The 121,117-nt window shown below is 38.6% G+C and overlaps 1 protein-coding gene, 1 long non-coding RNA gene and 2 pseudogenes across 2 annotated transcripts; 3 read left to right on the top strand and 1 right to left on the bottom strand.

Moving 5' to 3' along the window:
* Positions 1–7,718: 7,718 nt before the first annotated feature.
* On the top strand, positions 7,719–69,955 carry LOC134731222 (uncharacterized). The gene is made up of 8 exons (XR_010113414.1): positions 7,719–8,071; positions 30,674–30,747; positions 31,553–31,670; positions 32,479–32,539; positions 39,938–40,102; positions 40,622–40,698; positions 65,100–65,180; positions 67,741–69,955. It is a non-coding gene; the product is annotated as an uncharacterized LOC134731222 (long non-coding RNA).
* Positions 24,391–24,488, top strand: LOC112441242 (U6 spliceosomal RNA; annotated as a pseudogene).
* Positions 69,956–70,423: 468 nt separating the features above from the next.
* On the bottom strand, positions 70,424–71,006 carry LOC100980980 (olfactory receptor 8U9-like; annotated as a pseudogene).
* A 28,579-nt stretch (positions 71,007–99,585) lies between these two features.
* LOC100980652 (olfactory receptor 5P3) lies at positions 99,586–105,588 on the top strand. The gene is made up of 2 exons (XM_003819118.2): positions 99,586–99,602; positions 104,413–105,588. Exon 2 carries the CDS (start codon positions 104,434–104,436, stop codon positions 105,367–105,369), a length of 936 nt encoding a protein of 311 aa, XP_003819166.1. The 5' UTR covers positions 99,586–99,602; positions 104,413–104,433; the 3' UTR covers positions 105,370–105,588.
* Positions 105,589–121,117: the final 15,529 nt, after the last annotated feature.

Below are 121,117 nucleotides of genomic sequence, written 5' to 3'. Positions count from 1 at the left end.
CCCAACATGCCCGAGTCTGGAAACTAAAATACCTCTTAGTCTAAATAGACACTTTCACTGAATAAGTAAAGGCCTTTCCTACAGGGTCTGAGAAGGCCACCGCAGTCATTTCTTCTCTTCTGTCAGACATAATTCCTCAGTTTAGCCTTCCCACCTCAATACAGTCTGATAACAGATGAGCCTTTATTAGTCAAATCAGCCAAGCAGTCTTTCAGGCTCTTAGTATTCAGTGAAACCGTTATATCCCTTACGGTCCTCCGTCCTCAAGAAAAGTAGAATGGACTAAAGGTCTTTTAAAAACACACCTCACCAAGCTCAGCCACCAACTTAAAAAGCACTGAACAATACTTTTACCACTTTCCCTTCTCAGAATTCAGGCCTGTCCTCGGAATGCTACAGGGTACAGCCCATTTAAGCTCCTGTATAGATGCTCCTTTTTATTAGGCCCCAGTCTCATTCCAGACACCAGACCAACTTAGACTGTGCCCCCCAAAAAACTTGTCATCCCTACTATCTTTTGTCTAGTCATACTCCTATTCACCGTTCTCAACTACTCATACATGCCCTGCTCTTGTTCACACTGCTGGTTTACACTGTTTTTCCAAGCCATCACAGCTGATATCTCCTGGTGCTATCCCCAAACTGCCACTCTTAACTCTTGAAGTAAATAAATAATCTTTGCTGGCAGGACTATGCTGAATCTCCTTAGGCACTCTCTAATCAGATATCCTGAGTCGTCCCAATCCTTAGACCTGTTTTCCTTCTTCTATTATTCCATTTAGTTTTTCAATTCATCGAAAACCGTATCCAGGCCATCACCAATCATTCTATACGACAAATGTTTCTTCTAACATCCCCACAATATCACCCCTTACCACAAGAGCTCCCTTCAGCTTAATCTCTCCCACTCTAGGTTCCCATGCCACCCCTAATCCCGCTTGAAGCAGCCCTGAGAAACATCGCCCTTCTCTCTCCATACCACCCCCCAAAAATTTTTGCCACCCCAAGACTTCAACACTATTTTATTTTTCTTATTAATATAAGAAGGCAGGAATGTCAAGCCTCTGAGCCCAAGCCAAGCCATCGCATCCCCTGTGACTTGCACGTATACGCCCAGATGGCCTGAAGTAACTGAAGAATCACAAAAGAAGTGAATATGCCCTGCCCCACTTTAACTGATGACATTCCACCACAAAAGAAGTGTAAATGGCCAGTCCTTGCCTTAACTGATGACATTACCTTGTGAAAGTCCTTTTCCTGGCTCATCCTGGCTCAAAAAGCACCCCCACTGAGCACCTTGCGACCGCCACTCCTGCCCGCCAGAGAATAAACCCCCTTTGACTGTAATTTTCTTTTACTTACCCAAATCCTATAAAACGGCCCCACGCTTATCTCCCTTCACTGACTCTCTTTTCGGACTCAGCCCGCCTGCACCCAGGTGAAATAAATAGCCATGTTGCTCACACAAAGCCTGTCTGGTGGTCTCTTCACATGGACGCGCATGAAAGTTTCCCCTCTTGCCTTTCTTGATGGAGTGATAGCCCCTTGTGGTCTGGTGCTGCCCCAATTCTTGAATCTCTGAATGCTCCGATAAACTCTTTAAAATTGAAATGTACTTAAGTTTTTCTTTCATCATAAGGAAGTGCTATCCTGCAGCATGCACATACAAAGCAAGAGCAGTTGCTACCAGGTAGTTAAGACGGAAATGAGCATAAGACTATGTAAAGGCAGAGATTTGGGGCCACCTTGTAGAGCTGTGCCCACAAGAGGCCCCTAACTGATAACTGCCCACTCTGATTCTCTGAATGAGCTACACTATTGCGTGTATGCTGCACTCCTCTGGGCACCTGGAACCTCTTAGCCACCAAGGCAGTAGCACATTGTTTAAAACATCTCCTAGCCTTCACTCAGTGGCTTCCGGCAGAGTGGTGATGCCAGACATCACTTACAGTGCTCACTGTCTGTGGGGAACAGAGGGTCCCATCAGACACACATCTGTTTCAGCCAGTTTCTGAGAAGCCCACAGAGAGGACAGTGACAATGTTCTGGGACTCTGGTTGCTTCAGGTGTTGCCTGGGCTCTCAGAAGTCTAAGAAGATCAATATTTCCTGGTAAACTTTTAATGCATTTGAAATATACCAGTTCATCCTAGCACGTTAACTGAGGAGATGTGTGCTTCTCAAATTTTAGGGTGCAAAAGCATCACCTGGAGAGCTGATTAAAACAGATTCACGGACACCTCCCCAGAGATTTGGATTCAGTTGGTCTGGGGTGGGGCCCAAAAACTTGCATTTCTAACAAGCTCTTAGTCCTTGCTGATCCAGAATTACACTTGCAGTAGCCCTGTCCTACAGGATAGTTTAAATATTTGAGACTTATTAAAGGAGTTATTTAATAATAAATGTAAAGTACTTAGAGCTATGCCTGGCATATGATAATCACTTAACAGATGTTGAGTTTCAACATTTGCTATTTTGTGGTTTGTCTGGGTTGGAGAGCAGAACCTTTATGTAATTCCTTTAATTGGTAAGGCTTTAAGCAAGCATTTTCTTGTTTTCCCCAGCTATCATTCCCAGGTTTGTGAAAATAATCAGATATTTTAGTATAATACTGTTGTTATTTTTTCTATTATACCTCTTTTCATAGCCTTTCATTTATTATTACATTATATGTTGTTATACATGACAAATTATTTTAAAATTGAACTATAAGATTTTCTGATTTAATAATGGCTTATCACTTTTGTATCCTACATGTTCCCTTTTCTTCAGCTGTTTTTTTCAGAAGAAATTTTATTTGGTTTCAGTTTCTCCAACAGTTATTTTTTTCAAATGTTGTATAATTGTTATACATTCTGCATCCTTGCATGTCTAAAACAGTTTTCCATTTGCCTTTGTTAAATAAAATTTACAGGAGGCTATTGATTTAGACTGAGCTCCTGCATTGTGCCCTAATAGATCAAACCAAAATGGAGTTGTCAAAGGCATTTAAACCAGAGTGACTCCATCTTGTATAGAGGTTGGGTAAAATAAGGATGGAACTTACTGAGCTGCATTCCCAGGAGGTTAAGGCATTCTTAGTCACAGCATGAGATAAGAGATTGGCAGGAGATACAGGTCATAAAGACCTGGCAGATAAAATAGGTTACAGTAAAGAAGCTGGTCAAAACTCACCAAAACCAAGATGGCAAGGAGTGTGACTTCTGGGCATCCTCACAGCTCATTATATGCTAATTATAATTCATTAGCATGCTGAAAGACACTCCCACTAGTGCCATGAAAGTTTACAAATGTCATGGCAATGTCAGGAAATTACTCTATTTGGTCTAAAAAGGGGATGAACCCGTAGTTCCAGGAATTGTCCACTCCTTTCCCAGAAAACTCATGAATAATCCATCCCTTGCTTAGCATATAATCAAGAAATAACCACAAAAATGGGCAACCAGTAGCCCTCTCTGAAGGTTTGCTGAAAATCAACTCCCAAGGCAGATCAATAGGAGAAAAGGGATGCAAATGTTATTTTAATGTGTATAGCCTGGGGGAACTGCAGGAGAATGATTACCCAATAACCCAATGGGACACAGAAACTTATATACCCTTTTCATAGGAGGGGAGGGAGATGGGGAATGTAGACAATTCTTTTGAGGGGTAGCAAATGATTATTAGGGGAAGCAAATGGACAGAACTTAACTTGTAAATGATTCTTTTTGGAATTTGAATGAACCTGAGAGATTGTTATCTTCTTATGAAAAAGTCCTTCCAGGTGAAGTTGCATTCCTGTCTCCTTTTTTTGTGATCTGTAATGAGATTTCAGGAAGGAGAAGAAAGGCAATTGCATTGTTTTTGGAAAGAAGCTTTCCGGGACAGATAAGAAAATCCCAGAGACAGCCCCTTCCTGCAATGCAGGTGTGTGTCTGGGGGTAAGACAAGGTTGGAGGGACCTTGATTCTGAGGCAGCTTCTAGGCCACTCAGCATATCAAAGTGCCAGTCTTTGGGGCAACACTTCCTGAGCCCCAATACTTGATTCATGAATTGTTCTTTGCTCAAATAAATTCTATTAAATTTATTTTGCCTAAAGCTTTTATTTTAAAATAATTTTTCTATATGCCACAGGTTTGGTTGGCTATACAATTCCTGGGTTTCAATAGTTATGCTTTAAGAAACTCTAAACAGGCTGGGATCGGTGGCTCATGCCTGTAATCCCAGCACTTTGGGAGGCCGAGGTGGGTGGATCACCCGAGCTCAGGAGTTCTAGACCAGCCTGGCCAACATGGTGAAACACCGTCTCTACTAAAAATAAAAAAATTAGCTGGGTGTGGTGGCAGGCACCTGTAATCCCAGCTACTCAGGGGGCCAAGGCAGGAGAATCACTTGAACCCAGGACACAGAGGTTGCAGTGAGCTGAGATCGCACCATTGCACTACAGCCTAGGGGACAAGAGGGAGACTTTGTCAAAAAAAAAAAAAAAAAAGAAGAAGAAAAAAGAAACTCTAAACATTATTGCACTGTTTTCTAGTTCCAGTGTAGCAAAAATGAGATTTGCTTTTATTTCTGCTCTTTTTTATTTTTGGGTATAGCTTCCACCCCACTTCTGCTTTTTAATCTAAACTCCTATGAGTATTGGAGCTATCAGATCAATTCTCCATGTTTCCTATCTTTTTCTTGATAATTTTTACTTCTCATTAATTTTATGTGAATTTCAATCAAATTCATTCTGTGAATTTCTAACTCATCATTTGGTATTCAGTGTTATCTATTTTGTTACTCCATTTCTCCACAGAGTTATTTTTTAAACCATTTTAAGATTTCCCCTATATTGTTTGAAAATTGATCTCTTTTTTTGAGAATATGCTCTTTTAAAAATCATTGAGTCTCTCTACAATGATAATGCATATTTTCAAGTTTTCTTCTCTTTCTTGCATTTAATCTGTTTCAGTCTAGGAATATTTGCTCCGGTCCCTTGCATTGATATGTCAACTGAAAGAAGAAAAAAAATCGAGGCAAACAATATAAGTAGAGAGTTCATTTGGACTAAGCTTGAACACTGCAACGCAAGAGCGTAGATGCAAGTTGCCCTGAATATACACCCCTGTGAGCAGCAGTTACAAGTGGGTTTTAAAGGAAACAAAGAGGCAGTTCCCAAGTTGTTTACCAAGAATTTACATTAAAATAACATAAGCTATTGATTGGTTATACATTGTTCTTTGTATCACAAACTCCAGGAACATGAAGATAATGGGCAAAGCAGCTAGTCAGGAACAAAATGTCTTTAAACAGTTGGCCCTGGGTATGGGTGTGAGAGGTGTGATTGAGGTCCCATAACCATACTCATGTCTCTCTGGGCCTGACAAATTTTGTATGCTTCACATAACTTAGATGGCTCTGAGCAATTTTTTTTCTCATTTCCCACCTGTTGATCAAAAATCTTTCCATGGAAACATTAATGATCAATTTCTGCTTAGGTTAGAGTGATCAATATCCTTCCTCCTTCAGTTTGAGAAGGCTCATGATGGTGCTGTCTCACATGGGAAGGAGAGGTGAGGAAATGTTACAATGAGGAATTTTAAGACTGTCAAAAGCCAAATTGAGATGGCATCACAGGTGGCAAAAATGGCACCTCAGTCAAGTATGTAGTTGCTGTTGCTTGTTGAATCATTGTTAGTCTTCAGAATATCATGAGTTTAGTCTTTGTGGAAGAAGTAAAACAACAGATATATGTAATGCACATAGGAATTATAATTAAAAAAAGAATTTGTATATCAGAACAACAACAACAAAACCTATTCTACTGGGGAGTCAACTAAAAATATCATGAAGGAAATTAAATCCAATTTCTTCTTTGGAGGATTGTTAGAGCTGGGAAATTATTCAGAATTCAGTCTAAATTGTAGACAAATAGTAAAAACTAAAAAACAATGGTCAGGCCTAGAATCTTATAAGAAGGATGGTATAGTTTCCTTCTAAAACAATTTTTTTCTCTCCCCAGTTCCCCATTCCTACCAAATATAAATGTTAGTAGGACAAATTTATTGGCTAAATAAGTTTTAGTATTACACTTGGCCTGATTATTTGCAAAATGTGCAACAAGAAGAATGATTGGCCATATAGGCTCTTTTCCATTGACTTTGCAGAATTTTTAATAAGAAATCTCAGATTACACTTTTAAAACCTCTCAAGACTGGTAAGCCAAGCCAGGGATTCACCGTGGGACCGCTTGTAACATATGTAAAAATTGAGTGAATTCCTATCTTCTCAATGACCCAAAATATCTTGTGGTTCCTGGGTGCATGAGAAAATGACAGTCTTTACTTACCGCAAGCTGAGGAACCTTGTAAGGGAACCGTGTGGGCAAGGCATGAGGCCAGTCTTTCCCATGTCTATTGGCTTTATAAAGTCAGCCTCAATTCCTCAAAGCAGTTTGGTCGCATTCAAAAATGTAACATTCCAGCCAAAGCCTTGGTAAAATAACCAGTGTATCCAATGTGTTCTGTTACAAAAGAAAACAGATTCTTATTGATCTTATGCAAATAACTATATTGCCACAAAATACAAATACTCATGAATGGTTTCCAAATTTTAGAGAAATCAGGTAGGGAGAAATGTAGATGTTTTAATTTTGCTCACAAAAATTTACCCAGTTGCTGTAAGCTATAATTAGATAAAAAGAGACATTTTCTTGACTCTGGAAAACAAAACATAAAATAATCAGCAATGTTTCAAAGAGAAAAGTTAAAGAAAGCATTTCCACCCTCTGTCAGGCTAGCTCCATGTATTTAATTATTATTCAGCTGGATGTTAGGTTAGTAATATTCATGAATGCATTCATTTTTTAAATTAGAGTTTTTGAAAGTTTTCACTCAGTCCAATGATATGATGGGTGGAATCTAGCCACTGGGAGCATTTCCTTTCTGTGTGTGCTGCCTGTAGATGGAAGTGCAACAAAAGCCTGGCTGCCTCCCCACACCCCCGGCAAAGCTGCCTCCCTGCACCCCCAGGAGAGCTGCCTCCCCGCACCCCCAGGAGAGCTGCCTCCCTGCACTCCCGGCAGAGCTGCCTGGGCTTCTGAGTGTAAAAATAAAATAGAGGTTCCTCTTCAAAGAGACTTTCCTCCCCATCTAATTAGGAATAAATAGTAACTTCTCTCAGAAACAAAATTTATTCAAAGACCTGTGCTAACATTCTTAGATATCTGCTAGCTATAATAAAGAAATCAATGTACTTTGTGTTCTTAGCTCCCACAATTTAGCCTAAATATTTGCCCTGGCATGCTTACACTGGTCCAAGCAAGTATTAAGTCATAGTCTGTTCCTGTTCCTTATCTGGAGGTGTTTTTACCTTTCCAGCATTCCACAAGTTACTTCCTCCTTTGTTCTCCTCTGCCTTTGCCTCTTTTAAAAAGTTCTAAGTTGCTGGCTAATCAGGACAAATACAGAATGTGAGGTGCAGGGACCTGAAGGCCCCTGGGACGTGACCAACTCAGCATTTCGCTGGAGGCTATATGATCAAACAGCAAACTGTTTATCATGAATGCAGGATGTGGGCAAACTCACACTGCCCTGCCACCAAAAGGTTTGTTGAGGGCCTCACTCCCTGGCGCTGGGCTCCTTGAAGTTATCTATTGAGAAGTCTAGCACCTAAGAATGCAGTCTTGCAAGCCTGCTGTGAATCAAGCTGCTGGCCAACAACTACCCCCCACCTTCTCACTATCTCTATTGCCTAATAAATATGGAGGGCAGTGTAAAGCTCAGGGCCCTTGTCCACTAGAGACAAGGTGCCGTCTGACCCCTTCTTCCGAATATACTCTTTTGCCTCTTGTCTTTTATTCCCGTGTTTGCCCCCTTTGTTCAGTCCCCCTAGGTCCATGCAGGTTACATAGTGGTGCCCCAAACAGTGACAGAATTGGGTTCTCAACAAGTGGCGACTCAGAACAGGGACACCAAGGATGCCAACGATTGGTGTCCGAACACGGGACTTCGACGATGTGAACAAAAAAGATCTGCTGGAGCAGAGAAACTGAAATTGACAAGGCAAACGGGGACCCCAGGACAAGTCTGCCGGCAGCATATATAAGGTCAGTGCCCTAAAGAGGTACAGGGAGCAGTGCTTTATAGAAGTACTGGGAATGGGAAGCTTTCTGAATCAGGGTAACAAGGGGAATAACTTGTCTGTTGAAGAAAAACATTATGTATAGTTGCTTAAAATTCTGTTGAGACAGTCTGGAGCTCAGGTTAATTCTCAGACACTAACTAACCTCCTGCAGAAGCCACAAAAAGTTATTATGCATAACTCATGGTTTCCACAGGCAGGCACTCTTGATGTGGAAAATTGGGATAGAGCAGGAGAAGGATTAAAACAGGCTCATCAAAAAGGTCTTAAAGTTGATTCTTCTGTTTTCTCCACTTGGAGTTTAGTTTGTACTGTACTGCTGCTATTATCTCATTATTCTGTGGGACAGCAGGCTGAATCTAAAAATCTAAAAGAATCTGTTGTCCCACCCACAGCTCCAATTGAAAATAAAAAACAGGAGAGGGAGGATAAAAGTTGGCCTATACTGCCTCCTCCAGTTGCAGAAACATTTGTACCGCCTTCTTTGGTGGCAGAAATAGAGACTCCAATACAAAGAATTTTATGCTCTGCTGCAATAGCTGGAGAGCCCTCAGGACCTCACGCTTTTCCTATTTCCATAAGGCCTAATCCTAACAATGCACAGCAGGTTATTCATGAACACACTCCACTAGATTTTAACTTGTTAAAGGAATTAAAAGCGAGTGTGGTAAATAATGGCGTACAGAGCCCATTCACCTTAGGATTGCTAGAATCTGTGTTTGGTGCTATGCGTCTTTTACCATTTGATGTGAAACACTTGGTGTGAATTTGCTTGTCGGCTACTGCATATCTGATATGGAATTTAAATTGGCAAGAAATGTGTGCAGACCAGGCTAGACAGAACTGTGCTGCTGGAAATGGAGACATTACAGAGGATATGCTATTAGGTAATGGCCCTTATTCAGACCCGGAACCTCAAATGGGACTCCCAGATGTTGCTTATCAGCAGTGTGCACAGGCCACTAAATGCACCTGGGCCACAATTCCTGAAGGAGTCCCAGTACAATCCTTTTTATGTATCATGCAAGGGTTGCAGGAACCCTATGTGCAGTTTCTTGCATGATTACAAGAGGCAGTGAAGCGTCAGATTTCTCATACTGCGGCTGCAGAAATGCTAACCTTAACACTAGCTTTTGAGGATGCAAACACGGATTGTAAATGTGCACTGGCACTGGTGAGGTGTACCAAAAACTTGGGAAATTTTCTCAGAGCTTGTCAAGATGTAGGAACTGAGCTTCATCACTCTGCAATGTTAGCACAAGCAATAGCTAATTTATCAGTTGACAAATCTAAAAGGAGCCAAGGGTCAAACCCCAAAAGGGGAAAATATTATAATTGTGGAAAAACTGGACATTTAAAAAAGGAATGCTGCCAGATCTCAGGACAGAAAGGACCTTACAATGCAGTGCCCCACCCAGCAGAATAAACACCAGGATTCTGTCCTCGCTGTATGAAAGGAAATCACTGGGCTAATCAGTGCCACTCAAAATTTCATCAGAATGGCACCCCCCTGCTGGGAAACGAGATGGGGGCCTGGACCCAGGCCCCACAAACAATAAGGGCATTCCCAGTCCAGACCTCAACCCCATTTCAGAGGTCAGTTCCCAGAGGCACATTGATCCCCTCACCCAAGGAACACCAGGAAGTGCAGGATTAGATCTACCCGCCAGAGAAAGAATCACTTTAGTTGGTGGAGACAAACCTATCAAAGTTCCCACTGGCATTTGGGGACCTTTACCAGCAGGATATATGAGACTAATTTTAGGCAAAAGCTGCCTTAACTTGCAAGGCATTACTGTAGTGATTGGCTCCGATTATGAAGGAGAAATTCAAGTAGTTTTAATGTCACAAGATCTTTGGGTTTTTGAACTGGGAGAATATATTGCTCAATTCTTGCTTATTCCCTGCAAATTACACCCGTCTCCATGAAAGAACAAATGAGGAAATAAAGGGTTTGGGAGCACAACTACAGGGGAAATCTATCTATCCCAACCCATAGCCTCTAATAGACCCACCTGTGTAGTACAAATTAAAGGACAGACATTTTATGGGCTTATGGATATGGGAGCTGATGTTTCAGTAATATGTAAAGAAAATTGGCCCCCCATCCTGGCCCTTGCAATTAACTTCTATGTCCCTAATGGGAGTAGGAACAGCTCAAAGTGTTCAACAGTATGCTGAAATTTTATCTTGTCTTGGTGTGGATGGACAGTCATGTACTTTTCAGCCTCATGTTGCAAGTATAGCCATCAAATTATGGGGTTGAGACTTACAGCATGGGATATGAGACTTACAAATGAAACTTTTGATAACCCAGAACTTAAAATGTTAAAGAACATGGGATATCAGAAGGGAAAAGCTTTAGGAAAATTTCTTCAGGGAAATCCTAACCCAATAGCAGTAACTGGAAAAACAGACAGCTAAGGGCTAGGACGTCAGGATTTTTGACGGAGGTCATTGATACTTCTCCTCTGCCCACTGCCTTACCATTAGAATGGCTCAGTGACAAACCCATGTGGGTGGATCAGTGGCCCCTATCTCAGGAGAAGCTGACACAACTTCAACAGCTAGTAAAAGATCAGTGGGATGCTGGACACATAGAGGAGTCATTTAGCTCCTGGAATTCTGCAGTGTTTGTTATTCTAGAAAACTCCAGAAGATGGTGACTGCTACATGATTTAAGAGCTATTAATACACATATAAAATGGATGGATGCCTTACAAAAAGGTATACCATCTTCAGTGGCTATTCCAAGAGTCTGGCCTCTTGTATTAATAGATCTTAAGGATTGTTTCTTTACTATATTCTTACATGAGAAGGATAAGCCTTGATTCGCCTTCTCTGTGCCTTCTATTAATCAAAGAGAACCTGTTTCTTGTTATCAATGGAGAGTTTTACCCCCAAGTCATGCTATGTCAACATTTTGTAGGACAGGCATTAAAGGAGTCTCAGAATATGTTTCCTACTGCTTACATCATTCATTTTATGGATGATATTCTTTTGGCCCCTCCTATAGATCAAATCCTACATCAGTTATTCAGAGAAACGAAGCAGGCTTTGACTAAATGGAATCTCAAAATAGCTCTGAAAAAGGTACAAACAACTTCCCCATACCAATACTTAAGAATTATTGTTATGGAGAGAAGTGTACGGCCTCAGAAAGTAGTTCTCTGTAAGGACAGGTTACAGACTTTAAATGATTTTCTACAATTATTAGGAGATATTAATTGGCTACAGCCAATGTTAGGTATTGCTACCTATCAACTTACACATCTTTACCAAACCCTGCAAGGAGATTCTACTTTAAATTCCCCATGGCAACTAACTAAAGAGGCAGAAGCCAAATTACGGCTTGTAGAGAAAATGTTACAGCAGAGACATGCCTCACAGCTACAACTGCAAAAACCTTTGCTTTTGTTTATTCTTCCTACCCCCCACTCTCCAACAGGACTATTGGGCCAGTTCATAGACAAGTCTGCAACAGTAATAGAATGGCTCTTTCTACCTAATCAAACAGTCAAGACCTTGCAAGTTTATCTTTCTTTAATTACACAAATTGTGACTATGGGCAGGCATAGGTCAAAAATGCTTATGGGATATGACCCTGACAAAATTATTGTTCCTTTAGACTCCCAGCAACAAGCCACAGCTTGGGAAATGTCAACTGCCTGGCAAACTGCTTTTGCAGATTTCATGGGTGCTATAGATAATCACTACCCCTCAGACAAAATTTTACAGTTTTACAAAATCCATTCTTTCATTCTTTCTGTGATTACTCATCACAAGCCTATTGCAGGTGGACAGACTTACTTTACTGATGGCTCTTCCAGAGGTCATGCTGCTATCTATGGATGTAAACATACTCAAATAATAATGACCTCTGGGGCTTCAACTCAAGGCTCAGAGCTAATTGCAGTTATTCAGGTTTTACAGCTCGCAGCTTCAGATCCTATCAACATTGTCTGTGATTCAGCTTATGTTGTAAATGTAACCAGTCACATAGAAACTGCTACAATTAAAAGTACACTAGACACAGAACTGTTTAATTTATTTTTAAGACTTCATGTTCACACATATAAGTGGGAGCCAAACATTGAGTACACATGGACACAAAGGAACAACAGACACTGGGGCGTGCTTGAGGATAGAGGGAGGGAAGAGGATGAGGATCCAAAAATTACCTATCAGTTTCTATGCTTATTATGTGGGTGGCAAAATAATCTGTACACCAAACTTCTGTGACATGCAATTTATTTATATAACAAACCTACATATGTGCCCCAAACCTAAAATAAAAGTTAAAAAAATAAAAATTTCTACCAACATCTAATGTGAAAAACAAAACAAAACAAAACAAAAAAAGACTTCAGTGAGTTACTCGTTCTCATGCAGATCCTTTTCATATTTCTGATATTTGTTCTCGCACACAACTTCCAGGACCATTATCCCTAGAGAATGATAAAGTAGATAAATTGATTTGTTCTGTGTTTCAGCAAGCTCAAGCATCTCATGTGCTTCTGCACCAAAATACTTCCACCCTTACTTGCATGTTCCATTTATCTTGCAGCCAAGCTAGGGCTGTAATACAAGCCTGTCCTACTTGTCAGCATGTCCCTGGAGCCACACCTGTAGAAGGCTGTAACTCATAAGGTTTGGCTCCAAATGAAATTTGGCAAATGGATGTTACACAATAGTTGCCTTTGGTAAGCTTAGCTATGTTCATGTGACTATAGATGCTGCATGCTACATGCCAAGCAGGTGAGACAGCTGGTCATGTACGGCGACATTGTCTGTCATCGTTTGCTCATATGGGGATACTTAAACAATTAAAAACTGATAATGGAACCGCTTATACTAGTCATGCTTTTCAAAATTTCTTACAGCTTTGGGCTATAACCCATAAAACAGGAATTCCTTATAATGCTAGAGGACAAGTCATTATAGAGTGGGCCCATCAAACATTACAATGCATGTTGAAAAAACAAAAAGGGGGTATAGGAGGCCAACTACCACCTCAATCAAAACTACCTTTAGCCTTAGTTACTTTAAGTTTTTTTTTTTTTAGACAGAGTCTCGCTCTGTCATCCAGGCTGGAGTGCAGTGGCACAATCTCTGCTCACTGCAAGCTCCGCCCCTGGGTCCATGCCATTCTCCTGTCTCAGCCACCTGAGTAGCTGGGACTACAGGTGCCTGCCACCATGCCTGGCTAATATTTTTGTATTTTTAGTAGAGATGGGGTTTCACCGTGTTTGCCAGGATGGTCTTGATCTCCTGACCTTGTGATCTGCCCGCCTTGGCCTCCCAAAGTGCTGAGATTACAGGCGTGAGCCACCACGCCTGGCCTCTACTTTAAATTTTTTGACTGCTAGTATGGATGGTAAGACTCCAGTAGAAAGACATTGGCAAATGTTAAAGGAAAAGAGGAAAGTTTATCCAAAAGTGTTATGGAAATCCCCGGAAGAAGGACAATGTAAAGGTTCGGTGGATTTAGTGACATAGGGAAGAGGATATACTTGTGCTTTTACAGATGGACAAACCCTGTGGGTGCCCTCAAGACATGTGTGACCATGGAATGGGAGACTGGAGGAACCCAGGGTGGCCAACCATGAGCCCGGTCCTTCTGGTACGAATCATGAGACAGCTGAGCCTGAGTGTAAAGACAGACAGAATGCCAGCCAGAGTCACAACACTGTTCTAATGCTACATTTTCTGTAAAATTGGATGGACCGCCAATCAGAGAATGAGAGCTACCCAGTCTGGCCTTACATTCTTTCAATTAATACATAAACAAAAAGTGGGATATGCAGGGAGCTGAAAGCCTGTGGGACATGACCAACTTAGTATTCTGCTGGAGGCTATATGATCAAACAGCCAACTGTTTATCGTGAATGCAGGATGTGGCCAAACTCACACTGCCCTGCCACCAAAAGGTTTGCTGAGGGCCTCACTCCCTGGTGCCAGGCTCCTTGAAGTTATCTATTGAGAGATCTAGCTCCTATTGTTCTAAGAATGCAGTCTTGCCAGCCTGCTGTGAATAAAATGCCAGCCAACAACCACTCCCCTCCTTCTTGCTATCTCTATTGCCTAATAAATATGGAGGGCTGTGTAAAGCTCAGGGCCCTTGTCCACTAGAGGAAAGGTGCCCTCTGACCCCTTCTTCCAAATATACTCTTTCATCTCTTGTGTTTTATTCCCACATTTGCCCCCTTTGTTCAGTCCCCCTAGGTCCGTGTGGGTTACAGTGAGGTCCCATTCCAGCCAATGGAAACCAGACACAGCAGTAGGGTGGATGCGTCAGGTTATAAATAACCCTGTCTCCTTTGTTCAGTGTACTCTCGTGGCAAAACTGCTGGTGAGTGTACCCTTTCTGTAGAGAATAAAAATGGCCTTGCTGAGAAAATTAAATGTATGTTCAAGTGCTATTTCTTTGTGGCACCAGGGAACAAGCATTTCAAACATGAGTGACAGTCAAGTCTCACTTTTAGTCATGTTCTGCATTATGGGCTGAACTGTGTCCCCTGACATTCATATGTTGAAGTCCTGACTTTCAGAATGTGACTATATTTAGAGCTAGCACCTTTAAAGTGGTGATTAAGATAAAATAAGGTCACTAGGGCTGGCCTTAATCCAAAAAATCTGGTATCCTCATAAGAAGAGGAGATTAGAATGCAGACATTACACAGACTGAAGGACGGCCACGTAAGGACACAGTGAGAAGATGGCCATCTGCTAGCCGAGAAAAGTAGCTCATAGCAGTTTGAAGAATGGGATGTATGCAAAGTTTATCAGGCCCAGACAGACATGAGTGAGTCTTCAGTCATGCCCCTCACACCCATGTCAGGAATTAATCATTTAAAGGCAAGGTTATCATCAATAGCAATAAATGTCTTTGCCACACTGCTATTAATTGCAGATGAGGAAATGGGGTCACTCAAATTAAGTAAATTCTTCAGGGCCACATTTTTTTTTTTTTTTTTTTTTTGAGATGGAGTCTCGCTCTGTTGCCCAGGCTGGAGTGCAGTGGTGCAATCTTGGCTCACTGCAAGCTCTGCCTCCTGGGTTCATGCCATTCTCCTGCCTCAGCCTCCCCAGTACCTGGGACTACAGGTGCCCACCACCATGCCCAGCTAATTTTTTTGTATTTTTAGTAGAGACAGGGTTTCACCGTGTTAGCCAGGATGGTCTCGATCTCCTGACCTCATGATCTACCTGCCTCAGCCTCCCAAAGTGCTGGGATTACAGGCGTGAGCCACCACACCTGGCCCAGGACCACATAATTTATTAATGGTATGTGAAACTTATTGTCTGTCATAATTATTTCCAAAGAATATAATAAAAAACCTATACTTTGTTTGAAGGTCTCATGTGGTAAAAAGCCAGCAAAGATGTCTCAAATGCTTATCCTAATGAAATGTAACCAGAATGGAGGATTAACAAGGTGGCTCCCAAGAACTTGTTAAGAAGGGAAAGACTGTCATTTGGGAGTTTAACTAATTAAATCCATACTTTGTGGATTAATAACTTGACCATAGATTATACATTGGTGTCATTTTCATTGCCACTGACCTAACATCTCTATCAAAGCCCCCCACCCTTCCCTGTGCCTACGATTACACTCTGTAGGTCACGTCTTTATTTTTATTTTGAAAATATAGCATACATACAAAAAAGTATATGAGAACATGTGTGTATAACTTAAGGAGCAATAATTAATATTCATGTACCTACTAATGGACCAAGTGTTTGAACTTTACATACCCCAGAATCTCTGGATACATTCTTGCTGGATTGCATGCCAATCATTCATTTCCAGAAGAAATTACTATCCAGAACTTTGTTAATAACTCCCTTAGTTTTCTTTATTGTTTTTACCACCTAGTAACATGTCCCTAAATAATAGAGTGCTTAGTTTTGCCTGTTTTTAATCTTTATATAAAGGCATTTATTCTGCATATGCTCTTCCTTGGCTTGTTTTTTAGTTTAGCATTGTTTTTGAAATTCATCCATATGGATGTAGGTAGCTGTAGTTTAATTTTCATTGCTTTGTAGTATTCCATTTTATGAATGTACCATAACTTATTAATAAATTCTACCTTGAGGGAAAAAAAATTAAGGCAGGGTTATATGCTCATCAATGAAATAACCCCAGAGGAGTTATTGAGAATGCCACCACAAGTTGAACAATGTGACCCTCACCCATTATCTTCATGTTTCTGGAATTTGTGATGCAAAGAACAATGTATAGTCAATTAGTAGCTTATAGTATTTTAACACAAATTTTTAGTAAACAACTTAGGAACTGCCCCTTCTTCTTTCCTTTAAAAACCCATGTATAGTCAAGCATGGTGGCTCATGCCTGTAATCCCAGCACTTTGGGAGGCCAAAGTGGGAGGATCCCTTCAGGCCAAGAGTTTGAGATGAGACTGGGTAACATAGGGAGACCTCGTTTCTACAAAAACAAACAAGAAGCAAACCAACAAAAAACTCCACATTTGAGTGCTGTTAGCCAGAACACATATACAAAGCAACTTGAATCTGTGTTTTCTGGGTTACAGTCCTCAAACTTGGCCCCAAATAAACTCTCTGCTTATATTTACTTTGCCTCAGTTTCTTCCTTTAGGTCAACAAAGCCAATGAAAAAGGCCTCAGGAGAAACAAAATCTACTGATACTTTAATCTTGGGCTTCTAGCATCCAGAACTATGAGAAATAAATTTCTGTTTAAGCCACCAGTCTGTGATATTTTGCTATGACAGCCATAGCAAACTAATTTAGCCTGTGACATGTGAAGGCTGGGGTTAAATTCTGCAGCCAACTTCTTCACACAAGGAGCCTTTTGGGTTTCTGAAGTCCCTTGATTTGCTCACTGCTAACAGCTAACAGGCGTGTCCTTTCCCTTGCATAGTTACAACTGGCCATGCTCCCAGTATCTATTTTCTTTTTCTTTTTTTTTTTTGAGACAGAGTCTCACCCTGTTGCCCAGGCTGGAGTGCAGTGGCACCATCCCAGCTCACTGCAGCCTTGACCTCCCAGGCTCAAGCAATCCTCCTCCTGCATAGCTGGAACTACAGGCATGCATCACCACACCCAGTTGATTTTTTAATTTTTTGTAGAGACAGAGTCTCTCTATGTTGCCCAAGTTGGTCTTGAACTCCTGGGCTCAAGCAGTCCTCCCACCTTGGCTTCCTAAAGTGCTAGGATTATAGATATGAGCCACCATGCCCAGCCCTAATGCCTATTACTATACTTTTATATCTTCTTGGGAAAAGGGGCATCTGAAAGAGGTCAGAATTAATTAAGTGAAGGCATTACTTGACATTTCTTCACTGGGCTGTTTCCACCTATTTCCCAACTCAAATTACATATAGACACATTATTCAAACTAACTCACCAAAAGCTTGTGCAATAAGGACAACAGCACAATGTAGCCCAAATAATACAGTGCAGAAATAGAGAAATTCTTTCAATTTAAATAACAGGAATGCTTTGATTGAGATGGCCTTCAACATTCCCCTCAGCTTAAGTAAAATTAAGACAGGTGTTTTTGTTTTTTTTTCCTGACTCTAGGTCCCTGACCTCCCTTTTCTTAAATCACTGGAGAAAACTTGTAATTGCAAATTTTTTCTCTGCCTCCTTTGAAATGTATGTAAATCTGCTTAGAAGCCTCTTACTAGTTTTAAATGTAAACATCAAAAGAAATAGCTCCTTATCTTCCAGTCTCCATGGGAGGGTAGGAGCCTAACTTCAGTAGACATTTTGCTCCAAGTTATACAAGTACCTCCTGTTATAAGCAGAGAAAGTTTGCTTTGGGTTCAGCCAATTAGTGAACACCATTGTCTTATGATTCCCTCTACTCCAGCTGTTAAACTCTCTCCAGGCTTTTGTTTTAGCTGAGTTGAGTTTAATCTCTGTCCCTTGTTGCAATAGTCTTGAATAAAGTATCTCTTCCTGTTCAACTTTGCCCAGTGCAACTTTTATTTTGACAGCTCTTTCAATATTAATTCATATAGAATGAAAACTCTAGGGACCCAAACTACCAAACCCATATAACTTACCATCTACATTAAGATGACTTTATCATTTCACTGTTTTCATTAACATAACTTTGCTATTTCAGGAGACTCCTGACCAGGCTCAAGGCAAATAACTTGGTTGTTCATTACAGTAATGAACTGTTGAGAAGACCTAGCAAGTCTTTAGTGGGGATCATCAACAGAAAATTTACACACAAACTCTCCCAACTCTTCCTTTTAAAAATGACACATACCATGGTGAGTGTTTGAATATTCTGGAATCTGCCAGTCACTCAAGGTCTGATCCAAGAAACTGGAGCAATGTCACTTCCACAGTATTCTGTTGATCAGGCAGGATAGAGTTCTTTTTTGTTAAAGGTTTTTCTAAGGTTTTAACAAAGGGTCTTACAACCACTCCCTGAATTTGATCTTTGCCCCCAAACCATTTCTTTCTTTTAAAATCATTCACTGGAAGAGACTGGGAATGACGGACATATTTATTTTGAATATAGCAAGTTCCGGATCCTTTATATTTTCTCCATATTCTGTTAAAAAACTGAATAGTTTGTTCTTTAGCTTATTTTTCTCTACTAGTATTTTATTATATGCAGCTAAAAGAAATCAGCTCTTATGATATTCTGCCTGGGAATATCCTTAGTCAGATCTGCCATTTTATTGATATATTTTTTATTTTCTACATTGCTGCAGTGATGATTTTGTTAACTGTTTGGCCAAGGCATCTTTTGGGTGTTCTTTAATCCAGCATCTGATAACATTTTCCTCACTGTCTGCAAGTTCTATATCAACAATCTCCTTGAAGCTCTTCAAACTTTCATCAGCAATATCCTCAAGATGCTTGCTGATTCTGCCCTTTCTCCCATCCCAAAGCCAATGTCTACTTTTAGTTTTTTCTTATGGTTGCATTGTTGACGTGACATTTGAATTAAGTAGTGAAGGATGAGTGTTATTTGTATAGAGACTATATTTGGTGCATGTTTCTCTTTCTCTCTCTCTCTCTCTGTGTGTGTATGTGTGTGTGTGTGTTGGGCTGTTACTTTCTAGCAGTTTCTGCCAAGACACTGTGAGAGTGAGAATGGCCAGTTTGAGGAAAAAAAGCCATTTAATCTTTAACCAATAATGTTTGTTGAATGATTTTTATGTACTAGGCACTGTGCCAGGTGTTGGGAACACAAAGATAAGCAAGATAGTCTAATGAGAGAGAGGATTATTAGATAAATACATAACAAAACATAATTATAATTGTGATAACTGTTATAAAGAAAAAACACAAAATACCTTGAGATTATAATAGGAAGAACTTATCTAACCTGGAGGGGTGGCAGGGAGAGGAGTGGTGCTGAGGACAGAGAAGGCCTCCCTGAGAAAGTAACACTTAAATGGAGTCTTAAAGGATGATGGGAGTTAGCCACGCCCAGCTGTGGAGGAGGGAGCAGTTCATCTGGAAGGAATAAAGTGTTTGAAGGTATGAATATGAAGGAGCTTGATGCCACTTCAGGAACGGGAGAGGGCTGGAGAGGGAGAGGGAGGAGTAGGGTGGAGCGATAAGCTGAAGGCAGACTGTGCAAAGCCTTGTAGGTACAATAAGAACTTTGAACTTCACCTACTAGCAATAGGTGGCCAGGGAAAGGTTTAACACTGAGTAGTCACATGGCCAAATTTGTATTTTAAAACATCATTCTGGCTGCTGAGAAGATAATAGACAAGGCAGTGGCAATTGCTGTGGCCCAGCTGAGGGTAGGACTTTCACCTTAGCTTAGCTTGGACTAAGCCTTCCCTTCCAGTGTTCCTTACCTCGACAAATGGAACCCCCATCATCCACTCTCTGCTCCAACAAGAAAGGTGGGCTTATCCCTGACACCTCTGCAGTGGAAAGGCAGCAATGTGAAAGTTTATACCCATATTTAAGAAATCAAATTGACAGGACTTGGTAAGGATTATATGTGGGGAGAGGGTAGGAGAAAGGTGTCAGGGATAAGCCTACCTTTCTGGTTGGAGGAGAGAGTGGATGGGGGTTCCATTTGTTGAGATATGGATTGCTGGAAGAGAGGGCTTTTGGGGGTGAAATCCAGTTTTGAATGACTAAGGTGTCAGATGCCTGCATGAAATCAGTCAAATAGATAGCTGGGGTGTATAGGTCAGGCTCAAAACGGAGGTCTGAATTGTGGGGACAGAGTTAGAAAGCAATACCTAGAGAGGGCTGCCTGATCCAGGGAGGATCTTCTTAAGCTGGAGAGATTGCAGAATGTTTGAAGTCCCATGAAAAAAATCCAATAGAGGAGAGAGATTGAATCCGTGTGGCACAGGCCCTGTGCTGATGTGGTTTGTATCTGAGGAAGAGACAGACACAAATGGATGTAGTATGTGCAAAACAGAGGGAAGAGTAGAGACCCATGATGTTACAGGGCTTCCAGAGACCAAGCAGTTCAAATTAAGAGACCAGGGGACAGGGTAGCAAGGACAAAGGAAGTGGATCTAAGAAGAAGCTTGAGGGTGAAGCCTCCAAGCCCTAGATGAATAAAAGCTCCAGGAAATAGTTGGCGCTTTATGCCAAAAGATAGACTAAATTCTTACTGCCATCTAATGGCTACAGTGTGTAATTGCTATACTCTCACGGCTGAAAGTCCAGGGAATTAAACTTGCTTATGGTTTACCAACATTTATCTCTATAGGCATGGTGGCTCTTGCCTATGATCCCAGCACTTTTGGAGGTTGAGGCAGGAGGATCTCTTGAGCCCAGGAGTTCCAGACCAGCTTGGGCAACATAGGGAGACCCCGTCCCTTAAAAAAATAGCCAGTATTTATTGAATACTCTATACCTTACTAAGTCCCTTACGTGTATGAACTCATTTAATCTTCACAACAATACCATTTGACAAAGGAGCTGAAAGATACTAAATAATTTGTCCAAATATTCAAAATTATTTTGTGACAGGGTAGGACTAGAACACAGATTTCTTGGACTTCAGAGTTTGTGCTTTTGACTAGTAGGTGTATTCTACTGCCTCTCATGTGATAAAAGAACAGGAACTGAAAGTACCCCCATGTTGGGCTTAAGTGCCCCAGGCATTGCGTTAGTGACTGTGCACTAAGATCTTGTCTCCAATACGTAGCCCAGGCTCAAACAGCCTTACAGAGGTGGCCAGATTGGGTAGACTGTATGCCTGGAATAATAGGTCTTAAGCAGAGATTGTGGGCAGAGTTGTTCAAATCAATACTGGATGTTCTTGGAGGTCTGACACACCGCCTGAGATCATCACGTGTCCTTGTGCAACTCTTTTGGCATCCAAAGAATCCCATCAGCGTATGCAATTTGGGCATAAGATACAACCACTTCTGGGAAGTACAAAAGGGCAATTCTTTTTAGAAAGTTCGTGTTTCCCCTATCTTTTGGCTTCTCAGACAGGCCTTTATAAAGGTGGGGAAAATCAGGCGTTTATTACGAATGAAAATCTGTTCAGTCTCTGTGATTATTGTTGCCAAATATTACCTGCTTTTTGCTAACATTGTAGCCTTTGCTAAAAAACTCTATGGACTGCTGATACTTGGTAGTTTATAGAATTTCAAGTCACTGTTTCAAAAGAAAATTGTAGCAAACCTATTTTTGGTGTTAGGGCCAGATGTCATCATAAGGATGTCTGGACAAGAGGCTGGAAGTCCTTGTAGGTCAGGATGGCCGAAAGTAGCAGAAATATGAAGAGCAGAGCACAGATGCTCCCACCTTCATAATTGCAAACTTGTCTCTCGGTCTATTGCTTTGCTTTGTGTTTCATTCAGATAAAGCTATTCAATGACCATCTTTTAGTGCAGTTTTGTTTAGAATAGTGGTCCTCAGAGTTGGTTTTGGGGCCTCTGGGAGACCCTGAGACACTTTTATGAGTACTGTGAGATCAAAATTATTTTCATAGTAATTTAAAAATATTATTTGCCTTTTATCTCTCATTTGCCCAAGAATGTACAGTAGTTTTCCAGAAGCTACATGATGCTTTATATCACAACAGATTGAATGCAGAAACAGAATTCAGCTGTGTTCTAAGCCAGATATTAAAGAGATTTGCAAAAATGTAAAACAATAACATCCTTTTAAATATCTTTGATCAAAATTGTTATTTCTGTCAACATGTAACAGTTATTATTATTTTTGAATGAGTTAAATGTTTTTAAATGTCTTAGTTTTAATATTGAATATAGTAAATATGAATTGCTATAATCTTCATAAACAAAAACTCTTTGGGGTTTTCTAGAAATTTTAGAAGTATAAAGGAGTCTTGAGACCAAAAAGTTTCAGAATGTTGGCTGGGAGAATTCACTATAGTCAATTTCTCAATGACTTTGAGAGGAAGGAGGTATGTCCTGATTCCCCCCACCTCAGGAAACAAGAGGCAGCAGGAAATACATGTATTTACAGGTCCCTGGTCTCCTTGTGTCAAACATCGCTCTCTGCATGGTTGATCTGTTTCCTTGGTAACCTAACTGTAGCTGTCACCTGTGGCCTATTAACAGCCTCCCCTGGCCAGTTGGATTCTACAGGGCAATGACTGGGAATAATTAGGAAACTTGGTAAGGAAGTTTCCTCCAGCAGGAAATTGGTTCCTCTGGAACTTGTTAGGCATTAACTCTACAGCCAAGACCATGAAAACATTTACTGAAATTAGCGATAGTGTGCAGATCCTGTGGGAGCACTTACTCAGGGCAAATATAGTCAGGAATCAGGGACTATGAGTTTATTCTTAAAGGCTTAGGTGTTAGCTTTAAGCTATAAGGGAGCAATTAGGTTAAAATGACTCCTGAGTTTCAAACGGAGTCACACTTTTAAGCTTCTCCCTGGGGTTTTAAACATTGGTCTAGAGCAGGGGTGTGAGATGTAATTAAAGTCTACTTTAAATCCAGATGTTTCCCTTCACGGAGCCCCTTTGCCACCACAGACTTCAGTAATAGTTACAAAATCTTGCTGAACCTAGAGAAGTTGACCAAACTTAAGACAGCCTCAGCAAAGTGTGAATTTTTGATAGCTTGATCAGTCTCAACTCAATAAAAAGCAATACATTTTTCCCTGGATAACATGTGGAAGCTTTAAGATTTGTCCAATATAAGCACATGAATCTGAAGTAAAAATAAAACAAAACAAATCTACAAGAAAAACACCGTCATGTTTTCCCTGAAGAAAAATAAAAGCCAAGGATTCGACAGAGTGAAAGGAAAGAACAAGGGGCCCAGCCCAGAGGTCTCTACCTCGGGTGGGTTCCCTGAAGCCCGTGGAACCCCAGGTCTGTGCCAGGCTAACCCAGCCGCTCACAGAGAGTGACACATCTGACAGATAAATGGCAGCGCCATCATCTCCTCCTCCTATCATTCAAACGCTCTGCAGATGACCTGAATGGAAAGCAGTTTCAGTCTGACACAAAAGATCAACACATTACAGTAGGAAGAGCATGAGCAGAGAGGGAGAACATTTCAGTGTGAAAATTTTGTAACAAAAGAAGAAAAATATAGAAGCATGAAAATATAATGAATAATGATTTGAGTGTCTACTATGAGCTGGGCACTCTGCTGAGCTCTTTGTGCTTTCTCATTTAATGCTCTTAACAGTCCTGTAGCAGAGGCACTACTATTACCTTCATTTTACTCATGAAGAAACCTAGCTGGGAAGGCTCAAATGCATTGTCCAAAGCTAAGTGGCAGAAGAGGCAATAGACTACCTTTCCCTTTAACTCCAGGTTCTAAGTTTTGACCATATCCCAGGCACAGCATGTCCCTTTTCTTCTTCATTCAACTCACACTTACCAAGGGGTCACTCCATGCTAGACTTGAAAATAAGGAACCAAAACAGACATTGTTCCTGCCCATATGGGGCTTATAGTAGACGGCAAAATACATACATAAAATAATTACATAAATCAGCACATCATCACAAGCCAATAAGTGTTTGGAGGAATATGTAAAGCAAACCAATAAGACTATCTATCTATCTATCTATCTATCTATCTATCTATCTATCATCTATCTATTGATCTATCTACCTTGACCTAGGCTGGACAGGTTAAGAAATACATCTCCAAGAAAGTGATATTTACATTTAAATCTGAATTTTAAATAGGAATTAACCAGGGAATTTGTAGAGAGTAGGTGGCAGAGAGAGCCATGGGCAGAAACAACAAAGCCTCTGTAGCAAAAAGAAATCTCAGACAAAGAACTCAAAGAAGTATGAGAAGTATTAATATCATAACTGAGGAGGTCTTAGGTTTAGACGTATAGTGCTCACTTCGGGAGCACATGTACTAAAATTGGATACAGAGAAGATCAGCATGGCCCATGTGCAAGGATTGGATATAGAAAACTTTAATACTTCATTAAGGATGCAATTGAAAAATCTCTTGCTATATTTTGATTTTGATTTTTTGTTTGTTTTGAACTTTTTGGCTGTTTTTCTCATGTGAGAAATGTTTCATATATAGATGACAGAGGATAATGTAATAAATTTCCATGTAACTACTACTAACTTAAATATAATACTATAACTGGATAATGCTTTTAAGTAACATGAACTTGATTATAATTGAAGTCTCTCATATACATCTAATGACATCAAAAAGTTTTAAGCCAAGAGCAGACATGAACAGATTTGCATTCTGAAAAGATCTTTGAGAAGTTGCAGTGTAGGCAATGGGAAACGGACATTGATACGGGGATTCCAGTTAGCTGACTATTGAGGCTGTCCAGGTAAGAGGTATGATGGGCTGAACTGTGGTGGTTACAAAAGAGACAGATAGACTGGGGAGGTATTGGGATGAAACTGGCATGACCATTAGTGATGGATTGGTTAAGGGGAGTGAGAGGGTGCCATGGGGGCTGAAGATAACTTCTGAAATAATCTCTTATGAAGTGAAACAGTATTTCTAGGGGTAAAAGTATCTATCCTTAGTGATTATCTCAAGAATTAAGAAAAAAGTACAACCAAATTAAAATAGAAACACAATTTCAAAGAATTTTAAAATTACAATTAAGGAATTTTAATTTTAAGAATGTTAAATGTTAAATATTTTAGGTTGATTTATATAATTAATCAATATATCTATTCACTATATCCTTTTCCCTCAACAAGATTAAAACTTCAGGTCAGGCGTGGTGGCTCACGCCTGTAATCCCAACACTTTGGAAGGCCAAGGCGGGCGGGTCATCTGAGATGTGGAGTTCGAAACCAGCCTGGTCAACATGGTGAAACCCCGTCTCTACTAAAAATACGAAAATTAGCTGGGTGTGGTGGCTCGCGTCTGTAGTCCCAGCTACTCCGGAGGCTGAGGCATGAGAATTTCTTGAACTCGGGAGGCGGGGGTTGCAGTGAACTGAGATTACGCTACTGCAGTCCAGCCTGGACAACAGAGTGAGACTCAGTCTCAAAAAAAAAAAAAAAAAAAAAAAAGGTAAAACTTCAGTACACTTTTATTTCCTTCTCCCCCAAACCCACTCTCTTGCCTTGTATTATTATCTCTCTTGTTGACACTGAGATTTCTTTCCAAAGTCATTTTTTTGCAGCCTGCGTCAATAATTGTTTGAGTTTAATTATATGATTTCCTTGAGTTTTACTTCACTTGTGTCTGCGTGTGTGATTTCCCTTTGACTTGAAATCCCTTTTTTTTTTTTTTTTTTTTTTGCTGGATTATATCCTTGAATAGTTCTTTCTTTTCTTTTCTTTTTTCTTTTTCTTTCTTTCTTTCTTTTTTTTTTTTGAGACGGAGTCTCACTCTGTTGCCCAGGCTGGAGTGCAATGGCGCGATCTTGGCTCACTACCTGGAGCTCTGCCTCCCAGTTTAAAGCGATTCTCCTGCCTCAGCCTCCCGAGTAGCTGGAACTACAGGCACCTGCCACCATGCCCGGCTAATTTTTTGAATTTTTAGTAGAGATGGGGTTTCCTTCAGACAGAGCCTGAGAGCAATAAACTTCCTGAAATCTTGCATGTTTGAAATGCTTTGTTTTGTACTTCATCTCAATGCTAGTTTGACTAGATGTAGTTTAGGCTCAAAATAAACTTTTCTTAGAACTTTGAGGAAAGCCTATTGCATTCTATCACAAACTGTTGCTAAAGAAAAGCATGGGATTAATCTTTTTATTTCTTTAGAGTCAAATTATGTTCGCCCCCCGCGCCCAAAGTTTGTAATATTACACTCCATTCTTGGTGCTCTGAAACTTACCATGGGAGGAATCTGGATTTGTGCCTCTGTAACATTCGCCATGCTTGTCACTCCATGGGACTTTTAAATCTGAAGACTTTTGTGTTTCTGAAGCTGTGTGAAATGTTCTTAAAGTTATCTTTGACTGTTTTCTCTCCTCATTCTATTTTCTCCTTTTGGAACTCTATTTAAATAAATAGGGCTTGAGTTTCTGAATATATCTTCTGCATGTCCACTTTTTTATTTTCCAAATCTTTTCTTTCTGTTCTGCTTTTAGGTGGTAAAAACAAAGTTTAGTTTTCTAGTCCATCAGTCCCTTCTTCAATCATGTCTATTCCCTTTTTCAGCCCATTCTTTTATCTAATAAGTTTCAAATATTTTTCAGTCATCACAATTTCAAGTATTTAAAGTACATAATTAAATAATCTTCTTAATAATGTGTGTTTCTATTAATTGAAGTAATTTTAACTTTTTTTGTTTTATGATCTGTTTTATTAGGTATTATCTCTTGTTAATGAAATTAAGTTTCTCTCTTTCTTTCTTTCTTTCTTTTTTTTTGAGACAGGGTCTCACTCTGTCATCCCGGCTAGAGTGCAGTGGTGCAATCATGGTTCACTGCAGCCTCAACCTGCTGGGCCAAGAGATCCTCCTGCCTCAGCCTCCTGAGTAGCCGAGGCTCGTACCACCATGCTTGGCTAATTAAAAATTTTTTTTGCTGTAGAGATAGAGTCTCGTCATGTTTCCCAGGCTGGTCTGGAACTCGTGGGCTCAAGTGATGCTCCTGCCTTGGCCTCCCAGAGTGTTGTGATTACAGGCATGAGCCATTGCACCTGTCTGGTTTCTCTCTTTTAAGGCGTAAAATTTCCTCAAATGCTTGGTGGTTTTTGATTGCCATCTCACCTTTGGATTGATAATTTCTCTGTATTTATCTATGTATGTGGTTTCTGATGAGCTTCCCTTTATCATTTGGAGGAGTAGAACATGCCATGTGGGTATGTCAATAATTAAACAATTTTTTTTTTATTGTTGGTGCAATCCATTCATCTTGGTTTGCCCATCCTACCTGGAAAATTGCCCTGAGTCTCTGTTCCTAGGGGCCACACTCACTACTTTAATTTCACAGGGAATGAGCTTGTGCTCAGCATAAGCAGAGGAAAAGGGATTGGTCAACTATTGGCAATACCTTATTTAATCATTCTGATGACTATCTCCGTTGCTTCTTCCTGTTGCTTGTATCCACTGATTCTGAACTCAGAGTTCCACTCCTAACTCTTCTGTTTATGATTTTATGTTGAGGTTTTCCCTATTTTTTCCTCTATCAATTTAATTACATAATAGTATCTGCAAAAAATCATAATTTTGATGATTTTGTTTCTTCATTTTAGCATTTTCTTCCTCATTGTCTCCCCCTAATCTTGGCATATTGCCTTGACTAGGACTTTTAGAATACAACTTCCAACCAGCCTGCCATAAGTGGGTAACAGATGTGCTGAGATGGCCAGAATTTTAATGGCTATTGCTTCTAGGCACAAGTAAAATTTTTCTTTCACACTACTGTGCCATGCAACATTATCATTTTCCAAGAATTCTATGGTGTGAAAAATATTGGGAAGTATTACTCTATAACAGTTGGGAAAACAATTCCTTCATTTAGCTTTTTCAAATTATTTGTTATAAAATGGTTATAGTATCAAGCTGAACCTAGCAAATTATTTTAATTTGTGGTTATACATCTTTTCCTTATTTTAATTTTATGTTTTTTTCCTTTCTCTTCTTACATCTCTTTTCTTTCTTTTTCTTTTCTCCCTTTGGTAGACTTATCCAGGATGTGCCAATTATTGGTTATTGCAAAGTAGATATTTCCTCATTAAATCAAGTATACTGGTTTTCTGTAATTTATTTAATTCATGCTTTTATATGTATTAATTCCTTTCCACCACTTTTTGCATTATGATTAGTGGTATTTTTCTAGCCCCCTTGATTGAATATTTCATTTTATAAATCACCCTAATTTTAAATTAAATAGTGTTAAGGCTACAAGTTTTCTTCAGTTTACCACTTTGGACAAATAGTGATATACAATGCATTCCTTTGATGATAGTGATCCATTTCTAGTTATGCCATAAAAGGAATATATTTAAAAACTCAAGATATTTATGAGAGGTATTCATTTTTAAGTGCTTACAATTTTTTTTCTATTTTCTGTTATCATTTTCAGTTTTAATTTATTTCGATAAACACTGTACTCTATATGACTTCTATCTTTGGAAATCTATTAAAAACTTTTTTGCAGCTGAATCTATGGCCAATTTGTGTGTGTCATAAGCATTTGAAAAGCACGTGTCCCTATTGGGATCTAAAGTTAAGCACACACTCATCCACATGCATTCACACACACACACATCTAGTGTTTTCTGCTTCATTTTAATGTTCATGAATCAGTTCACTTGATCATTTACCTGCTGCCACCTTGATCATTTACCTGCTCCACTTCTGAGTGGAGCTCAGAAGCCCCTGTCTCAGTGGGCTCTTCAGGCAGCCTGTCTGCTCATCTTGGCTGACTCATGGGTTGCTGCCATGGCAAAGAGGCCTTGACTGCTGTTGACCCTGGATAGTCTGGGCAGTCAAAATAAAAATGGAGTCAGATGGAGAATTTCAAGAAATATCACATAGAATTGCTCACTCAGTGACTGATAGGTCATGGTGATGGCAGCAGCAGGGAGGCATTGCCAGGGCTGCATGCTCCATGGAGCTGGCAGGATCCTTGGACAAGCGGGAACCCTGCCTGTTCCGAGTTGGGGTTGGAGCTCCCAGGGTGCCCTGCAGCTACCCACACTGCAGCTGTAGACCTGGGCCTCCTGCTTCATGGAACAGGCAGGAGCCCCACCCTCCCAGGTGCAGCTGCAACAACCGGATCAGTGGCTACAGATCCGGGCCTCCCACTTAGTGCAGCAGGAGCAGGAGCAGGAGCCAGACCCTCCCCCTTTCCCTGCATCCCTGAACTCTTGGGGGCTGGGAAGGACCCCTGCCCTTGTAGACTCAGAAGTGCCTGCTCCCACTGCCTGCCTGGCTTCTTCCCTGCTGTTGGTACCTGCTCAGATCTTAGAGAAGTCTGGGTGAGCTTTGGCACCATGAGTGGCAGCAGGAGGCAAACAGATTCCTGGGCAGAAGAGGGCAGTCCCAGTAAGGCCCCACCTTCAGGCCAGGGAGGGCCTGAATTCTGGGGGCTGGGCCGCCAGTCCCGCAAACTGGAGTGGGGGCTTCTGGTGCCTTTTCCAGGACCTGCCACCCATGGCCGCCATGGACCAATCAACACACACTTCCTCCCCTCTGAGGTCCATAAAAGCCACGGGCTCAGCAAGAGCCAGCAGAGGATGGAGAGAGGACTGGATGATCAGCCGCAGAGAGGAGATACTGTCTCTGCTGAGAGTTGGAGATAATGAGATGACCAGCTGCAGAGAGGAGCTACCCTCTCTGCTGAGAGCTGTAGAGATCACAGGATGACCTGCCAGCAGAGAGGAGACACCCTCTCCAGGGCCTCCTCTCTGCTGAGAGCTGCAGATATCAGGATGACCAGTTGCAGAGAGGAGCTACCTTCTCTAGGCCCTCCTCTCTGCTGAGAGCTGAACACTTGACAGGACTACCTGCCTACAGAGAGGAGCTACCCTCTCTGGGTCTCCTCTGAGCTGTCATAACACTCAATAAAGCTCCTCTTCATCTTGTTCAACTTCCACTTGTTTGCATACCTCATTCTTTCTGGACATAGGACAAGAACTTGGGCAAAGGTGTCACCAGCCAGCCACAGAGGTTTCTGGCCAGAAGAGTGACACCCCAAAGATCCCATTACAATGGGACATTAGGAAGAGGGAAAAATCAAGAATAAAAAATAATTTATGACAAATATGGAACCAGTCAGCTATGGAAAAATTATTTATACATAGTATTCTTCTTAGCTGATTTTCTTGGGCTTCATGAGCATCATCAGGAAGTAATGATAATTTACCTGTTTTGTTCCAATATTTATAGTCTCATAAGTCTCATGGTGGCTAAAATTTCAGAGACTTTTCTAGGTCTCAAGGAGTTAGAAAAGCCTGTTGAAATCTGGGTTATAACAACAAGCCCCCTATGACTCCCAGGGCTTCCAGTGCATTGGCATCATAGAGAGTTACAAGAGTTTAGGGTCATCCAGATACAGCTGGAACTCAGTGACCCACTTCCTCTGAGTTCACCTAAAGGAGATATAAATAGGGAGATGTGTCATCTTAACGGGGATCATTCTGATTAGGTATACAATCTTACTAAGCCAACTCAGAGGAGGTTGCAGTTCCTTGCCAATTTTTGATAGCATTGCGTTCATCCACTTTCTCAGGCAGGGACTACAGGAAATGAAGGTGAACTTGTGGAGATTTTGGAGAGAATTTAATGAAGAGGCTGTTTACCAAGGTGTGGGCAGAATTAAGGGGAATCATAAGGGATGTTGAGGCACTCAGAGACTAGTAACAACATTAACTAAAAATAAAGCCATTAAGACCCTAGGCTTGAAATGGTGATAAGGAATTAGTGTCACCTGAGTGGCGGACGTGTGGCAGGGGGTTGCCTGGTTAGAGCACTAATGGTAGAGGGACTAGACACTGCCGGAACCACAGTGCAAGGGGGAGCAGGGAGGAAACCAGAGACTACATCCCCTAACCTCTCTTCCCACACTTCCAACCTTTCGCTGGTGCCTTCAATCGGCTAGACCCAACCAGAATGCAGAGATCTAAGAGCCTGGGTGGTGCAGTGTGTGTGTGTGTGTGTGTGTGTGTGTGTGTGTGTGTGTGTGTGCGCATGCGTGTGTGCAGCCCACTGGGGCACATAGCAGAGTTGATCAGCGAAGGGCAAGAAAAGATTGTTACCAGGTCAGAAAAAGGATAACCAGAGCACACACTGGTGCTTGTTCCAGTCAGTTGGGGCCAGGATACAGGGTGTGTTTTATATGCAATATATTGAAAATTATAGTACCTGAGGCAGAAGAATCAACCCAGGATTGCTGTTTTCTGATGTGGACTGTGGATGTGAAAAACACTAGCCAACAGAGATATAATCATAGCTACATTTCTATTCTGTGAAAACTATATATTACTAGCATTTGTCTTTTTCATTTCTTAACAAATACTTTTCAAAACTTTCATTTTATTTTTGAGTTGGGTATACTTTAAGTACATAGAACATGTTATTTATTTATTTGTTTGTTTATTTACTGAGACAGGATCTCTGTCTGTCTCCGAGGCTGGAGTGCAATGTTGCAATCAGGACTCACTGCAGCCTCGACCTCCTGGGCTCAACTGATCTTCCTACTACAGCCTCATGAGTAACTGGGACTACAGGTGTGTGCCACTATGACTTTTGACTGGCCAATTATTTAGTTTTTGTAGAGATAGGTCTTGCTATATTGCCAAGCTGGTCTCAAACTCTTGGGCTCAAGCAATCCTCCCGCCTTGGCCTCCCAAAGTACTGGAATTGCACAGTGAGCCACTGTGTCTGGCCACAGAACTTTTAAATTGTGCATTAAATCTGTTTTACCTTCATGATTCTGCCTTTGATACCATGCTTAGAAAGAATTTTCCTACCCTTAAGGATTTATAAATTTCACCTACATTTCTGGTACTTTGTGACTTTTCCAAAAAAACCCCTATATTTATTGCACAATTTGTTGAAATTTCCACATATTTTAAAAATATATTCATCTATATGCGTTTATAAATATTTATATCATATTTCTTTTCCTTTATGTGCTTATTATTTTCCTGGGCCAGTGCACTACACTGTTTTAGTTATTACTTTGTTATTGTTAGGATACATTTTAAATCTAGCAAAGAAAAGTTTCTTTCTTTGTTCTTTTTCCTATTTAAAATTTTTATTTTGGAAAATTAACAGAGAAATAAATGCTTTAAAAGGCTAGAAAATACAGACAAGCAATAAAAACAAGGAGAATATCCATACTCCCATCAGCTTAGAGATATAATATCTAGTTGTACACTTTCCCAGTTTCCTTTTTTTTGTTTATAGTCCCTGCAAATTTTATGCATACATATTTTTACTTATAGAAATTAAATTATCTTATATATACTGTTTTGAATCCTTTTATTTGTAATTTAATAGAAGACCATGGGCATTTTTTCTATGCAACTACAGATAGTATCCCATGATATGAATGGTCCTGGATTTACTTACACATCCTCCTTTTGATGAGCAAGTAAGTGGTTTCCAATTTTTTCCACTATTATACAGAATACGCAAATGAATATCCTTGCACTTACATGATTTTTTTCTTAAAATAAATTCTTACAAGTGCAATTCTTTGTATAAAATTATATCTTTAACTTCTCTAAATGTTGCCAGGTTTCCCTCCAGAAACATTTTACTCCTACTATGTATGAAATTTCCCTTTCCTCCTTAGCCTTGCTAGCATGGGGGGGTTTTATGCTTACATTTTAAATCTTGGCTAACCTGATAGGTAAAAATTAAAATATCACTATTATTTTGTTTGCATTATTTTGATCATGAATAAAGTTGAGCCCTTTATCCTATATATATTTTATTTTAAATGAATTTATGTATATATACAGCCCATTAAAATATATATCCTATATTTATATATTTATATTATATAATATGTAATATATATATTTTAAATTGGATTTTTTTTGTTTGTGAGTACTTATTTTATTTTATTTTATTTTATTTTTATTTTTTATTTTTTTTTATCATACTTTAAGTTCTAGGGTACATGTGCACATTGTGCAGGTTAGTTACATGTGTATACATGTGCCATGCTGGTGCACTGCACCCACTAACTCGTCATCTAGCATTAGGTATATCTCTCAATGCTATCCCTCCCCCCTCCCCCCACCCCACAACAGTCCCCAAAGTGTGATGTTCCCCTTCCTGTGTCCATGTGATCTCATTGTTCAATTCCCACCTATGAGTGAGAATATGTGGTGTTTGGTTTTTTGTTCTTGCGATAGTTTACTGACAATGATGATTTCCAATTTCATCCATGTCCCTACAAAGGACATGAACTCATCATTTTTTATGGCTGCATAGTATTCCATGGTGTATATGTGCCACATTTTCTTAATCCAGTCTATCACTGTTAGACATTTGGGTTGGTTCCAAGTCTTTGCTATTGTGAATAATGCCGCAATAAACATACGTGTGCATGTGTCTTTATAGCAGCATGATTTATAGTCCTTTGGGTATATACCCAGTAATGTGATGGCTGGGTCAAATGGTATTTCCAGTTCTAGATCCCTGAGGAATCGCCACACTGACTTCCACAATGGTTGAACTAGTTTACAGTCCCACCAGCAGTGTAAAAGTGTTCCTATTTCTCCACATCCTCTCCAGCACCTGTTGTTTCCTGACTTTTTAATGATTGCCATTCTAACTGGTGTGAGATGATATCTCATTGCGGTTTTGATTTGCATTTCTCTGATGGCCAGTGATGATGAGCATTTCTTCATGTGTTTTTTGGCTGCATAAATGTCTTCTTTTGAGAAATGTCTGTTCATGTACTTTGCCCACTTTTGGATGGGGTTGTTTGTTTTTTTCTTGTAAATTTGTTTGAGTTCATTGTAGATTCTGGATATTAGCCCTTTGTCAGATGAGTAGGTTGCGAAAATTTTCTCCCATTTTGTAGGTTGCCTGTTCACTCTGATGGTAGTTTCTTTTGCTGTGCAGAAGCTCTTTAGTTTAATGAGATCCCATTTGTCAATTTTGTCTTTCGTTGCCATTGCTTTTGGTGTTTTAGACATGAAGTCCTTGCCCATGCCTATGTCCTGAATGGTATTGCCTAGGTTTTCTTCTAGGGTTTTTATGGTTTTAGGTCTAACCTTTAAGTCTTTAATCCATCTTGAATTGATTTTTGTATAAGGTGTAAGGAAGGGATCCAGTTTCAGCTTTCTACATATGGCTAGCCAGTTTTCCCAGCACCATTGATTAAATAGGGAATCCTTTCCCCATTGCTTGTTTTTCTCAGGTTTGTCAAAGATCAGATAGTTGTAGATATGCAGCGTTATTTCTGAGGGCTCTGTTCTGTTCCATTGATCTATATCTCTGTTTTGGTACCAGTACCATGCTGTTTTGGTTACTGTAGCCTTGTAGTATAGTTTGAAGTCAGGTAGTGTGATGCCTCCAGCTTTGTTCTTTTGGCTTAGGATTGACTTGGCGATGCTGGCTCTTTTTTGGTTCCATATGAACTTTAAAGTAGTTTTTTCCAATTCTGTGAAGAAAGGCATTGGTAGCTTGATGGGGATGGCATTGAATCTGTAAATTACCTTGGGCAGTATGGCCATTTTCACAATATTGATTCTTCCTACCCATGAGCATGGAATGTTCTTCCATTTGTTTGTATCCTCTTTTATTTCCTTGAGCAGTGGTTTGTAGTTCTCCTTGAAGAGGTCCTTCACATCCCTTGTAAGTTGGATTCCTAGGTATTTTATTCTCTTTGAAGCAATTGTGAATGGGAGTTCACTCATGATTTGGCTCTCTGTTTGTCTGTTGTTGGTGTATAAGAATGCTTGTGATTTTTGTACATTAATTTTGTATCCTGAGACTTTGCTGAAGTTGCTTATCAGCTTAAGGAGCTTTTGGGCTGAGACAATGGGGTTTTCTAGATATACAATCATGTCGTCTGCAAAGAGGGACAATTTGACTTCCTCTTTTCCTAATTGAATACCCTTTATTTCCTTCTCCTGCCTAATTGCCATGGCCAGAACTTCCAACACTATGTTGAATAGGAGTGGTGGGAGAGGGCATCCCTGTCTTGTGCCAGTTTTCAAAGGGAATGCTTCCAGCTTTTGCCCATTCAGTATGATATTGGCTGTGGGTTTGTCATAGATAGCTCTTATTATTTTGAAATACGTCCCATCAATACCTAATTTATTGAGAGTTTTTAGCATGAAGGGTTGTTGAATTTTGTCAAAGGCTTTTTCTGCATCTATTGAGATAATCATGTGGTTTTTGTCTTTGGCTCTGTTTATATGCTGGATTACATTTATTGATTTGCGTATATTGAACCAGCCTTGCATCCCAGGGATGAAGCCCACTTGATCATGGTGAATAAGCTTTTTGATGTGCTGCTGGATTCTTTTTGCCAGTATTTTATTGTGGATTTTTGCATCAATGTTCATCAAGGATATTGGTCTACAATTCTCTTTTTTTGTTGTATCTCTGCCTGGCTTTGGTATCAGAATGATGCTGGCCTCATAAAAAGAGTTAGGGATGATTCCCTCTTTTTTCTATTGATTGGAATAGTTTCAGAAGGAATGGTACCAGTTCCTCCTTGTACCTCTGGTAGAATTCGGCTGTGAATCCATCTGGTCCTGGACACTTTTTGGTTGGTAAGCTATTGATTATTGCCACAATTTCAGATCCTGTTATTGGTCTATTCAGAGATTCAACTTCTTCCTGGTTTAGTCTTGGGAGAGTGTATGTGTCGAGGAATTTTTCCATTTCTTCTAGATTTTCTAGTTTATTTGCGTAGAGGTGTTTGTAGTATTCTCTGATGGTAGTTTGTATTTCTGTGGGATCGGTGGTGATATCCCCTTTATCATTTTTTATTGTGTCTATTTGATTCTTCTCTCTTTTTTTCTTTATTAGTCTTCCTAGCAGTCTATCAATTTTGTTGATCCTTTCAAAAAACCAGATCCTGGATTCATTAATTTTTTGAAGGGTTTTTTGTGTCTCTATTTCCTTCAGTTCTGCTCTGATCTTAGTTATTTCTTGCCTTCTGCTAGCTTTTGAACGTGTTTGCTCTTGCTTTTCTAGTTCCTTTAATTGTGATGTTAGGGTGTCAATTTTGGATCTTTCCTGCTTTCTCTTGTGGGCATTTAGTGCTATAAATTTCCCTCTACACACTGCTTTGAATGCGTCCCAGAGATTATGGTATGTTGTGTCTTTGTTCTCGTTGGTTTCAAAGAACATCTTTATTTCTGCCTTCATTTCGTTATGTACCCAGTAGTCATTCAGGAGCAGGTTGTTCAGTTTCCATGTAGTTGAGTGGTTTTGAGTGAGATTCTTAATCCTGAGTTCTAGTTTGATTGCACTGTGGTCTGAGAGATAGTTTGTTATAATTTCTGTTCTTTTACATTTGCTGAGGAGAGCTTTACTTCCAAGTATGTGGTCAATTTTGGAATAAGTGTGGTGTGGTGCTGAAAAAAATGTATATTCTGTTGATTTGGGGTGGAGAGTTCTGTAGATGTCTATTAGGTCCACTTGGTGCAGAGCTGAGTTCAATTCCTGGGTATCCTTGTTGACTTTCTGTCTCATTGATCTGTCTAATGTTGACAGTGGGGTGTTAAAGTCTCCCATTATTAATGTGTGGGAGTCTAAGTCTCTTTGTAGGTCACTCAGGACTTGCTTTATGAATCTTGGTGCTCCTGTATTGGGTGCATATATATTTAGGATAGTTAGCTCTTCTTGTTGAATTGATCCCTTTACCATTATGTAATGGCATTCTTTGTCTCTTTTGATCTTTGTTGGTTTAAAGTCTGTTTTATCAGAGACTAGGATTGCAACCCCTGCCTTTTTTTGTTTTCCATTTGCTTGGTAGATCTTCCTCCATCCTTTTATTTTGAGCCTATGTGTGTCTCTGCACGTGAGATGGGTTTCCTGAATACAGCACACTGATGGGTCTTGACTCTTTATCCAATTTGCCAGTCTGTGTCTTTTAATTGGAGCATTTAGTCCATTTACGTTTAAAGTTAATATCGTTTTGTGTGAATTTGATACTGTCATTATGATGTTAGCTGGTTATTTTGCTTGTTAGTTGATGCAGTTTCTTCCTAGTCTTGATGGTCTTTACATTTTGGCATGATTTTGCAGCAGCTGGTACCGGTTGTTCCTTTCCATGTTTAGTGCTTCCTTCAAGAGCTCTTTTAGGGCAGGCCTGTTGGTGACAAAATCGGTCAGCATTTGCTTGTCTGTAAAGTATTTTATTTCTCCTTCACTTATGAAGCTTAGTTTGGCTGGATATGAAATTCTGGGTTGAAAATTCTTTTCTTTAAGAATGTTGAATATTGGCCCCCACTCTCTTCTGGCTTGTAGGGTTTCTGCTGAGAGATCCGCTGTTAGTCTGATGGGCTTCCCTTTGTGGGTAACCCGACCTTTCTCTCTGGCTGCCCTTAACATTTTTTTCTTCATTTCAACTTTGGTGAATCTGACAATTATGTGTCTTGGAGTTGCTCTTCTCGAGGAATATCTTTGTGGCGTTCTCTGTATTTCCTGAATCTGAACGTTGGCCTGCCTTGCTAGATTGGGGAAGTTCTCCTGGATAATATCCTGGAGACTGTTTTCCAACTTGGTTCCATTCTCCCCGTCACTTTCAGGTACACCAATGAGACGTAGATTTGGTCTTTAAACATAGTCCCATATTTCTTGGAGGCTTTGCTCATTTCTTTTTATTCTTTGTTCTCTAAACTTCCCTTCTCGCTTCATTTCATTCATTTCATCTTCCATCACTGATACCCTTTCTTCCAGTTGATCGCATCGGCTCCTGAGGCTTCTGCATTCTTCACATAGTTCTCGAGCCTTGGTTTTCAGCTCCATCAGCTCCTTTAAGCACTTCTCTGTATTGGTTATTCTAGTTATACATTCTTCTAAATTTTTTTCAAAGTTTTCAACTTCTTTGTCTTTGGTTTGAATGTCCTCCCGTAGCTCAGAGTAATTTGATCGTCTGAAGCCTTCTTCTCTCAGCTCGTCAAAGTCATTCTCCATCCAGCTTTGTTCCATTGCTGGTGAGGAACTGCGTTCCTTTGGAGGAGGAGAGGTGCTCTGCTTTTTAGAGTTTCCAGTTTTTCTGTTGTTTTTTCCCCATCTTTGTGGTTTTATCTACTTTTGGTCTTTGATGATGGTGATGTACAGATGGGTTTTTGGTGTGGATGTCCTTTCTGTTTGTTAGTTTTCCTTCTAACAGACAGGACCCTCAGCTGCAGGTCTGTTGGAATACCCTGCCGTGTGAGGTGTCAGTGTGCCCCTGCTGGGGGGTGCCTCCCAGTTAGGCTGCTCGGGGGTCAGGGGTGAGGAACCCACTTGAGGAGGCAGTCTGCCCGTTCTGAGATCTCCAGCTGCATGCTGGGAGAACCACTGCTCTCTTCAAAGCTGTCAGACAGGGACATTTAAGTCTGCAGAGGTTACTGCTGTCTTTTTGTTTGTCTGTGCCCTGCCCCCAGAGGTGGAGCCTACAGAGGCAGGCAGGCCTCCTTGAGCTGTGGTGGGCTCCACCCAGTTGGAGCTTCCCGGCTGCTTTGTTTACCTCAGCAAGCCTGGGCAATGGCGGGCGCCCCTCCCCCAACCTCGCTGCCTCCTTGCAGTTTGATCTCAGGCTGCTGTGCTAGCAATCAGCGAGACTCCGTGGGCGTAGGACCCTCCCAGCCAGGTGTGGGATATAACCTCGTGGTGCGCCATTTTTTAAGCCCGTCGGAAAAGCGCAGTATTCGGGTGGGAGTGAGCCGATTTTCCAGGTGCTTCCCTCACCCCTTTCTTTGACTCGGAAAGGGAACTCCCTGACCCCTTGCGCTTCCCGAGTGAGGCAATGCCTCGCCCTGCTTCGGCTCGCGCACGGTGCGCACACCCACTGACCTGCGCCCACTGTCTGGCACTCCCTAGTGAGATGAACCCGGTACCTCAGATGGAAATGCAGAAATCACCCGTCTTCTGCGTCGCTCACGCTGGGAGCTGTAGACCGGAGCTGTTTCTATTCGGCCATCTTGGCTCCTCCCCCCTTTGTGAGTACTTTTTATATAATATAAATACTAGATTGAATTGAATAGATTTCAAGTATTTTTTAGTTACCTTACAGTTTCTTTCCAATATCTCATAAAAATATTTAAAACATGTATGGGATCAAATTTGTCACCATTTTCATTTTGAATCGTGTTCTTGGTGTCATCTGCAGAAAAATCTATCCAACCTAAAGTTCATTAAAACACATTTTCCAATTTTTCCCACGGACACATTTACATTTGGCTGTGGTATAAGCTAGATATCCAGTATTTTTTTTTTTTTTACCAAAAGAATAGTCTAGTCTTACACCACTTTTGAATAACATCTTTTTTGCAATAACTTGAAATACTTCTTTTATCTTATTTTTAGCTCCTAGATATACTTTGGTCTGTTGTCTGTGTCTGTTCTGTTTCATTGATCTATACTTTTATTTCTAGGTGACTTCCACAAAAAGTTATTTTTTGAGGCAGTTCATTGGCTAGGCAGAAATCCTAAAATACAAACCCATTCTGATTGGTTAATTAGGATACTCCCAGCTGAGAGATGTTGAAGGGCTGCAGACACTGAATTCAGTTGTTATCCAAGTCAGCTGGAACATTCTGTAATCCTTTAGCAGGTGTGAGTGCAATCCCCTCGCAATCTCCTGTCTCCACTTTAAAGCCTTAGACTTAATTACTTCATTTTCTTTCACACAGTGAGAAGTTTGTACCGCTTTTTCCTAGCTCTTGTAATGCTTTTGTTTTTCCTGTAAAGAAACCTCATGGCAATGGTGGAGATTTGCACAGGCCCTAAGAGCCATTGATAGCAATATCATTATTCGACACTGTCGTTACAAATCTATGTACCTTCCTGACTTTCATCTCCACAGAAAGTAAATTTTTCACAGTGATAGACATTTGTAGTGCTTTTTAAAGGCACTGGTTCTGGTGGACACTGAGAGGCAATTTTTATTTGCTGCACGTGGAAAGGACAACAACATACCTGGACAGAAGTGCCTTGAGGATGTACTGAAGGCCCCTCTCACATTTCACAGGTACTGAAGACAGATTTAACAGACATTTATTTTCCCCAAGGGTCAACTCTCTTTTAGTATGTTGATAACCTTCTTTGTTCTCCTTGTAAAGAGGCTTGTGAACATGATAGCGTTTATATCCTTAAAATTCTAGCAGACAAAGGCCATAAAGTTTCCAGAGAAAATTCCAATTTACCAAGGCATGTCAAATATTTCAGATACTTGATACTAAACTAGGGACCTCTCTTGGATCCTGATAGACTTAAAAGCTTATATGGTTTGGATCCGTGTTCCCACCAAGTCTCATGTCAAATTGTAATCCCCAGCGTTGGTGGTAGGGCCTGGTGGGAGGTGATTGGATAACGGGGATGGGATTTTTCATGACTGATTTAGCACCATCCTCTTGATACTGTCCTCGGGATAGTGAGTGAGTCTTCATAAGATATGGTTGTTTAAAAAAGTGTGTAGCACCTTCATGTCCCCCACTCCTCTTCCTCCTGCTCTGCCCAAGTGACATGTCTGCTCCCTCTTTGCCTTCAGCCATAACTGTAAGTTTCCTGGGGCCTCTCCAGAAGACAAGCAGATGCCGCTGTGCTTCCTGAACAGCCCACAGAACTGTGAGTCAATTAAGCCTCTTTTCTTTGTAAATTACTCAGTCTCAGGTATTTCTTTGTAGCAATGTGAGAATGGACTAATACAAAAGCATTTTAAACTTTCCTCAACCTCAGACTAAAAGACAGTCACAAGGGTTTTTGGGCCTGGCAGAATACTGTTGAAACTGGGTATCTAATTTTTCTTAATAGCTGAATCATTATATATCCTTCTGAAACTTAACAAGCGGAGCCTCCGGACTGGGAAGAGAATGCTTGTAGAGTCTCCTTTCAATTAAAATAAGGACTTCTAAGTCATCCTGCCTTAGGGCACCCCAATTATCGCTCCCCTTCCTCCTTTCTAGTGAATGAAAGAGAAGAAAGTGCATTAGGGGTTCTTAACTGAAAACATGGAGATTAACACACACACCCCTTGGATGTTACAGCCAGCAATTAGATTCAGTAGCTAAGGGACCCCTTCCTGCATGGGAGCTGTATCAGGCACTGTGGCTTTAACTAAATCTATGTTCCTCATGTTGTAGAAGCTTTAATCAATTCTCATAATACTCAATATCTTTCTGCAAGCGGAGTCGCTTTTTATGAGATCTTGCTGTTGACTTCTCATATTATTCTTTCTCATTTCAATAATCATAATCCAGCAAATTGCCTTCTCTTATTCAATGACGAGACACCTCATAACTGACTAAATTGAACTGACCAGCTACTAAAACCTAGAGCTGATTTACAAGAAACCCGTATACCAGATGCAGAATTTTCATAGTTTACTGATGGATCATACATGTCCGTTAATGAAGAAAAGTATCTTGCTGGGTGTACTGTTATCATTCTTTTTAAGTAACTGAAGCAGCCCTGTTGTCAGTGGCTACTTCAGCCCAGCAAGCAGAACTTTATCCCCTAACTGGGGCTTGTATCCTGGTGAAAGGTAAACCTGCAAATCTTCACAGAAGCATCTTTTTTTTTTTTGGTGGAAATCACCTATAAAAAACTTTTCTAGCCACATATTATATGATTAAATGTATATGAAATGTCTAGAATAGCAATTGCTAATGTATTTTCTGTTTCTATGGACTTGTCTATTCTGGACATTTCATATATATATGTAGTCATATAATATATTGGCTTTTTGTCTCTGTTTTCTTTCACTTAGCATAATGTTTTCAGGGTTCATCCATGTTGTAGCATGTGTCAATACTTCATTCCATTTTATGCCTGAATAATTGTCTACTATATATAGATATACTACATTTTTAAATATATAGGTTGAACATTTAGGTTGTTTCCATTTTTGGCTATTATGAATTATGCTGCTATGAATGTGCACACTTTTTGTGCGTGTGAACATGTATTTTTTAGTTGTTTTTGGTACAGTTCTATGGGTGGACCTGCTGGATCATATGGTAACTGTATGTTTAACTTCTTGAAGAATCGTCAAACTCTTTTCTAAAGTAACTATTTTAGTTATACCTCATAAATTTTGACAGCTATATTTTAATTTTAATTTATTTAAAATTATTTTCTAATTTCCCTTTGATTTCTTCTTTTACCCTTTGGTTATTTATGGGTGTGTTATTTACCACATATTTGTGAAATTCCAAATTTTTTTTCTCTTATTGGTTTCTCATAGTGTTCCATCGTGGTCATAGAACATATCTTGTAATTTGTATCTTTTTAAATTTACTGAGGTTTGTTTTTTGGTAAACCTATGGTCTTTCCTGGAGAATATTTTATGTCCACTTGAGGATAATGTATACTCTGTTATTGTTGGGTAGAATATTCTATAGATTTCTATTAGGTCTATTTGGTTTATAGTGTTGTTCAAGTCTTCTATTTCCCTGTTGATCTTCTGCCTAGATGTTTCATCCATTACTAAAAGTGGGGTATTAATATTTTCAACTATTATTATTGAATTGTCTATTTCTCCCTTCATTCTGTCAGTTTTTTCTTCATGTATTTTGGTGTCCTGCTGTTAGATGCATATATATTTGTAATTGCTTTATTTTCGTCGTGGGATGACCCTTTTATTATAAAATATCCCTGTAGTCACATGCTTTGTTTTAGTCTGTGTCATCTGATATTAGTGTAGCCATTCCAATTTTATTGTGGTTACTGTTTGAATGATACATCCTTTTACTTTTAATGTATTTGAATTTTTGAATTTAAAGTGTATATCCTGTATATACACTGATATTTCTATATTATGGAATAATATATTTATTATATAAAGAACTGTTATAACAGAATAATGGCAAATAACACAATATAAAAATTGGCAAAGGATTTGAATAGTCATTTCTCTGAAGAAAGTATGCAAATGACCATTGGTCATTTGAGAAGCACATGAAAAGATACTAAACATCATTAAACATTAAGGAAATGGAAACCAAAACCACAATTAAAAGAGTTCCACTTCCATGACAGCATGGTGAGCTCTGAAGTCCCACCTTAAAGAACTAAAAATATATGTTCACACAAAAACTTGTACATAAACATTCATAGCAGCATCATCCATAATAGCCAAAAATGGAAACAATCCAAATGTTCAACTTAAAGATATGTAAAGAAAATGTAGTATATCTATATAGTAGACAATTATTCAGGCATACAATGGAATGAAGTGCTGACACAAGCTACAACATGGATGAACTTTGAAAACATATATATCCTGTATATGCATTTAAAGTATATACCCTGTAGATAGCATAGAGTTAGATCTTGTGTGTGTGTTTTTTTAAATGCAGTCTGTGATTTCCTGCCTTTTGATTGGATTGTTCAATACATTCACATTTAATGTTATTATTGACATAGTTGGATTTATGTCTGCCATTTTAGTTTTCGTATCTTGTATGTCTTGCATGCTTTTATCCTTCAATTTCTTCTTTACTGACTTATTTGTTAGGGCAAGAGTGATCAGGGCCTCATAATTCACGATAATACTATGCCTAAGGTAGATCCTCCATCCCACAAGTGGGGGCTTGGTGAAACAAGGGAGCCCTGACCTCTCAGCTGTAACTGACCTCTCACCTGAAACTTAGCTTCAGAAAACAATAACTAGGCATAGGATAAGAAATGCTGAAATCCCCCCTCTTCTAGGAGGTTAGCTCTCCAACTGGAAGCTGGGAGGAAAGAGAGCCCTGAGTTCTTGACCTCATCAGTTTGGAGTAGAGTTTGTCTCTTGATGAACTGGGATAGGGGAGGGAGGGAGCAGGTCTTGTTTTGAATACCACAGAATCTTACTGTTCTTATTAAGTTTTAGTAGATTTTCTTGAATAATTTTTTTTAAAAACCTTGTTGTATACCCTTAGAAGCATTTCCAGAGACTAAATCATTGTGTTTCCAAATACAATTTTCACTTGTTTTGCTCGGGGGTTGGACTTTGGGGCTCACCATGCTGTCATGCAGGAAGTGGAACTCTTTTCATTGTGGTTTTGATTTGCGTTTCCTTGATATTTAATGATGTTTAGTATATTTTCATGTGCTTTTCAAAGGACCAATGGTCATTTGCATACTTACTTCAGAGAAATGTCTATTCAAATCCTTTGCCCATTTTTAAATTGTGTTGTCTTTATTCTTCTGTTGTAATGGTTCTTTATATTTTCTAGATACTAAGCTCATCAGATATACGATTTGTAAATATTTTCTCCCTTTCTTTGGGTTGTATTTTCATTTTCTTGATAGTGTCCTTCAAACCACAAAAGTTTTTAGTTTTGATGCATTCCTATGTATATATTTGATTGTTTGTGCTGTAGGTATTATAGCTAAAAACCTGTTGTCTAATGCAAGATCACAAAGATTTACACCTATGCTTTCTTTTAAGATTTTATAGTGTTAGCTCTTACATTCAGATCTTTGATCCATTTTGAATTAATGTTTATATATAGTGTGAGGTAGAAGTCCCAGTTCATTATTTTGCATATGGATATTCAGTTATCTCAGCATCATTTGTTAAAATGTTGTAAAATTTTAATGAGAAATTATTTAAATATGTAAGTGAAATAGATGATAATTATATTTGTAATATTGAATTTTCTCATGTGAAACACATTTCTGTTTATTTAGGTACTTACATTTGTGTGTAAAGTGATATCATTTGTTTGCTTGCTTGTTTTAACAGAAGTTTTGAATATTTCTTTTGATGCTGCATTTGTTGTTATCATTAATGGGATCATTATGCATTATATTAAAATTTTCAAAATGTTTGTCTTTACCAAAGTCAAAATTGCACATTTTAATATTAATTTAATTTTAAAAGTTAAAAATTAGTGTATTCAGTCTCCTTTCTCCCTTTTTTCTCCTACCCCACAGTTGAGCATTTTAAATTATTTTTTAGTTGGATAGTTTGTTTATCATTACATCTTTAAAAATCAAGCTTGCATTATTATTTCTTTTTTTTTTTGGTTTAAGCACTATCCATTGACTTCCTGTTATAAAAGATGAGTATTTACCTCTCTTTCCTCTCTCTTTCCCACTCTACACAGCTAATTTCTTGTTATTTCACTCCTAATATTGCTACTCTTTAATATAAATTAGATCAATATTTAGTTTTAAATTATCATGACAATGTATGTAATTCAGAACCGAGATATATAGTAAATAATGACTCTTTTTTACCTGAGCCAACTTAACTAAATAACTTTCTATTTTTTCTATAGTTAAGTAGGAAACTATACTGCTAATTCAATCTCCAAATTCTTCTCCTCTGGTTGTTTAAAAATTCTCTCAGTATGTTACTTCATATCAGATATTCTATGAATTTCATCATTGTGGAGAGTCCCTGGTGTTTTCTTACTGGTGTTTCCTAACGTGCTTCCACACCTATTTGATGCATAGCTATTATCTTGGAGTCTTCTTTACCTTTATCTTGGGTGTGTCTCTGGTATTTAATGTCTTTATTGCTTCACTCTCCTATTTTGATGAAGCACATTTTCAAGTTGTTTCCTGAGAAAGGGTGTGTGGGAGGTAAGCATTTTCAGATCTTGTTCATCTAAAAAGCTCTGCATTCTACCCTGGCCCTTGGATAGTTATAAAATTCTAAGTTGGAAATCACTTTTTAAAAAAGCATTTTGAATTATTGTTCCATTGTCTTTCAGCTTCCCATATTGCTACTGAAAGTCTTAAAGCCATTCTCATTGCTAATAAAGCTTGTGGTATTTATTTTCCTCTCTCTGGAATCTAGCAAAATCCATTTTCTGCCTCCTTTGTCAGAAGTTTCACAATGATAAGCCTTGATATGCATTTGTTTCTAGACAGTCTGTTGGGCATTTACATAACCTTTAGTATCACATCCTTTATATACTTCAGAGAGAGATATTGAGAATGGATTTTGGCTTTGGTGTGAGAGAAGATGGATCATAGTTTAAATGTACTGCCTTTTTATCTTTTATAGCTGGGAGGCAGCAACTAAGATCTTAGATTGATAAATCAGGAAAATAGTGGTATAATAAATGTTGGAGTTTTTATGGTGGCCAATAGAAATTTTAAAGGGAGATAATGGTTTTCAATTTTTCTACTCTGCTGTACTTTTGGAACTTTTAAAGCCGTATTCATGTTTTGGTTTTAGAATTAAAATATAAAACAATATATAAAAATAAAAGTGTATATGCTCTGTGATCCAGCAATTCTACTTTTAGCAGTCTTATTCCAGAAGCATTCATTATCCTACTGTTTATTATGGCAATATTTGTAACAAAAAATGTTAATAGGCAAATGATTAAATAAATTGTAGTACTTCTGTGCTATATTCTATGTCCTGTGTCGTTGGAATTATCTTAGTTCCTCTCCCTACCTTCCTGCTTTGGCCCTAGAAACAGAAATATTCACCCTTTAAGAAGCAGGGGAAAATGGTTTCCACACTTCTCTTCATCTCACAATGACATGTGAAGATATGAAAAGAGTGATGACTTATCTGATTGGTGAGATCAGAAGAGACTGACTAGTCATTTATTTATTCTCTCTTCGAACCAGATAATGTATTCTGTGTTCTCTATAGTAAGACCTGCAGGGGAAGCCTTTGCACTGTCAAAAGACCTGCTAGGTCATAAATCCAGCTGGGCTTCTCTAATTCAGCTGCATAAAGAGTTCAGATTTAAATTTAAGTGAAAAAAGCAAGGCAGAGAAATATATATACATATAATATGTGTGCATATATATGTTATTTGTATATGTATATATACATATTTATAGATCATAGATCTCAAATATTTAAGAAAGATAATATTTGCATATCCTATATATGAAATGCAGAAGAGTTTCAGAAGTATGCATATCAAATTGTGAACTCTTGTTTCTATGAGGTAAGTAATAGCAGGGAGGAGTAAGAGGGATTTTTACTTTTTATCTCAATGTATTGTTAAAATATTTTAGTTTCTATAACCACATATTTATTGATGCAATTAAAAGTTTGAGGAACAAAAATACCCTGGAAGAGAATACATGAATATTTTCATGTAAAGTGGTTCAATAGTGGTTATCTCCAGAAAGTGAGTTGTGGAAGTCTATATCATTTATCTGTTTAATATTTTAAAACAATAACCTTGTATTACTTGTTATGATTCATAAAAATAAGATAATATTAGTTTTTCATCATAGGCAATAGCTAGCCTCTCCCAAATCATGTTGCTTGATGGCTGTGATCATGGTCATAGCCTTTCTTTTTTTCTTAACATTTTGAGAATGCTTTTATTGCTTCAAGTCTAAAATTAACATGTTTTCTCGTTTTTCTTCCTTAGTAGAATTAATTAATCGACATAGTTTCTATTCATATCTGACCCTCTGAAATAAACCTTACCTGGTCATGGTGTGGACTGTTTAATACATAATGTATTGAATTCAAATGGCACGTGTTGGACTTAGAACTTTTGGCTCTATCTTCACAACTGATATTGGGTTATAGTTTTTGTGTGTGTGTGTTTCTGGCTGTGACATCAAGGCTATGTTAGTCTCAAAGAACGAATTTGGAAATCTTGTAAATAAAACTTCCACATCTCCCACACTTCTGCTATTTTTAATAGTGATTATGCACAGTGCAAGTGCTAAGTACTGTGTTCTTATATACTTCTTAAAGTTTCAGTAGCTGCTATACAGCTTTTTTCTTATTTCTAATATTGTGTCTTTAAATTTTTGCATTTTTCTTAATTAGATTTTTTGGAGATTTTCCTGTTTAATGAGTTTTAAAATAGAAGGCCCAGCCTTTAGAACTATTTGTATATCCTATTATACTCCTGTTTTTCTAACTAGTTTTCTTCTTCTTATCATAACTTCTTACTTTGACTTTTATATATTTTGTTCTTCTTGCTTTCTGAGTTGAATGTGCAGTTTGTTTTTCATTTCCTAGGTTTAATAATAAATATGCATAATAATAATAGCATTAATAATTATGCAGTTTTTCTGAGGACAGCTCTGATTGGAGAGGGCCCTTTTTTCCATACTTATCTCCATGATACTTTGACTTAACCCCGGTAGGGCACAGGAATGGAGTGCAAGTTTCAGATACAACTTGTGTGACTTTTATGTTCATGGAAGAATTATTGTTAAGTATGCTTTTTTCCTTTTCTTCTTATTGGAAATCTATGTGACATTTTTATTTTAAAAATAGGGTTTTTCTGCTTAAAAAGGCTTAACACTGTTGACTCTGTTTATATTTACTCTATTTAACTTTATTTTCTTCACACTGCATTGACTTTCTATGAGGAGATGAGTTACATAAAATTCTATCATTCCTGTCTGCTTCTGCCTAGAGCACTCTAAATGCATGGTGGCTACCATCATTATTACTGCACCCCTTCCTAGCCTCACTTCTTGCTCAATTCTGTTCAAGAGGATTTCAGAGGAAGTCAGAAATAAGAATAGTATTCAGCATGACTCACAGAGCAGTGCTGCAGAAATAGAGGTGGATGGACACATTCTATTTTTTCATTGGTACAGGGACTAGGTAAGACTAATTATTGAAGGCACAGAAATATAAATACTAAATTTTATGATAAAAAAATAAAAAGCATATTAGAAACAACATACATCTTATTTGTAAAAATCCAAAACATTGTTAAATGAAACAATACATGAAAGATAAAAATAAAAAATCTTGACCGGGTGTGGTGGCTCAAGCCTGTAATCCCAGCACTTTGGGAGGCCGAGGTGGGTGGATCACGAGGTCAGGAGATCGAGACCATCCTGGCTAATACTGTGAAACCCCATCTCTACTAAAAATACAAAATAATTAGCCGGGCATGGTGGCAGGCGCCTGTAGTCCTAGCTACTCGGGAGGCCAAGGCAGGAGAATGGCATGAACCCAGGAGGTGGAACTTGCAGTGAGCCAAGATCACACCACTGCACTCCAGCCTGGGAGACAGAGCAAGACTCCATCTCAAAAAAAAAAAAAAAAAAAAAAACAAGAAAAAATCTTAGTGGGGAGATGGTAGATAAAATGAAATGATGAAATGACTGGTTGACTAAAACAGAGAAAGAATAATAAAAGCAATCTAAAAAAATCATAATTAAATTTATTTAATTATGTGAAAGTAAAACACGGGTATTGCATATTATTGAATTAGTGCTAGATACACAAAGTTGAGAGACTCTTCCACAATGCAGAAAGTAATATGAGCAAAAAATGATGAGAGAAAGAGAGATGATGAAAAATAAGGAGTACAGAGTCTGAAGATCCAACATACAGATAATAGGCATCTCTGAGGAAGCATTTATTTACTGTGAATCAGAAGCCATAATAGATTAAAGAAAATTTCATAAACTAAAAAAATGTGATTCTATACGATGAGAATATTCCCTGTATTTCAGGCAAAAATAATAATGAGAGGAGACCCACATGGAGGCAGATTGGTGAAGTTTTTGAATTTCACAAGGGACAAAAATCAAATAGTTTCAAGAAGTCTAAAGAACTTTGTGGGAAATGTTTATGAGCCAGGAATTTATGTGATAAGAGAATAGATATAGTCTCACTTAAATAGAGCCTCTGAAAATGAATTATTTATGCACATTTCATTGAAAGTTATTCAAAGACATAATTATTTTGGCAAGAAATGAACCAAATATTAAATCAAGAATGAGGAAATACAGAGTTGAAAAAACTGAACTTGAACACTGATAGTTAAATTATACTGAGGTCTCTCATTTAATGCATATTTGTACCACGTTTTACAGAATGGGACCTTAAAATAATGTACATCTATTTTTTTCACATGTAATGATGTTATATTTTTTTGTTTTTTGTTTTTTTTTGTTTTTTTTTTGTTTTTTTTTGAGACGGAGTCTCGCTCTGTCGCCCAGGCTGGAGTGCAGTGGCGCGATCTCGGCTCACTGCAAGCTCCGCCTCCCGGGTTCACGCCATTCTCCTGTCTCAGCCTCCCGAGTAGCTGGGACTACAGGCGCCCGCTACCACGCCCGGCTAATTTTTTTGTATTTTTAGTAGAGACGGGGTTTCACCGTGTTAGCCAGGATGGTCTCGATCTCCTGACCTCGTGATCCGCCCGCCTCGGCCTCCCAAAGTGCTGGGATTACAGGCGTGAGCCATGATGTTATATTTTTTTAAGCACAAAGAAGAAACTAAACAAAGAACAACTAACAAAGAAGAAATAAAATCTTAGTGTTAACCCCTCACCACAAGGCTTTTGGGTTCATGGCCTCTTGCAGAAGAATACACAATAACAGCTGTGCTATTGTCCATGTAGTGTTGAAATCTGCACACACATATTATGCTTGTTCCTTCTGAAACAAATAGATGGGCCAAAAGGTCCTGTGACTCATCCAACTGCTGGACCAAAGATTTCCACCTCCATTGATTCTCTTCTCCAAACATCTTTGTGGGAAACCACACAGGATGCGGAATGGGAGTGAGGCTCACGTGATAAGAGAATTTGTAGATGGTTTGTTCTTTTTTGAATAAATTGTCCCTTGACCTAAATTGTCATAGAGGTTCTCAAGACAGTAATAAATGTGGGAGCAAAATTGAAATCTAGAGTAAATGTTCTTGAAATTTTTTTTGTTTTAGAAGGAAAGAACAGAACAGTTAGGGGAATCAATGATACAAATAAATAAAATAAATGTTTCCTGAGCTAATGAAAACTTCGTATCTTCAGGTTAGAAAGGCTCATTGAATGTCAGACAAAAACAAAATTAAAGAAAATATTTAGAAAAAAGGATTGACTCAAGAAAGTGAAAGATGTGGTAGAAAGAAAAGGTGATAAATAATAACTCCTCTAAAACAATTGTTTAAATAATTCCTGTTCATATGATTTTGAAATAACATATAGGTTCATAAGTGATTTTTGTCGTTGTTGGGATGGAGTCTCATTCTGTCACCCAGGCTGGAGTGCAGTGGTGCAGTCTTGGCTCACTACAACCTCTGCCTCCCAGGTTCAAACAATTCTCTTGCCTCAGCCTCCTGAGTAACTTGGACTACAGGTGCGCAGCACAACACCTGGCTAAGTTTTGTATTTTTAGTAGAGATGAGGTTTCACCTCATTAGCCAGGCTGGTCTTGAACTCCTGACTTCAGGTGATCCACCCACCTAGGCCTCCCAAACTGCTGGGATTACAGGCATGAGCCACTGTGCCCAGCCCATCTGTGATTTTTAAAAGAGAAGATGCATTGTTAAAAAAAATTGTGATATGAATCTAAAATATTCAGATCATTGGGACTTGGGGTTATAGGGAGATAAGTGAGGAGGCAAACGTGTGATAAACTGTTTCTTTTATAGGGTGTATGTAAAAATCATGATGTATTCTGGAAAGTGATTCAAATTCAAATGCAATGTTTAAAATCACAGGCTGGGCGAGGTGTTTTACGCCTGTAACCCCAGCACTTTAGGAGGCTGAGACAGGAGGATCGCTTGAACCCAGAATTTCAAGACCAGGCAGGGCGACATAGTGAGACCCTATCTCTAAAAATTTTTTTGTTTGTTTGTTTTTTTGAGACAGAGTCTCACTCTGTCACCCAGGCTGGAGTGCAGTGGCACGATCTCGGCTCACTGCAAGCTCTGCCTCCCAGGTTCAGGCCATTCTCCTGCCTCAGCCTCCTGAGTAGCTGGGACTACAGGTGCCCGCCACCACATCTGGCTGACTTTTTTTTGTATTTTTAGTAGAGATGAGGTTTCACCATGCTAGCCAGGATGTTCTTGATCTCCTGACCTCGTGATCTGCCCGCCTCGGCCTCCCAGTGTGCTGGGATTACAGGCGTGAGCCACCACGCCCAGCCAAAAATTTTCAAAATTACCCAGGAGTGGTGGTGTGCGTCTGTAGTCCCAGCTACTCGGGAGGCTGAGGTGAGAGGATCACTTGATCTTGTGAGGTTGAATCTGCAGTGAGCCATGATTATACCACTGCACTCTAGCCTGGGTGACACCCTTTTTCAAAAAAAATCACAGATAACCCGTAACTAGCAAGTAAAATATGGAGGAAAGATAATCACTAGAGCAAAGTTAGAAAAAAGAAAAAGCAAAAAAGTGTAAAATTAGGAAAATGAAAACATACTAATAGAAAAATATGATGATAAAGTTTGACCAAATGCCATATTTATAAAAATAAATGTGAATAATTTAGATTTGAATTAAAAGATGAACATTCTCAAATTACATCAAAAGTAAAATTTAAATATAAGCTGTTGACAAGGGAACCAACTAAAGCAAAATAACTGATAAATTTTAGCAATAAAGTGATGGCAAAAATATAGCATGTAAGTAATTCATATTTTTTTTTAAAACCTGGCTGGGCGCGCTGGCTCACGCCTGTAATCCCAGCACTTTGGGAGGCTGAGGCAGATGGGTCACGAGGTCAGGAGATCGAGTCTATCCTGGCTAACACGGTGAAACCCCATCTCTACTAAAAATACAAAATATTAGCTGGGCATGGTGGCACGCGCCTGTAGTCCCAACTACTCAGGAGGTTGAGGCAGGAGAATCCCTTGAACCCGGGAGGCGGAGGTTGCAGCGAGCTATATTGCACCACTGCACTCCAGCCTGGCGACAGAGCGAGACTCCGTCTCCAAAAAAAAAATCCATGTGTCTCCATCCCATCATTATTGTTCATCCCATCATCTTGCTCCTGTATGACTGCTACGTGGGCATAACTGTAATAATTCTTTTTGCCTTTAGTCTTACCTCTGTCTTGTTCACCTCCCACACTGGTCAGACTAACCTTTCTAAAATGCATTTTTGTCTGTTAGTCTTCCGCTTGAAAGTCTAGTAAATTCACATTGCTTTTAGGATAAAGTCCAAACTCCTTAATATGGCCAAGGCCTTGCATCATCTGTCCTTTACAGCATCTATAGCCTCAATTCCTGCCATTCCCTAGTTTGTACTTTCTAATTCAGCACCTTTCTCCTCGACTTTCAGTTCTTCCAGTACATATTCTCTGTCATCTGGGCCATTCAGCCTGCTGTTCCCTCTGCTTAAAACACTCTTTCTACTGGGCTTGTAATTTCAGGCTGATGTTCCTTTTATAATTAAGAAAAGGTATGCAAATAAAACTATCTACTGAGAGCGAAAATAACCTGTGAGTTACGTGGACTTTACAGAGGCTAGAAAGAATAGAATGCACTGTGGCCACAGTGCTTATGTTTTTCAAGAGGGTATCAGTGCTGTGACTTTTCTAATAATATCCTCATCATTTCCTCAGTAACAGGATTAGTATTAAATCCCAGAGGAAAGTTGCAAGAACCCATTTTCTTAAGTTATGTAAAACTCAGATTCAACAAACTCCCCCCATTTATACCACTATGTGAACCTGGTAACAACACATTCAAGATAGCAAAGACATGCAAGTAAGTGGCTTCTAGCTTCAATGCCACAGATATTTTTTAAATAGTTATTTTAAAATGATAATTTGTAGGTAGTATATTTAATTTAAGGAAGTCTAAAATATTAGACTTGAAATCATCAGGAGTGTGTAATACATCAGACAGTTTAGTTCAACTCAACTTTTAAATCAATATTTTAAAATCAAATTTTATTCTAATGTGTTTGAATTCTGCAAAGTTTTTTCAGGTATCAAAACTAGGAACTTTTTTAAATTTTACTTTAAGTACTGGTATACATGTGCAGAATGTGCAGTTTTGTTACATAGGTATACATGTGCCATGGTGGTTTGCTGCACCCATCAACCCGTCATCTAGGTTTGAAGCCCCCCATGCATTAGGTATTTGCCCTAGTGCTCTCCCTCCCCTTGCCCCTACCCCCAGTAGGCCCTGGTGTGTGATGTTCCCCTTCCTGTGTCCATGTGTTCTCATTGTTCAACTCCCATTTATGAGTGAGAACATGCAGTGTTTGGTTTTCTGTTCCTGTGTTAGTTTGCTGAGGATGATGGTTTCCAGCTTCATCCATGTCTCTGCAAAGGACATGAACTCATTCTTCACTGGTCATTAGAGAAAGCAAATCAAAACCACAATGAGATACCATCTCACGCCAGTTAGAAGGCAATCATTAAAAACTCAGGAAACAACAGATGCTGGCAAGACTGTGGAGAAATAGGAATGCTTTTACACTGTTGGTGGGAGTGTAAATTAGTTCAACCATTGTGGAAGACAGTGTGATGATTTCCTCAAGAATCTAGAACCAGAAATACCATATGACCCCGCAGTCCCATTACTGGGTATGTACTCAAAGGATTATAAATCATGCTACTATAAAGACACATTCCCACGTATGTTTATTGTGGAACATTACTTTTTGAATGTTTTAAAGGCTCTTAAGTAAAATGTTTTTTCTTAGTGTGATGTTTATTGTAGGGGCTTATGAATTGTTTGTTGCTCCTTTACTAATTAAGCAAAGTTTGTAAGGTTTTAGAGGCAGTTCCTTTCTTTATTTCTATTCCAGGATTTTAGCAATTGTTAGGTTCTCATCTATCACATCTCAAAAGTTAGTTTTCACTCCAAAACTGAGAGGTTCAAATAGGATTTAAATTGTCAAAAAAAATTATGTCTACTCTGGTGATTTTTGCATCATGACAGTAATTTGACTCTGCAGCTTAAGAATATGGAGAATATTTTAAAAAAAAGGATATGGAGAATATGGAAGTGACAAGAATTGTAGGGTTCAGACATCTACTCTGATACAAATTATTTACCAGCTGGCTCAGGAAAGGTGAGCCAGTGCTTGTCCCTTGGAGACTCAGGCGTGTGTTTGGAAGAGAATATGTAAAGCCTGAAGGAAATCTGCAGATGTGCTTTATTTAATTCCTTGTTATATTTATGTACCTAAGAACACTCTGGACAAAAGCAAGCTAGGCTTCTGGTTCAGATGGCAGAGCGTGAAAAGCTTTGCTGTGCATTGGTCCCTGTTGCAAACAGGCTGATGCCTAGGCCAGCCCCATCAGCAATCCAAGCCCAGCTCTGGGCTTTTCACTGGTGAGGACAGTGGGGAGCAGTACAATCCCTGTGGACATAGGAACAATAGGCCACAGCCCACCGCAGTGCTCCAGAGAAGCATTTTGGAGCCTGAATCTAGCCCCATCATTTAGACATACACCATGAATCAGAGGGTATTTGTGCTATTATTAGTCCACACTCCTATAACAGGTCAGCCGGGTCACTATATTTCCCATTCTTTCTTTTTTTTTTCTCTTAAAACATATTTAGTTGACAAGTAAAAATTTGTCAAGGAGTACAATGTAATAACTTGATGTAAGTATACACTGTGTAATGAAGTACAGAGAAAAACTTCAGTGAAGAAAGCTGTAAAACCTCTTATGGCCTCTTGTGCAGATCTTGCAGCGTCTGCACCTGTTAAACCGCTGCCAGTCTCCTTCCTGGGTCTGAATCTGGCCTCCACCATTTCCACACTATGTGATCCAGGATCCATCATTTAGTTTCTTTAAGCTCCACTTTACTTATCTGTGTTATGGTTAATCAGAACGGCTTTTGCTAAGTAATGATGAAGTGAGATATACTCATGTATGCAAAGTGCTTAGAGCAGGGCCTAAAGGGTAGTAAGAGCCCAATGAATGTTAAGCGCAGGGTTTAAGACCTTTTGTAGAGGCCCATCTCAATATCCTGTGATGTTCTGAGCAGGTTCCTTAGTGTATTCTTTATGTCAGTTAAGTCCAAAACATGATAAGGGAACTAACTATGTCAGTGGCAAGTCCAGACAAGAAGGACAGAGATTTGTGAATTCCTAGGCGCCAACTGGATTCTGACAACCAGACAAGTGAGAACAGGAGGACTCAGCTACTTTCTTTTTCTTGAGGACCGGAAATCAGGGAAGATCTCTCTAAAACAGTAGCATTCAAATGCCTGTGCAGAATGCGGACTCCTTAAAGGGTGAGGTGATTTGCTCAGAAACATGCAGCTAGGAGATGGGTGAAAGAGGTCTCCTGACTCCCATTTTGGTGTTTCTTGTGTTGATTAAACTGCCTCTATTAGAGCCTTCTTGGAATCTCCAGAAAATACTTTGTACAGAGCATATATACTGACCATAATAAGAAATCATCTGGAACCACATTCTTCCATTAAAAAAATTTTGAATGGCTGCTATGTTTAAGGCTCTGTGTTGGGCACTTAAAGACCCAGCATCTTTCTGTTAACCATCTCTTCTTTGGGCCAACAGCCTCCTAGTCAGACAGGTCTAAAACTCCAGCATCAACTTTGACACCTGTATTGGCTCATTCTCTGTCTCTTTCACTAGCATTATTCGCTCACTATACATTTAGATTATGGTAGCAACCTTTCAATTTGGCCCCTGCCTGTAGGCTTGACATTGGTCACTAGGAGGGTCCCTAGTTTAGAGTTAATATAGGGTATATATAACTTTGGAGTTAATATAGGGTAAAATCTCAACTGAAGATTTAAGACTATTTCCCAAATGGGATTGATTTCTTAATTTCTGTTTATTTATAAATAAAGAATCAGTAAAAAGCGTCTGGGATTCTATCACCCAGAAATAACCAACACCAACCACTACCAGCAATCTCTGTATCTTTACATATTTCACATATGTAATTTAAAAAATCATACACATAATTTGAAATCATTTGCACATATATCATGAGCATTTTCATAACAATAAATAAATCATTTTAATTGATGCATTACATGCTATTGTGTCACTAAACCTTAATTTAATCAATCCTCCATTGATTTTTTTATATTAATACTGTTTTTTTACTATTATAATCACTAACAGTAAATGCTAAATACACAGATCTTCATGAATTTGTTGGAGTACTTTCATCAAACAAATTATTGTAAAGGAAATTGCTAGATCAAAGGATGCTTAATTTTAAGGCTTTTGATGAGTATTGTCAAAGTGCCCTCTGGAAATTTCATGCCAATTTACACTGTGTTTCCTCTTTCTCTACAGTGTCATCCTGGTTATTAATATTTGTTAACATCTTTGCCAGTCTGAAAGGGGAAAATGATATTATGTTAATTTGTATTTTATTGATTACAATGAGAGTGAAATATTTTGCATATCAAAGGCCATTTATATTTCCTATTTTGTGAGTTATCCATTCATATCTTGTAACTATACTTTCACTGATTTATCTTATTGTCTGTATTAATTCTGTCATATATAGTGAATATTTTCCCATTTGATTTTATTTACTAATTATTGTAATAAACATTAAAATTTTTGATTTCATCAAATCTTTCACACTTTTTATTTGCAACTTCTGAACTTAATTCTTTTCTTGGAAAAGCTTTTCTTATTCCAAGCCTAGCAAATATTCAGCAATATTTTATTCAAGCGCTTTTAAGGTTTCATTTGTTACCTTAAGATCTGATCAATGTTGAATTTATTTTGATATAGAGTATAAGAAAAAGTAACTGTGTTGTGGCTTGCATTTTCTCTAATTTACGATAAATCCATCTTTTCCCTCACTGATCTGGAATGGTGATATTATTATATGTTATACATACATGAATCTACTGAGGATCTTTGATGTGAAGAGGTTAGATGCAGAGATACCAGGGAGGTCCAGGTGCAAAGTGATGATAAAGCTGCTAGTAGCAATGATAAGGAAAAGGATTAGTGCAAGAAATCTTGCATGAATGCATAGATGAATAATAGATAAGTCTTGTCTCCTCTTTGAAATATGAGGTAATAAGGAGAAACTACATATTTTTTGAACTAGATGACTGGGGAAAATTGTCATGTACAAAAATAGGGAAAGCAGGAGTAGTTGGCTGTGAAGTAGAAGATGATGATCAATTTTTTTTTTTTTTTTAAATTATACTTTAAGTTTTAGGGTACATGTGCACATTGTGCAGGTTAGTTACATATGTATACATGTGCCATGCTGGTGCGCTGCTGCACCCATTAACTCGTCATCTAGCATTAGGTGTATCTCCCAATGCTATCCCTCCCCCCTCCCCCCTCCCCACCACAGTCCCCAGAGTATGATATTCCCCTTCCTGTGTCCATGTGATCTCATTGTTCAATTCCCACCTATGAGTGAGAATATGCGGTGTTTGGTTTTTTGTTCTTGTGGTAGTTTACTGAGAATGATGGTTTCCAATTTCATCCATGTCCCTAAAAAGGATATGAACTCATCATTTTTTATGGCTGCATAGTATTCCATGGTGTATATGTGCCACATTTTCTTAATCCAGTCTATCATTGTTGGACATTTGGGTTGGATCCAAGTCTTTGCTATTGTGAATAATGCCGCAATAAACATACGTGTGCATGTGTCTTTATAGCAGCATGATTTATAGTCCTTTGGGTATATACCCAGTAATGGGATGGCTGGGTCAAATGGTATTTCTAGTTCTAGATCCCTGAGGAATCGCCACACTGACTTCCACAATGGTTGAACTAGTTTACAGTCCCACCAACAGTGTAAAAAGTGTTCCTATTTCTCCACATCCTCTCCAGCACCTGTTGTTTCCTGACTTTTTAATGATTGCCATTCTAACTGGTGTGAGATATCTCATAGTGGTTTTGATTTGCATTTCTCTGATGGCCAGTGATGATGAGCATTTTTTCATGTGTTTTTTTGGCTGCATAAATGTCTTCTTTTGAGAAATGCCTGTTCATGTCCTTCGCCCACTTTTTGATGGGGTTGTTTGTTTTTTTCTTGTAAATTTGTTTGAGTTCACTGTAGATTCTGGATATTAGCCCTTTGTCAGATGAGTAGGTTGCAAAAATTTTCTCCCATTTTGTAGGTTGCCTATTCACTCTGATGGTAGTTTCTTTTGCTGTGCAGAAGCTCTTTAGTTTAGTTAGATCCCATTTGTCAATTTTGTCTTTTGTTGCCATTGCTTTTGGTGTTTTGGACATGAAGTCCTTGTCCATGCCTATGTCCTGAATGGTAATGCCTAGGTTTTCTTCTAGGGTTTTTATGGTTTTAGGTCTAACGTTTAAATCTTTAATCCATCTTGAATTGATTTTTGTATAAGGTGTAAGGAAGGGATCCAGTTTCAGCTTTGTACATATGGCTAGCCAGTTTTCCCAGCACCATTTATTAAATAGGGAATCCTTTCCCCATTGCTTGTTTTTCTCAGGTTTGTCAAAGATCAGATAGTTGTAGGTAAGCGGCGTTATTTCTGAGGGCTCTGTTCTGTTCCATTGATCTATATCTCTGTTTTGGTACCAGTACCATGCTGTTTTGGTTACTGTAGCCTTGTAGTATAGTTTGAAGTCAGGTAGTGTGATGCCTCCAGCTTTGTTCTTTTGGCTTAGGATTGACTTGGCAATGCGGGCTCTCTTTTGGTTCCATATGAACTTTAAAGTAGTTTTTTCCAATTCTGTGAAGAAAGTCATTGGTAGCTTTATGGGGATGGCATTGAATCTGTAAATTACCTTGGGCAGTATGGCCATTTTCACGATATTGATTCTTCCTACCCATGAGCAAGGAATGTTCTTCCATTTGTCTGTATCCTCTTTTATTTCCTTGAGCAGTGGTTTGTAGTTCTCCTTGAAGAGGTGCTTCACATCCCTTGTAAGCTGGATTCCTAGGTATTTTATTCTCTTTGAAGCAATTGTGAATGGGAGTTCACTCATGATTTGGCTCTCTGTTTGTCTGTTGTTGGTGTATAAGAATGCTTGTGATTTTTGTACATTAATTTTGTATCCTGAGACTTTGCTGAAGTTGCTTATCAGCTTAAGGAGATTTTGGGCTGAGACAATGGGGTTTTCTAGATAAACAATCATGTCGTCTGCAAACAGGGACAATTTGACTTCCTCTTTTCCTAATTGAATACCCTTTATTTCCTTCTCCTGCCTGATTGCCCTGGCCAGAACTTCCAACACTATGTTGAATAGGAGCGGTGAGAGAGGGCATCCCTGTCTTGTGCCAGTTTTCAAAGGGAATGCTTCCAGTTTTTGCCCATTCAGTATGATATTGGCTGTGGGTTTGTCATAGATAGCTCTTATTATTTTGAAATATGTCCCATCATTACCTAATTTACTGAGAGTTTTTAGCATGAAGGGTTGTTGAATTTTGTCAAAGGCTTTTTCTGCATCTATTGAGATAATCATGTGGTTTTTGTCTTTGGCTCTGTTTATATGCTGGATTACATTTATTGATTTGTGTATGTTGAACCAGCCTTGCATCCCAGGGATGAAGCCCACTTGATCATGGTGGATAAGCTTTTTGATGTGCTGCTGGATTCGGTTTGCCAGTATTTTATTGAGGATTTTTGCATCAGTGTTCATCAAGGATATTGGTCTAAAATTCTCTTTTTTGGTTGTGTCTCTGCCAGGCTTTGGTATCAGAATGATGCTGGCCTCATAAAATGAGTTAGGGAGGATTCCCTCTTTTTCTATTGATTGGAATAGTTTCAGAAGGAATGGTACCAGTTCCTCCTTGTACCTCTGGTAGAATTCGGCTGTGAATCCATCTGGTCCTGGACACTTTTTGGTTGGTAAACTATTGATTATTGCCACAATTTCAGCTCCTGTTATTGGTCTATTCAGAGATTCAACTTCTTCCTGGTTTAGTCTTGGGAGAGTGTATGTGTTGAGGAATGTATCCATTTCTTCTAGATTTTCTAGTTTATTTGCGTAGAGGTGTTTGTAGTATTCTCTGATGGTAGTTTGTATTTCTGTGGGATCGGTGGTGATATCCCCTTTATCATTTTTTATTGTGTCTATTTGATTCTTCTCTCTTTTTTTCTTTATTAGTCTTGCCAGTGGTCTATCTATTTTGTTGATCCTTTCAAAAAACCAGCTCCTGGATTCATTAATTTTTTGAAGGGTTTTTTGTGTCTCTATTTCCTTCAGTTCTGCTCTGATATTAGTTATTTCTTGCCTTCTGCTAGCTTTTGAATGTGTTTGCTCTTGCTTTTCTAGTTCTTTTAATTGTGATGTTAGAGTGTCAGTTTTGGATCTTTCCTGCTTTCTCTTGTGGGCATTTAGTGCTATAAATTTCCCTCTACACACTGCTTTAAATGTGTCCCAGAGATTCTGGTATGTTGTGTCTTTGTTCTCGTTGGTTTCAAAGAACATCTTTATTTCTGCCTTCATTTCGTTATGTACCCAGTAGTCATTCAGGAGCAGGTTGTTCAGTTTCCATGTAGTTGAGCGGCTTTGAGTGAGATTCTTAATCCTGAGTTCTAGTTTGATTGCACTGTGGTGTGAGAGATAGTTTGTTATAATTTCTGTTCTTTTACATTTGCTGAGGAGAGCTTTACTTCCAAGTATGTGGTCAATTTTGGAATAGGTGTGGTGTGGTGCTGAAAAAAATGTATATTCTGTGGATTTGGGGTGGAGAGTTCTGTAGATGTCTATTAGGTCCGCTTGGTGCAGAGCTGAGTTCAATTCCTGGGTATCCTTGTTGACTTTCTGTCTCGTTGATCTGTCTAATGTTGACAGTGGGGTGTTAAAGTCTCCCATTATTAATGTGTGGGAGTCTAAGTCTCTTTGTAGGTCACTCAGGACTTGCTTTATGAATCTGGGTGCTCCTGTATTGGGTGCATAAATATTTAGGATAGTTAGCTCCTCTTGTTGAATTGATCCCTTTACCATTATGTAATGGCCTTCTTTGTCTCTTTTGATCTTTGTTGGTTTAAAGTCTGTTTTATCAGAGACTAGGATTGCAACCCCTGCCTTTCTTTGTTTTCCATTTGCTTGGTAGATCTTCCTCCATCCTTTTATTTTGAGCCTATGTGTGTCTCTGCACGTGAGATGGGTTTCCTGAATACAGCACACTGATGGGTCTTGACTCTTTATCCAACTTGCCAGTCTGTGTCTTTTAATTGGAGAATTTAGTCCATTTACATTCAAAGTTAATATTGTTATGTGTGAATTTGATCCTGTCATTATGATGTTAGCTGGTGATTTTGCTCGTTAGTTGATGCAGTTTCTTCCTAGTCTTGATGGTCTTTACATTTTGGCATGATTTTGCAGCGGCTGGTACTGGTTGTTCCTTTCCATGTTTAGCGCTTCCTTCAGGAGCTCTTTTAGGGCAGGCCTGGTGGTGACAAAATCGGTCAGCATTTGCTTGTCTGTAAAGTATTTTATTTCTCCTTCACTTATGAAGCTTAGTTTGGCTGGAAATGAAATTCTGGGTTGAAAATTCTTTTCTTTAAGAATGTTGAATATTGGCCCCCACTCTCTTCTGGCTTGTAGGGTTTCTGCCGAGAGATCCACTGTTAGTCTGATGGGCTTCCCTTTGAGGGTAACCCGACCTTTCTGTCTGGCTGCCCTTAACATTTTTTCCTTCATTTCAACTTTGGTGAATCTGACAATTATGTGTCTTGGAGTTGCTCTTCTCGAGGAATATCTTTGTGGCGTTCTCTGTATTTCCTGAATCTGAACGTTGGCCTGCCTTGCTAGATTGGGGAAGTTCTCCTGGATAATATCCTGCAGAGTGTTTTCCAACCTGGTTTCATTCTCCGCATCACTTTCAGGTACACCAATCAGACGTAGATTTGGTCTTTTCACATAGTCCCATATTTCTTGGAGGCTTTGCTCATTTCTTTTTATTCTTTTTTCTCTGGACTTCCCTTCTCGCTTCGTTTCATTCATTTCATCTTCCATTGCTGATACCCTTTCTTCCAGTTGATCGCATCGGCTCCTGAGGCTTCTGCATTCTTCACGTAGTTCTCGAGCCTTGGTTTTCAGCTCCATCAGCTCCTTTAAGCACTTCTCTGTATTGGTTATTCTAGTTATACATTCGTCTAAATTTTTTTCAAAGTTTTCAACTTCTTTGCCTTTGGTTTGAATGTCCTCCCGTAGCTCAGAGTAATTTGATCGTCTGAAGCCTTTTTCTCTCAGCTCGTCAAAATCATTCTCCATCCAGCTTTGTTCCGTTGCTGGTGAGGAACTGCGTTCCTTTGGAGGAGGAGAGGTGCTCTGCATTTTAGAGTTTCCAGTTTTTCTGTTCTGTTTTTTCCCCATCTTTGTGGTTTTATCTACTTTTGGTCTTTGATGATGGTGATGTACAGATGGGTTTTTGGTGTGGATGTCCTTTCTGTTTGTTAGTTTTCCTTCTAACAGACAGGACCCTCAGCTGCAGGTCTGTTGGAATACCCTGCCGTGTGAGGTGTCAGTGTGCCCCTGCTGGGGGGTGCCTCCCAGTTAGGCTGCTCGGGGGTCAGGGGTGAGGGACCCACTTGAGGAGGCAGTCTGCCCGTTCTCAGATCTCCAGCTGCGTGCTGGGAGAACCACTGCTCTCTTCAAAGCTGTCAGACAGGGACATTTAAGTCTGCAGAGGTTACTGCTGTCTTTTTGTTTGTCTGTGCCCTGCCCCCAGAGGTGGAGCCTACAGAGGCAGGCAGGCCTCCTTGAGCTGTGGTGGGCTCCACCGCGTTCGAGCTTCCCGGCTGCTTTGTTTACCTCAGCAAGCCTGGGCAATGGCGGACGCCCCTCCCCCAGCCTCGCTGCCTTCTTGCAGTTTGATCTCAGGCTGCTGTGCTAGGAATCAGCGAGACTCCGTGGGCGTAGGACCCTCCCAGCCAGGTGCGGGATATAACCTCGTGGTGCGCCGTTTTTTAAGCCGGTCTGAAAAGCGCAATATTCGGGTGGGGGTGACCCGATTTTCCAGGTGCGTCCGTCACCCCTTTCTTTGACTCAGAAAGGGAACTCCCTGACCCCTTGCGCTTCCCGAGTGAGGCAATGCCTCGCCCTGCTTCGGCTCGCGCACGGTGCGCGCACCCACTGACCTGCGCCCACTGTCTGGCACTCCCTAGTGAGATGAACCCGGTACCTCAGATGGAAATGCAGAAATCACCGTCTTCTGCGTCGCTCACGCTGGGAGCTGTAGACCGGAGCTGTTCCTATTCGGCCATCTTGGCTCCTCGATGATCAATTTAATCATTAGGATTTTGAATTTGTGGTCCCAATAGAGTATCTGTGGTGTGGTGGGGAGAGAGGGAGGGAGGGAGGGAAGAAGGGGGGAGAGAGAGAGAGAGAGAGAGAAAGAGAGAGACAGAGGGAGAGAGAAGCAGGGAGCAGATTAAGTCTAGATTCAGTTAACTTTTGTTACATATATACTGTAACAACTTTATTTACTCTAACAGGCAACACTGCATTTTCCTGGATGGTTCATCAACACTTGAGAGATTTTACTCTTTCTCAAAAGAGGAAAGCAATAGCCAGCATCTCCACAGAATCTCAGAATAGCACATCATCTTCTCCCCGGCCCTCTTCCCTGCCCCCTTTTCTCTCCTCCTACCCAACCTTGGATCCTCATATCTCAGGCTCCTCATCACCCTCCTCCTAGAGTTAAAGAGGCGGTGGAATTCTCATCCTAGCAGCCCTGCTTGGGGAAGGTAGAGAGCACAGGAAGGGAAAGAAGGTAGGGGAAGAGGCTTCTGCAGAATCTTAACTCTTGTGCTACTTTCCCTCAGCTTCTGCCAGGCTTATTGCTAGTCCAAGCAGAGACCAAGGAAAAGGTCTCTTACTGTTACCCCTTCCCCATAGAACACCCTGGCCTGCCTCCTATAGCTTACCGCTAATGTCTTTTCAGAGGCTGGGTGAGACCAGCAGAAGCCCAGAGCAGTCACAGACGTGGGGGACAAATGCTGCCTTTCAGAACTGCAGCAGTAACAAGAAAAACGTTTCTAGTGTCCGCTATGGAAATGTGTGAGCTGTAGTGGTTTAGGGTCAAAGAGTTGTCTGTGAACATTTATTATTAGTTAAGAAGACAACTTTGTGTCCAGGGGACAGTCTCCATGTTCCAGATCGTTGACTTGCAAACAGACAGTGGGACCAGAACTCCTGTAAGTTGGAAATGGGCTGCACTAATTTCTTCCAGTCATGCATAAAGAAAATGCGTTATTGGAGACGTATGCAACTTCTATATTTTGTCACATAGGTAGATATAAAAACATTTTCCAGCAAGGATTTCCCAAACACTTCAAATCAAAGACTCTAAAAGTTAAACACTAATCATGGTAAAGTCTGGTTATTAAAAATAAAAGCTTTATACTTTTATAATGTTTAAAATATATTTTAGCATACCCTAGACTATTTTGTCTGTTTGGCAGCTCTTTGAGGTACAATTTTCCTCATTTTCCAGATGAAAAAGTTAAGGCTAGAGGGGTCAAGCCACTTGACTGATATCACAGGTCAGAGCGTACAAAGGACTCAAGATCAGACTGTGAGTTTCCCAATCTATTCCTCTTCCTAGTACATCACCACTGCTTCCACAGGCTTTGAGCGTCTGCTTTTTGAGACCATACTTTATTTTTGATAAGCAAAATCTTTACCTCCAAGAACATGCATTTTTTTCAGGCTCAGCATGATTTATTCTGCTTACTTGGTTTGCGGGTGTCTACTGATGTGCTCTATTATACATGTCTAAAGTGTGGACTGATAGGCATTATCAGGAGTCAGTTACAGGTTTAATGAAGTGATCATACCGACAGCCTTCTTTTGATAAATTTAACAATTTAATATATAGGAAAATAGGAATATGTCAGGAGATAAAGGCTTAACAGATTGTGTTTTAACACCTAGTTAAATAAAGCAGAGCAGAGAACTGTATTCTTAGATTAAAGCTAATAGAGTTGCTATTTTGAGACTGTGAACACTTGAGAATTATCTGTGATTTGTGGTAAATATAAGAAAAGATAGTCCAAAATTTTAAGAAGACATTTCAACCTTTCTTCATAAAATGACTACTCCCCAACACAAGCAACATTAATTAGAATTTCCTTTCAATTTGCTCCTTTATTACAGTTAACACTAATTTAAACTCTCCATTTGAAAGATGTCTAAGGAAAGCTAGTAGCTACTTTTGCCAAAGCAAATAAGTGAAATACTATTTATAACTTTCACATGAAATATGACATGATAAGAATAAAAATGGTTAAAAGTGGCTCTTTCTAAAGAGGAAAGACAATAACAATGAAATAAAAAGCTTTTAGGAGAAACCCAGAGATGGACCTGAGAGCTCTCTGTACTCTTGCCTAAATATGAGAAAGCTGTAGTCACGTAGCATCCCCAGCTGAGGGTGAGGCAGAGGTGGGCAGGAGAGTGCTGGAGTCTGGCTGGCTCATTGACTATCCTTCTCCTCATGCCACATCCAACGTGGCTGGCAAACAAGACTGCCTTTCAATGAGGAGCAGAAGCTGCAGGTTCGTAGGTGTCCAGGTGCCTGAGTGGCCAACATGCCCAAGCAAAGAAAGTAAGCTTGTGCTTTTATGGACACTAGGTAAACGCCTTCAGTTTAAATTTTTTGCTAAATATTTTAGCTTATTTTATTGTTATCTTCCAGGTGTCTAAATCTCCAGTCTGTGTGTTGTACTGGTAATTTAACTCTGTAATGGAATGGTTTGCTGCCAACTATTTATATTAAGTAATTTTAAAATATTTGTAATATTATTGACTAACAAACTATTAAGTTATTGGCAAAAAAAAAAAAAAAAAGGAAGCTTGAGGGAATAAAACATTTTTGTTTTAGGCCACAGAATAAGACCTTCTGGAAACTGTCTCTATTAGGATAGTTTCTGCCAAGACCTAAGAGATACTTACTTAGTTTTTAAAAATTAAAGATGATCTTTTCCCTTCTCTAGTTTTTCCTGTCTTACCGGACATGGAAGTTCCAGTTATTTATAAAAGGTTTATATTTTTGGAGCAAGCTGGCTAGGAAGAGTAGGCTAAATCTGTCACTTTCCCAGGAGCCTAAACTCCTCAAGTTCTGACATCAGTGGCCTCTTTATCGCTGGTGGATGCACCACTTAGTTGCAGGTGGAGCCACTCTTGAGCACTGAATCAGCACTTTTCTATTCAATCTTGTTCACCAAAGAATGCTAGAATGATACATCCAGGGCAGAGTTGAAAATTTTGGGGCACATATTTGAGATTTTTAAAATGCTTACATTTCTGAAATTCTAATACATCAAATAATATGAAAGAAAATGGAAAAGAATAATACGGTTCCCTCTCATGGTTCCTTATTTTGATTGGAATAATAAAACAATTCATTTGGCATGTTTCCAAGCATGACAAATCAATAGAGTATAAAATGAAGAGAAATAAGAAGTTGAAATCTATACCAGTTGAAAAATTCAGCATTTTATGTCCAAATGAGTATTTCAGATACATATCATATTTGTTAATGAAAAGTCTAAGTGGCGAATGCTGGCAAATAACATTCAGTTTTAGGATTATTACCAAAGGAAGACAAATACGCTGTTTATTTACACGTGAGAACAGTTTATTTTCACTTTCAGCAAAATGTTGCACTCTTAAATTCTGATAAATCTGCCATTATTTTGGTGACATTTACATATTCAGAAGATATTTACTTTGGGCTGAATGATTAGTGTAATTATTATGCGTATTGACTGAAACAGCCTCACTTTATAAGGAAACAAAGGTGTATAATTATATTTGTTTCTCTTGTGGATTATATATTATCATATTAATACTACACATATATACAGCACTCTATTTTTTAACGCAAATAATTAATTTGAGAATTTTTCACCTGAGACCTTTCTTACTTCATATGGCCAGAGTCAGGGAGATAAATGTATAAGGCTGAGTCTCAATGGGAAAAGAAAATAGGAATTATTAGCTCAAAAATTAGCTGATTCTGACCTTTTCTCATGTCTATTTGCTTTTCGAGTTTTTGGGAAATTTAGTAAAATGTAGATTTATATTCTTTGCAATCTATGAATACAATATTCTCAATTTTATGCTTTGTTTTACAGAGTAATCAAGGAAGCGTGTTGAGCCAAGTGTACAAATTCAACAGCTGGGAATATTATGGGGAGGTCTTGTAACATTTTGTTCAGGTTTCCTTGAAAAGAACTGAAAACTGATGAAATTTTAGACCGAATATTCCTTTGAAAACATGAATAGAATTCATTTGCTGAGAGGCATGTATTGAAACGTGATATCTAGTGCATGGTTATTTTTCACTTTCTAAATTAAACTGACATAGAGAGTTTGAGAAATAAGTTTAAGAAATAGACATGGCTTATGATTGAAAGCACAATTTTCCATCTAAATGTTGGTCCGTGTTCATCTTTATCTCAGTAGCAACCTTTGTTCCGCAGCAGTTGTTCGTTGATTGTTATGGTCTGTCGACAGCTCCAGCTCATGCCATCTTCCCAATGTACCAACTTCTCTTTCTCTGGTCAGGTTGCGCTGTTGCCTTTGTATGTCTTCCCACCTCATGGATGTTAGTTTCATTATGAGAATATTGAAAAACAGTCTTCCAGTCATAACCCCAGTGGCTTCCTTTTCTCTGTCACTTCCAAACCGCAGGACCATTGCTGGGCACCATGTCTACCCACCCATGAGAGTTAGGAATAAACACAAACGAGTTCAATTCAGTTCAGCAAACAGTTATTGTGCATCTATTTTATGCCAGGAGCTGCAGTAGGTGCTGGGGTACAAAGTGAAGAAGATAATTTGCTTGGTCTCAAGGTGGAACTCCTGGTCTAATACCCAGGCTCCTATAATCCCTCAGCATTATCCTCTCCACTTTGCCTGTTCCCCTGTTGCTCGTTACCTGTGCAACCGCTCCTCCCTCTCTGGCTCAATTCCTGCTTTTCTTCCCTCTGTTCCTTTATCCTGCTAGTGTCTTCCTTTTCAACCATAGCCAACACTCCATCTTCAAATGCTTAGCGATACAACTTATACCTCAACTATCTGGAAAGGCTTTCTGAACTAAGTAGGAGAAGTTGTAAATATTTAACTTTTTATTTTTCTAAATTATCTGATTATAAGCAACAATAAAACAAAGATCCCATATTATTATCTGCAGACTTAATTTGGGGACAACAGGGACCTCTTAGTTTTTTTGATTAATTTTAAACTTACTTGTAATTAATTGGTAGTATATGTTACGAACCATTAAAAATTACTTAACAGTAATCACTTTTGAAAATAGGAGGAAAATAAACATTTTTATGGCAGATTTGTTTGCCTTAAGAATTATTTTGAAAGAAATATTAGAATCGAGGCTTAGAAAAACGGTAGAGTGCTTGGCTGGGCGCAGTGGCTCACGCCTGTAATCCCAGCACTTTGGGAGGCCGAGGTGGATGGATCACGAGGTCAGGAGTTCGAGACCAGCCTGCCCAATATGGTGAAACCCTGTCTCTACTAAAAGTACAAAAATTAGCCGGGCGTGGTGGCGCACGCCTGTAGTCCCAGCTACTCAGGAGGCTGAGGAAGATCACTTGAACCCAGGAGGCAGAGGTTGCAGTGAGCCAAGATTGTGCCACTGCACTGCAGGCTGGGTGACAGAGTGAGACTCCATCTCAAAAAAACAAAAAACAAACAAACAAAAAAACCCCAAAACAAAGAGTGCTCATATTTTTGCCTAAATGAAAAAAAAATTAAGAGATTTTTCTTTCACCTATCCCCCAAAACACCAATAATTCATATAGCCTTATTTCCAAGAAATTGGAATGCTGGATCTGTGAAAACAAAAATAAAGAACATGGAACTTTAGTTTTGCAAAACTAAAGTATTTCTCCAGATCATTCAAATTAATTAAGACAATACTTTTATTTCTTAGAAACATTCACACATACCCAGGCCTGATTACTTCCCCAAATGCTCCCTCTTTCCATTCCTTTTTCTCCCTACTCACCCCTCACCCCCTCCCAAAAAACTCACTATGGCTCCACTTTCCAGAGACTAGAAAAATTGAACCCTGGCTGTTGAAAAAATGACTATTTTTAACATCTCTAAAAGTTTCCTAAACCTTCTCTTTATCTCTTTTAATTAAACTTTCTTTTCTAAACAACCCCCCCATCTAATTGAATCCCAGTGTTTTTTTTTTGTTCTTTTCTTCCCCCACTGTTGCTGCAATACTATATTTTCTATTGTTTATTTAAAGCATGCAGTATTTCAATTACATTTGGATTAATAAGGTTTTTGTAAGCTGGTCTTGAAACTTAATCACCGTCTGTAGCAAAGTGTTATGAAGAAATATGTTCTAAGACTAACAAATTACTCTCTACAATACAGCCTGTTGTAAACTGAAAAGTGTTTCTCATAACATCGATTTTCATGTGTGGGTTTTGTACCCAGCTTTGTTAAATTATAGTTTCACCCAGAATGTTGCTTTTCAGGATCTTTTTTAATTTAGAGCTTATATTATTATTTAATTGGTAGTAAGCCATTTCTTCTTCAGCACATGAAGGACACAGTTATTGACATTCTAGCTTGTAAGTCAATTTTGATAGTTCATGATAATTGGATTAAACATTACTATGTTAAATAAGTGACCCAGTACTTTGGTCATTAAAATTCCCAAACTGGATTACTGTTTGCTTCCTGATTGGACAGCAGTTGGCCTGCTAAATCTAAACTTAATTAGAGACATTACCTTGTCAATATATCGAACTTTCAATATGCTGCATTCCATTAACTCACTCACTATAACTCTTTGCCCTCTAGCATTTTTTTCAGGGCATCCTTTACTTCTGTGTTTCTCAGGCGATAGATAAGAGAGTTAAGCATGGGAATTACAAGACTATAAAACACAGAGACTTCTTTGTTTGGCTTCCATGAATTCCCCGCTTTTGGTTGCTGCAGGTACATGAAAAACAGTGTGCCATAAAAGATGGTGACGACAGTGAGGTGGGAGGCATGGGTGGAAAATGCTTTGCACTTGCCCTCGGAAGACTGGATTTTTATAATGGACAAGAGGATGTAAATGTAGGAGATGAAGATGGTAAGGAGGGACCCAGTGAGATTTACTGCAGAGAAGATCATGAGCTGCTTTTCTTTGTTGTGGGTGTCAGAGCAGGAGAGGGCCAGGAGAGGGGGGTCAGCACAGTAGAAGTGGTGGGTGACGCTGGAGTCGCAGAAGGACAGCTGAAACGTCAGAGCTGTCTGTATCACAGAGTTTCGGAAGCCATAGGTATAGACCCCTATCACTAACTCCCTGCAGACCCGCTGCGTCATAATAGCCGTGTAAATCGGGGTTGCAGATGGCCATGTAGCGGTCGTAAGCCATTGTGGGCAAGAGGAAGCATCCTGTAGTGGCAAAAGCACCAGAGAAGTACAGCTGAGCAAAACAGCCTGAAAAGGAGATGGTTTTTTTCTTCACCAATAAATTTTGCAGCATCTTGGGCCCAATGGAAGATGAGTAACACAGATCAATGAATGCCAGGTGACTGAGGAAGTAGTACATGGGGGTGTGGAGCCGCGAGTCTGCTCTGATCAGCAGGATCATGCCAAGGTTTCCTACCAGGGTGATGAGATAAATGACAAGGAATACCACAAAGAGGGGGAGCTGCAGCTCAGGACGGTCTGTGAATCCCATGAGGACAAATTCGGTCACTGTGGTACGATTGCCTTTTGTCATGTTCTCTCGCCTGCTGCAAAAAATAAGAAATGATTAGATACTTAAAAACAAACACTTCTTACCTCTTTGTTGCATTACCATATGAAAAAAAAAATGTGGCTTTACATTTCCAATAGTTAAAGGCTGTCATTAGCTATGGGACTTTATTCTGCTAAAACAGACTTGGCAAGACTGAACTCATTTCTTTTTGGAACCAGGAGAACGATTTTCCTAGGACAGAACCTATTTTTATGTTAACAGTGTTGGTGTTTTCAGTTCAACTCAACAGATACTTCTGGGCTTTGTGTGGGGCCAGATAGCATGCTTGGTGCTGGGCTGGAGATGGGTATGACAATGACATTGTCTTTGTTCTTATGGAGTCTAGTGGAGGGTTCGTAAAACATTCCTAAGGGGAAGTGAGCCAAGTATTTTTGGAGCTGCAGAGTGCTGTAGGAGTTCACAGGAGGGAGAGACTGAATGTGGATGGTGGAAATGGAAAAGCTTCATTCATTCATTCTCGTTCACTTATCAAACACATATTGCCCCTCTTCAATGTGCCAGATGCTATGCTAAGTGAAGGTGACTCAGGCTGGATATTTAAAATTATAAATGTAATATATCCACTTGGTGAAATTATCAATAGGAGAAAGGGATATAAATGAAAAAACAGTTCCTCTCCTCTACCTCCAATATAATTAATGGTATCCAATGTTAACAGTTCCTTTAGTATTCTTCTAAGAATGCTTAGGTATAAACAAGTATCAATACACACAAAACACACACGCACATACTTTTCTACATAAATGAAATCATACAGTTTTGTACCTTTTCTCTTCTTACACTTAAGAAATATTTCCATGATAAGAACACATGGATACATAGAGGGGAACAACACACATTGGGGCTTATTGGAGGGTGGAGAGTGGGAGGAGGGAGAAGATCAGGAAAAGTAACTAATGAATACTAGGCTTAATACCTGGGTGATGAAATAATCTGTACAACAACCCCCTATGACACACATTTACCTATGTAACAAACCTGCACATCCTGCACAGTTACCCCTGAACTTAAAATAAAAGTTAAAGACGTATTTCCAAAGTAGTTCATAGAAATCCATGACATTTTCATAACTGTATCATAATTTATTAATAAGTTCTCTCTTAATGGATATTTAAATGTTTACAATTTTGTTTTTTTTTCTATCTCAAATAAAGCTTGCGCTCATATGTCTAAGCATGTATGTGGATTAAAGATAAACCACTAGGTCAGGCACGGTGGCTCAAGCCTGTAATCCCAGTACTTTGAGAGGCTGAGGTGGGCGGATCACGAAGTCAGGAGATCGAGACCATCCTGGCCAACATGGTGAAACCCCAAAAAAAAAAAAAATTAGCTGGGTGCAGTGACATGTGCCTGTAATCCCACTGTAATCCCAGCTACTCGGGAGGCTCAAGCCTGAGAATTGCTTGAACCCAGGAGACAGAGGTTGCAGTGAGCTGAGAAGGTGCCACTGCACTCCAGCCTGGTGACACAGCAAGACTCCATCTCAAAAGAGAAAAAAAGAAAAAGATAAACCACTAGAAGTGAAGTTTGGGTCAAAATGTGTATATTCACTTTACTTTTTTGATCGTGATTGACAAATTGACCTCCAAGTAAATTTCACCAAGTCAAACTCGCTTCTAACAAGATTGTGCAAGAACACTGATTTTCCCATACTTTTATCCAAAGTTTTATTAAGTTTTAAGCCTTTGCCACTGTGATAGTGGACATTCATAACTCCTGCAGTTCTGTGTGTTTTTATGGGTAGGGTTTAGCATTTTTCAAACAATTATTTGCCTGTATATTTTTTCCCTATAAACTGTCAGTTCATTTCCTTTGTGAATTTTTCTATTAGGTTGATTGATTTTCTAGAACATTTTATTTCTGGGAGGTCTTTGTTTATTAAGGAAACCAGCCCTTTGTCTGATGCATGTATTGCAAATTACTTTTCAGTTTGTCAGTTGTCCCTTAACATTGGTGTGATAATTACTTTGTGTGCTATGCAGTGAGGTTTGCATTGTTTGATTTCAAATTTATCAATCCTTTTCCTTTTGAATTCTGATCTTTGCAACATGGTTAAATGAAACTTCTTCGATTTAAAATTATTTAAAAAATTATCTCCTCTTTTAGTCCAGAGACTTACTTCATTTCAATTTTATATTACAAACTTTGATTTTCCTGGAAATTTAATTTCGATATAAGGAATGAGGCAATCAGCTACAGTTATGCATCACATAAAGACAGGAATACACTCTGAGAAATGCATTGTTCAGTGATTCTGTCATCGTGTAAACATCATAGAGTGTACTTGCACAAACCGAAATGGTATAGCCTTCTATGCATCTAGGCTATATGGCATAGCTTATTGCTCCTGGGCTACAAACCTGTACAGCATATTACTGTACTGAATATTGTAGGCAATTGTAACACAATGGTATTTGTGTATCTAATCATATCTAAACAAAGAAAAGGTACAGTAAAATACAGTATTATAATATTATGGGACCACCATTGTAAGCTGTCTGTTGTTGATTGAAATGTCATTATGCACTGCATGACTGTATTTTTACTTATTTCTTCAAATGGCTAGCCAGATGATCTAATGCAACTTATTTGTGAAATTGTTTTCCTGCTGGTTTTGTTTATTTAAAACTCCAGACTTATCCTATACTAATACTAAAACATCCTGAAGTACTTGGGTCAATTTATGATTTTTTTGTAGTCTTTTCTAGAACCAGGACCACACATTTAAATTAAATAGTTATATAATTCATTTTACTGTCTAGTAGCAATTTTTCTGGCCATTCTCACATGTACATTTTCCAGATGCATTCTAACATTATTTTATCAAGTTCCAAAAAAATCCTGTTTGTACTTGGAATGCTATTGCATTAAATTGATTTGTCAATTTAAGGGAAAATTGACATTTTTACAACTGAATCTTCTTTTCTGTAACTATGATATTTATTTTATTGATTAAATAATTTCCTAGAGTTTTAGAGTTTTCTCTAAACTTTACAGATATACACCCTATGTATTTCTTTAAATTCTAGTCACAGATATTTTATCTTTTCGTTACTATTGTAAATTAAATCTTAAAAAGAGTTTTTTGTGGTCTATTCAAGTATTATTTGTGTATAGCAAAACTACTGATTTTTATAAATTAATTTTATAACTCTCTTCCTTACAATAGTTTCCTATCATTTAAAAATAGTTTTCTGGTTGATTCTCTTGGGTTTCTTAACTGCATAATCATACAATATGAAAGGATGTGAGTTTCATTTCTCATTTCTCTAACGTATTCTTGTTCCTTTTTCTTCTCTACTTGTATTGGTTAGTACTTCCAGAGCAATGTTAATATACAGTAACAGTGGTGGCAATTTTTACCTTTTATCCTCTTGAAGGATGCTTCAGAAGTACAAGGAAATTCTCAGGCATTCTAGACAGAGGGAATAGCCTGTGCAAAGTTACTGAGGTTTGAGGAAGTCCAGGCATTAAATAACTACAAATATTTGGTGTGGTTAGAAAGCAGGCTTCCTAGGAGCAAACCTGCCTTTGGCATTGGCAGGGCCCAGGGCAAGAATAATAAATGAAGGCTCACATACAATATGCCTAAATATTTAAAAGTTAAAAATCAAGATAACAAATTACTAAAACACATTTTATCCTACCTCCTTAACAACTATCCTTTATAATATCTGGAAGGAAGAATTCTTGGGATCCTTGGAATTCCAGACTGGAAGGCAGTGCTGGTGAGGAGGACTGGTTGCTAGGCCACATGACTGCACTTGCACAGACATCCGAGCAAGAATGTATAAGCTCTGTTTACACTCCTGCAAGTGGCCATCCCTTGGCCACCCATAAGGCCTAGGTGTGAGAACATGAGCAGCATGGTTTACCCTTGCAAGGATGATTTGGTAAAGAGACACTTATGGACTCTGGGAATAAGTTGGGAGCCTTTTGAGCAAGGAACCTTACAGTCCTGTTACTAGGAAGATGGTCTAGAAGGGGTGGATACCAGGGGCTGGAAGGACACATCCATTTGGCATCATAGATGCCTTGCCCCATGGAATGTGGTGCAGTAGTAAGAAGCCCAGAATGGATCTGAAGAATGGGGCCAAGGCAGAGTCCCTTTTGTTTGGATCAAAAGATGGTACTGCTTGTGAGTTAGTGATAAGAAACGTGGCTGGAAATGCATATCTGGGCTAGATAACAGAGGGCCTAGTATCCCTCTATAAGGAGTTCAGTCTGTATCGTGCAGAGAGTCGGCAGCCTTCAAAGTGAACTGAGCTGGCCATTGGAAGATGGAAAGAACCTCCAAATGTGAAGGGTGGATTAAAGGAGAGTCTTGGGTACAGAGAACAATCGAGCAAGGGGTTCAGCCAGAACAGCCCAGAGCATGCACTGGCGACTGTGGGCTTCCTTTTGGGTGAAAGAAAATGCCTATGAAAGAGATTCATGGTGGATAAACATGTGAAAAGCTGTAGATGTCAGGGGGATCCAATAACTAGTTCAGTAGTGAGCGTGGACCCATTGAACACTTGAGCAGTAGAATTGACCTTGACCAGCATTCAGCTTTCATGGAGATGGTCTGGCAGTGTATGTGGATGGTGTGAAGGAAGAGAGCCATCAGCAAGGACACGGGCTGAGACATTTTCCGTGTCAGACAGGATCAGGGTTTGAACTAGGGAATCGTGGCAGAAATGAAGAAAGGAGATAGGCGCAAGAAGTGTCTCAAAGACAGAGTTTGTGTCACTTGACAATTGACTGAGACTCTGAGTTTTCAAGTCCCAGAATAATGGTAATGTAAGACTTAAAAGTTTAGTTTAATTTTACCTTACTTCTTTCCTAGGGAGATCTGACACAATTTAAACATACATACACACACACACAAATACACACACACACTTCTACCACAATTAATATCATGGAATTCAAAAGTAGAAGACATAATTGAGAGAAAAGAGGAAGGAAATTTCCCCACTATATTTATTTAACAACATTGCTGTGTTGTTACTTCGAATACATTGAACATAGTAAGTCTAGGCTAGGAGTGGAGTAGGAGAAAATAGTGTTGAATTCAGCTGGAAGGATGGACAAAGGTTCATTGCACAGTCAGAGCCAGGATCCCGGTTCAGGAGCCATGGATATACAGATGATGGAATGAAGGATGGGAACCAATGAGATCATTCAGGGAGAGAGAATAGTGACAGCAAGGGCTCAGGGACAGACCTTAGGGTAAAATATATCTTTAACGGGTGGGGAAAGGAGTCAGCAGGGAAGAAAAGGTGCCCTAAGATGTCTAAAAAGTAGTAAGGAACCTTGGAAATATGAGCATTTCTGACACTTCTGGCTTATGGTAGATGTAACCTGTTTTGTTGTGGTCTTATCTCTCTCAATCATAGCCTAACACAAAACCAAACCTCTTCAGGCACTGCACTTAGTCTTACCCATTAAAATGTTTGCTTGTAATTTTTTTTTTGTTTTGAATTCTGTGCCATCTAAATTCTTTTGGGTTCATTTCTAGAAGTGATCAAGTCTTCCACATCCATTCGAACAGTTACCACTTCAAACTGAGACATGGAAAGGTTTAGTAATTCTGGAAGAGTCTAAAAACCAGTGTGGAGATTCTAGCTTTAACAGCTCTTGCCTGGCAGAAGATATATATTTTTTTTTTGCTCTGTTAGCTGTTATTGATGTGATTTCACATTTGCCTCTAAAGTTTCTAAGACATGGTTAACACATTCTAATTTGGAGGTTTTTAAAAATTTCTATTCCATTAGCTAAATATTTATGTATCATTTTATCCTATTAAAATGTTATTCTGCATTCCAAGGAACTTCTAATTGAAATAACTTTTAAGTTTAAGGATTACTAATAATATCAAGGCTATTAGTTTTTAGAATATAACTAGACCTGATGATAAATTCCAGGAAAAACAAAATAGTAAATCTCTAATTATAAATATTTGTCTTATAATTTTCTACTTAAGCGAAAATTTGTGGTCTGCTTTTAAAAAAATGCTGAGATTTAATTACTCTCAAACTTAATGAATCCAAACAATGAGTAGTTATCTGAATACTTTCAATATGCCAAGATTCATTCTGTTTTACATATATTATTTAGTACATAACTATTATTTTCATTATTTTCTTAAGGAGGAAACTAAGATATAGAAATGCTCAGTAGTTTGTCAGATTCCCAAAATAGATGAGGCAGGATTTGAAACCAGGTAGACTGATTCCAGAGCCCTCTGCCTAAACTATCTCTCCATTTATGATTTGTCAGTGTTTATTTTTTCTTAATTTTGTTTTCCCTATTTTTTTCTTGCAAGATTAGACTCCTGTGAGGAAATTTTAGGCATATTGGAATGAGTTCAGTAACACTTCCTCTTAATTTGTTCCAGCACATTTACAATTTATTGTGTTTAACCAGTTTGTTCAACATTTGACAACTCATTGCTGTTTTCTTCCTTACCTTTACTCTTTATGGGGAAACAATTCAAACAACTTGGTTGAAGAACCTAAGAAATATTCTTAAATCTTAGAAAGTGAAAGAACATAAACTACTTTGAAAATCTGATGAAAGCTAAGTACCCATCCCTAGGAAGACTTCACTTACATAAAGTTTTGCCTGTGATTTCAGAGGCTTCCTATGTTTCTCAGGTCCCTGCTGCAGTTTCCTCATAGAATAATGCACTGGTTAAAAAAAATCCCAGCTTTCCAATTAAGAGCCAACCAATATTTCCCCATTTCACCTCTGGTGGAAACAAAGCACACCTGTCCCAAAGCCCTGTCCTCCTCACAGTCCTGGAATTGAAACCCTTCTCTTGGCTGCCTTGTGGCTTTAGACATGACAGCCTTAGAAGTAAATGCAACTTACCAAGCGCCTGTCGGACAGTTAATCGGGATTCCCAGTATTCTGGAAGCATCCATCTAGTGCATTTCCAGTCAGACAAACAGACTTCCTCATATCTGACTGGAGGGCTTGGTTTTTGTGCTCCACAGAAACTGTACTTATAAAGTTACAGTGTAATAAGTCTGTTATCTATTGTGATTCCAGAACTTCATGGGTACCTAGGGAACAGTTTATACAGGTTTCTCTGAGATACTTTACATTTGATTTAAATCACCCTTGGGAATTAAAATCCTTAAATCATCCCCGTGACTAAAGATGACTCAGGTCATGATGCTTTGGTGCCTGTTCTCAGGATGACTCCCATGTTCAGAACCTTGGGTGTGATGCTAGGAGACAGCCATCCTCCCTTTTCCATGACATCTACAGTGGGTGGCCTTGAAGTTGTGGCTGTAAATGTTTTATGGGAGGCTAGGTAAGATTATGCAAAGATTGTATGACTAGGATGCACATATAGGACATTTTTGCTTGCAAAGGAAAGATGATCTTGGTTAGCATATTTATCCCAAAAGATATTGTAAGAGAAAAGTAGTGTTCATTTCTCCTACTGTTGTGTATTTCCCATCAAATCAAATTAAGGAGTCAGAGACTGAATGTTCTAATGGTCCTGTAGACCTCCTCCCCTTTCTCCCTTCTCCATTTCTCTCTGGATTGAAACTGGGGCAATCCATGCCTCCTGGTGTGGCTAGGGTCAGTTTCTCAATGCGGCTGGCCTTTTTCTCATGGCCACTGGGGAAAAAAAGATTAGAACCTGGTTGTACAGCCCTTAAAGTACAACGCCACTGTCCGCAACCTTAGCATTTAAGTCAAGGCAGAGCTGAAGTCAAGAGCATTCTCAAATTAGAAAGTGCATTTTCTCTCCCTCAGCATTCCTGAAGTTCATTAATTCACACCAAAGAGGAGGAAACTGGAAAAAAAGTACAATATTGGGTCAGACCTGGAGGTTTGGTTTTAGTGGTCTTTCTTAGTTAACTTTGTCAGTTTAAGTAACTTGCAGAAGGTAAATCTGTGACTTTTCATTCTGGTGAGGGGGGAGAATATCTAGGCTATATCTGGTGGAGAGTGCAATGTAAATTTGATTTGCGAATAGAAGAACTCCATGATTTTGCAAATGCTGTAGTTGCTCATCACCAGGTTACCTTAACAATAAGCCATAGGACATTTGTTTCCAGTCCCTAGGACTGTGCCTATCTTGGGTAGTGACCAAAGGGGCCGGAGTTAGGGACAGAGTCAGAGAGCCAGCTGAACTAATGCCATTTATGTCACATTTCATCACTATCATTTCACTGTCTAGTCCCGGTACAAATGGTAATGTGCTTTTTAGCAAGAATTGGTTTTTCTGTGGAATTCTCATTGCATGAGGAGCCAATTCTAGGAACTGAATATCTGGGGTGAAATCCAGCCAGGCCTTCTAAAGACTAGGTTTGCAGAAAGCAGATGACATTGCAGATTTTGTCTGGGTGAATGCCCAGAAGGGAGGAGATGAAGGGAGCAACTGACACTGTGTGTCTCACAGAGCTAAGGGAAGACTGACTTCGGCACTTCTGAACCAGCATTTACACTATGCCACCCTATTGCTCACAAATCTGAGAAAGAGAAATTCTAAGTCCAGGGTTGTTAGTCATCAGCGAGATTCTAAAGAGGAGGAAGGTGTTTTTAAGGATCAGCTTGGTCATGAGATTTAATTCTAGTTTTGGGGAAGGACTCATGTTAAAGGAAGGTACACATAAGATTCATGCATTCAACTGGGGATACACTTTGAGAAAGAGCATTCTCTAGATTGTAAGAATCTTGGTAACATTCTTTCTTGAAGGCAATGACCAGTAAGTGCTAGGGACATAACCCAAAACAACTGATACTTTGTTCTACCACAGCCAGGAACTCACGTGGGGTTGATGATTCTTTCATAGCACCGTGGGTGGGTGGGGGCTCTGAATTATCCTGTGTGCACTGGAGTAGCTGATGTGCTGCCGCATTTGGTTTGAGGCTTAGATTTCCCTTGATGAAATGTTTCTCTATTAATACACTATAGAGTCAGTTAAGCTCCGAGGAATGTCCACCTATAATTCTGTCTTACTCTTACCAAAATTTAAGCAGGGCTAGAAGAAGTGCTGGTACTATCCTGGAGTGGGAAATTTCAACCTTCAGAATAAAGGAAGGCTTTTTCACTCCTGCATTTACTTTCTTTGTATTTAATTTAAATCAGTTGGAAGAAGTGCTGATACTATCCTGGAGTGGGAAATTTCAAGCTTCAGGGTAAAGGAAGGCTTTTTCACTCCTGCATTTACTTTCTTTGTATTTAATTTAAATCAGTTGGAAGAAGTGCTGATACTATCCTGGAGTGGGAAATTTCAACCTTCAGAGTAAAGGAAGGCTTTTTCACTCCTGCATTTACTTTCTTTGTATTTAATTTAAATCAGTTGGAAGAAGTGCTGATACTATCCTGGAGTGGGACGTTTCAAGCTTCAGGGTAAAGGAAGGCTTTTTCACTCCCACATTTACTTTCTTTGTATTTGTGAGCCGTGTGTCTGGCTTGGTTGTCTGGCCCAGGAAAGTCTCTGCTCTTTACGACCTGAGAAAAGACACTCTGGGCTGTGATTACATTATGACTATCACAATTCGAATGCCCAATTGTTTGCATCCATCAGATTTATTTGAATGACACAAACATATCGACCTACGGGATTTATTCAATAACATGTGCTATAACAGAAAAATATTTTTCCAGAAAATGATTCACATAATACTTTTAAATTTTTTTAATAGTAAAATTAACTTGCGTTGTTTTCCTTCAGAGAGGAAAGTCCATGGGTGAGACTAACTCAGAATTTTTACTGCATAAGCTCAAAATAAACAGGTGTTGTGTGATGTGAGAAATGAATGTCTTCTGTATTCCCCACCCACATGCCCCATAGAGTATGTAAGAGAGAAAAGAAATGGCATGAAGAAAATTTTTATTTGAGAAAAAAACAGACAAACAACCACTCAGCAAAGTTTTAAAATATGGACTGTTTCTTTTGTTTTATACAGAACATTTTGGTTTTTTACATTTGATATTTTTGAAATTCAAACGTATTATCTCAGTTTCCAAGACCAGATGACACCAAACAGACTGGGCTTCAGTTTCAGCTTAATTAACAGCAGAGGCTTTAATGTGCTTCCCTTTGATGCACATTCAATAGTCTTTTTATTGGGACCGTCTCTGGGAAATTCCTTCCCTCAGAATGCCTTGAAGTGTATGAAGGGGGTTCAGCATGATTATGGCTGTGGTTACCTGGCACAATTTAGGACAAGACTTGAGCCAGTTTGTTTTGTAATCTCAGAGAATAAGGTTGGATAGACTCAGGATTGAGAGGTGGAAGACGTGGCTGCAAAAAGCTTCAGAGGGGAGAATCCTTAGGACTAAAGCCAGGATGGGTACCTGAAGGATGAAGATGGTCCTCATAGCACTGGTGATCTTTAAGGCAACACCAGTTAAAAAAAAAATCTGGCAATCTTTCGAGCAAAACCCTAACAGGTAAGAGTTAGAGTCTGAGGGGCTGTGTAAGACTAGAGACAGACGATAGTCCAGTCAGCACGCAGAAGCAGAGAGACTGCCATTGTGTGTGTCCTTGAACTCAAGTGAGGCTGGGCCAGCAGCTCCCTTTGAACTTCCCCAGTCACTGTGACTATGTAGCTCACAGAGTGCCTGATGGACCTGGATTGCCCATAGGATTCTCTGGCTAGGAAATGGTGATCCTTGGTGAGTGGGGCATGTAAGAAATAAATCTGGATAAAGGTGTCCATCATGACATTGGTTGCTCTCAGTAAAATGAGACTGTGCAGTATACTGTGGGAATGGCAGCAGCCCATACACACTGAAATGTGCATGGGACAAGAGAAATTCCAACCAAATTGGGGTGTCAGGATTGGCTCCTACTTCCATACGAGGATGAGGACATTCAATATTAAGAAAGATATGGAGAGAGACCTTTGATGCTCTTGATTTTTGGGGAACACATGGAGGCACTTTGGTATACTGAATCTCTGCAGTCATTTTGTTCCTTGAATTTATTTTCTTCTGGGAAAAAAATGAAATATTCACAGGCATTGAGGAAGACAATGAATAATCAGTAGGATTGAGATTAGATGTAAATAGCTTTCTCTCAGCACATTTTCGTGTTAGTTCTGCAAACATAACTCCAAAGTTGTATTACTTCATTCATGTCTACAAAGAACATTGAACATGGTTTTAAAAAAATTGACATTTGCTCCTGTGAATCTCACCCCAAGCCATTTAAAAATCTTTTTCTCTTATCTCTTCCTTGATTTATACCACTGTAGGCCTGCATTCTGATAATATTCCATCTTACATCTGAGCCTGATTTTAGCCATTAATTTCTTTTTATATATGTGTATTTTGCTTAATTTCATTTTTTATATATCAATTTATTTTTTTTCAACCTTTAGATTTAGGGGGGACATGTGCAGGTTTGTTACCTGGGAATGAAAATATCCAAGTACAAGGGTAATCTGGAAAAATATTCAATGGAAGGAATTCTGATAATACATCATGGCTTGATATTTTTATTTAAGGATATATTAATATGCCACTGGCATGGGGCACCATGGACTTCATATGATTTACAGCAGGAAGATAAGACAAATGCATGATAAGATTATAAGATGCTGTTATTTGACTGGTATTCTAGGTGTGTCATCCTCCCACACAGACAGATGTCCAAAGAGCTGACAGAACATTCATTGCTACACTACACCCTCATATCCTTTTCTTTCCTGCTCTTTTAGATATGACATTAAGTGAAAATGTCCTTTATTGACCAATTGAATACCTAGAACTATAGCATTAATTAACTAATTCATGCTTCAAAGCTATTGTTACCTACTAGGGTGTCTATAATTATTTCTAGCCATTCTATTTTCAGAATTATTTAAACTTATTCACAAGTGCAGTTGAATAGGACCTATTTCCTTTAGTCTATGTACTTACTTTATACCTAATTTGACATTTAAAATTCTTTCTTTTCACATTTTCTATTGTTTTGCTTTTTAAATTGCATATTATTAATCTTTGAATGCTCTTACCCCAAGTATTTAATTTGCAAGTGTACACACTTAAAACACAATTTGTATGTAACTTGGAAAAAATGGAAATACGCATCTCCTTAATTATTATTGAACTTAACAAAAGCAATCTGATAAAACAAGACATGAAGATGAAGATAATTTTCTTTAGCATTTTACTATAAAACAATATAGTAAAAGATTTTGATATCTTTTTGGCCAGAAGTTATTTCTACAAAGGCAATTCTTAATGCAAGGTTAAAAATGCCTTCTTTAGTCTCGTTCTTACTCTTATTAGTTTTACTATTTATGTCAGATTCTGTTTGCTTGAAACCTGGATCCCCACCATTCATAGAATCTTTCAGAACTCTCACTTGGTGAACATGCACGCATTTGCACAGATTGACGTAAGAGATTATTTTCAAGCCTGTTATTGGTTTCTGAATGAAACCTGACCAGATGGTCGCTGTCAGGGGTGGGGCAAACTATAGATTCAGACAGTACTCACCAGTCATCCACAAAGCAGTTAGTAGAGATTTTAGAAATTTTATTTAAAAATGCCAGTTTTTTTTTCAATTTCAGAGAGTCAGGTAGTTTCAGGCCCCAAAGGGGGAAATGGTGTATTTCTTAGTATTTGTAATTGCTATTTGAATATACATATACACACACACACACACACACACACATACACACGTACACATATATATATATATATGAATGAGAATTAATGACATCCCCTGTTGCTCTAATGCCCCATTATCTGGGGATGTGCTATGATTTACAGATGTATCAGCTTGAGATGCTAGGGAAGCAGGGGTTGGCAGAGATGTCGTCTCACCTATGAGTCCTCTGGGGCTTTGTCTTCAATTCTGCACCTCATCTTCAGTTCCAGACACAGGAGATGTGAATCCCTGGACTAATCTTTAGACTCCATGGGGTCTCTAAAATTTACTATGAGCAGAAGTTGCCCTGTTTTCTGAAGAGTCATTGAACTGTGAGCCAGCTAATCCAAACCCAAAGTCTAATTTCAGGTAAACAACTTTCAGATCAAAAGTATGTAATTATACTAATGAGCTGTAAAATATATTTGCTTATGATTGCAATAAATCAGCCCTGGCTTCAGATCAGAGCCAGCGTGATAGTAGGACTGAATAGTAATGATAATAAAAATCAGATTATTTACCTCACTTTCCTGAAGAAATCAACATTCTTTGATTTGCCATATTGGCTGGGATGAGTAGATCCAGGGGCTTCCACTTGAACCTTCCAATGTAATAGCTCTATTCCCTGGATCCAGGAGCCAATATTGGGGTAATTTTGGCAGTTGATGACCAAATCTATTCCAATTCTAAATCTGGTTGATATTGGGCTCACAATAAGGTGAAATTAGGTCAAAATTCCACTTACATCCTGATTCTTATAAGCTTCCTCTATGATTGGCAGACTGGACAACAGTGGACTTCTGGACCTCCAAAAATTAGTGCAGCTCAAAGCCATGTGTAATAACTCCTGAAAGTCTGGGTATTTCCCTTTCTCATTAATAGTTACCTTTAAATAGCCTCAAAATCATTTGGAATGGATGAAGAATGAGAGTATATATGTGTATCCGAATATGTATGTGATGTTACTGCAAGGTTTTTTCTCAATTTACAAAATATTTCTTTAAGATACTCTAGATCTCTGAATTGATTCAGGTCTGAGAATTGTGTGAGGAGCTTTCACTACATTTCATGGTATTTCAAATCAGTTTCCTTTCTTGCTCTCTGTCCCTAGAATGTATTGAATCATACATATCAAGTAGCACCTTACTGGGTTGTCCAGCAATGATTTGAAGGACATTATATTTAATTAGCCACCTCTAAAGTTCCCTATAGGTCAGACATTTTTGGATACTGTTATGATTGCCCTATTGACCTTGGCGTTATACTTTTAGCACACATATGACCTCTGTCACTTTAGGGTTTTGATATCATTATTGAAATTGATCCCATTTAGATTTGCTATTCATCTCTTACATCTCAGAGCTACATAAAATAGTGATTTCAGTACTTCTTAATAATAGTTATGCTTCTTTACCAGTGAGTTCAATGTCATGGAGTAGAAGATGCTCCTGAGATCTTCTCGGAAGATGCATACTTGGGCTACATACATGGAATGCACATGTTAAAACCAGCTCAACATACACTATCTTCCCAAACTTTCAATTGTCTCTTTTGATAACACCAAGGAATTTGTTCTGGCCTTCACTTTACTCAGGCAACTGTTCAGTGTAGGTTTTAGTCAACCAACTAAATAAGCAATTAGAACCACGTACATTATGTTCTAGCTAGCTGCTGTGGATGGAATATATGCATCCCCCCAAAATGTGTATGTCAAAAAATCTAATTGCCAATATGATGGTATTAACATGTGGGTTCCTTGGGAGGTGATTATATCATGAAGGTGGAGCCTTGATGAATATGTTAGTGCTCTTATGAAAAAGGCCCCAGAGAGCTTCTGTCAACTTTTATTTAGATTCAGGGGGGACATGTGCAGGTTTGCTACATGGCTATATTGTTTGATTTTGAGGTTTGGGGTACACATGATCCCATCACCCAAGTAGTGAGTATAGTAAGGAATAGGTAGTTTTTCAGCTATTTCTTCACTCTCTCATCCTCCTTAGTAGTCCTCAGTGTCTATTGCTCCCATCTTGATGTCCATGTGTACCCAATGCTTAGCTACCACTTATAAGTGAGAACATGTGGTATTTGGTTTTCTGTTCCTGTGTTAATTTGCTTAGGATAATGGCCTCCAGCTGCACCCATGTTGCTGCAAAGGATGTGATTTTATTTGATTTATTTATTTTTTATTCTTAAAGTAATATTAATCTCTTTATTTGGGGTGTTTGTGTCTCTTTTATTATTATACTTTAAGTTCTAGGGTACATGTGCACAATGTGCAGGTTTGTTACATAGGTATACATGTGCCATGTTGGTCTGCTATATCCATCAACTTGGCATTTACATTAGGTATTTCTCCTAATGCTATCCCTCCCCCAGCCCCCTACCCTACAACAGGCCCCAGTGTGTGATGTTCCCTGCCCTGTGTTCAAGTGTTCTCATTGTTCAGTTCCCACCTATGAGTGATAACATGTAGTGTTTGGTTTTCTGTCCTTGTGATAGTTTGCTCAGAATGATGGTTTCCAGCTTCATCCATGTCCCTACAAAGGACATGAACTCATCCTTTTTTATGGCTGCATAGTATTCCATGGTGTATATGTGCTGCATTTTCTTAATCCAGTCTATCACTGATGGACATTTGGATTGGTTCCAAGTCTTTGCTATTGTGAATAGTGCTGCAATAAACATATGTGTCTTTATAGTAGCATGATTTATAATCCTTTCGATATATACCCAGTAATGGGATCGCTGGGTCAAATGGTATTTCTAGTTCTAGATCCTTGAGGAATTGCCACACTGTCTTCCACAATGGTTGAACTAATTTACACCCCCACCAACAGTGTAAAAGCGCTATTTCTCCACATCCTCTCCAGCACCTGTTATTTCCTGACTTTTTAACGATCACTATTCTAACTGGTGTGAGATGGTATCTCATTGTGGTTTTGATTTGCATTTCTCTGATGGCCAGTGATGATGAGCATTTTTTCATGTGTCTGTTGGCTGCATTAATGTCTTCTTATGAGAAGTGTCTGTTCATATCCTTTGCCCACTTTTTGATGGGGTTGTTTTTTTCTTGTAAATTTATTTAAGTTCTTTGTAGAGTCTGGATATTAGTCAGATGGGTAGATTGCAAAAATTTTCTCCCATTCTGTAGGTTGCTTGTTCACTCTGATGGTAGTTTCTTTTTCTGTGTAGAAGCTCTTTAGTTTAATTAGATCTCATTTGTCTATTTTGGCTTTTGTTGCCGTTACTTTTGGTGTTTTAGTCATGAAGTCCTTGCCCATGCCTATGTCCTGAATGGTATTGGCTAGGTTTTCTTCTAGGGTTTTTATGGTTTTAGGTCTAACATTTAAGTCTTTAATCCATCTCAAATTAATGTGATTTTATTTTTTTAATGGCTGCATAACAGTCCATGGTGTATATGTACTATATTTTCTTTATCCAGTTGGTTCTGTGTCTTTGCTGAGTTGGTTCTATGTCTTTGCTGTTGTGAATAGTGCAGTGATGAACATATGAGTACATGTGTATTTTTGGTAGAATGGTTTATTTTCCTTTGGGTATATATATATCCAGTAATGGGATTGCTGGGTAAAATGATAGTTCTAAGTTCTTTGAGAAATTTCCAAACTGCTTTCCACAGGGGCTGAACTAATTTACATTCCTATCAACAGTGTATAAGTATCACCTTTTCTCTATAGCCTAACCAGCATTTGATATTTTTAAAACTTTTTAATAGTAGCCATTCTCACTGATGTGAGATGGTATCTCATACTATAAGGCTACAGTAACCAAAACCCATGGTACTGGTACAAAAATAGACACATTGACCAATGGAACAAAATAGAGAACTCAGAAATAAAGAACAATGGGGAAAGGACAGACTATTTAATCAATGGTGCTGGGAAAACTGGGTAACAATATGCAGAAGAATCAACCTCAATCCCTACCCTCTTACCACATACAAAAATTAACTTAAGGTGGAGTAAAGACTTAAGTGTAAGACCTCAAACTATAACAATCCTACAAGAAAACCAAAATATTCTTCTGGCTTTTGGCTTAGGTGAAGAATTTATGACTGAGACCTCAAAAGCAAATGCAGCACACCCCAAAATTGACAACTGGGACCTAATTAAACAAAAGAGCTTCTGCACAGCCAAATAAACTATCAACAAGGTAAATAGACAACCTACAGAATGGGAGAAATATTTGTGAGCTATGTATCTGATAAAGGACTAATATCCAGAGTCTATAAGGAATTTTAAAAAATCATGAAGCAAAAAGCAAATAACTCCATTAGAAAGTTGGAAAAGGACATGAACAGACCGTTCTCAAAAGAAGACATAAATTATCAGAAAACATGAAAAAATGCTCAACATCACTATTCATTAGAGAAACGCAAATCAAAACCACAATGAGATGTTATCTCAAACTAGTCAAAATGGCTATTATAAAAAAATATATATATATTTTTTAGCAAATGTTAGCAAGGTCGCAGAGAGAAAGGAATGCTTATACACTATTGGTGGGAATGTAATTAATTAATTCAGCTCCAGTGGAAACCAGTTTGGAGACTTCTCAAAGAACTAAAGATAGCAATTTACCCAGCAATCCCGTTAGTGGGTACACACTCAAGGGAAAATAAATCATTCTACCAAAAAGATACATGCGGTCTAATGTTTGTTGCAGCACTATTCACAATAGCAAAGACATGGAATCAATCCCTATGTGCCCATCAACAGTGGATTGGATAAAGAAAATGTGGTATGTATACACCATGGAATACTATGCAGCCATAAAAGAATGAAATCATGTTCTTTGCAGCAACAAGGATGGAGATGGAGGCCATTATCCTAGGTGAATTAATGAAGAAACAGAAAACCAAATAACACATATTCATGTATAATAGGAGCTAAATATTGGGTACACATGCACATAGGCAGAAATAACAGACACTGGGGACTCCAAATGGAAGGAGGGAGGGGGACAAGGGTTGAAATCTACCTATTGTTTACCATCTTCACTATTTGAGTGATGGGTTCAATGGAAGCTCAAACTTCAGCATCACTCAATATATCCATTTACAAATTTGTACACGTAACCCCTGAATGTAAAAAAATTGTACATAAATTGTACATAAATGTAAAACAAAATTGTATAACTCCATTGAAAAAAAACTGCTCTGACAATGTTTATCAGATAAAAAAGCAATCATTTGTGACCATAAAAGGGTTAACAGCAAGAAGATACAATTTATCTTTGTATACATCTAATAACATGGCTCTGAAATATATAAAGCAAAAACTAACAAAACTGTAAGGAGACATAGATAAATCTGTCATCTTAAATCTTCCATTTTAGTGGAGGATATTTAAAGATACCTCTGCAATCTAAATGTACATACAGTACAATAGAAAAATACATAATGTTATGCAATGGACTACTATATAACAGTGAAAGTGAATAAACTATAACTATATGCACAAAGTGGATGAATCTCACAAACAATGTTAAATAAGTCAAAAGCTAAAAAAAGTATGATTCTAGCTACATAAAGTTTAAAAGCAGGCAAAGCTAGGGCATTCAGCAATAAACATTTACATAGTAAAACTATAGAAAATAAAGCAAGGCCGCAATTTCTATTTTTCTTTGTTGCTCCATAATGTAATTTTGTCAGGACCTGTTTGTTTGGTTCTCAAAACCTATTTACCCCTTTCTCTACTGTTTTTCCAAATGCCAAAGCACCACTGGAGAACCAAAAATTATAAAAGAATCCCTGAAAAATGAAAGCAGGAGAAAATTTCCTGAGAAGAAACTTTAGTCAAAATGTATCTGTAAGAGGATTTCTGCAAGGTGGTAGCCTTGGGAAACAGGACGGAGTGCCTAAAATGTGGTTGGTGCAGTGGTTTGTGCTATAACAGAAGCAGTGACGGGATACAGACATTCTTTCTGTTCCTGCTACTAGTGCAAAGCAGTGAGCAACAGAGGCATCTGTTACAGCTGGAGCAGTGAGTGGCTCAGAATCCTAGAATCAGAACCGTTTCATTAACCCCCACAAAACTATGTCAGCGCCCTCCCCGCAAGAAAACCCCACACTGTTAACCAGCTGATTTTACTAAAATTTTGAGGCACAGTTAGTGTTTCTCTTTTAATAATTAGTTACAAGAATAGAGAAAGAGACAAAGTTTGCTAATCATTTCATGAGGCAATGTGTAACCTCGATATTCAACCCACAAAGTGGTCAATAAGCGTATGAAAAGCTACATTAACTTGGGAAGAACCAGATAAATGAGGTACCATTTTACATCTAAGATGGATGCTCTGGTATGCTGTCCACAGCATTCTGGGATTGAACCATTTTCCCCATTGCTCTTCTGGCAATTGTCTTTGGGTGAAGTAGGTCATTCCCCCTTGCTCCAATTTGAGGCTAGTCGATGCACTGGCATAGAGGCCCAAACACATTGCTTAAGTTGGAAACCACTTGCAGGGCCATCCCAGTGACTGTGTTCCCTGTGAGATCTGCTGAAGCCGTTGCTGTGATTGCACTGTAGGCCAGCTTCTCTCTCTACCTAATTCTGCTTCAGTGTTTACAGGAGTGAATGCTGAGAACACTTCCTAATAAATTTCTTATATACAAATCTCTATCTCAGACTGCTTCTCAGCTATAACAAAATACCGTAGACCGGATAGATTAACCTATTAATCTGTTATTATTCACAGTTCACAGTTCTGGAGACTGTGAAGTCCAAAGTCAAGATACTGGCAGATTTGGTGTCTCAGGAAGGCTCACTTACTGGCTTGCAGGCAGTCACCTTCTTACTATGTCCTCCTAGGGCTTTTCTTTGGTGCAAGCTTGAGAGAGAGAGAGAGAGAGAGAGAGAGATAGAGAGAGAGAGATCAGTTTCCTTCTTATAAGGGCGCTAATACCATCAAATCACCAGGATCCTACCATCATGATCTAATAGAAACAAAATTACTTCCCAAAGGCCTCACTTTCAAATTCCATCACATTGGGGGTTAGAGCTTCAACATGTGATTTTTTGAAGGGACACATTCAGCTCATAACAGGTGGTAAAAAATATAATATAAAATTGGAGTTTGGAGCTGGATCACCCACCAGCTGGCTGGAAATGAGGACTCCATCACTGGTGGTTAGTGGAGTTTGAGCAGCCCTTGGTGCTATAATGATTAACACTTTATCCGGTGGTAAATAGGGATGGCATACTAGTAGAAAAGAATGCACTGGCAGATTAAATGTATTAAGTATTAGAGACATAAAAGGGAAATAGTAATTATAAGGGCAATGGAATTGGATGTCTGTTGTAGAGACAGTAGAGGGTTTTGAGAAAGACTTTGAAAGGCTGAAGTTGATTAATTACCAACTAAAAGTTAAATTTGAGAGCCACAGTCCCTCCTTATAGCATTTGGAGAGTAGCATCTCCTGTAGCCTGTGACGTAAAAGGCTAGGAATCAGGCTTAAGACTTGATTATGAGAGAAGTAGACATTACGTTAGAATTTTAAGCCACTGCAGCTTGACTACTAAGTTCAAGATCTTAATTAGGAAAGAATGAGACACTGAGTCATGGAATAGGGGTATCTGTGTTGATGCATTTAAAAATCTTGAATCACTAGATTCTTCTAAACCCTCTGGATTCTTCCCTGTTAAATGTTTGTGTTCCACCCGTAGATAAAGATAAAACAGAGGACGCTATCTTGCAAAACAACATATGTTCTCCTTAAACTCTGTCCCTACCTTTTCTTAACCACTTGATTATAACTAAGGGTAAATCATAACATAACCTAACAGGGAAAAGGCTGAGTCTGCTATGGGAGCTGTAGGACCTAGTCAACATGTAGAATCAGGAGCTGAAAGAGTACATGCTGAATCAAAGGGTCAGACATCAAATTGGATAAGAGATAATTTATCAGTGTTGGAACCCTCTCCCTTACTATAGGATTTAATATCTTGGTAAAGATCACAGCATATGATGCAAAGAAGCTGCTAGGATGGCTTTTAGAAACTTGCAGAAATTGGTGACTCACACTAAGTAGAAATGTCAGAACTGCTGTGGAAGACAGTAGAAGGAGGGATAGAAAAGCTTAGAGAAGAGCACTTGCTAGAATAAATACGTGAAAATGAAAAGTCCACCAGATAACTAGGCTCCATATAAGGTTCCAGAGGACATTCTGTTTACTAAACAAAAGGAATATGCTGGTGAGAAGGACACCAATGTCACTGAGAAGCTCAGTGGTGGCTATCCTCTGTAGGATAGGGCTGATTGTAATGATGTCATTACAGAAGTGAACCTTTGATAGAAATGGAGATGATATGGCATCAGAATAAAAGTAAATGATGTTTCTGAGATAAGACAAATGGGTAGACAACAACAACATGCTCAATCTACACAATTAAAAGAAATTAAGGATAGAGATTAGAGGGGGGTGATTATAGCTGCTCAAACAAAAACAGGTGATCTCTTGCCCAGTTTCCACACCTGAACCAGTTTTCAGACTCAGAGCCCTCTGACTGAAGAAGAGGCCAGGACCTATGAACAAGGACCCTGAAAGTGCAGTTATATAGATATTTTTGCCTTTGACCAGTGGAGTTATATATATATAGCCTTTCCTCAAAGAGAACTATGGTCATTACTGGAGTAACTAAATCCTGGGGAAACAGAAATATCCAAACTTATCAAGGCTTATAACATGCGAAATTTGAATTGACATTGACACCTATGACCTAAAGCTTCATCGTGGCCACTTTTAGGGTATAGGAGGGCCAGATAATAAATGGGATCCAGGGCCTATGTATGTCCATGAATGCATGGACCCATCCAGTGCCATTTCTTTGTTCTCAAAAGGTATATGGAATGAACAAAATGGTAGAATAGTAGTAATGGGCAGAATATCCACATTGATTTATTAGCTTTAAGAGCCATCATAGTAGTGAAGCCTGAGTGGAAGCCTCTGAAACTGCCCATTTCCTGGCCAAATTACTAAAAAATAAAAATCTAATCTCAAAGGGAAATGGCAGATATCAGTGCCATCTTTAAGAACCTAATGATACTAGGGTGGTGGTATCATTAGGTTCTTAAAGGTTTCATTTAATTCACCAGTGTAGTTCCTACAAAAACCAGACAGATCCTACAAATTCAACAAAGCATTAACCCCAAATGCAGCTGCTGTGCTACATGTGTGGTATCTTTGCTTAGAGATTATTACAGCCTCAAATACGTGGTATGGGGCAATTGATCTGGCAAATACCTTCTTTTCCATTCCTTATCAGAAAGAATGATTGTGGAATAGATTATATATATATATATATATATATATATATATATATATATATATATATACAGATTTTATATATATATAAACAGATTTTATATATATATAAACAGATTTTATATATATAAACAGATTTTATATATATATAAAATCTTTCTCAGAATTATGTTAACTTGATCACCCTTTGTCTTAAGATAATATTAGAATAATAGAAAGAGGGTTTATATCTTCTCAACTACCTATGAGGTAAAAAAATGGAGCAAAAGACCCATCCATGATGGAAAAATGGAAAAGGCAATTCAGTAGGTTGGTTTGAACTTGGAAGAGGAAGATTGAAAATAAATTCGTCTCAAAAGATATTACCAGGAAAAATTATAACAGAATAAAGAAAGCATAACAACATAAGAGAGTACAAAATAGATTTCAAGTAAAAATTGTTAAAAGGGACAAAAAAGGATATTTCATATTAATATTTTATCCCAAGGTACAGTTGACTAAGAAGTGGTGAGGGAGGCTGGGGGCTGTGGCTCACGCCTGTAATCCCAGCACTTTGGGAGGCCGAGGCGGGCGGATCATGAGGCCAGGAGTTTGAGACCAGCCTGGCCAACATGGTGAAACCCTGTCTCTACTAAAAACACAAAAATTAGCTGGGTGTGGTGATGGGCACCTGTAATCCTTGTTACTCGGGAGGCTGAGGCAGGAGAATCGTTTGAAACCGGGAGGTGGAAGTTGCAGTGAGCAGAGATCGCGCCATTGTACTCCGGCCTGAGAGACAGGGCAAGACTCCGTCTCAAAAAAAAAAAAAAAAAAAAAAATAGTGGTGAGGGAGTTATAAATATAGGCTTCAGAACCAGACGACAGCGCTAACATTCAAATCCCAGTCTCAGCATTTTCTGTGTGATTTCAAGTAGATTTTTTTAATTTCTCTGTGTTCATTTTACTTTGAGGACCAGAGAATCTTTTTGATATACTTTAAGCAAACACACATACACATATTATATGTATATAGATATAGATTTAGATATATATGATCTGTCATGGGAAGGCTTGGGCTTCTGAGTGAATTTAGAATGCCATTACAGAAAGTTAACTTATAAAAAAATTCCTGTTTATTTCTTCTGTAGCATTTATAATTGGTCATTATCTTATCATGCATTTGTTTATAGTTTACTATCTGCCTTACCTACTAAAATATAAGCTCCATGAGGGCAGGAACCTTGTCTGCCTAGTTCATTATTTTATCCTGAGTGCCTAGAAGAGAGTTTGAAACACTGTTAATGTTCAATAAATATCTGCCAAATGAATGAATGAATGAATAATTAAAATACTTTGTGGTCCAAGTAAGGTATTACTTCAAGACTTTGGGTTACAATAATAGAAAGTGACAATACATGTTTCAGGATCCTCCCAGTCTTCCCTCTGAAATACTCATGAAAATGGATGCACATATCTCATTAGCTCTGTGAATAGTAAGGTTGGTCAATGATCTTGACTCCAGAATGAATTTCTACTAACCAGCTCATCTAAACATCTAGACAGAACAGACAGGACTCTGCATACAGTGATATTTCATCCATGCATTTGGAAATGATAAGAGCAGTGGATCACAAAGTTACCTGGATATCAAAATCACCTGAGGAGTCTTTATAAGTCCCAGTGCACGGGCCATACCCTATACCAATTAAAACAGAATCTTTGGGAAAGGGTTCAGGCAGTATTCTTTTAATTTTTCCATGTTGTTCTGATATTCAGCCAAGATTGAGAACACTGAGGTAGTGATTCTTAAACTTTGGTGTGGATCAGAATCACATGGAGGGTTTACTAAAACACCAGGAATATTCCTTTCAAAAAGGAGTAAAACATAGAGGAGCTCCAGACTATGCACAAAGATATAAGTAGGGAGAGAAGCCAGGCTAGTTTATTCCTGTTTCTATTCCAATACCTCTTCCAAAGGAAGAGGCAGCAGTGATTGAGGTGTCTGTCTCCAAGCAGAAACAGTGCTTTGAGCAGAGTCAAGGCATGGTAGTAAAACCCAGAAGACAGGTAGCTGAGGTACCTTTCCTAGCTGTTCATCTTACCTAGTTCCCTGCCTAACGAAACAGGGAGCAGTACCACTGTCTTTGCACCTTTCCCATGTAAGAATCAGTGGGCAGTTCAGCAGAAAATCCCCATTATAAAAATGCACTTATAGTAACCCGCCCCCCAAATCTTTTAGGATTACTAGAATCACAAAATAAGAGAGACAAATTCAAAAGACAACAGCAAAATAAAAACAAAAACCGGAAGTAAAGAAAAGAAAAAAGGCAACAGAACATAAATCCAAGTAAAGAGAGTTTGTAAAGCTATCATGATAAAATTCACATTAAAATAAATATAACCTTTTTAATGATTCAGGAGAAAATGCTATATAAAAATAAGAAAATATGATTATGAAACATTAAGAATAAGTTATAAAAACATATTAGAGGCTTTGGAAATGTAAGAGTATATCATGGGCTTGTTTCAGAAGCTGAACATATGGGGACATTTTATCTTTTTAATGTCCACATAGTAATCCATAGGATGAAGGTGCCATAATTTTTTCAACAATTCTTTTGTTGATGCACACTACACACTGCAATTTTTCTGCTGTTTAAGCAATCATGTAATGAACATCTTTTTGTATATGTATTTTTTCAGGTTATTATTACCTCTAGGATTAATTCCTCAAAGTGAAATTTTGGAGTACAGCACTTGAAATTTTAAATAAAATTTGCCAGGATATTTTCCAAAAGTTTTTAGAAAATTCATATATTTTTCATAATGTATAAAAGTACCTTTTCCCCCTGTAATTTGCTAGTACCAGATACATACAATCATTTGAATGTTGGCTTACTGTGATCTAGCCTCAGTGGCTTATTCTTCTCATGGATTTTACATTACTCAAATTTAAAGGGAGTAAAACCTCCTTGAAAAGCTTTCCCCCTAAACCTTTACGTGGTTTACTTCCCTATTTCATTCATATATATGATTTATTGTTATCTCCCAACACTAGAATACTAGAATGTAAGTTCTGTGAGTTCAGTGATTTTTTTTCTGACTTGTTTATCACTACATCCCAAGGAAGCTTGGGATATAGTAGTATTCATTGCATATTTTGGAATGAATGAATAAATGAATTCATTTGACAAATACCCTGGGACCTCTGGAGAGAGTGATCATTTGTTATCATGTGTATTAGTTTCCTGTGGCTATTGTAACAAATTACTATGAATTTGGAAGCTTAAAATAACAGAAACTTATTATTTCACAGTTCTGGAGGCCAGAAGTCTAAAATAAGTATCACTGGGCAAAAATCAAGGTGGCAACAGAGCCATACTCCCTCTGGAGGCTCCAAGGTGGAATCCATTTCCTGTGTCTTCCAGCTTCTGCTGGCTTCTGGCATTCCTTTGCTGTGGCCATACCACTCCAATCTCTTTCTCTTTGGTCACATTGCTTTCTCCTTCTCTGTTTGTGTCATATTCTCCCTCTGTCTCTCTCTTATAATGATACTTGTGATTGCTTTTAGGGCCCACCCAGACAATCTAGGATAATCACTCCATTACTCCATTTTAAGATTCTTAATCACATATGCAAAGACCATTTTTAAAGTAAGGTAACATTTATAGATTCCATGGATTGGGGCCTGATATCTTTGGGGGCCATTATTCAGTCTGCTACAGTCTTCTCTCTGGCCCCCAATGATTTATGTTCATTCCACAGGTAAAATGTGTTCATCCCACCTCCAAATCCTCAAAAGCCTCAACCCAATACAGCATCAACTAAAGCCCAAAATATCATCTAAATATCATCAGCTTGAAAGTCCCAAATCTCATTATCTAAATTACCTAAATCAGATATAGGTAGGATACTGTGTATGATCCATCCTGGGGCAAAATTTCTCTCCATCTGTGGACCTGTGAAACAAGAAGACAAGATATCTGTTCCCCAAATATAATGATGATACAGGCATCATGATGTAACAGTAATAGACATTTACTTTCTAAAAGGGGGGAAGTGGAAGGAGGGAAAAGGTCATCAGACCCAAGCAATTCTGAAGTTCATCAGGGCAAACACGGCATTTCAAGGCCTATGAATAACACTTAGTGACTCAATGCTCCATGCTCTGGGTCTGAGACTAATATTTTCTGTGTGCACTGCTCCAACCTCTGCACCATGGCTCTAAATCCTAGACCCAAGGCTCCAGCTTTTGGGCCAAAGGGTTTGTTCTTGAAGTTATCCTTTCTTTTTCTTGATAGGTAGCACATATTTGTAGCTGATTAGTTTTATCAGCCTTTTCCTGCTTGTAGAATTTTATGAGTCTTACAGCCTTCTTTCATTTTGTTCTGTCTCTGTCCCTTTAGCACAAGCTGGTGGTGTTTCTGAAACTATATCATTTTTGAAAACCTTCTGGTTCTCCCATGTATGTTATGACTATTCACATCATTAGACAAGAGGGTCCTTCACCTTTAAGTAATTTGTTCTCACATTTTAATACATTGAGTAAACAACAACAATAGGCTGTACCTTCAAAACTTTGTAAATCTGCTTATCTAAACATCCAAGTTCATCACTTACAAGTTCTGCTTTCCACGTAACTGTAGGTCAAAATTAAGCTAGACTTTCTGTCACTATCTAACAAGGATAACTTTTTCTCCAGTTTCAAAACAGCATGTTCCTTATTTCTGTTTGAGCCCTCACCCAGCAAAGTGAACTAAAATACATGACCCAGCTCTATGCTGTCTACAAGAAAGTCACTTCAAATATAATAATATAGGCAAATTGAAAGTAAAATAATGGGTCAGGCGTGATGGCTCACACTTGTAATCCCAGCACTTTGGGAGGCTGTGGTGGGTGGATCACGAGGCCAGGAGTTTGAGACTAGCCTGGCCAATGTGGTGAAACCCCATCTCTACTAAAAATACAAAAATTAGCTGGGTGTGGTGGCAGGCGCCTGTAATCCCAGCTACTCGGGAGGCTGAGGCAAAAGAATCTCTTGAACCCGAGAGGTGGAGTTTGCAGTGAGCCGAGATTGTGCCACTGCACTCCAGCCTGGGTGACAGAGCAAGACTCCATCTCAAAAAAACCAAAACAAAATCCAAAAAAGAAAGTAAAATAATGAAAAAGACATAGTATGTAAATATTAATCAAAAGAAAAGCAGTGGCTATATTAATATTGAATAACGTAGACTTCAGAGCAAAGAAAATTACTAGAGGCAGAAAGGGATATTACATAATAATAAAATACTTGAAATTATAAAAATGTAGAAACAGAGAACATATTAGAGGATTCCTGAAGTTAAGGAAGGGATGGGGATGGAACAGAAGTTGTTGTGGCTATGAAAGAGTAATGTGAGGGGTTATTATGCTCATGGAAATGTTCTGTATCTTGACTGTATCACTGCCAGTATCCTCGTTGTGATATGATACTACAGTTTTTCAAAATGCGTTCATTGGAAGAAATTGGGTAGAGGGCATATAAGATCTCTCTGTATTAATTTCATTTCTTAAAACTGCATGTAAATCTACAATAATCTCAAAGTAAAAAGTTTAATTAAAAAATAAAGGTAGTATCATCTAGAAACATACAGAAAACATAAGCATTTATTTTTTCCCAGAAGAATTTTTATTTTGAAGAGAAATTATTCTGGTACACTGTACTCTTGCTTATTCCTATAAATCTCAATATAGTTACAGGGGATTTAGCAGTTCATCAAAAAGTTTTATTAAAAAATTCTAATGCATGCTAAAAATAAATAAATTTACGGATGTTTTTAGACTTCTGTTTTTTCAGTTGAGGTCTTGCTTAGTTGCCCAGGCTGGAGTACAGTGGTGCAATTCTAGCTCACTGCAGCCTCAAACTCCTGACTTCAGTCAATCTTCCCATTTCTGCCTCCTGAGTTGTTGAGACTACAGGCATGAGCCATGACACCTGGCTAATTTTACTTTTATTTATTTATTTATTTATTTATTTTGTAGAGATGGGGTCTTGTTATGTTGCCCAAGCTTGTTTGAACTCTTGGCCTCAAACAATTCTCCCACCTTGGCCTTCCAAAGTGCTGGGATTACAAGTGTGAGCCACCATGCCCAGCAGCAACACATATTATTATGAGCATATGTACCTGTAATTTCCATTGTCTTGATGAATTTTCAGTGAAATTTTTATAAACAAGTAGTGTACTCAAGAGGCTGTATCCTAAAGGACCCCAAATCTCATAAATATCACCTTCCTATACAGTGACAGTTCTTTGCAGTTTGTTATTATTGCTGATGTACATTCATCTGCAGGTAATAATTTCCCTTTTCTATTGATACAGGAATGTTTGTTTCTCATTTTTGTATTGGAAGTTAAGGTATAGTTTTTTAAAGGAAATAATCATTTGTTGAACATTCACATACTTGGTATTATCATGTACATCATCTTATTCAACACAAGAATCATGTGAAGTATTTTTTTAAACAAATAACGTAATGAAGAGTTGAACAGTTTATGTAAAATTTCCAAGATTCCATAGATTGCTGGTGACAAAGCTGAATCTAATCCCAGGGCCGTATGTCTCCAAAGCTCATGGCATTTCTGTCCAACACATTGCTTCCATGCCATAATAGCATGTATAACTCACTCTGAATTTCTGTTATACACATCTATCTTTTCTAAAATTTTAAGCATTCATTCATTCTTAGGTCCATGCCACTTAATAAAGTCCTGTACAAAGATAAGGAAGATAGGACTTTAGAGTTCAAACATGTAATTGCATGGTGTTCTTAACAGCATGATATTGATCAGTTAATTCAGACGTGAAATTATTCAAGCATCTCAGTTCAGAATAAAAGTGTGAAAATAATGTGGCTGGATGAGCACATGACTTTGATGCCAGTGTGTGTGTGCGTATGCATGTGTTGTGTGTGTGAGAGAGAGAAAGAGAGAGCAGTGCATGTGTGCAAGAGAGTTCAGTCTGCTTGAGAGCAAATTCTTTAAAGAAAAATACATTATTCCTTAATTTTGGTTGATCTTTAAAAAGAGAATTATGGGAATTTTTGTGGTTGCTATTGTTGAGGAGCAATAAAGAATGGAAGTTTCCAAGAGTAAATAAACCTTATATTAAATGATGTAGGAAAACATTGAATTATCTTAATTTTCTTCCATAGAAGAAGATATAATTGATAAAAATGGAATTAGATTGTTGACATGTGAAATAAAAATTCCCTCTTTTATCTTATCAGCTATAGCACCTCTTTTGGCTCCCTCTGTATGGTCTGCCTTTCATATTCCTCTGCCTTTCATTCATTCCTCTCTACTTTTTTAAAAAAACACTTTTGCTTCTCTTTTTTCTTAATTCTAATAGAGGCATCAGTTGGATACTTAAGATACATAGAAGCAAAGAGCAAAGTGTTTGCAGACTCCAGAGTGAAAGCAATCTATTGAGAAATTTAACGCATTGTCTTCATATGGATGTGTAGAGTATAGACTATAGTGGATTAATTTACTATGCTGAATCCTAGAATATCATTTTAAAATGTCACAGCATCACATTAGCTCAGGTAGACCTGTAATTCCTGAATCTCTTTCATAGTGCTGTCACCACTTTGCAGCCCATTCCAACTGGGCACAATTGTGACTGCTTGATGGTTCTCCCATGTATTGAGCCGTTATTTTGTGTATCCTCAGACTTCTAAAAAGCACTGGAGTAGTAAAAAAAAAATAAGATAAAAGTTAATTTCCTTCAGGAGCCATTTCTTGCCCAAGATAAATTGCTTATGTTTCTTCATTCACTTTAAAACTCTGTATCTTCTGCTTCTCTTTACTCATATACCCAACCAATCAACATGGAATTTCTGTATCAGCAACCTTATTTTTGTAGCAGCCACTGCAACATTCTTCCCCATTTTGCTGATGCCCTTTGGTGCATATTGGTCTTTCTATGCTGTAATCCCAACTTCTATTACCCAAAAAGGTTACTTTTTCATAAAGTCATGAGACCCTACAAATACAGACACAAATATATATTTTCAAATATTTTTTCATATTTATGATGAAGCATACATTTTATTTTTATGGTAATTTTTCTCTCCTTCATAAAAATCAACTTCTCATTTTGGAAATTTTCTTTCTTATATCTCCACGTTCAGTTTAAACATTTTGTATAATATCTGTTCATCTTCATTCTTCCCTGTCCTAGTAAGATGTTCTCTATTTCTAGCCAATTTTTTGAAACCCTATATGAAATAACAGCATAGGTAGAGAGGAAAGTCTTGACAGACCATATGTAATACTCCAGATGCATACTCCATAAAGGTAACCATGACTAGCAATGGCAGTTTTGGATCTACGTGAAGTCACCACTGCAGTAATCTCAGAAATGACTATCACCAAAATCCAGTTTTTTTGTTTTTTTAACTCCAGGATTTTTGACCCTTTGATTTTACCTACTAGTGTTTCTCATTGGTTTTAAATTCTTCAATAGGTATGACTTTTCCTTGGGTGAGATACTGGGATTGCCTCAAAACTGTTAAGTCACTCCAGGTCAGCTGAGTTGTTTACCTATTACCCCTTCCTCACAGTCTTCACAACTTTGGGATTAGCTTTCACCCTCCCTTCTGCTCATTCAGCAATTAAATTGTAGCAACTAATGTATGTTAGACAATTGTGTGTATTATCTTCTGTACTCTCTCTCTCAGAATGCCATCTCTATTCAGCTGGAGCTAAGAAAGGTTATTTTCAAGTATCCAAGCCTTCTCTTGAATCAAGAGGTCCCATATCCATCTCTTTTTAACTCTTGAAGCCTTTTTCCTGTGCCCTTCTGCAGTCACAGTTATCAACAAAATTTCTTATGTCCTCAATATTGGTTTTGAACATTCCATTTCCCTTACTGTCCTTTTCAACAGACACTTGGCTGTCCCCGAGGACAATGTTTTCTCTGCAGCCTTCTCAAATGATGAACTTTTTTTTCTCTTACCACTTTTACCCCGAACCTGGTGATGGATAGGATCTTCCATTTCCCTTGTTGCTGCTTGTGGACATTCTCTCTCCTTCCTACCTACAAATACCCATAGTTGAGTTTTATGTCATCAGACTATACTAACCAATCTTACCTTTCTCTCCTCATGCATTTGCAATCATCAACTGACTAGCATCATATCTCCCCATCTTTGGAAGATTTTTGGCTCTGGCTCACTCATTTTCTTACATTATTTCTCTCACTATTCCTGATGGCTTTAATACCTCCACATAGAGGATGCTTTCAACATTTTGGCTTCTTAGTTTCTTGACATATCCTCAAAAAAAATTTGTTTTCCTCCCTAAAACCTGTCTCTCCCATTGTTAGAGTTTAGACATTAGCATTTGCCAATAACTGTAGCTTTTCCGTAATCTCATTTTTAAGCATCCCAAACTGTAACTACCACCATTTCTTGTTTTTCCTGCTTGTTTTCACTAGTAGAATAATTATAGCAAATTTTCAATCCTTGCGGAAAAGCTAGAACCATTTTGTTGATTTTACCCATCTCAGATACTCACTTCATCTTTGCCTAGCTTAAATGTAGTGGTTATTTTACTCTCTACTTTGCATATACCCTAACATTCCATATCTGTCCCTTTCGTTGCTCAGAAAAAAGAAAATCTTAGTGAAATTTGACCCCTCGTCTATCAGGCACTCACAACTGTTCAGCTGAAAACAAAAGCATATCAATTCCCAAGGTGCTGGGCACTGAAGGAGACTATCACCTGCCTCAAAGAATTGTCGTTATCTCTCAGCCGCATCTTTATGTGAATTACTGCACTGCAAAATTCCCCTTTCAAGAGTAAATGTATTATTTATATGTTAGCATAATTTTAAAACCTTTTAAAATATGTAATGAACCAAATATACTTTCTGATAGTCTATAATCTTCTTTAGAAATCATAGAAAAGATGTATAATATGTGAAATAGATAGTAAATGAATTAGAAGTCCAAGAATATGGTTCTTCATTTTAGCTCAGTTTCCAGAAAGCCATTTGATCTAAAGTTATGTTAGACAATTGTGTGTATTATCTATCTTTTTTAGATCTCAGTTTATAATTTTATAAAGTGAGAGAATCGAGTGGATTATTTCTAGGACCTTTTGAAGCTGTGAGAAAGCTCTCCTGCTTTTCTTGCATTTTCTTGATTTTTCTCAAGTGAGTTGGTATGGAGGAGGGCCTTCCAGAAGCTGACCTACAGATGCAATTTTTATCAGACAGCAACTATTCAGATAGGGCTGGATATTTGTGTTCTGTAGAAGGCTGGAATCTTCTGTTAGCAACCTAGCCCCAGCTTATGCAGAGTCTTGGGTATCAATTGTATCTTTGGAGCCTTCCAGGAGTAACCTGATCATGTCTTCTCTAGATTGGCTCACCATCATGAATCAGATAGCTTAATCCTGAGATAATTAGGAGATATCTCATCTCCTCTTTCAAACCTCAGTCTTCCTCTGTTTACTTGTTTATAGTGTGAGTGCATTACTTCACCTTCTGCCTCGGTCCAGAGTTCCTGGATATTTGGTGTACTTTTCCTCAATTGTGAAATCTCTGGGTGGGGACCACAGCTCAGTGTTGAGTTACTGACCTCTTCTTGGTCCTGTGGATTAGCATGCAGCTAATCTGTTTGACCTCTGTTTGGAATTCAGAATTCTTAATGACTACACATCTTTGATACAATAGATGATACCTCAAACATCCTTTTGAACAGCTGTTCTTTTCCATGAGTCTTGGTCTATTCTGACATTTATGTCTCCCTTCAATCATGTCTTTGGCCTTAGAAGATTGAGTTACTGGATTCTTTATATATTCTAGTGGTCATCTCTGAAATGTGCTCACAGAGCACCTAAATTAACCATCCAATACGAGTTGAGTGTGTTAAGTTAAAAAAAAAAAAGATTTTTCTGAGTATTCCTGACCTTACATCAGTGAACATTTATGTTTTAAAGTCTTACATAAGATACTGTGTGTGAAAGCATTTTCTTCCCAAATTTACATGAGTGCCTAAATTGTTATACTTTTTGGTTAAATAGATATTGGAAAAATAAGTGTGCAATTATAGCATTTAATCCCATTATAATACTCATTTGTTTTTCTTTCAGTTGGCACCATTCCCAATATAGATGGGGACTGGAAATGACACCACTGTGGTAGAGTTTACTCTTTTGGGGTTATCCGAGGATACTTCAGTTTGTGCTATTTTATTTCTTGTGTTTCTAGGAATTTATGTTGTCACCTTAATGGGTAATATCAGCATAATTGTATTGATCAGAAGAAGTCATCATCTTCATACACCCATGTACATTTTCCTCTGCCATTTGGCCTTTGTAGACATTGGGTACTCCTCATCAGTCACACCTGTCATGCTCATGAGCTTCCTAAGGAAAGAAACCTCTCTCCCTGTTGCTGGTTGTGTGGCCCAGCTCTGTTCTGTAGTGACGTTTGGTACGGCCGAGTGCTTCCTGCTGGCTGCCGTGGCCTATGATCGCTATGTGGCCATCTGCTCGCCCCTGCTCTACTCTACCTGCATGTCCCCTGGAGTCTGCATCATCTTAGTGGGCATGTCCTACCTGGGTGGATGTGTGAATGCTTGGACATTCATTGGCTGCTTATTAAGACTGTCCTTCTGTGGGCCAAATAAAGTCAATCACTTTTTCTGTGACTATTCACCACTTTTGAAGCTTGCTTGTTCCCATCATTTTACTTTTGAAATAATTCCAGCTATCTCTTCTGGATCTATCATTGTGGCCACTGTGTGTGTCATAGCCATATCCTACATCTATATCCTCATCACCATCCTGAAGATGCACTCCACCAAGGGCCGCCACAAGGCCTTCTCCACCTGCACCTCCCACCTCACTGCAGTCACTCTGTTCTATGGGACCATTACCTTCATTTATGTGATGCCCAAGTCCAGCTACTCAACTGACCAGAACAAGGTGGTGTCTGTGTTCTACACCGTGGTGATTCCCATGTTGAACCCCCTGATCTACAGCCTCAGGAACAAGGAGATTAAGGGGGCTCTGAAGAGAGAGCTTAGAATAAAAATATTTTCTTGATGAAACTAGTTAGTTTGAAGAATTTGATATATTAATATTCCATATATAATAATAATAAGACACCGAGTGTTTGCGGTCAAAATTTATCTGTCCATAGACCATTACCCAGTGTGGAGCTTTTTAGTCAATCAGGAAGGAAGATTTTCAGATAGAGTAGGAAATTAGAAGTCCATCTTGCTTTACCTTTAATAAAATTAAATTAAATTTATAATTGAGAATGCAAATAGTTTCACATGAAAAAAATGCTTTATCTGCTGAAAATCCTTTAAAAATTTTATTCTTATTTTTTCAAGAGATGTTTTCTGCCATAAGTTAAGGCATACCTTTAAACCTTCAGACTGTGGCCATTTTCAGCATCAGCTTATCCTGAGATACATGCCTGATATCTATAGTTGTTACTGAGTACATTGTGAGAGAAAATGACAAAGGAACCATAGTAAAATTGCTGGAGATATTCTTCTTCCAGAAAGGTTGCCTGCTGACAATGAGCTTGGTAGACCCACAACAATCTGGGCTGTGTTTCTATTCTCTGTCTCCAGCATGGTTATAGGGTCCCAGAGAAGAACCTGTTAGAGGCCCCTGACTAACCTATGAATTTCTCTGTCAGGTCAAAACTGGTGACTTCTGTGGGAATGAGCAGGGTTTCTGAACTCCTTAGAGACTGAATGGAAAAAAAAATCAGGCAATAACTTCCAAGAGGAGAATCCAGCTTATAGTGTGACATTGTGGCTGTGAGGAACAACCTTTTGGAGTGACTCATTCATGGTCAGAGCCTCATCTTACTTAGGAAACTCAAGGGGACTAGACTGCCTGTCCTCTGAAAGTATGTCTGCCCCTGGAGAGGCTTAATCAACCTCTGCATGCTGACCACTACCAGATTTATTTCTCTTTCCTGTCCCCTCTTTAGTGTTTCAGACAACAATCCCAACATTCTGTCAATAGAATCATAGGGTATCAATCACTTCATTCATTTATTTTTTATTTTGTACATTCAAAAACTATATTTGAGGCCGGGCACGGTGGCTCATGCCTGTAATCCCAGAACTTTGGGAGGCCAAGGCAGCGGGATCACTTGAGGTTGGGAGTTCAAGACCAGCCTGACCAGCATGGAGAAACCCTGTCTCTACAAATAATACAAAAAAAATTAGCCGAGCATGGTGATGGGCGCCTGTAATCCCAGCTACTCAGGAGGCTGAGGCACAAGAATCGCTTGAACCCAGGAGGTGGAGGTTGCAGTGAGCCGAGATGGCGCCATTGCACTGCAGCCTGGGCAACAAAAGCAAAACTCCTTCTCAAGAAAAATAATAATAATAAATAAATAAAACTACATTTGGTGATTCTTATTTTATTTTATATATATTTTTTGAGACGGAGTCACGCTCTGTCACCCAGGCTGGAGTGCAGTGGCGCGATCTCGGCTCACTGCAAGCTCCGCCTCCTGGGTTCATGCCATTCTCCTGCTTCAGCCTCCAGAGTAGCTGGGACTACAGGCCCACCCGCCACCACATCCGGCTAATTTTTTGTATTTTTAGTAGAGATGGGGTATCATCTTGTTAGCCAGGATGGTCTCGATCTCCTGACCTCGTGATCCGCCCACCTCAGCCTCCCAAAGTGCTGGGATTACAGGCATGAGCCACTGCGGCCGGCGTATTTGGTGATTCTTGTAGGCACTGCCCTAGACGAGGATATAAGTGACTAATAGCCACAGATGTCTGTCGTGATGGAATTTGTCTTCTAACATAGGAGTCAGACAATAAAACTAACAAGTAAGTGATACCTACTATTAGAAGGGAATGAGTGCTATGGAGAAAGAAAAAGTAGAAGAGTACGTGGAAGGTTGATGTGCCGGGGGCAGGGAGGAGTCACTGCAGGTCTCACTGGGAACATAACATCTGAACAACTGCTGCCAAAGGTGAGGACAGTTCACGTTGAATATGGTGTTACCTGTGTAACAGCTCTAGGAGTCTAATCTTCACTCACACGCATGTAATTTACTTTTGAGGTTTCTGTTCCAACAGCTGCAGAATTGGTCATTTTAATCAGTGCCATGGTGAGTACAATTAAAACATGATAAAATGTTAAATATATCTTAAATTTCACGTTAGAACTTACAGGATAATAAGGAATTGTCTTATCAGAAAGTGTGATAACCTAGAGAAGTAGGCCCAATACTCAAAAATGCTTTTGCCGAGAGAGAATTTGACAAGTCAGAAGATTGTTATTATCCTGAGCTGTAGCTTTAGTGTTACTTTGGGATGAGAGGGCCACAAATCAAAGCCTATGGCATATCCAGGTGAGAAGTCTGATTTATACACCTCACATATATCCTCAGGATAAGGGAAAACCTGAAGTAACCAAGACTGGCACAGGTTAGCAGCCCTGGAGAGCTTGAGAAGCTCAGTGCTTGAATTTGAATATAACATGGTCAGGGACAGGTGGTCTGAATCAGGGTGAACTGAATAAGCAAACAACAAACCCACACCTCAGTGAGTCCTACTGGTAATTATTCAAAATCAATAACCAACACACAGTGAAAAATAATGACCAACACAAAAGGAAACAAGGTACCAAGCATGAAAGCCAGTGGAAGCAACAGGCAACAGAAACAAAACTAAGAGTTAACATGTGGAGATGAATAATTACAGACTATAATATTGCTTTGTTTCAAAATAAAAAGACTATTTGAAATGTGTACAATCACAGAAAACCAAAAATAATGATTAAATGTATGCAATTATTTAGAACATCATACTTGAAAAATTCACCACGCCAGTAGAGTTATACCAGGCATTTCTATTTGGTGAGCATAGTCCTCATTGGTCTTCACATAGAAATCCCAAGCAGCAGCACAGGCAGAGGAGCCATCCTACTTAGAAGCCTCATGACCTTAACTGGAATCAATATAGTCTACATAGTGTTTAGTATAGTGTTTAGTTCCAGGGTCCCTGCAAGGTTTTCACAGCAATAAGAATCACTGCACTCAAGGAAATATAAAGTATAAAATAGAATATACTGGCCCCCTGTATGGACAGAATTTACAATTAATCATTTTTGTCATAAACAGTGTAGTGTTATATGTAACACACCTGACATTTCAGTTTTGTCTGAATTTAGGAGAAATAGGAAGTTCATTCATGGTAAAATTTATCCTTGAAGCCAAAGGACGTGGCATTGGGGGTCTTAAATGCAATACACTATTTACATAGAATTCTGAACAAATGCACTGTTTAGAATTCCATACTGAATCATAGGCAGGACTTAAGGGCCATGAATAGTGTTATTTGGGAAATAGGCCCCTTCCTCTGTGTGTCAAGTATGGGGCTCTGAGAGAAATTTGTTTAGAAGACAACCTAGGCAATACCATTCAGGACATAGGCATGGGCAAAGACTTGATTGCTAAAACACCAAAAGCAACAGCAACAAAAGCCAAATACGACAGATGGGATCTAATTAAACTAAAGAGTTTCTGCATAGCAAAAGAAACTATCATCAGAGTGAAGAGGCAACCTACAGAATGGGAGAAAACTTTTGCAATCTATCCATCTGACAAAGGACTAATATCCAGAATTTACAAAGAACTGAAACAAATTTACAAGAAACAACCCCATCAAAAAGTGGGTGAAGGATATGAACAGACACTTCTCAAAAGAAGATATTTATGCAGCCAACAAAAGTAGGAAAAGAAACTCATCATCACTGGTCGTTAGAGAAATGCAAATCAAAACCACAATGAGATACCATCTCATGCCAGTTAGAATGGTGATCATTAAAAAGTCAGGAAGGCTGGGTGCGGTGGCTCACGCCTGTAATCCCAGCACTTTGGTAGGCTGAGGTGGGCAGATCACGAGGTCAGGAGATTGAGACCATCCTGGCTAACATGGTGAAACCCCGTCTCTACTAAAAATACAAGAAATTAGCCGGGCGTGGTTGCGGGCGCCTGTAGTCCCAGCTACTCGGGAGGCTGAGGGAGGAGAATGCCGTGAACCTGGGAGGCAGAGCTTGCAGTGAGCCGAGATCGCACCACTGCACTGCAGCCTGGTGGACAGAGCAAAACTCTATCTCAAAAAAAAAAAAAAAAAAGTCAGGAAACAACAGATGCTGGAGAGGATGTGGAGAAATAGGAACACTTTTACACTGCTGGTGGGAGTATAAATTAGTTCAACTATTGTGGAAGACAGTGTGGTGATTCCTCAAGGATCTAGAAGTAGAAATACCATTTGACCCAGCAATCCCATTACTGAGTATATACCCAAAGGACTATAAATCGTGCTGCTATAAAGACACATGCACATGTATGTTTATTGCGGCACTATTCACAATAGCAAAGACATGGAACCAACCCAAATGTCCATCAATGATAGACTGGATTAAGAAAATGTGGCACATATACACCATGGAATACTATGCAGCCATAAAAAAGGATGAGTTCATGTCCTTTGCAGGGACATGGATGAGGCTGGAAACCATCATTCTCAGCAAACTAACACAAGAACAGAAAACCAAACACCACATGTTCTCACTCATAAGTGGGAGTTGAACAATGAGAACACATGGACACAGGGAAGAGAACATCACACACCAGGGCCTGTCAGGGGATGGGGGACCAGGGAAGGGATAGCATCAGGAGAAATACCTAATGTAGATGACAGGTTGATGGGTGCAGCAAACCACTATGGCACATGTATACCTATGTAACAAAACTGCATGTTCTGCACATGTACCCCAGAACTTAAAGTATAAAAAAGAAGAATAGAATAAAAATATTATTTTTTCTTGAAAAAAAAACATGACAGCCACGGATTCAAAAAAGACTTTGATAATTTTTATCATCAATTTGTGATTTAAAAGCCTTAGCAAAATTGAAATAGTGTAATTACTTCATCTGGGAAAAACTACTCATGTTTTGAAAGCTTTTCCTTCATGTCTGAGAATGAGAAAGAGATGCCATTGTTAGCATTTCTATTCTTCGTGGTATGGATGACACTAGCCAGGGCACTATAACAAGAAAAGGAAATAGAAGGCATAACAATAGAAAAAAAGAAATAAAGTATCATACAAGATGACTGTTTATGTAGAAAATAATAAAATAAATAAATTATCAATACTAGAGATTTTTTAACAATATTGATGGAAAAACAAAATAAAAGCAAAAGTTTTATTTCCTTTTAAAATTTTTAAAATTTTTATGGGTACACAGTAGGTGTATATATTTATGGGGTATAGGAGATGTTTTGATACAGGCATGCAATGTATAATAATTACATGATAGAGAATGGGGTATCCATCCGCTCAAACACTTGTCCTCTGTATTACAAACAACCCAATTATACTCTTTTAGTTATTTTAAAATATATGATTAAAATATTATCGATTGTAGTCACCCTGTTGTGCTAGCAAATGCTAGGTTTTATTCATTAATTCTATTTTTTTGTACCAATTAACCATCTTCACTTCCCCTCCAACCCTCTACTGGCTTTCTCAACCTCTAATAACCATCCTTCTACTCTCTATCTCAATTAGTTCAATTGTTTTGATGTTTATATCACACAAATAAGTGAGAACATGTGATATTTGTCTTTCTGTACCTGGATTATTTCACTTAACATGATGCTCTGCAGTTCCATTAACATTGTTGCAAATGACAGGGCCTCATTCTTTCTTACGGCCAAATAGTACTTCATTGTGTCTATGTACATTTTCTTTATCCATTCATCTGTTGATGGACAGTTAGGTTGCTTCCAAATCTTGGCTATTGTGAACATTACTGCAACAAACATGGGAGTACAGATATCTTTGATATACTGATATTCTTTCTTTGGGGTATATACCCAGCAGTGAGACTGCTGGATCATATGGTAATTCTATTTTTGAGGAACCTCCACACTGTTCTCCATAGTGCTTGTACTCACTTACATTCCCACCAACTGTGTACGAGGATTCCCTTTTCTCCACATCCTCGCCAGCATTTGTTATTGCATTTTTTAGATAAAAGCCATTTTAACTGGGGTGAAATGATATATCATTGTAGTTTTGATTTGCATTTCTCTGATGACAAATGATGTTGAATACATTTTCATATGTCTGTTTGCCATTTGTATGTCTTCATTTGAGAAATGTCTATTCAAATCTTTTGCCCATTTTAAAAACTGGATTATTAGATATTTTCCTAAAGAGTTGTTTGAGCTCCTTATGTATTCTGGTTGTTAATCCCTTGTCAGAGGGGTAGTTTGCAAATATTTTCTCCCATTCTGTGTGTTGTCTCTTCACTTTGTTTATTGTATCATCTGCTGTGCAGAAGCTTTTTAACTTGAGGTGATCCCATTTGCCCATTTTTGCTTTGGTTGCCTATGCTTGTGGGGTATTGCTCAAGAAATTTTTGTCCAGACCAATGTTGTGGGGACTTTGTCTAATGTTTTCTTGTAGTGGTTTAATAATTTGAGGTCTTAGAGTTAGGTCTTTGATCCATTTTGATTTTATTTTTGTATATATCGAGAAACAGGGGTCAGTTTCATTCTTCTGCATATGGAAATCCAGTTTTCCCAGCATGATTTATTGAAGAGACTGTCTTTTCCCCAGTGTACGTTCTCTCTTCCTCAGTGTATGTTCTTTGCACCTTTGTCAAAAATGAGTTTACTATAGGTGTGTGGATTTGTTTATGGGTTCTCTTTTCTGTTCCATTGGTGTATGCATCCATTTTTATGCCAGTATCATGCTGTTTTGTTCACTATAGCCGTGTAGCATAATTTGAAGTCAGGTAATGTGATTCCTCCAGTTTTGTCCTTTCTGCCTATGAGAGTTTTGGCTACTTGGGCTCTTTTCTGGTTCCATATAAGTTTTAGGATTGTGTTTTCTATTTCTATAAAGAATGTCATTGGTATTTTGATAGAGATTGCACTGGATCTGTAAACTGCTTTGAGTAGTATGGACCGTTTAACAGTATTGATTCTTCTAATCCACAAGCATGGAATATCTTTCCATTTTTTGTGTCCTTTTCAATTTATTTCATCAGTGTTTAACAGTTTTCTTTGTAGATATCTGTCACTTCTTTGGTTAGTTCCTAGTTATTTAATTTTATTTGTGACTGTTGTGAATTGGATTCTGTTTTTTATTTCTTTTTTATATTGTTCACTGTTGGCATATAGAAATGCTACTGATTTTTAAAATGTTGATCTTGTATCGTGCAACTTAACTGAAATTGTTTATCAGCTCTAATAGTTTTTTTGGTGGAGTCATTTGATTTTTCCAAATATAAGATTATATTATCTGCAAATAATGATAATTTGACTTCTTTCTTTCTGATTTGGATGCCTTTATATTTTTCTCTTGTTTGCTCTAGCTACAACTTCCAGTACTATGTTGAATAACAGTGGTGAAAGTGGCCATCTTTGTGATGTTCTAGGTCTTAAAGGAAAGGCTTTCAGTTTTTACCCATTCAGTATGACACTTGTTGTGGGTCTGTCATATATGGATTTTATTATGTTGAGGTATGCTCCTTCTATAGTTTTTTTTAAATGTTTTTATGATGAAGGGATGTTGAATTTTATAAAATGCTTTTTCAGCATCAGTTGAAATTATTATATGGTTTTTGTCCTTCATTTTGTTAATATGATGTACCACATTGGATTGATTTGCGTATGCTGAACCATCCTTGCATCCCTGTGACAAATCCTACTTAGTCATGATGAATGATTTTTAAAAAATGTGTTGTTGAATTTGATTTGCTAGTATTTTGTTCAGGATTTTTGCATCAATATTCATCAGGCATATTGGGGTATTGAAGTCTCCAGCTATTATTGTATTGAGTCTATTTCTCTTTTTAGCTCTAATAATATTTCCTTTATATATCTGGGTGCTCCAGTGTTGGATGCATGTATATTTAATATTGCTATAATCCACTTTCTGAATTGACCTCTTTATCACTATATAGTGACACTTTGTCTCCTACAGTTTTTGTTTTGAAATCTATTTTGTCTGATATAAATATAGTGACTCCTGGTGTTTTTTGGGTTTCCATTGTCATGGAATACTTTTTCCATCCCTTTGTTTTCAGTCTATGTGTGTTTTTATAGGTAAGGTGTGTTTCTTGGCAGAAACAGACCAATGGGTCTTGTTCTTTCATACATTTGGTCAGCCTACGCCTTTTGATTGGAGAGTTTAGTCCACTACATTCAATGTTATTATTGATAGGTAAGGCCTTCCTCTTGCCATTATGTTATTTGTTTTCTGGTTGTTTTGTGGTCCTGTCTTCCTTCTTTTCTGTCTTCCTGTCTTCCTTATAATGAAGGTGATTATCTCTGGTGATATAATTTATTCTCTTGCTTTTTTTTTGTATATCTATCATATGTTTTTTGGTTTGAGGTTGCCATGAGGCTTGTAATTACCCATTATTTTAAGCTCATAACAACTTAATACTGTTTTCATAAACAAATAAACAAAAAGAAAACCAATAAACAGTTTAGCTTCATCTCCCCTGCTTTTTAATTTTTTTCTTGTTTTTATTTATACTTTATTGTCTATGTCTTGAAAAGTTGTTGCAGTTATTATTTTTAATTGGTTCATCATTTTGTTTTTCTACTAAGGTATGAGTAGTTACACACCATGGTTACAGTGTTATAATATTCTGTGTTTTTTCTGTGTAGTTACTACCAGTGAGTTTAGTACCTTCAGGTGATTATTTAGTGCTCATGTACGTCCTTTTATTTCTGCTTGAAGTACTCCCATTAGCATTTATTGTAGTGCAGGTCTGCTGTTGATGAAATCCCTCAGCTATTGTTTGCTGGGAAAGTCTTTATTTCTTCTTCGTGTTTGAAGATGTTTTCACCAGATATGCTATTGCAAGGTAACCTTTTTTTTTTTTTTTTTTTACTTCAGCACTTCAAATATGTCATGCTGCTCTCTCCTAGCCTTTTCCACTGAAAAGTCTACTGCCAGACATATTAGAACTCCATTGTAAGTTATTTTTTTTTTCTGTTGATGCTTTTTGAATCCTTTCTTTATCCTTGACCTTTGGTAGTTTCATTATTAAATGACTTAAGGTAGTCATTTTTGGATTAAATCTGCTTGGTGTTCTATAATCTTCTTGTACTTGAATGCTGATAGCTTTCTCTAGTTTTGGGAAGTTCTCTGTTCTTATCCCTTTGAATAAACTTTCTTCCCCTGTTTCTCTACCCCCTCTTTAAGGCCAATAACTCTTAGATTTGTCCTTTTGAGGCTATTTTATATATTCTATAAGAATGCCACAATTACTTTTGCACCAACCTAATATCTCCTCTGTGTATTTTCTTTTTTTATTTTTATTTTTTAATTTTTTAATTATACTTTATGTTCTAGAGTACATGTGTACAACATGCAGGTTTGTTACGTATGTATACATGTGCCATGTTGGTGTGCTGCACCCATTAACTTGTCATTTACATTAGATATTTCTTCTAATGCCATCCCTTCCCGCTCCCATGACAGGCCCTGTGTATGATGTTCCCTGCCCTTTGTCCAAGTGTTCTCATTGTTCAAGTCCCACCTATGAGTGAGAACATGCAGTGTTTGGTTTTCTGTCCTTGTGATAGTTTGCTCAGAATAATGGTTTCCAGCCTCATCCATGTCCCTGCAAAGGACATGAACTCATCCTTTTCTATGGCTGTATAGTATTCCAGGTGTATATGTGCCACATTTTCTTAATCCAGTCTATCATTGATGGACATTTGGGTTGGTTCCAAGTCTTTGCTATTGTGAGTAGTGCCACAATAAACATACATGTGCATGTGTCTTTATAGTAGCATGATTTACAGTCCTTTGGGTATATACCTAGTAATGGGATGGCTGGGTCAAATGGTATTTCTAGTTCTAGATCCTTGAGGAATCACCACACTGTCTTCCACAATGGTTGAACTAGTTTACACTCCCACCAACAGTGTAAAAGCATTCCTATTTCTCCACGTCCTCTCCAGCACTTGTTGTTTCCTGACTTTTTAATGATTACCATTCTAACTGGTGTGAGATGGTATCTTATTGTGGTTTTGATTTGCATTTCTCTGATGGCCAGTGATGATGAGCATTTTTTCATGTGTCTGTTGGCTGCATAAATGTCTTCTTTTGAGAAGTGTCTGTTCATATCTTTTGCCTACTTTTTGATGCGGTTGTTTTTTTTTCTTGTAAATTTGTTTAAGTTCTTTGTAGATTCTAGATACTAGCCCTTTGTCAGATAGGTAGATTGCAAAAATTTTCTCCCATTCTGTAGGTTGCCTGTTCACTCTGATGGTAGTTTCTTTTGCCATGCAGAAGCTCTTTAGTTTAATTAGATCCCGTTTGTCAATTTTGGCTTTTGTTGCCATTGCTTTTGGTGTTCTACTCCTTGCCCACACCTATGTCCTGAATGGTATTGGCTAGGTTTTCTTCTAGGGTTTTTATGGTTTTAGGTCTAACATTTAAGTCTTTAATCCTTTTTGAATCAATTTTTATATAAGGTGTAAGGAAGGGATCCAGTTTCAGCTTTCTACATATGGCTAGCCAGTTTTCCCAGCACCATTTATTAAATAGGGAATCCTTTCCCCATTGCTTGTTTCTCTCAGGTTTTTCAAAGATCAGATAGTTGTAGATATGCGGCATTATTTCTGAGGGCTCTGTTCTGTTCCATTGGTCTATATCTCTGTTTTGGTACCAGTACCATGCTGTTTTGGTGACTGTAGCCTTGTAGTATAGTTTGAAGTCAGGTAGCATGATGCCTCCAGCTTTGTTCTTTTGGCTTAGGACTGACTTGGCAATGTGGGCTCTTTTTTGGTTCCATATGAACTTTAAAGTAGTTTTTTTCCAATTCTGTGAAGAAAGTCATTGGTAGCTTGATGGGGATGGCATTGAATCTATAAATTACCTTGGGCAGTATGGCCATTTTCACAATATTGATTCTACCTATCCATGAGCATGGAATGTTCTTCCATTTGTTTATGTCCTCTTTTATTTTGTTGAACAGTGGTTTTTAGTTCTCATTGAAGAGGTCCTTCATATCCCTAGTAAGTTGGATTCCTAGGTATTTTATTCTCTTTGAAGCACTCATGATTTGGCTCTCTGTTTGTCTGTTATTGGTGTATAGGAATGCTTGTAATTTTTGCACATTGATTTTGTATCCTGAGACTTTGCTGGAGTTGCTTATCAGCTTAAGGAGATTTTGGGCTGGGACAATGGGGTTTTCTAAATATGCAATCATGTCGTCTGCAAACAGGGACAATTTGACTTCCTCTTTTCCTAATTGAATACCCTTTATTTCTTTCTCTTGCCTGACTGCCTTGGCCAGAACTTCCAACACAATGTTGAATAGGAGTGGTGAAAGAGGGCATCCCTGTCTTGTGCAGGTTTTCAAAGGGGATGCTTCCAGTTTTTGCCCATTCAATATGATATTGGCTATGGGTTTGTCATAAATAGCTCTTATTATTTTGAGACATGTTCCATCAATACCTAGTTTATTGAGAGTTTTTAGCATGAAGGGCTGTTGAATTTTGTCAAAGGCCTTTTCTGCATCTATTGAGAAAATCATGTGGTTATTGTCATTGGTTCTGTTTATGTGATGGATTACGTTTATTGATTTGCATATGTTGAACCAGTCTTGCATCCCAGGGATGAAGCTGATTTGATCGTGGTGGATAAGCTTTTTGATGTGCTGCTGGATTCAGTTTGCCAATATTTTATTGGGGATTTTTGCACTGATGTTCATCAGGGATATTGGTCTAACAACCTCTTTTTTTATTGTGTCTCTGCCAGGCTTTGGTATCAGGATGATGCTGGCCTCATAAAATGAGTTAGGGAGGATTCCTTCTTTTTCTATTGATTGGAATAGTTTCAGAAGGAATGGTACCAGCTCCTCTTTGTACCTCTGGTAGAATTTGGCTTTGAATCCATCTGGTCCTGGGCTTTTTTTGGTTGGTAGGCTATTAATTAGTGCCTCAATTTCAGAGCCTGTTCTTAGTCTATTCAGGGATTCAACTTCTTCCTGGTTTAGTCTTGGGAGGTTGTATGTGTGCAGGAATTTATCCATTTCTTCTAGATTTTCTAGTTTATTTGCGTAGAGGTGTTTATAGTATTCTCTGATGGTAGTTTGTATTTCTGTTCAATAAGTGGTGATATCCCCTTTATCATTTTTAATTGCATCTATTTGATTCTTCTCTCTTTTCTTCTTTATTAGTCTTGCTAGTGGTCTATCAATTTTGTTGATCTTTTTAAAAAACTAGGTCCTGGATTCATTGATTTTTTGAAGGGTTTTTTGTGTCTCTATCTCCTTCAGTTCTGCTCTCATCTTAGTTATTTCTTGCCTTCTGCTACCTTTTGAATGTGTTTGCTCTTGCTTCTCTAGTTCTTTTAATTGTGATGTTAGGGTGTCAATTTTTGATATTTCCTGCTTTCTCTGTGGGCATTTAGTGCTACAAATTTCCCTCTACACACTGCTTTAAATGTGTCCCAGAGATTCTGGTACGTTTTGTCTTTGTTCTCATTGGTTTCAAAGAACATGTTTATTTCTGCCTTCATTTCATTATTTACCCAGTAGTCATTCAGAAGCAGGTTGTTCAGTTTCCATGTAGTTGAGCAGTTTTGAGTGATTTTCTTAATCCTGATTTCTAATTTGATTGTACTGTGGTCTGAGAGACCATTTGCTGTGATTTCTGTTCTTTTATATTTGCTGAGGAGTGCTTTACTTCCAACTATGTGGTCAATTTTGGAATAAGTGTGATGTGGTGCTGAGAAGAATGTATATTCTGTGGAGAGTTCTGTAGAAGTCTATTAGGTCTGGTTGGTGCAGAGCTGAGTTCAAGTCCTGGATATCCTTGTTAACCTTCTATCTCCTTGATCTGTCTAATATTGACAGTGGGGTGTTAAAGCCTCCCATTATTATTGTGTGGGAGTCTTAAGTCTCTTTGTAGGTCTCTAAACACTTGTTTATGAATCTTGGTGCCTGTATTGGGTGCATACATATTTAGGATAGTTAGCTCTTCTTGTTGAATTGATCCCTTTACCATTAAGTAATGGCCTTCTTTGTCTCTTTTGATCTTTGTTGGTTTAAAGTCTGTTTTATCAGAGATTAGGACTGCAATCTCTGCTTTTTTTTTTGTTTTCCATTTGCTTGGTAGATCTTCCTCCTCATCTCTTTATTTTTAGCCTGTGTGTGTCTCTGCACATGAGATGGGTTCCCTGAATACAGCACACTGATGGATCTTGACTCTTTATTCAATTTGCCAGTCTGTGTGTTTTAACTGGGGCATTTAGCCCATTTACACTTAAGGTTAATATTGTTATGTATGAATTTGATCCTGTCATTATGATGTTAGCTGGTTATTTTGTCTATTAGTTGATGTAGTTTCTTTCTAGCATCAATGGTCTTTACAATTTGGCATGTTTTTTCAGTGGCTGGTACCAGTTGTTCCATTCAGTGTTTAGTGCTTCCTTCAGGAGCTCTTGTAAGGCAGGCCTGGTGGTGACAAAGTCTCTCAGCATTTGCTTGTCTGTAAAGGATTTTATTTCTCCTTCACTTATGAAGCTTAGTTTGGCTGGATATGAAATTCTGGGTTGAAAATTCTTTTCTTTAAGAATGTTGAATATTGACCCCCACTCTCTTCTGCTTGTAGAGTTTCTGCTGAGAGATCCACTGTTAGTCTGATGGGCTTCCCTTTGTGGGTAACCCGACCTTTCTCTCTGGCTGCCCTTAACATTTTTTCCTTCATTTCAACTTTGGTGAATCTGACAATTATGTGTCTTGGAGTTGCTCTTCTCGAGGAGTATCTTTGTGGCATTCTCTGTATTCCCTGAATTTGAGTGTTGGCCTGCCTTGCTAGATTGGGGAAGTTCTCCTGGATAATATCCTAAAGAGTATTTTCCAACTTGGTCCCATTCTCCCCATCACTTTCAAGCTGTTGGTGGATCTACCATTCTGGAATCTGGAGTATACCAATCAAATGTAGATTTGCTCTTTTCACATAGTCCCATATTTCTTGGAGGCTTTGTTCATTTCTTTTTATTCTTTTTTCTCTAAACTTCTCTTCTCACTTCATTTCATTAATTTGATCTTCAGTCACTGATACCCTTTCTTCCACTTGATCGAATCAGCTACTGAAGCTTGTGCATGCATCACGTAATTCTCGTGCCATGGTTTTCAGCTCCACCAGGCCATTTAAGGTCCTCTCTATGCTGTTTATTCTAGTTAGCCATTCATCTAATCTTTTTTCAAGGTTTTTAGCTTCCTTGTGATGGGTTTGAACATCCTTCTTTAGCTCGGAGAAGTTTGTTATTACTGACCTTCTGAAGCCTACTTCTGTCAACTCATCAAAGTCATTCTCCATCTAGCTTTGTTCCATTGCTGGTGAGGAGCTGCGATCCTTTGGAGAAGAGGCACTCTGGTTTTTAGAATTTTCAGCTTTTCTGCTCTGGTTTCTCTCCATCTTTGTGGTTTTATCTACCTTTGGTCTTTGATGATGGTGACCTACAGATGGGGTTTTGATGTGGTTGTCCTTTTTGTTGATGTTGATGCTATTCCTTTCTGTTTGTTAGTTTTCCTTCTAACAGTCAGGTCCCTTAGCTGCAGGTCTGTTGGTGTTTGCTGGAAGTCCACTCCAGACCCTGTTTGCCTGGGTATCACCAGAGGAGGCTGCAGAACAGCAAATATTGCTGCCTGGTCATTCCTCTGGAGGCTTCATCTCAGAGGGGCACCCAGCTGTATGAGGTGTCAGTCGGCCCCTACTGGGAGGTGTCTCCCAGTTAGGCTACATGGGGATCAGGGACCCACTTGAGGAGGCAGTCTGTCAGTTCTCAGAGCTCAATCTTTGTGCTGGGAGAACCACTGCTCTGTTCAGAACTGTCAGACACGGACGTTTAAGTCTGCAGAAGTTTCTGCTGCTTTTTGTTCAGCTGTGCCCCATAAGGGCAGTCATTAAATTTTAAAGCTTCAAAATAATTTTTTGACTCCATGTCTCAAATCCAGGACACACAGGTACAATGGGTGGGCTTCCAAGGCCTTGGGCAGCTCACCCTATGGATTTGCAGGATTCAGCCCCCTCATGTGCTTTCATGGGCTGGTGTTGAGTGCCTGTGGCATTTCCAGGTGCAGGGTACAAGCTGTTGGTGGATCTATCATTCTGGAATCTGGAGGGTGGTGGCCCTCTTCTCACAGCTTCACTAGGCAGTGCCCTAGTGGGGACTGTGTGTGGGAGCTCCAACCCTAACATTTTTCTTCTGCATTGTCCTAGCAGTTTCTCATTGAGGGCTCCAACTCTGCAGCAGGCTTCTGCCTTGATACCCTGGGTTTTCCGTACATCCTCTGAATTCTAGGCAGAGGCTCTTGAGCCTTAATTCTTGCACTCTGTGCAGCCACAGGCTTAAGACCACGTAGATGACACCACGACTTATGGTATGTTCCCTCTGAAGCAGCAGCCCAAGCTGTACCTGAGCTCCTTTGAGCTATGGCTGGAGCTGGAGTGGCTGGGATGCAGGGAGCAGTGTCCTGAGGCAGCACAGCGCGGGAAGTTCTTCGGTCTGGCCCAGGAAATAATTCAGTTCTCCTAAACCTCTATGCCTGTGATGAAGGGGCTGCTGTGAAGGTCTCTGAAATGCCTTCAAGGCCTTTCCCCATTGTCTTGGCTATTAGTACTTGGCTCCTTTTTACTTATGTAAATTTCTGCATCCTGCTTGAATTCCTTCCCTGAAAATGGGATTTTCTTTTCTACCACAGTTTGCAAATTTTCCAAACTTATATGCTCTGCTTCTCTTTAAATGTATA

Source organism: Pan paniscus, chromosome 9 (genome assembly GCF_029289425.2).
Source record: "Pan paniscus chromosome 9, NHGRI_mPanPan1-v2.0_pri, whole genome shotgun sequence".
Taxonomy (NCBI): domain Eukaryota; kingdom Metazoa; phylum Chordata; class Mammalia; order Primates; family Hominidae; genus Pan; species Pan paniscus.
Note: the sequence above shows the minus strand (reverse complement) of the source record. Positions and strands in the feature narration are given on the sequence as shown.

Bases quoted from the DNA above. Each gene is read 5' to 3' on its own strand.
- LOC100980652 (XM_003819118.2), top strand. From the start codon at position 104,434: ATGGGGACTGGAAATGACACCACTGTGGTAGAGTTTACTCTTTTGGGG.